The 144,179-nt window shown below is 45.1% G+C and overlaps 1 protein-coding gene and 2 long non-coding RNA genes across 7 annotated transcripts; 2 read left to right on the forward strand and 1 right to left on the reverse strand.

The window, feature by feature from the left end:
• Positions 1–18,285: 18,285 nt before the first annotated feature.
• On the forward strand, positions 18,286–22,136 carry LOC136573639 (uncharacterized). 2 transcript variants are annotated; one of them, XR_010785909.1, is made up of 3 exons: positions 18,286–18,536; positions 21,489–21,635; positions 21,873–22,136. It is a non-coding gene; the product is annotated as an uncharacterized lncRNA (long non-coding RNA). The 2 variants fall into 2 exon arrangements; XR_010785910.1 differs by lacking the exon at positions 18,286–18,536 and adding an exon at positions 18,565–18,579.
• Positions 22,137–25,681: 3,545 nt separating this feature from the next.
• LOC136573004 (uncharacterized) lies at positions 25,682–27,648 on the reverse strand. Its single transcript, XR_010785839.1, has 4 exons — positions 27,419–27,648; positions 26,327–26,472; positions 26,003–26,101; positions 25,682–25,916 (listed from the first exon to the last, which is right to left on the reverse strand). It is a non-coding gene; the product is annotated as an uncharacterized lncRNA (long non-coding RNA).
• A 91-nt stretch (positions 27,649–27,739) lies between these two features.
• On the forward strand, positions 27,740–101,656 carry USO1 (USO1 vesicle transport factor). Of its 4 annotated transcripts, XM_066574087.1 has the most exons (27): positions 27,740–27,958; positions 32,522–32,608; positions 34,021–34,085; positions 34,609–34,682; positions 44,999–45,040; positions 45,466–45,477; positions 49,618–49,718; positions 60,112–60,214; positions 61,512–61,567; positions 63,640–63,760; positions 64,880–65,058; positions 65,414–65,554; positions 66,410–66,498; positions 68,218–68,372; positions 70,430–70,635; positions 73,834–73,854; positions 78,534–78,644; positions 79,163–79,281; positions 79,523–79,704; positions 81,587–81,708; positions 84,380–84,518; positions 85,845–86,008; positions 86,507–86,578; positions 88,209–88,307; positions 97,815–97,916; positions 98,666–98,881; positions 100,690–101,656. In XM_066574087.1, the coding sequence occupies exons 1-27, from the start codon at positions 27,890–27,892 to the stop codon at positions 100,774–100,776; spliced, it is 2,934 nt and encodes a 977-aa protein (XP_066430184.1). In that variant the 5' UTR covers positions 27,740–27,889; the 3' UTR covers positions 100,777–101,656. The 4 variants fall into 4 exon arrangements, with proteins under 4 accessions (XP_066430184.1, XP_066430185.1, XP_066430186.1 ...); XM_066574088.1 differs by lacking the exon at positions 73,834–73,854; XM_066574089.1 differs by lacking the exons at positions 44,999–45,040; positions 45,466–45,477 and having other exon boundaries at positions 27,741–27,958.
• Positions 101,657–144,179: the final 42,523 nt, after the last annotated feature.

The raw sequence follows: 144,179 nt of genomic DNA on the forward strand, positions 1-144,179 counted from the left end.
CCTACTATCTTCTGTATAAGAATAAGGCAATGTACACAATAAACTCAGATTGCTTCTAGACACAGGCCTGATCTCTGTGTTTCATAGCTTTCTCATGGCGGCCGCCATAACAGCCTTTGATTTGGAGCCTCACAGCATATTGACGGAACATTGAATTCCTTAACAGAAATTGGCGCCCGATCGCGGGGCTTGATGGAACAAGAGGACCACCTACACCTCGAACCCCCCCGGACCCAGATGGGATAAGGAGCCACTCGGAACCACGGATTGACAAAAACTGCGCAGTAAGGTAAGGTTTTATCTTGCCACAATCTATCCGTGCTTCCTGGCTGCTCCTTTCCTGTCCGAGGGGTAAGAAGTGCATGCCTCTTATAAATCTTCAAGCTTTTTAAGAATTCATATGGTGGGCTGAATATGCTGTGCGGGTGTTTAACTGTTATTGTCTTTATTTGTTACCTTGCATGGTCAGTGTACAGAATATGAAACCCGCTTGCCGATCTCGGGAAGGCATGGTATAAATTGTACCAGGGAAGCCTAAAATTTTCAGGGAGCCTCTTATAGGTATAAGAGAAGTAGTTGAGACGGGGGGAAATAAGCAGGGTTGGGAAGTACCGACACTTTTAGACAAGTGAGGAAGTACTGACACTTAAAGTACTGACAAAAAAAAAAAAAAAATTGTAACTGACATGCAAATGTTTTTGTCTTTATGTGTGTGTATAAATGGAAGGACCTGTATGAGAGTTAGACTGTGTTATATGGTGTATACTGTCCGGTAACCAGAAACGAAATGAAGCAAAAATGACCAAATGCTGAGCCAGACCACAGGGGGTGGAGCTAGGTGATGTAAGGAGATGGGAGGGAAGAACAATAGGAACAGGTCTTGCTCCACCCTACACACAGTCCAGCCTAGGTGAGAAGTGTGTCTCCATTTTAAGTGGATGTTGGTGTATATATATGTATATTGTGGTAATGTATAGAGTGAAGGTCACTCTTAGACTCCATGTTAAGTCTCTCACTTGAACAAATGGAGTGACCAAAGGAGGGGCATCTAATTTTATTCCTGAGACTAGTTGTGTGAGATAATAGCCCAGGATTACCACAGTGTATATATGTATATACAGATTCGTGGAATATGTGGAATTCAAAAATATTGAGTTGTGTTAATTTGAATATTATTGAATTTAGATATTAATATGAGATAATTGTGTACTTGAAACACCTGATAAGTACTTTAGTCAAATTAATAACAAAAGTTCTATTTAAAGTGTATCTCACTTTCAATTAACAACAGTATTTTATTTGAAGAGTGTATAAAGAAAATAATAATAAAAATAATAAGCCTCTTGGTGTACATAAACCGCCAGCCATTGTCCATACTGCTGGTAAAGAGGATAAGCTGCGGAAGACTGCACAGAAAAATAGTGAAACAAACAATTGTTTTATGTGTGTGAAAGAATAAAAATAATAAGCCTCTTGGTGTACATAAACCGCCAGCCATTGTCCATACTGCTGGTAAAGAGGATAAGGTGTGAAAGATAGCTAAAGAAATTGGCAAATGAATATTGGTCCCCATCCCACTTATTAGGGTCCCAATCAACTACAGTATGAACCTTTTATAGTGTCTAACTCTCTTTAAGGCGTAATTTGAACTAAGTCTTGCTCCTTGCAGCAATATATATTAATGGCGCTGTGAACCGGATTACGCAGAGAGTAATACACTAGTTTGTTTTAAAGGAAAATTTTGATAAACTGATAGTTGAAGAATTTCTTGTGATAATCGGGCTTAGTGTGAAAATGTCGCTGTTTAAGAAAATCCGCAATAGTACGAAAATGTCGGTAGCTAAGAACAAAGAAGTGTCCGATGAATTGTTAATAATGCCAGGGTGGAATAAAGCCCCCTATAATATATTGGCCGCTGAGTGGTCACAGTGTGGTGAATATCAGTATGTGAGTAGAAATGGGCATAAGTTGTATTGTGTTTGTCATTGGGTAGCCTATTCTGAGCGAATTGTGTAAAAACCGCGGTACTAAGAGTTTTTCTTATCTATACATAATTCGCTCATTATTGGAAGTCTGGTGTACAGTAAATACAATCCCAATTTCTACTTCACATATTATCAGTCCGTATAGGAATGAATAAAAAACCCCTTAGTGAGTGTGAATTTGCAGTTTTGTAAGGTGGGGGCAAGTGTATTACATTCTGGGTTAATCTTAAATAGACAGCCCAGGTTAGTTACACACAATAGAAGATGGTCACAGGCAGTGGAACCTGTTATACAGCTTTGCTATCTGTCTGGACAAGTTTCTGTGTTCTATAGAAGATAAGATAAATTTCAAAGGGTGGGGAGTACTGGGCTTTAGAAGACCTACTTGTCTTTGCAAAGGAATCTGAATTAAGAATTGGTTATATTTGGCTACACAGGAAGTATGTTGTATTATATATATATATATATATATATATATATATATATATACTGTTCAGTAGCTGAAAATGAAATGAGAAAAGAATTCAAAGATGTTCTCTCATTGTCGGGTCAGTTCCCTCTTCCATCTTCACCCCCTCCTTCATCTCAATTCCAACCGTCTCCTCCCCACCCTATGCCAAGTCATCCACTCCAAGGTCAAACATTGGACTGGAGGGATGGACCTGCTGGCATTGTGGACAACAGAACCCGGATTGGAGAGAGAGCTGCCCTGCTTGCGGAGCTCCTCGGTGCAAACCGGTTATGCCTATGCTCACTAGATCCTAGGCTAGTGAGTGAAAGCATGAGAAGGAGGACAAGGAGGAGATGCAGGAGTATATGTAAAACAGGGAAGGCAGTGGGAACTATAATCTAAAATTATGTGAAAGACTATTGTGGCACAGATTGGGATAAAATTAAACATAGAGAATTGAGAAGTGGTAAAATATTTTTAATTTGTCTGAAACATTGGGGAAAAAAGAAAAAAAAATTGAGAGAATCCTCCTTGTCTCTTTCTAATATCCCACAAAGAGAAGGAAGAAAGTGTAAAACAATTCTATGCCCCCCCTTCAACAACGTTTGTCAGATCTGGGATATAGGGGCATAGAAGAGATGGGTAAACATGTACTTAGTATGGCCTTTGTAGAAGGTCTATTGAAATCCCTAAGGTCATAGATAATAAGCCAGAGTGGAGACAGTCTGAATCTCCGGCCCTTTTTCAGACAAAAGGGCATTTATGTAACTGTCCTGCAGGCTTGGACTCCGCCTGAGGGGACTGTGCTGTTGCAATATGTTAATGACTTTCCAGCTTTGTGCTGAGGATCTGAAACATGTCAATCTGCATCTATTTCTCTTCTAAAAAAAAAAAAAAAAAATCAAAAATTTTTTTTTTTTAGCATAAAATGGCTGCAAGGCTTAAAAAGGAAAAATTACAGCTTTGTAAACAAAAGGTTGTTGTCTAGCTCAAGAAGGCAGACATCTCACAGAACGACACAGGGCTGCAGTTCAAGCCATTTCTGTATCTTCTTCTGCTGCCAAAGCTTCGCACCATTTTGGGACTTGTCAATACTGCCGCCCCTGGCCTTTCATGCGACAGCAGTATTGACGCAAAAACATGGAGAACGTCCACGGTCACTTGGGTATTACTCCATGAGATTGGATCCGGTAGCCCGAGGAGCCCCCTCCTGTGTCCGTGCGGTAGCAGCAGTACAAGCAATGGTTGACAAATCTTCTGAGTTGGTCCTGGACTACCCCCTAGTGGTTCTCACCCCTCATGACATCCAGAGTATACTCACCCAAGTACAACCTAAACACCTGTCTCTAGCTCGTCAAATAAGGTTGCAATGTGCTTTGCTCATGCCCCCCCTTTAATATTTCTTTTCAATGGTGAACCCGGCTACTCTTCTTCCAATCGAGTATCCTGTTTCAAATGGGGGAGGGGGAGGCATAGGTGATCAAATGGGGGAGGGGGAGGCATAGGTGATCTATGTATTACAGATCAGCTATTTTTAAAAATTTTTGCAAATAAGAAAGTGATCTATTTAGAATAGAATATCAGCATGATTGTCCAGCATTGATGCAACAAGAAAAGTTTAAAGAGTTATTGAAACCCCTTGTTAATACATATTTTGTGTTGTTTTTATAGATTGGACCAGGGTGATTGATGACTCCACACCAGATATGCAGTGTTCACACAACAAGATCTCTAAAAGCAGAATGCCTCCGCATGTCTCAGTACAAGAAGCGGAACTGAAGGCCCTCACTGAGGCGTGTAGAGTGACAGAAGGTAACCATTTACACTGACTACTGGTATGTATTCGGCATAGATCATGGTTACGGCCCAATATGGAAGGCCAGACATTTTTAAACTTCTGTAGGACAACCCATTGAGAATGGTGTAGCAGTACAGAACCTTATGAAAGCCCTACTCCTACCAGACAAAGTAGCAATCCTGAAGGTGAAAGCTCATACTAAAGCCAACAGTGCAGAAGCAAAAGGCAACGCTCTAGCAGACTTCAGCGCAGACAGCGGCCCTCAAGCCGTGGAAGAAAGAAGAAAAGAAGATACTGACCGCACAAGTCAGAGACTATGATTTGGACTTTGATAAAAATTTGAACATTGATGTACTAAAGACATTACAGTCACAAGCCAGCAAAGAAGAAAAAGATAAATGGACTAATATGAGAGCAGTAGAACAGGGTGGCGTATGGCAAACAGTCAGTAACTTGCCTACCACGATCCCTGTACCCCATGATGGCCCAGCTGATCCATGGAAAGACTCACCTATCGAAGGCAGCTATGTTACCTACGCTTGAGAGAGAAAGGGTTGCCCCCTGGGTTCTTTGTAGCTGCTACATCATTTGTCCAGTTTTGCATGAGCTATGCCGTAAGCAACAGGGTAGAAGTAAATTGACCACAAAGGCACTTGCCAGGACCACTCTACCCATTTCAGGGATTGCAAATTGACGACATTCAGCTCCCACGTGTTGGGAAGTATGAATATGTGCTTGTTGTTGTTGATGTTTTTCAGGTTGGAGGCGTACCCTGTAACAAAAGTAAATGAGCAGGTAACCGAAAAGAAGCTCATGAATAAGGTAATCTGCAGATACGGGGTACCAGAGGTAATCGAGTCAGATAGAGGTACACATTTCACAGGTGAAATAATGCAACACTTCATGTCTGCCCTGGGTAACTCCCAGGCATTTGACACCCCTTATCATCCACAAAGAGCCAGAAAACCATATTGCATTATAATATTTCTCTTCAGGCTATGAAACCCTGCACCAGAGGAAAACGAAAATGGTATGATACCCTATTAGGGGGAATTGGTACAGGTGTAGGGGTTCTGAACTCTATAGATTTAGAGGTGATGAAGAATAAAATGGCTGGGGTAGGACAGGATGTTTCTAGATTGATAAATGTTCAGGCACAATGCATGCCTTCCTTGTTCCTCCCCCGATGTCTTGCATTAAGATATGATAAGGATGTATTAACGCTTTTTAATCTGGTTTTGCGGTTTAAAAGGATTTGTTTGTAAATATGAGTAAATTCATGAACTATACACAATGTAGCCTGGAATATGTATATATGATTCACGAGAGGGACAAAGCAGTCAGATGTGATGACAAATAATGAAAAATTGTGGAGAAATATTCTCAATAATGTAATTCCAGTAGCATCCTGGATACGGCACGGGGCTGATGGTGTAGAATGCTCTGATGAGTATAGCACTGGGGAAATGATTTTATGATGTAAAGGACACAAGCCTGATGTGTAAGTCTGTAGTACTACCTGTGGTGTTCGGACCGCCTCTATATGCTTTACAATATTGGTTGCCCAAGTTCACAGGTATGATGATTTATAGTGAAAATAAAACCCATGGTATAGAGAACTGTGAAGAAACACTGGATGGCCTAGCATGCGGACGGAGTACAGCCGCATATGAGCCATGTTTCCAGCAGCCTTCCATCAGCATATGTGATTGGACGGTGTTACCTGCTTCTTCTATATGCTGATGGAAGTTGGCCCCCAATATATATTCTTTGTTGCCAACCGAACTGGAACCACCAGTATGTATAATCTCACCACTCCATTATCTGGATGTATACAGAACATATCGGTGATACATTGGTTTACAGAAGCTTACACCTTTTTGCCAGATGCTGAAGCAACATTAAGGTACTAGTGGTACCCAGATGCTATCCCTATGTCAACTCTGACAGTATCCTTGGGAAGAATTGTAAGACTAATGATAGATACTGAACACCTTTAAAAGCATTTGGATGTTACTAACCTCTCCCTTATGGAATTAGAAAAATGTATGGGTAGGAGATAAGCTAGTCAGCCTAGGTATTGAGATCCAGGTAGACACAGAGTATAACCGGTATGATATTTTTACTGAATGGTCACCTATTGCAGGAAAGATGATGGATTTTATGTTTCACCCTTTACTAATACTGTTTCTTTTGTTCATTCTTTTGAGTGTTTGCAATTTATGGACATTCTGTGGGATACGGAGACAAGCAAATTATCTGGAATCGCTCCCTCTACGATATCGTTAAAACAGTCATACGTAAAAGAGCAACAACAGTGGGGATCCGGCGAAGAGGATAGAAAGACCGGCAGGGGTGGCTTAGCACCCTTGATAGTACCACTACAAAGGCTCTTTTCAAGATGGACTGTTTCAAAATGGGGGATTGTGAGGGTTATGAACATATTAATTTACATATGTATGTATCTTTGATATACGTTTCCGGAGGCTGTAGGCCTAAATTGTACACTCTATTCTGTGTCCTATAAAAAGCTCCTGTACATTTAGGTTAGTACTTAATTACATTAAGTAGAGGTGTAATCTTAAATGTCCATCATGTCTCCAAGAGCTTGTTTATCTCGTTACACTGATCAAAAGGTTGTATGGAATGCTTTGTTTCTTACTGCTGTCTAGGTAGGGCATGTGATTAGAATGTAGAGTGTGATGATAATCAGGGTACCAGACACGATGTCTACATACAAACAAATAAAGCATTGTTTATAGAGAAGACAAAATTATGTACCAGTAAAACAGGTCAACCTCTGTAACACTAGCCTACTGATACGCCTACTATCTTCTGTATAAGAATAAGGCAATGTACACAATAAACTCAGATTGCTTCTAGACACAGGCCTGATCTCTGTGTTTCATAGCTTTCTCATGGCGGCCGCCATAACAGCCTTTGATTTGGAGCCTCACAGCATATTGACGGAACATTGAATTCCCTAACACTCTCTACGGCCAATCAGAAATGACCTCACAGAAATCAAAGATGAAATTAAGGCCATGACAAAAAGGGTGGAGACCCTCGAATCTTCTTCTTCCAAGATTATCCAACACTCTGTCGAAATAGCCCATCTCGTAAGAGAACACCACCAACATCTAAACCAAGTTCTTATATTACAAGAGGACATTGAAAACCGTAATAGACGGAATAATATAAGATTGAAAGGTCTCCCAGAATCGTGGGCGTCTGAAGCATTACCAAAGATTGCCGCAGAACTGTTCACCCTTCTTGTAGGTCAAGACAGAGCATCATCTATCTCTATTGAGCGGATTCACAGATCCCTGAGACCTATGCCCACGGGCGCAGAACCGCCAAGAGATATAATATGCAAACTCCTAAACTTCCCAGATACACAAGCGATATTAAACGCCTCCAGAACCATCAAGGATTTACGGTATGAAGGGGCATCTATACAAGTGTATCAGGATCAACAACTTTAGCCAAACGCCGGCTGATGAGACCATTACTAGAGGCACTCCGGGCCAGAGACATTCGCTACTCGTGGCTCTTCCCATTCGGATTGGGAATAAATCTAAGAGGCCGGAGGATAAATATCCGTTCCCCTGAGGATCTTCAAAAATGCTGGCATCTACTAGAAATTGAGCCAATCGAGATTCCGTGTTGGCTACCGCTACCTGAACCAGCGATTCTCCCAGAGCTACCCAGCGTGGACTCAGAGCCTCCCCAGGGGAGTTCACGATCCCCTAGGGAAAAAAAGAAAAGACCCAAGGATGCTCCACCGAGGGAAGACACCTGAGAAGGAAGGGAGCTGCCAACCCTACCACCCTGAGAGTAGGGGTCAATGACGTTGTCTATGGAAACCCCTATAGTTATCTGTTGACATAACAAGAAGGACTTTTTTCTTTACCTCTGCATATTTTGCATAAGTGATGGGGCCTGACCACATGGCACAGGCCCAGTTTAAGATAGCTACTTACTGTTCTTGTTCACCTATTTAATTACTGTCTCAGTTGAGAGCTCACAGGTAGAACTACCACACCCCCTGAATATATTCTGAGTACAAGAGCAGCTAGATTAGATCAGCTGCGGTACCCCGACAGAGATCTCTCAACTGACACAACTTTGATCTGTGTGTAATCTACCTCGACCCTCTTACCTGTGTCCCCACTCCCGACCTTAACACTCCTACCTACCCACCCCCCACCTGCTCTCGATAGGAAAGCATCTGATCTGTACAGCTTAAGAATTAACTGTTCTGATCTTTCTTGTCTCTCTTAAAAATACAGGCACGGTTCAGGAGAAGGCAACCGGAATGGCTCTCACCCGTGTTACTACGTTCAACGCCCGGGGTCTAAATTTGCCGCGCAAGAGACACAGTGTGATACAGCTGCTAAAAAAATGTAAGACAAAAATTCTTTTTATACAAGAAACACACTTCAAAAAGGACAGACAATTTACACTTCCGGGGTTGGTATTTCAGCAATACTTCCACAATTCGCACCCAAATTCAGCGTCTAAAGGGGTAACCATAGGACTCCATAAATCAGTCCCATTTAATCTAGACGCACAATACCAAGACGAGGAGGGTAGAGTCCTTTTTCTAAGGGGGTCCATTAACAATCTAAAGCTGACAATTGCAAATATCTATGCCCCAAATTCCGACCAGATCCCCTGGCTGATAAAGCAGTTGGATATTCTTAAGCAATTTGCCAGTGGACATATCATACTAGGAGGAGACTTAAATATTACATTAAATCCGCTCCTAGATTCTTCAACAGGACGCTCACAAATTTCACAGGTAAAATTAAAAAGGCTACAGCGCTCCATATTGGAGTTGGGGGTCCTGGACACGTGGCGCTCCCTCCACCCCTCCACAAAGGATTTTTCTCACTACTCTCAAGTCCATTCCTCCTTCCAGAGGTTGGATTACATACTGACCTCCACGGGACTCCTGACCCATTTGAAAAAGGCAACTATAGACCCCATCACTGTCTCGGACCATGCCCCGATTCATTTAGACATCAATTTACCGGACTTTGCCCCGGGAGAATGGAGATGGCGTCTGAACGACTCCCTCCTGGACCCTCTGGAGGAAAGACTAAAAATAGGAGAGCAGCTTGAGGAATACTTCAAGAATAACTCAGACGGTAGTGTAGAAACGCCTATGGTCTGGGAAGCCCATAAGGCATTTGTTAGAGGGTTGTTGATAGCCTTGGGCTCATGGGTAAAAAAACAAAAACAAAAAGAAATTGATAGATTACTGCTCCAAATTTCAAAACTCGAACACACAACAAAACAATCCCAGACCAAACAGAACCTGGAAGGCCTCAAATGCCACTTAATTGAAAAGTTTAATAAAAAACATATCTATATTAAACATGCTGCTTACGCGCACGGTAACCGAGGCAGTAAGCTCATGACCTCGCTTCTTAAAAAAAGTAAGACAAGGAATGCTATCCTAAGTATAAAATCACAATCTGGACCGCGGGTTACCTCGACACAAGATATAGCCAAAGAGTTCCATCTCTTCTATTCAAAACTGTATAATCTTGAAGAGAGAGCATCTCCCCAGGCCAAACAGTTTCTGGCTTAGAGGATTGATGCGTTTCTGAGATCCCTAAAAATACCAAAATTGAGTGAAACAGAGGCGACATCCCTTCTGACCCCAATCTCAGGGAAAGAGGTGGAGGATGTCCTGAACTCCTTTGCTCATGGGAAAAGCCCAGGGCCTGATGGCCTTTTAATTACCTATTACAAGGCCTTCAAGGAGCACTTAATTCCCAGACTCACCAAAACGCTCAACGCCCTACTAAAAGGAGCCATTTTACCTAGACAAGCCCAAGAGGCTCATATCACCCTTATCCTGAAGGAGAATAAGGACCCTACACAGTGTGGCAGCTATAGGCCTATATCACTCATCAACTTAGATGTTAAGATATGGGCCAAATTGCTGGCGAAAAGAATGAGTGAATTCATCCCGACATTGATAGACCCGGAGCAACGGGCTTCGTTAGGGGCAGAGAGGGGAAGGGAAACTGTCACAGATTACTCCACGCAATCCAATACGCCCAAGCCCGTAAGATACCGTTGGCCCTAGTAAGCACTGATGCGGAAAAGGCCTTCGATAGAGTAGACTGGGTCTTTATGGAAAGAACATTACTCAGTTTCAACTTCCCCCCGGCCCTCATAGCGGCGATACTGACACTATATTCAAGCCCACACGCTAGGTTAAAAATAAATGAATCATTGTCCCCTCCATTTGAAATTAGCAATGGGACGCGCCAAGGCTGCCCCCTGTCCCCCTTATTATTTATCCTCACAATAGAACCTTTACTACAATGGGTGAGACAGGACCCGATCATGGAGGGGCTGAGAGTTCAGTCAGGCTCCTTGTCGTCAGCGGCATTTGCGGACAATGTCATGTTCGTTATCACTAACCCAGAGAGAAGCCTGCCGAGACTGGTCTCAATTTTACGGGACTTCGGATCTCTATCTAACTTCAAAGTTAATTTCGAAAAATCTACGATCTTAAACATAACGATCCCCGAAACTAGATGCAGGCTCTTGAAGGGTAGCTCCCCGTTTGTATGGTCCGAGACAGTGGTGGACTATTTAGGTATAAAACTCACGAAAAGAACTGGAGACCTTCGGTTGAAAAATTTCGTCCCCCTAATTGACCAAATAAAAACACTACTACGAAAATATGACCTTCCATTCCTCTCATGGTTTGGTAGGAAAAATATCCTAAAATCCTATGTTCTACCTGTAATACTTTACAAGCTACGTATGATTCCAATACACCTCCCGCTAGCCTTTTTTGAATCTATACGTAAGCTATTTTCAGGCTTCGTGTGGAGACAAAAAGGCCCAGACTGGCGTACAAGCTTATGACCAGGAGGAGATCGGAGGGGGGGATGGACTTGCCGAGCGTCCGGGACTACTACTACTCTACTCAAATCGGGTACTGGATGGACCTGACCCGTCCGTCAAGAGACCCGATTTTATACGACCTGGTGAAAGCGTCACATGGGGAATCCTTGACGGATGACTTGTGGCTACCAAAAAGGAGCGTTTATAGAGCTAAGGGATTCAATCCCCTCCTTAACCCCTTCATGACATGGCCTATTTTGGGCTTAAGGACGCAACAATTTTTGGCGGATTTTCTTCTCCGTTTATCAAAAGTCAGAACTTTTTTATTTTTCCGTTGACGCGGCCGTATGAGGGCTTGTTTTTTGCGTGGCGAACTGTAGTTTTTATCGGTGCCACTCTTGGGTACATAGACTATATTATAAAACTTTTTTTTTTTTTTAATGATAGCAGGGAGAGAAAACGCATCAATTCTGCCATAGATTTTTATTTTTTTTTTTTACAGCGGTACTCATGCAGCATAAATGAGACATTCCATTTTTTCTGCGGACCGGTACGGTTACAACGATACCAAAATTCTTACATTTTTTTTAGGTTTTCCCACTTTTCTGCAATAAAAACCCTTTTTCTGGGTAATCTTTTTTTTTTTTCTAAATTGCTGCATTCAAAGTCCTGTAACTTTTTTATTTTTTGATGTACGGCACTCTATGAGGGCTTATTTTTTGCGAGACGAGCTGTAGATTTTATTGGTACCATTTTGGGGTACATACGGCTTTTTTGATCACTTTTATTGCGTTTTTAGTGAGGCAAAATGCTAAAAATTAGCATTTTGCCTCAGTTTTTTAGCGTTTTTTTTTGCGTTTTTTTTCCGTGCACAGTCAAAAGCATGTGCAACTTATTGTACGCGTCGTTACGGACACGACAATACCAAATATGTGGGGGTTTATTTTTTTTTTACCTTTTTTTATGCTAATCTGAGAAAAAGCATTAAAAAAATGTTTTTTTTAACTCTTTTTTTTACATTTTTTAAAATTCTTTTTTCAATCTTTGTTTTTTTTACACTGTTTGTGTACCTCTGAGGGACTTTAACCACTGCCCTGATGATCGCTGGTATAAGGCATGGCAGAGCTACTGCTCTGCCATGCCTTATCGCTTGTACAGCGATTATAGGCACAGGCAATACAGGACGCCAGTGTCTGGCATCCTGTTGCCATGGTGACAGGCCGGGCTCTCGCGATGACATCGCGAGTTCCGGCCGGAGACACAGAGGGAGCCGCGCTCCCTCTGTGAACTCTTTCCCTGCCGCGATCTACTTAGATCGCGGCAGGGAAGGGGTTAACAGCGGGGGATGCATCTCCGATGCCCCCCCGCTGTTGCAGCGGGACGCTGGCTGTGACTGACAGCCGGCTCCCGCTGCGAGAGAGCGCGGGATCTTATGTGATCCCGCGCTATCTCCAGGACGTAAGTTTACGCCCTGTTGCGGGAAGTACCAGGCTGCCAGGACGTAAACTTACGCCCTGCAGCGGGAAGGGGTTAAAGGCCCCTGTGAGGTTTGGGACAAAACCAGAGAGTCATTGGCTCCTACCCCCTCCCCCCTGACACCCACCCGAAGCTTGTGTAGGCTCCTTGAAATCCCCCCAGACCCAGGCTCTCAGAGTATCTGGAAACAGATACAGGGCAGCAGAGTGGAAGATCTGCAGACCCAAGCCCATAAAACACCAGAAGAGATTGCTTTCACACTGACTACCAATCCCAAACTTTCTCTCCTGCAGCGGAGACATATAGAAAAAGTAATAAAAGAATTCTTGGCCAAACACAAATCGATTAGACCTAAAACAGACTTCGAAAAAGCCTTAATAGAGGATAAACCAAGTGGTAGGAGAATCTCTAACGTCAGGAGGAACTTTTTAACCCCTCCTATATCCTCCAAACCGACCTTCCTAACGTCTTGGGGAAAAGAGTTAAAAATTACCCTTTCCACAGCGGAAACTAAGTTAATCCTAAGACTGGCATATGGCCTCTGTCCCTGCATTTTGATGCAAGAATGCCATTACAAACTTCTAGTTCGTTGGTATAAAACCCCCCAATGGCTACACGACTACAAACTTGCACCTGATGATAAATGCTGGAGATGTAAGGCCACAACGGGCTCATATCTCCACATTTGGTGGGAGTGCACGGTAATCGCGCCCTTCTGGAAAGAGGTAGAGAGGGACCTGCAAGTCTTCTCGCCAGGTATAACAATTTCACCGGAAATGGTATTCCTTTGGAGGCCCTCGTCTAGCTTTCATCCGTTTAAAAACAAATTAATAGCATTCCTATTGGATGCAGCAAAAGCGCTGATCCCTCTAAACTGGCTACAACAAAAACCCCCAACTGTCTCACAGTGGAGGGAAAAAGCAGACATGATATGCTGTATGGAAGAGCTAACAAGCTGGAACAGGGGGACTAATGAAGACTTTATTTTAACCTGGCACCCATGGAGAGAGGCCAGGAAGGACCACTAAGCTTGCAGGAAGCTCCCCTGTGGGGAACAAAAACACATTATAAAGACATAGTCGATAACTCCTTTAGCATAGGAAGTCCTGGTAGGGACGGACGGGCAGGACCCCGGGCGTTGAACACGTTGAACACGGAGACACATCCGCGCCCCCCCCCCCCCCCCCCGCTAAGGGGAGCCGGAGCAGAGTGAAGAGAAAGAACCGGGTGAACAAGAGCTATGTATAGAGCCTTCCGGGAGCATTACCGGTAACCAGAATATCCCCCCGCTACTATCCCCACCCTCCTCTTCCCGCCCCCCTCTTTTTTTTTTCTTTTCCTTTTCTTTCTCCCTCTGTGCTCCCTTGGTGCTTATCTCCTGCATCCCTTCCCCCCATATCCTCCTCCCCCCCTTACATGTTTATTCTGTTCGACATACTGGGGCAGTTAACTGATGCAGCAAGTTCCAAGTTACTTAGCAGCCCAAGTTGTGTTTATACTACTATGGAGGATGCCGTAGACTGGGGCCGTCTCTCGGGCCACCATCCAGGTCTAACATGGACGGGACGGGCAGTTGTCAGTAAGACACTGCCCGAGACTTACCGGAAACGCACGATTCACCTGGCTTCTGCCGGAGGACTCTAGAATCTCTTACAGAAATTGGGAAGACCTGGTTGATCTGGCATGAGAGACCCCCCCCCCCCCCTCGTAGATTACTGTTTTACTGCTTTACGGTATTATTTCCTAGCTATTGCAGCAATGACAAACGTTAAACGTTGTACGTACAAGCTTAAAAGAAATGGTTGATTGATTTGTATGTTCTGAAAACAATATGTAAAACTTAAAAATTGTAATAAAAAACTTGATTATTTAAAAAAAAAAATCCCAGGCGTAGAGTACACTTGATAAACTCTGAAAATGGGATTTTCTCAGGATGCATAACAATTATTTTGATAAGCAAGTTCACTAATGAAAGGACAAATGTGCATATCTGATATTTTGAGAGATTTATGTGAAAGATGACGTGGGTCCACCACGATTGTTTACCTTTTGCAAATTCCTGTCTGTGAAATTTCTAATTAGCTACTTAGGGCCCTTTTACATAGGCCGAAAAATCATCCAGAAATCTGTTAAAAATGCATCACACAAAAATCACAAAGCACAAACTTGCAATTTTTGTGCGTTGGTTTTTTAACATTATCAAGTCCTATTGACATTTGCGTTAAAAAAACACAGTAATATCGTGAACGCAAGTGTGAAAGCTCCTAAGAAGAGCTTGGGAGAGATTATTATGGAGTCAACTGAGAACCAGGGTTGCAAACCTGAATTTTTCTATTTTTTTTGGACAAAAATCACAGAAAGACAATATTTTTTAACCCATTAAGGACCAAGCACAGTAAATTTACGGCGCTTAGTCCTGGGTGTTAATCCCAGCCGACAGAAAAAAAAAGAGTGGGGATTAAAGCCCCTGCTTTTGTAATCAATCAGAACCAGGTTAAGTTGTCAGCTGTTAGTCACATCTGATAACCCTGAGGTGGTAGAAGTGGTTTTTAACCCCTTCTGCCTCCTCCTTTCCTCCGCTCAATGAGTGCTATGTACTAAAAAGTGAAATTGGAAGTGTTTCTTCCTCTACACGAGAAATCCCCTACTGCCTGTGTTCCCCATGCTTCACTCCCCCCCTTGTACTTCCTGTACCACCCCCACCCCATTTGTTTCAAACTGATTGTACCTCACATTGTAATTGTTGTATTACTTGCATTTATCCCATGCTTGATAGCGTTGCAGATAACTTGGCGCTATACAAATAAAGATTAATATTATTTTTAACCCAAAGCCGACTCTAACCAAAACCATCGCCGTATGCGCCCTGTAATCCAAAAGCATACATATTATATGTCAAAACATCCGAAACAAAATGACGAACCCATTCTCATACTTTATTTTAGAGTAAATATACTAATTAAAATATATAACTATAAATGTTAAAAAAAATCATTTATTTAGCATTTTCCCCCTAATAAAACTACAGAATTGAAAAAAAGGTAATTGAAAAAGATATTAAAAAATTAGCCCTATATGTCACAAAAAAAAGGTGCAACCAAAATAATTTTGGTAGCGGAAAGAAAAAAATAGGGCAGTGTTAAGAGTGAAGTTCTGTAAATCTCCATTTTGTCTTGTCTCATACACTAACTATGAACTTTAGCCCAATTTTGTTTTTCACCTAAGATGAGGATTCATCTGGGTGTACAGACATTCCTTTGTTCTTTCAGAATCTCTCATGAAATATAGCTTGTTCAGTTATATCAGCATTCCACAGCTTGAAATGTTATAAGTTTTTGTAGATATGTTCTTGTATGTTAGTTTCACATGACAATGAAAACTTGCTTACATGAGTTAATAGTTTCACACAAGACCTTATGTGAAACTTTGGCATAATTTGCCAGCCGCGAGTGGAGAATCGCAATGATTCTCCACTCGTGGACAGGGGGCCAGGGCTTTCCATAGCAACGCTATGGAAAGCTTCAGACGGCGTGATTCGCCGGCGAAATCACTGCCATGGACAGGGGGCCTAAAGCCATGTATGCTCCTTTTTTTCCTTTTTCTTGATAAAAACTCTTCTCTGTAGTAATAAACATAGAATTCTTTGAGATACAACAACCTGTGTATGTCCCTGAATTCGCCAGGCGCGAAAGAATATATATTAATTTGGAACTTGGCAACATATCATTTGGGGTCCCTGGAATATCCCTAACAGGCAGTTAAACTACCACATGGGTAAAATCCCTAAAAAGTGTCTGTTCCTTAAGGGGTAACGGGAATATTGGAATACCATAAAAGATTATAAGTGTTACATGTTTATAGGTCAGTAACCGGTATGTACTTATTACCAGCATTTATAGTGAGCTGTAAAATGATAATTACATTCATAATAATCTGCTTGTGTATCACTAGCCTCAAAAAAATCATGGACGCATCTGTGTTTTTTAAGGAAACTGGAAAAAGTTCCCTATTTTTATGGACTGTCCAGGAATCCTTGTTACCCAATGCAATTGCAAAGTACTAATATCTTCCCATGGCAGCCGGAAAGCTGACAAAGGCCTCCATGTCTGCCATGTAACTCAGTTTATTAGGCCCCGCCTTTGGCAGAGTCTAATAGGCTGCTGTCATGATAGAATGCACTACATAAGTAATGCAGTGTACTATGCTAGCGATCGAACAATCACCTCTCTTGGGGACCCAGAATGCAGTTGACATTGGCGGTATACAGGTTGGGCAGAAGCATGTGACGGCTGCAGCGTTACCGTTCCTGGCATCAGTGCTCGTATCCTGGCTACCATGATGCCAGGAGTTTGGGGATGTGCAGCTGTGGCCTCTGATTTGCTGCAGCAGTCATATATTTCAACCTGGCCTGACTAACTAGAAGTCACCACCAATGCCAGTGCCGGCCGTCAGATGCATCCTTGACACCCAGGAGAGGTAAGTAAACCCTCATTTGTTATTTTGAGCAGAGCCCAGCTGAAGAACGGGGTTTGTTGTAATGACCTTAGTTTTCGCGCAAGTATTACAGGTTTGACATTCTACTTCATTACACACTTTCCAATTAGAATGATCAATTTTTAGTAAAAGTGGACTTTGATAATTTCTTCCCCAAGCCCTTCATTTTCTCTCGTTAGGCAGGCTCTACCTGGACGGGAGCGTATTTACGCATGCATTTGTGCTACATATTTGAGCAATGGGTGTTGAATTTTAGGCCGGCTTCACCTTGGGTGTATTTGCGCACACTAGCAGAGAATAGAACCCATTGATTTCAAAGTGTTCAATCACATGGCAATATTTTCCTGCGCATTTTGGTCGTAAAAAAAGGAAAAAAAAACACATGATTTATTTTTCTGCGCATTTGCGCACTAAAAGTCCCTATGGAGGTCAATGAGGGGTGCAAAATTGCACGCACAATATACTAGGAGATATGTGAAACGCTGTGTAATTGCGCAGGAAAAGGACCATATTTGGAACTCAGATTAGCTATTTCAATCGGTGCATATTTGTTTCCGTACGCAACTGCAAATGCAAAAAAGTTCAGTAAAATTAGACGATGTGTGTGCAAAAAAAGCTGTTCGTTCCACACAAACTCTATGCTCATGCATGCGCAAATAAGCATAAACTTGTACGAATCCAGCCTTTTTTTTTACACTTAGTATATGTGCGTGAGAGCTCCCCCCTGTTACCCCCCCCCCCCGCATCTTTTCACCCGAGTACTGTAGTACTTGAAAATAGTGATGCTCGATCGAGTAATTACTCAAAACAAGTACATTCGCTCATCTCTAGCAATTAAGTTTAATGTGTGAATTTCGTGCACCATAGCATAATAGAACATGCTGCGTTTCAGTGTGACCGAAAGGCGTGCTGAAAAAACACGTGTGACAACCCACTCCAAATAACGGGTTCCATTCACTGCGTATTGCACGCGCAATAAAACACAGCACAAATGCGTTCATGTGAATTAGCCTTTCTTGGGACAGACGCGCACACAACACATCCCTCCGTACACTACTAGCTCGCTGTGTGGCTCTACTACCGTAAAGCATTCACTGCTGTGCACAGCGGAACGACACGACGACAAGCACGACGCGTAGTGTAGGGAGGTCACGTGACATCAGTCTGTATTGGTACACATCACCGCCACGCATATTAGTAGTTTACACTGCGGTTATTCCTGCTGCCGATTCCAGCCAATGAGGTGGCTGGAATCGGCACCATGTGACCTCCCATTGTGCACGAGCAGTACAGTTCAGCTGCCGTGCACGATGAGAGCTGTGCCCGCGCCTCACGTGACCGGTGACGTCACCGGTACTTGAATTTGCCCGCGAATTCCGAGCCTACAGAGGAAGCTGATGGTTGGAGCCTTTTATACTACTTTCAACGTGGGAGAGGAAGATTTCTGCGCTGTGTGGTGAGTACCTACCTGAGATTAATGTGCTGTGCTGCTACGTGTGGTGAGTACCTACCTGAGATTAATGCGCTGTGTGGTGAGTACCTACCTGAGATTAATGCGCTGTGTGGTGAGTACCTACCTGAGATTAATGCGCTGTGCTGCTATGTGTGGTGAGTACCTACCTGAGATTAATGCGCTGTGCAGCTATGTGTGGTGAGTACCTACCTGAGATTAATGCGCTGTGCGGTGAGTACCTACCTGAGATTAATGCGCTGTGTGGTGAGTACCTACCTGAGATTAATGCGCTGTGTGGTGAGTACCTACCTGAGATTAATGTGCTGTGCTGCTACGTGTGGTGAGTACCTACCTGAGATTAATGTGCTGTGCTGCTACGTGTGGTGAGTACCTACCTGAGATTAATGCGCTGTGTGATGAGTACCTACCTGAGATTAATGTGCTGTGCTGCTACGTGTGGTGAGTACCTACCTGAGATTAATGCGCTGTGTGGTGAGTACCTACCTGAGATTAATGCGCTGTGTGGTGAGTACCTACCTGAGATTAATGCGCTGTGTGGTGAGTACCTACCTGAGATTAATGCGCTGTGCTGCTACGTGTGGTGAGTACCTACCTGAGATTAATGTGCTGTGCTGCTACGTGTGGTGAGTACCTACCTGAGATTAATGCGCTGTGTGATGAGTACCTACCTGAGATTAATGTGCTGTGCTGCTACGTGTGGTGAGTACCTACCTGAGATTAATGCGCTGTGCTGCTACGTGTGGTGAGTACCTACCTGAGATTAATGCGCTGTGTGGTGAGTACCTACCTGAGATTAATGCGCTGTGTGCTGAGTACCTACCTGAGATTAATGCGCTGTGTGCTGAGTACCTACCTGAGATTAATGCGCTGTGTGCTGAGTACCTACCTGAGATTAATGCGCTGTGTGGTGAGTGCCTACCTGAGATTAATGCGCTGTGTGGTGAGTACCTACCTGAGATTAATGCGCTGTGTGGTGAGTACCTACCTGAGATTAATGCGCTGTGTGGTGAGTACCTACCTGAGATTAATGCGCTGTGTGGTGAGTACCTACCTGAGATTAATGCGCTGTGCTGCTACGTGTGGTGAGTACCTACCTGAGATTAATGCGCTGTGTGGTGAGTACCTACCTGAGATTAATGCGCTGTGTGCTGAGTACCTACCTGAGATTAATGCGCTGTGTGCTGAGTACCTACCTGAGATTAATGCGCTGTGTGGTGAGTACCTACCTGAGATTAATGCGCTGTGTGCTGAGTACCTACCTGAGATTAATGCGCTGTGTGGTGAGTACCTACCTGAGATTAATGCGCTGTGTGCTGAGTACCTACCTGAGATTAATGCGCTGTGTGCTGAGTACCTACCTGAGATTAATGCGCTGTGCGCTACGTGTGATGAGTACCTACCTGAGATTAATGCGCTGTGTGGTGAGTACCTACCTGAGATTAATGCGCTGTGTGCTGAGTACCTACCTGAGATTAATGCGCTGTGTGCTGAGTACCTACCTGAGATTAATGCGCTGTGTGCTGAGTACCTACCTGAGATTAATGCGCTGTGTGGTGAGTACCTACCTGAGATTAATGCGCTGTGCGCTACGTGTGGTGAGTACCTACCTGAGATTAATGCGCTGTGTGATGAGTACCTACCTGAGATTAATGTGCTGTGCTGCTACGTGTGGTGAGTACCTACCTGAGATTAATGCGCTGTGCTGCTACGTGTGGTGAGTACCTACCTGAGATTAATGCGCTGTGTGGTGAGTACCTACCTGAGATTAATGCGCTGTGTGCTGAGTACCTACCTGAGATTAATGCGCTGTGTGCTGAGTACCTACCTGAGATTAATGCGCTGTGTGCTGAGTACCTACCTGAGATTAATGCGCTGTGTGGTGAGTGCCTACCTGAGATTAATGCGCTGTGTGGTGAGTACCTACCTGAGATTAATGCGCTGTGTGGTGAGTACCTACCTGAGATTAATGCGCTGTGTGGTGAGTACCTACCTGAGATTAATGCGCTGTGTGGTGAGTACCTACCTGAGATTAATGCGCTGTGCTGCTACGTGTGGTGAGTACCTACCTGAGATTAATGCGCTGTGTGGTGAGTACCTACCTGAGATTAATGCGCTGTGTGGTGAGTACCTACCTGAGATTAATGCGCTGTGTGCTGAGTACCTACCTGAGATTAATGCGCTGTGTGGTGAGTACCTACCTGAGATTAATGCGCTGTGTGCTGAGTACCTACCTGAGATTAATGCGCTGTGTGCTGAGTACCTACCTGAGATTAATGCGCTGTGTGCTGAGTACCTACCTGAGATTAATGCGCTGTGTGCTGAGTACCTACCTGAGATTAATGCGCTGTGTGGTGAGTACCTACCTGAGATTAATGCGCTGTGCGCTACGTGTGATGAGTACCTACCTGAGATTAATGCGCTGTGTGGTGAGTACCTACCTGAGATTAATGCGCTGTGTGCTGAGTACCTACCTGAGATTAATGCGCTGTGTGCTGAGTACCTACCTGAGATTAATGCGCTGTGTGCTGAGTACCTACCTGAGATTAATGCGCTGTGTGCTGAGTACCTACCTGAGATTAATGCGCTGTGCGCTACGTGTGGTGAGTACCTACCTGAGATTAATGCGCTGTGTGGTGAGTACCTACCTGAGATTAATGCGCTGTGTGCTGCTGTGTGGTGAGTACCTACCTGAGATTAATGCGCTGTGTGCTGCTGTGTGGTGAGTACCTACCTGAGATTAATGCGCTGTGTGTGGTGAGTACCTACCTGAGATTAATGCGCTGTGCTGCTACGTGTGGTGAGTACCTACCTGACATTAATGCGCTGTGTGTGGTGAGTACCTACCTGAGATTAATTCGCTGTGCGCTACGTCTGGTGAGTACGTCACCTGAGATTTGCGCGACGCCACCTGACGCAACCTCTCTTTTTTTGCAGATTTGTGCGCTACGTGGGGAGACGCGGCCACCCGAGATTTGTGCGCCTTTTTTTGGCAAACTTACGTGTGGAGATGATCCTGACGTTTGGACGCGTTTTGAGAAGAATTTCGCTTCGCTTGCACACAAGCTGACATAACTCGTCGAGGTAAGCTGCTGCATCTGCTAAAATTTTCATTGCGTGCATCTGCTCATACGTGCTTATTTTGCGCATATTTGCAGGTTTTCGCTTGCGTGTGTGTGTACGTACGTATATATAATATATGATTCTTCTGACCAGGTTGGGGGAGTAGTGGTCAATGTAAGTGGGTAGAGCGGATCTAGGGATCAGTAATACTGGTGTGATGTGACTGTTAACCTGCTGATTTTTCGTTATTTCCTGCAGATCTGACGTCCTTGAGAATGGGAAGGCTGGCGGACAGTGAAGAGACCCTCGACGTTCAGCAATCTTGAAACCCTTCGTTTTATGGACTGCTTTTTGCCGGTGACTCACTTTTTTTTTTATAAGCTTTTTGGAGTATCCTGAAAAACTGCGCAATATTTTACACCAATTGAGTAAACAGAAAAGATCCCCAAACACAGCGGCCTTTGGTTTATCAGGGAATGACACTTGGTGTAAAATCCACATTTTTAATAAATAATAAAACGTGATTTGAATTTGTTTTTTTGTTTTACCTTATTTATGTTTTCAGGCTCCTGATTACCCACGCTGTAAAGCCGGCTGCGACGAGCTCCGCCATGGAATTCCGGGGCGGAGCCCATCACGGCAGCCCCAAGAGACCCCAATACTTACCTCTGGTTCCGGAGTCCCGCATGACGCCTCAGTGCGCATGGGTAATAGAGCGTGAGACGCACCGCAGCGGCATGTGACGCGGCTGGCGGTAGGCGTAGAGGCGGTTTCACGCTATTTTCCGCTGTGCTACAGCGGAAAATAGCGTGAATGGACGGCTTCCACAGACTGCAATGGAAGCCGTCCGCGCGTATACCCGCGGCATTTTACGGTGCGGAATTCCGCTGTGAAATTACGCACCGTAAGCATTGAGCTATTAGGTTGAATACCGTGTTTCCCCGATAGTAAGACACCCCCCGATTGTAAGACGTATCGGGGGTTTCAGGGGGGGTCGGCCAATGTAAGCCGTACCCTGAAAGTAAGACATATGTCTTACTTTCGGGGAAACACGGGGGTATTGCCGCCTCCCTCTCATCTACGGTAGCTGCGCGCCGCCCCCCCTCCATACGTCACCGCGTCTGCCACCTTTGGCCTCATGTCCACGGGGAAAATCAGGCCCGCTACGGATTCTCCATGTAGAATCTGCAGCGGGTCCCTCCTGCCCCGCGGACATGAGCGCTGAAAATAGGAATAAATCAGAATTAACTTGCCTCTCACACGCTCCGGATACTTCCTTCGCTGCGGCGTCATCTTCTCTCGTCGCGGCCGGATCTTCTTTCTTCGGCTCGGCGGATGTGCATGATGACGTCGGTGACGTGCCCCACACATGCGCCGGGCCGAAGCAAAATGATCCGGCCGCGACTGAGAGAAGATGGCGCCGCGGCGAAGAGAAGAACCAGAGCGTGTGAGTACAATTTGATTTTTGTGTCCCGGGAGACCCGCATGAAAATGGAGCATGGTCCAGATTTTTTCATGCTCCATTTTCCAATATAAGACATACCCCGAAAGTAAGACATAGTGGGGCTTTTGGGGATAAAAAGAAAGTAAGACACTGTCTTACTTTCGGGGAAACACGGTAGATCCGTCTGTGGGAAGGAGCCTTAAGGCCTCATGTCCACTAGCAAAATGGAATTGCGGTTTCCGCAGCGGATTTGCCCCTAGGGAATCATTGGCCATCCCGTCCATTAAACTGATTTTTGCACCCGCGGATGGAATTTCAATAGAATTGCGTTTTTCATGCGTGGGAGAAAAAACCGCGGCATGCTCCATTTTACCGCGGATCGGCCACATTGCTATCACATTGACAGCAATGTGTGCGTATATCTGCATGAAAATTATACAATTGAAAGCTGATTCTACGCGGATTGTATTTTTCCAGTGGACATGAGGCCTAAGGCCGCCTGCAGACGGCCGTGTCGCATCCAGCTGCTCGCAACAGGACCCGACCTGAGCGCCTGCAGAGAGCAGTGCGGAACTCGCCCGCTCCCGCAGCTCTGTCTCATGTGCCAGCAGACGACACATGCGCAGAGCCGGCAGCCAGCGAGTGGCGTTTCTGTACGGGGCTCTGCGAACCCCGCACAGAATTAGAGCATGGCGCGGTTTGTTTTCTGTGCGTGATTTCACGTAGACAAACCACGGCCTTCTGCATAGGATTGCGTATTGAAATGCAATCCTATGCAGGCGTGTACAGCCGGAAATGTATGGTACTGCGTCTGGCATAGACTGAAGTGGCAGCAGTGCGCACTCGTCATCAGCTGATTGGCAGGGATTCTGGGAGGCAGATCACCACTTCACTGCGCATAGATCATCAGTACTGGAGTCCCAGGGAACCCTTTTAACCCCTTGCCACCGCAGCACGTGAATGTATGTATATGTTAGGAAGCAGCTTTCTGGAATGGACTTGCATCTACATCCTACAGATCTGAGCCCACACCATCTACTGCTGAAGACTGTTGCTAATGACAGTTGGCCTCCCGCAGCCACAGAGGGGATGGGTGAGACAGATTCCCGCTGTTAACCCTTTCCAGTCCAATGTCGGGCCTGCCCCGACATCATAATTTCCCTCCAATGTCGGGGCAGGCCCGACACTGCAGTGCAGGAGTGGATCTGCAACCGATCATCAGGCACATCGGGTGCAGATGCACTCCTGCACTGGTCCTCATCGAAGACCCCCGAGGAGAAGGCAGAAAGGGATTTTAATCCTTTCTGCCTTCTCCTTTACACATTACTTAGCGCTATGTAATGCATAGATTCTGGCCGGCGATCATGTGACCACCGGTGTTACCTGACCCCAGCAGTCACATGATCGCCGAACCGGGAGGCAGGAGAGTACTGAAGACGCCGGACAGGTAAGCAGGTCCCTCCCTGCACCCTCCTGAACTCTGTCAGCTCAGGAGGGTGCAGGGAAAGTGTATTTTTTCTCACCCATTCTCCCCAGAACCAATTCATTTGGAGCTGGGGAGAATGGGTGAGAAAAAATAAGTGGATTGGAAAGGGTTAATGCTTTGCATGCAACGATTGCTCTTATTTCATTAGGTTTTTGTATGTAATCAGATATACTTCAGTCTAAGCCGACCTGAGTATAAGCCAAGGTACCAACTTTTACCCCAAAAACCTGGGGTCAATTATTGACTTGAGTATAAGGCAAGGGGTAATATTAGGTACCTCGGCTAACACTGGGATCGGCTATACTCGAGTATGCATTGTGGCTGCTGCTACAGGCCAAGTGGGCAGTATTGTCCGGGTCTCCTGGACTCATGGTTAGTGTAGGGACTAGCGGTATAACCAGGAGCTTAGAAGTTCCCCCCCCCCCCCCCCCCTTTAGCACAGGGTTAGTTGCATGGATTCCATGTGAATCTCCTGTGTTTCCTGTGTGCATGTATACTACTAGACTACTACTCCTTAGGTCACGATGGTGTTGGCAGTCTGCTAAATCTGCCCACACGATCATAACAGTCTGTTCAGAAAGCCACATAGTACTGATTACATTTTGGGTCCCATTTGTGCATACTAACATAACATTAGGGCCAGAATGGGTACATTTCTGAAAACAATACAAACAGGGGTATCCATTTTGGGGTGTCAGTGCACATGAAAATGATGATTTTTGGTGGAAAAAATTTAGAATAGCACATTAGCCGAAATAAAGCCTTATTATAATTTTTTTTATCATAATTCCATTAATTCCTGAAAATGTGGGATCTAAATACTCCTCACACCACTCAGTGAACATAAAGGGGTGTACTTTGTAAAATAGGGCCATTTTAGGGGGTATGTATTCTGACACCCACGAGCCTTTGCAATCTTGGCTCGGTGGAGGAAAAAGGATTTAGCAAAATGAGGAAAAATGAGGTTCAACTTGAATGTCTCCAAAATGGTTCCAAACAAAAGATGTTTTTGCAAATGTGCGTCCAGAATAAAGTGAACAGATGGAAATATATGTTGGCAAGGATTTGTAGAGTATGCTTGCACATATGAGATATAACATTTGCAAATGTTAAAAAATTACAATGTCTTCAAAACTGTCAATATTCTTAATTTTAATTAATATACCCAACTTCTAACTGCCCATTTTTACCACTTAAACGAAGTACAACAAGGCACAGAAAAAAAACAATGTAAGAATCACTTCGATTTGCAAACATGCCCATCTTGAAAGCGTCCTACTGAGCCAACATCTAGGACCGTCAGTCTCTGCTGCTTCAACAACGATTGTGAGCAAACGCAGTGTGGTAATCTGGAAATAACTTATCAGCTCACCTGTAAAGAAGAAGGAAAAAAGTTTGCAAGAAAATAAATAAAAGCTTAGTCTATCCAAAAATACAAAAAAAAAAAAGGTGAGTCACCGGCAAAAAGCAGTCCATAAAACGAAGGGTTTCAAGATTGCTGAACGTCGAGGGTCTCTTCACTGTCCGCCAGCCTTCCCATTCTCAAGGACGTCAGATCTGCAGGAAATAACGAAAAATCAGCAGGTTAACAGTCACATCACACCAGTATTACTGATCCCTAGATCCGCTCTACCCACTTACATTGACCACTACTCCCCCAACCTGGTCAGAAGAATCATATATTATATATACACGTACACACGAAAACCTGCAAATATGCGCAAAATAAGCACATATGAGCAGATGCACGCAATGAAAATTTTAGCAGATGCAGCAGCTTACCTCGACGAGTTATGTCAGCTTGTGTGCAAGCGAAGCGAAATTCTTCTCAAAACGCGTCCAAACGTCAGGATCAACTCCACACGTAAGTTTGCAAAAAAAGGCGCACAAATCTCGGGTGGCCGCGTCTCCCCACGTAGCGCACAAATCTGCAAAAAAAGATAGGTTGCGTCAGGTGGCGTCGCGCAAATCTCAGGTGACGTACTCACCACACGTAGCGCACAGCGCATTAATCTCAGGTAGGTACTCACCACACGTAGCACACAGCGCATTAATCTCAGGTAGGTACTCACCACACATAGCAGCACAGCGCCTAAATCTCAGGTAGGTACTCACCACACAGCGCATTAATCTCAGGTAGGTACTCACCACACAGCGCATTAATCTCAGGTAGGCACTCACCACACAGCGCATTAATCTCAGGTAGGCACTCACCACACAGCGCATTAATCTCAGGTAGGCACTCACCACACAGCGCATTAATCTCAGGTAGGCACTCACCACACAGCGCATTAATCTCAGGTAGGTACTCACCACACGTAGCGCACAGCGCATAAATCTCAGGTAGGTACTCACCACACAGCGCATTAATCTCAGGTAGGTACTCATCACACAGCGCATTAATCTCAGGTAGGTACTCAGCACACAGCGCATAAATCTCAGGTAGGTACTCACCACACGTAGCACACAGCGCATTAATCTCAGGTAGGTACTCACCACACGTAGCACACAGCGCATTAATCTCAGGTAGGTACTCACCACACAGCGCATTAATCTCAGGTAGGTACTCACCACACATAGCAGCACAGCGCCTAAATCTCAGGTAGGTACTCACCACACAGCGCATTAATCTCAGGTAGGTACTCACCACACAGCGCATTAATCTCAGGTAGGTACTCACCACACAGCGCATTAATCTCAGGTAGGTACTCACCACACGTAGCGCACAGCGCATTAATCTCAGGTAGGTACTCACCACACGTAGCAGCACAGCACATTAATCTCAGGTAGGTACTCATCACACAGCGCATTAATCTCAGGTAGGTACTCACCACACGTAGCAGCACAGCACATTAATCTCAGGTAGGTACTCACCACACAGCGCAGAAATCTTCCTCTCCCACGTTGAAAGTAGTATAAAAGGCTCCAACCATCAGCTTCCTCTGTAGGCTCGGAATTCGCGGGCAAATTCAAGTACCGGTGACGTCACCGGTCACGTGAGGCGCGGGCACAGCTCTCATCGTGCACGGCAGCTGAACTGTACTGCTCGTGCACAATGGGAGGTCACATGGTGCCGATTCCAGCCACCTCATTGGCTGGAATCGGCAACAGGAATAACCGCAGTGTAAACTACTAATATGCCACCGCCACGTCCTCCGCGCATGCGCCTAGCCGCAGTCGCTTCCTGGTTGTCCACGTCATCACAGCTCTGCTGTGTAGCCGCCGCGTCCCCGCCCACTCGTCAACCTTCACCCCGCCGCCTTGTCTTGTCGGGGCCTGCAGCCCGCCGGTCCGCCGCTGGGAGCCGAGTCCCCGAGTCCTCCACGCCTGACAGCAGCCTGCACCATGAATTTCCTGCGAGGAGTGATGGGCGGTCAGCAGAGCTCCGGGGTGCAGCCGTCTGGAGCCGAGACGGTGAGTGACAGCAGGCTGCGCCCTCTACAGGGCGACCAGTGACGTCACAACACCTGTGACATCATGCCTGCGGGACGTGTTTGTCACCTCCATGCAGATGTGGTTATGGCTGCCTTCAAAGGGCCCTTTATAAGGGCGCTCTTATGCAGAACGATTTATCGTACACGCACACGCATGGTGACAGGGTTTCCTCGTGCCGCCAGTTTATACAGGCAGATAAATCGTGTTCTCGCAAATCGTTCCCATGCGTGGTGTAAGTGAACGCGAATGACTGCATGCGCTATTTAAACTGACTGTGATCTTCACATTTGCGTGAACTGAACGATAAGCAGACAAATTATGGTTCGGCGCCGGCCGTGCTTACACTGGGTGATTAGCATGCTATTTGGAACGATCCAGTGATATATATATTTTTGGAATGATAATCGTTCTGTGTAAAAGCGCCCTAAAGGGGCCATTCACACGGCGTATTTGCACTTCGTATTACACGCGTATTTTCTATGCATGTAGTAAGGACAGCTTACACACCGTTGATTCGCTTTGGGATATTCAGACGTACGTTTTTCATGCGTGCGAAAAAGAAATTGCACCAATGCCGGTAACTTAAAGTTAGCTACCACGTATTATGCGCGCAAAACCCGCATGTAAAAAAACGGTAGTGTGAGGGCGGCCTCAGAAGCGGTTCTTCCAGGGTTGACTAGTGCTGAACATGCATCGCCCAATTGTCCCCCTTGGGTGTGTTATGTTACTTTCCATCAGACCTCCCAAGATAAGCAGTATCGGGGGTGGTATGTGACGCCGCTTATCTTTCTCCCACCATAGAGATGACTTGGGTTATCAGGTGAACTGAGCAAGCAGGGAAGATGCCCACAGTCAGCTGTGGCTGGCGGCACACAAACGAGTCAGATCCCGTCCGACCTGGTGGGCTCAGATGCTTGACTGGTCGTCCCAGAGTCGTTCCTGAGCAGTTAGACTTGCTGATCGCGGGAATGTGAAGGATTCCTCAGTCCCTTGTCTCCATGGTTACAGAACGTCTGGTGTTCAGCAATGTCTATCCTGGTATAATCCATGCGGTCCTCTCCTTCATAGCGATGACCCTCGGAGATCCATCGAGGTCCATTGGCGTGTTGTTGCTCATCTGTCCTGTTTGCTGCCCACTGAAGGGTCACTATGGCCGGGTCCTGCCATCCCCGTGTACCACCACCAGAGTGTGAAGTAGCACCATCTTCTCTGCGTCGGACTCTTCCGTTTTTGCAGAATACATTGAGAATTGTTTTCCATTGATCTCCCCGGGATGTTGTCCGTTCGCCTCCGTTCCGCTGACAGAGTATGTTGGGTGGTGAATTGTGGGGCTGCAATATTATTCTACCCGGGAAGAAGGAAAGAAAAGACCTTTCTCAGCGGACTGAAGGGTTGTGTACTTTGTGCGCAGCTGCTGGGCTTCCATAGTAGAAGGCTACACACAGTCCAGTTAACCCCTTAAGGGTGTCTCACTCTAAAAGGACCAGACACTTTTTAGGGATTTTACCCATATGGTGATTTTACTTCAGCTACCATATAATTTTTGCAACATTTTTTTTTCCGTTCATAGATAAGTTGTTTTTTTTCACAGATTTTTCTTTCCCTTTTTAAAAAAATTTTTATTAGGATTAAAATGCAAAAAAACTAATCTTTTTTTTTTTTTTGTGTGAATATTCTTATTAAAAATACAGTACAGGAGTGGGTTTCTCATTTTGTCTTGGACGTTTTGATATAAGTTGTAGGCTGGGTTCACACAGGGCGGATTCCCGTCGGAAATCTCGCGGTTTGGCCGCAGCAACAACCGCGAGATTTCCGCCGGGAGAACCGCCGCGGTTTAAGCCGCGGTGGCTTTGAAGCGGTCCGGCCGCTTGCTTTTCCGTTGCGGCCGGCTCTCCCATAGAGGAGAGCGCGGGCGTGACATAAATAAACAAAAAAATGAAAGTAAACAGACATGCTGCTTCTTTTGAAACCGCGGCTGCGGCGGCCGCAGTTACGGTTTCAACCGGATTTACCGCAGTGGATTAGCCGTCCCGTGTGGACGAGGTTTCTGAGAAACCTCGTCCACATGGCTGGCTAATCCCGAGATTAGCGGCCGCGGGCGGTTTTGCCGCGGGCGGATCTGCTGCGGCAGAACCGCGGCAAATCCGCCCTGTGTGAACCTAGGCGTATAGTCTCAGATTACAGGGCCCATACGGCGATGGATTTGATTGACATCGGCAGTGGGTCATTTTCTTTTTTTTTAGGTATATATTTTTATTTTATTTTGTAATTTTTTTTTAACTTATTTTTGTGACTGTGATAGTCACAGAAGATATCTGGGGGTCATTCACATTCTCTTTATTTATTTTTATTTCACACTTTCCCGCTGTAGCTGGGGCATCCATAGGAGCCAGTAGTCACTAACAGAGCTGATCTGGGTCTGTAGGACCCTGCAGCTCTGCTGTGGCTGGAGACACCCAGTGATGACATGACCTTTCTCTCTCTTGACTACATAGCGCTCATTTAATGCTATGTAGCCTGGAAGAGAGAAGGCAGAAGCAGGTAAAAACCTCCCCTCCAGGTCCTCGACTCTGACTAACCACCCTGTTCCTGCTACGTTGCAGGAGCTTTAATCCCGCTCCATATTTTTACTATCGTAAAACCCAGGACCAAGCATTGTACATTTATGGTGCTGGGTCCTTAATGGGTTAAAGGTGATGCTACAAGGTTCAGGAAAGATGCTTTTTTTTTCTCTTTTTCCCGAAAGCAGTGCTACCTTTTCCCATGGGATGTGATTGGTTTCACAGCTTGGCCTCAATAAAGCTCACGGACAAGAGTGGCAATGTTGCTTGTGTAGTTTCTGAAGCGTCCCCATGGCACACAGCGGGAGAGCGGGCACTCCTAAACCTTGGCAGTCATACGCTAAAATACTTCCGAGGGTGTTCAGTTGCCGAGGCCAGCTCACTGACACTACATTTACTGGTGAGAGCATGATGGCACATAAATAAGGCTATCGTTTAAAGGGCTTGTCTGATGTGACAGAAGGCTTGAGGTCCGCTGTGATTCTCCATTCTAGTGTGAGAGATACGGACACGGCAAGGCGCACTTTTACCCATCCCAGCTATTTTGTTGAGTGCCAGTCACGTCTATGCAACTTTCTTGTGGCCAAATGTTGTTGAAAAACTTTTTAAAAAACTTGTAGCCTTCTAGCTTATTATGGAGCACAACTGTTTCCTGGCAGCTGATGGAGCAGCTGCCTCACAACAAGAGTCCTACTGCTTATTAGCCCTGTAATGAGACAGACGGCACCCGGATGTAGTCGTCAGTCCACATTCTTGAAGTGTTATGACCAACAAGTAGTAATCAGCTACGCTGAGTCAGTGATGTCAGGCAGCCTGAGAGAAGCTGTATAGTAGTCCCTGTAGTATAACATCACAGGATGCAGCAAAAACAGGAAACCGGACGCTGAAATACATAGTTGTGATTTATTTAGTTCTGTCAAGTAATGCAGATATGAAGATATGGTAGATAACACCCACTGACGGAAGCAGTAAACTCTTAGACGGAACGATTAGCATTCAAACGTGTAAGTGAACATCAGGTTTCCGTCTAAACGTGAGCCAACAACCGAACGATAATCGATCCCTTTTCATTCATCGTTTATTTTCTGCAGGCATAAAACCCATCGTTGACTTGTTCCCTCATCGTTCACATACAGCACATGTGAATGACTGAACGATTTCTGGTTTTGGCCAACGATGTATCTGCCTGTATAGACAGGTTGCACGAGAGCCAACGAGTTAGAGATTGTCATTCTCTCGTTCAAACGATAAATCGACTCGTCTAAAAGGACACCTACCTGCTGGGCTTTTATGACTGCAGGAACCATATCTTATCAGTACATATATGAAAGTTTTTGGTTTTTTTCCAGGTTTTTCTAGTTTTGTATGCAGGACTGGTAAAAAAATAAAATAAAAATAATGGAGTGAGACATAAATGCAGAACTACGTGTGGGCGTTTAAAATTAAAGATGTCTGCACAATGGTGTATGAGCACTGATTGCATCAGAAGACTGTCTTGCTTTCCGATACATCGCTGGTTCGTTCAAACAAGAATCATTCAGTCTCTCACATTCGCTCTATAAGTGAATGAGAACGACTGAATGATCGCTGTTTAAACCGAATGAGCCAAGGATTGTTTTTATGCTGCATAAAATGAGCGACGGATAAAAAGCGAACGATTTATAATTTATCGTTCGGTCATTGGCTGTTTTTAGACTAAAAGATTAGCGCTTCCTTTCACTTGTTTGAATGATAATTGTTCCGCACCTTTAGATTAGTCGGTCTGAAGAAGCACCGGGGTTATCATCCACCAGAGTCACTGTGATGAATCTGCAGCATTTTAAGACTATCTCCTTACACTGTCTGATATTAGACAGAATTAGTAAATCTGCCCCAATGCTCTTCGGGAATCACATGGTAATTTTTAACTCTTTACATTTTGGCTGCTATTCTCTGAGCGTCTCCTTTGTTTATAAATGTTAATTATCTCTCCTTGCTCCAGATCCAAAAGCTTTGTGACAGAGTTGCCTCATCGACCTTACTGGATGACCGAAGAGATGCCGTACGAGCCCTCAAATCCTTGTCCAAGGTTGGTTATCTACCAAGACCATATATCATCTTGGTTCTATTCTTGCTATTATACATAGAAAATCTTACAATGTAAAAGCTCAAAGGGGTTTTCCAAGAGAAAAACTAGGGATGACCTATCCTCAGGATAGGCCATCCATATCAGGTTGGTTGGGACCCCCACTTATCAGCTATTTGAAGACACCAAGACCTTCACGAGAGCACGACAAACTCTTCTCAGGCCTGTGAAACCGCGTTCATTAGTCACATGGCCTGAGAGCGGTTCAGTCCAATTTAATGGATGGAGCCGTTATGCACTGAAGCAGCCATGGCGCTCCCCGAATGCTGTTACCACTTCAAACAGCTGATTAGTGGTGTAACCCCATAGTTGATATTGATGATTTACTCTCATCTATATCTTCATCTTGGAAAACCCCTTTAAATGGTCGTGTTGAAATCGATGGGGTTGGCTAACATTCATCTAATATGTATGCCCCCCCCTTAAAGGGGTTGTCCGGTTACTATATGAAACTTTTATGGCAGGTGCACATGTGATAAAATAACCAATCCAGTGTTTATTGATGATGTCACCAGATATCACCTGACCACTGCAGCCAATCGGAGGACATCGCATAAATGTTCCGAACTCCTGGCGTCATGACACCCAGGATTTAAGCGCTGATGCCAGAAGAATGGCAATGCAGCTTCTGATTGGTTGCAGCTGTCATGTGATGAGTGGTGACGTCATCTTCCACAACAACATTGGGAGGATTGCGGGGCTGCAGCGCTGGATCATCAGGGCTGAGGACAGGTAAGTAAGACTGGGTTTGTTTTATCACATGCGCACCTGCCATTTTAGGTCACATTTCGGTCAGTGGAGATAAACTGACATATGAGGGAAAACTGCTATGCTTAAGAATTGTAAAAACAGACTTGGGGTGTGTTCAGATGGCAAAATCTGACGTGGATTTTTCCACATGTATTCCGCCTCTAAAAACAGTAGCAGCAAAAAGTGGCTAAGCTGCAAATTTCTGATATGTATTTTGCTACAGATCTTGCCCCATCAAGGCCAAAAATCCGCTGCGGAATTTCCAATGCAGATCCACATCAAGAAGTGACGTGAATTCCTGAATCCTTTCTGCGTAGATTCATGTCGTAATTTCGCATGCAGGTTTTACCCATTGACGTGGCTAATTCTGGGCAAAAAGCTGTAGCAAAATACACAACAAATTTATGACTTAGTTGCGAATATCTGTTTTAGTTTTTAGAGGCAGAGTCCAGGTGGTAAAATCAGTTCTAGATTCTGCCGAGTGCACGTACGCAGCGTTGATGCTGCTTCCTACAACATGGACTATTTGGTGTGTGCACGTATGCTTACAATGTTTGAAGGTTAAACATAGTTAAAGACAATAAGAAAAATACCTTGTTTTCCAGAAATATCGTCTTGAAGTTGGCACTCAGGCTATGGATCATCTGCTGAATGTATTACAGACTGACCGGTAAGAGACTCCCCCCACCCCCCCAACTCAGTTGTAAAGTTAGTTGAAAGAAGATCCCCTGCCATCAGGTTCAACCTTTTTTAATTTAAATTATATATTTTTACGCATAGCACCGCGATGTGATGCGGGAAACAAATCGCAGCATGTCCTATCTTGTGTTTGCGCTCGCATCGCAGCCCCATTGTTTTCAGTGGGTCAGTGGCAGTATTACACCATGTTCAACATGCATGCAATGGGGGATTGCTTCTTCCCTGAATTGATGCAAGGCTGTTTTGCCATGAAAACTCCTCACATCCTCAGGGATTTCACCTGGCAGGGAGCACAATATGGGGCTGTGATTCACGACCTGATATCGCGCTCGCCCATGTGAAGTTAGCCTAAGACTTACCTGTCCATCAGTATCTTCTGTTCTCCTTTGGAGAGAAGAGTATCTGCTGAAGAGATGAAAGGCTGCACCAAAGTTGTTTGAGCCGGGCCTCAGATGTTGCTGAACCTCCTGACCAAACTGCATGTTCTCTTTCAGTGCTGATTCTGAAATAATTGGCTATGCTCTGGATACACTTTACAATGTCCTATCTAATGATGCAGAAGAGGCAGGTAAGTCCTAAGTTGTAAGTACATGTTCTATGTAGCTCATTCCATATCACGTCACCTGATTCACTTTTCATTGCAGTTATTAATTTCTCAAAAAGGAAACTACTACCATCATCCATTAAAAAATAATTGTTTACATTATTCAGCTAACAGAAAGCGCCTGTCTGTCATACAGCCAGAAGTTCCTTTCCTACAATGATATTTTTACACATTCATTGTGAAATAAAGCCCCTCCCCTAGAACAAGTTGTCAGATTGAAACTTTCTTTGCGTGATTGTTACATTGATAGAAGTAAGTGATCAAAATATCCTTTTGCTTTGATATTGTATTGTGAAGAGCTGACCCCTTGTAGGGAGGCTTTAGTACCCTGTTATACCACCTCTAGCCTGTATATAAGATGTAATATGGATGGGCATGGAGGCTCTAGTACCCTCTTGTACCATCTCTAGCTTGGATACAAATGTGATACGGGTGGGCTTGGAGGTTCCAGTACCATGTTGTACCGCCTCTAGCTTGGATACATGATGTGATACATGCAGGCATGAATGCTCTAGTACTCTGTTGGGCCGCGTGTAGCTTGGATACAAGATGTAATATAGGATGGGCATGGAGGCTCTACCGTAGTACCCTGTTGTATCGCCTCTAGCTTGGATACAAGATGTGATACGAGCAGGCATGGAAGCATACAGGTTCCGTATTGTATCCTGCGGCATATCACTCCACATTTGTTATAACTGAGCCTTTAGATCGTGCAAACTTGTAGTTGGTGTCCCTGAGGGTCCTATACATGATCTATTGGCAACAAAAAATGGCAAATAGGCACATTTTCTGTGGCAATGCTGTGAAGACGTTCCTGTGACACCTTGCGGCGTGCAGCCATGCATTATCCTGCTGGAAAATGCCTCTTAGAAGCCGCCATGAGAGAAACACGTGGCTGCAGGATGTCCTGAACATATCGCTAAGCTGTCAGGTGACTAAATGTCTTATGCCATAGCACCCCAGACTAGCTGTGTAGGCAGTATGCCACTCTACAGCATAAGCGGGATTGAGGCGCTCACCCCTAGATCTCCAGACATGAACATGGCAGTCATAAGTGCACAAGCTATACCTGGCTGCATAGGTTAAGACAACCTGGTTCCACTCTGTGGAAGTCTAATTACTTCATTCATGACATGACTGCAAACAGAGACGATGATGGGTGAGTGTTAATGGCAGTACATATAATGAGAGCCATGAGGCCAAATATACTTCATCCAAGCGCCTAGAAATGGTTCTGACAGACACAGGAGCCTGTAATGATGTCTCTGGATGGCAGACAATGAAATGGTTAAAGCTGCCCGTGCTTGTTGGTTGATTAGATAATCCTGTCTTCTGCTGGTCTGTAGGGGGTGTCCTAAGCCCGACCGCCTTATGTGCGTTATCTCACATTTCCACTGGTCCCAACACCTCGTAACGGTCTGGTCATTACGGCCCGGTGGGGGACAATTCATAGAGACGACCAGCCAGCTTCTCACATCCCAATACTGCGCCCTTTTCAGAACGGGGTGAAATCTCTTCTCTGTGTCGTAGAGGCGTCTAGTGGTCAACAAGCTCTACACAAGCAGAAGAAGAGGTCACTACACACAAGGAGCCTCCGAGAGCCTTTTATAGGCCAAGGGGGAACCACTTATAGGGCCTCGGGCAGCAGGACCGTTCATCAAATAACCTCAACTCTAATCATTTGCATATTTGCCTGAGATGGAACTGCAGGACGAGTTTTGCTGAAAAATGACAACTTGTTATCTGATGGATTTTTTACAAAGTGTATATATTATGTATATACAATCCTTGTTCTTTTTTGATGGCAAAACATTCTTCCCTATCTCTTGGGCAGTAGCTGCATGAAATGATCTTTGATCCCTCTGGGAGCGTCCCGTCCTCATCAAAACATAACACTTATATCAAAGTATTAAGATGTACAGCAAGTACACAAACGTATGGAGATAGAAGCAAAGTGCGTGTGAAACTGCGTTATATGAATGAGCATGAAATATATATTTCATAAGGATCACTGATCCCTTTGAAGCCTTAAATCTAGCATGCTGTAACTTTACAATTTAACCTTCAAGTTCTGTTCATTCAAAAGGCAGAGGACATTACAGTTTTGGGTGTACAGACCTTGTTTTACTTCTAACGACTGTAACTCCAGTTCTGTCAACTAGAACTGAAGCTACACTCAGTTAAAGTGGGGTCGGAAATACTGAATTTACAACTAGTATGACCGTCTCTGTGCAGAATGGAGGAGGTACGAGCAGCCTGCTGAGAACAACCTATGATTGTGTGATTATCCTGCTTGTCCTTTTAATCCCCCCCCCCCCCCTTACTCAGTGTTTTAAATATTGAAAAAATAAAAAGACTTAAACAAAAATAACAAAAGAAAAACTACATACAATTGCTCTCTCCACGTCTGTAACAACCTGTACTATAAAACATTACATTATTTAGCCAGGACAGTAACTTCTGTTTTTTTAAAAAAACTAGCTAGTTTTGTGTTTATCTTGCTAGCCTGAAACGGGAATAAAGTTATCAAAAAGTTGTATATATCTCACAACGGTAACAATAAAAACTACAAGTCATGCTGCAAAAACAAGACCGCATAAGGGCTCCTTCCCATGGACAGATTTCCGCCGCGTTGCCCGCAGCTATTGGGTTCTATTAAACCTAATAGCTCAATGCTCACGGTGCGGAATTCCATAGTGGAATTCCGCACTGTGAAATCACCCAACCTCCCCCGCGGTATGCTCTATTTGCCGTGGGTGTACGCGCGGACGGCTTCCATTGCAGTCAATGGAAGCCGTCCGTCACGCTATCTTCCGCTGTAGCACAGCGGAAGATAGCGTGAAACCGCTTCCCCGCCCACCGCCAGCCGCGTCATGTGACGTAGTGGCCGTGTCACGTGCTCTATTGCGCATGCGCGCCGAAGCGTCATGCGGGACGGAAGACGCCGGATCCACAGCTAAGTATTGGGGTCTTTGGGGGGCGCCGTGATGGGCTCATATGACGTCGAATTCGCAGGTAAGTATTGGGGTCTCTGGGGGGTGCCGTGACGGGCTCATATGTGCTACAGCGGAAGATAGCGTGACGGACGGCTTCCATTGACTGCAATGGAAGCCGTCTGCGCGTACACCCGCGGCAAATAGTGCATGCCGCGGGTGAGGTCGGGTGATTTCACGGTGCGGAATTCCGCGATGGAATTCCGCACCGTGAGCATTGAGCTATTAGGTTCAATAGAACCTAATAGCTGCGGGCAACGCGGCGGATTTTCGCCGCGTATTACGCGCCGGAAATCCGTCCGTGGGAAGGAGGCCTAAGGCTCTGTCAACTGAAAACTAAAAATGCTCTAGTCTTGAAATGTGGTGACACACAGTCTTTTTGGGTTAAGAAAAAAAAAAAGTTTATATTGTGCAAAAGTAGTAAAAGCTTATAAAACCTCTATAAAATGGGGTTGTCACAATCATATTGACTGATGTATGAATGAAGCTAACATAATATTTATACCATATGGTGAACACTGCCCAACTAAATCCAAAAACACTATGCTGAAATTGCTTTTTTCCATTGCCCCAACCTCAAAAAATTAAGAGAAGTCATTGACTACATTATATGTACCTGAAATTGGTTCTTATAAGAACTAAACCTCTTTCCACAGAATACAAGGTCTACAGCTACATAAAAATAACACCAAAATAAAAAGGTGTGACTGCTGAAACACAAAAGGGGAAACTGTAAACTGGTTCTTAATATTAAAATTAGGTTAAAATTAGTTATGTCACTAACCGGTTAAACATGGACTTAAAGCAACTGAGTAATGCGCCAAATATTTTTATGAGACATAAATTCATAATATGCAATTAAAAAAGGTGACGTTTCCAGGAAGGTTTTTCCAGTTATAATCTCTTAAAGGGGTTGTCCCGCAGAAGCAAGTGCAGTTATGCACTTCTGTATGGCCATATTAATGCACTTTGTAATATACATCGTGCATTAAATATTGGCCATACAGGAGTTATATACTTACCCCCTCCCGATGCTGGCGTCCCCGTCTCCATGGCGACGACCAAACTGCTCCTCTGGTCGCCGCAACAGTCGCGTTGCGCGGAGAGGAATCCTCTTCTGGATGGTCCGGGCTCACGAGCTGCGTCCTGGCTCCTCCCCCTTCTCAGTGTCATTGCGTAGCCCCGCCCCTGTCACATGGTGCCGATCAGCCAATGAGGTGGCTGGAATCGGCAGTGGAGCGCAGACAGCAGAAGAACATCCACTGTGCACAATGGGAGAAGACCCGCAGTGCACCGTGGGAGAAGATTTTTTAAAGTTGCTGAACAGGGATTCAGGTAAGGGAATTTTTTTTTTTTTTTTTAATAACACCTGGCAGCAGTATTTCCTTACAGGTACTGGGGAACTGGGCAAAAAAATTTTTTTCTCTTTAGGCGCGGGACAACCTCTTTAAGGTTAAAGGGAATGTGTCATGTGTAGAGATGAGCGAACGTACTCGTTTCGAGTAATTACTCGATCGAGCATCGCTATTTTCGAGTACCTGGCTACTCGGGTGCAAAGATTCGGGGGGCGTCGGGGAGCGGGGGATGGCGTGGTGGAGCAGGGGGTAGCAGTGGGGAACAGGGGGGAGCTCTCTCTCTCTCTAACTCTCCCCCCCCACTCCCCTCTGCAATCCCCCGCTCACCCACGGCGCCCCCGAATCTTTTCACCCGAGTAGAGAAGTACTCGAAAACCGCGGTGCTCGAGTGAAAAATGGGCGTGGCCGAGTACGCTCGCTCATCTCTAGTCATGTGTTAATTTTTATTTATTTTTTTAATTCTGAATCGTAAAACGTTGTGTCCACTTAGCCTAGTAATAGTTTGACACTTCCTGTTCTGTAGAAAACCTTTAAGCAGTTATTTAATCACAGATGGATTATAATGAAAGGATCCACTATTCAAGCCATATGATGGTTTGTTCTTTGACCAGTTATATATTTTAATGGCATCTCTTTTGGGTATGTGTTGTACAACTTTATATTTTTTAGCTGGGATTAGGAAGAAAAAAGTAATTCCACCATTATCTTATTCTACTGTTATGGTGTTCAGCATCCAGAATACATAATAAGGTAACATTACTCTGTTAGTCAGCACAATTCCAGCAATACCAAGTCTAAATCCGTTTTTTCTTTTTTTTTTTGCTGTTTTTGTACACTAAAAATGCTTCTTTTTTACTTTTTTTTTTTTAAAGATTTGCTTCCGTAATGCCGCATCCCAAGAGCCATAACCTTTTTATTTTTCCATCAATGGCGCTTTATCAGGGCCTGTTTTTTCACATATAAACTATAATCAACTTATAACATTTTGATCACCTTTTAGTCCACTTTTTACAGCGGAATCATTAACCGAACCTGCATTTCTGTTATTGTCTGTTTTTATTTTTTACAGTGGTTACCTTGCAATATAAATTATTAGGTAAATTCAGACCCAATTTAGATAGATTTTTAATTTCTTGCTACTTTTTCTTGCAAAAAACAACCTTTTTATGGCGATACCAGATTTGTGATTTTTATTTTTTTATTTTTTGTATTTTATTTTTTACATGTGCATACACTTCTTTTACTTTTTATATTTGTCCCAACATAGGACTTGAATGTAACGGTCTTTGATCACTGGTATAATACAAAGCCGATACTGGCATGGATAGAAAAAAACTGAAAAAAAACTGTGCAAAACAGAAAAACATGGAGGGAGCCTTTAGGATCGCCAAGGGTCGTGAATAACTAAATGGCCAACACCAACATAATACGCTACTACAATTTACTATAGCAATGCATTAAATTGGTTTATAAGGCTCAGCCAGAGGTTAAGCCTCATTGGCCCCTGTAAATGGCAGACATGGAAGCCATGTTCTAGCCTTTGGGTGCCATAGAAACCCATCAAAACCCTATAATCACATTGTGGGGGTCCAATGGCAGGGAGGGAGCCCCATCCATCTTTCAGTCCTTTACATGCTGCAGTTGCATTGACCACAGCATGTAAAGGGTTAAACAGCGGGGATCATCAGTTTCTCTGGACCCTGCTGTTAGAACAGGGGCCGGACTGACACCAGACAGCCGGGCCTCCTTTCCTAACGACTTGGGGTTCCTGTGCCAGTATTCTGATGCAGTGCTGTAAAAAAGTGTATGCATCAGAATAAAGCCCATTATTGACCAGCTAAAAAAGATGTATGGAGGGTCACTGAGGGGTTAAAATATGGAAAGTCTACAGATTCAATCCTAGTTAGATCACAACACATCTATCATGGCTCCGATAATGACCAGAAACCATGACGCTGTTGTGCAAAGGGACTTATACATGCAAGCGCCCAATGTTAATCTGTTAGTAGATAGATATTAAAGGCAACTTTTAGTAATCCAGTTGGTCTTGAATATAAAAAAGAAGCAATTTTCCAAATTGTATCCAAACATATCCTCCGATTGTATACACAGCTCCTACACACTTATGTGTCTCCGTGGTTACATACTACAAATTACCCTTGTGTAGTCTCATCCTGTGCTATGCTTTACTCCCAAATGGCAAATCTGCTGAAGAATTCAGAGGAAAGTAAAGGTTCCATGTATAATGGGACAGATTTATGTTTGGAGCCTAGAACAATTAGTTGGTAGGCATAAAAATATGTGAAAATAAGAAGAGGGCCTTTTTGGGGAAATCACTATTAGGACAGGGCTTGCTTAAAACCCTATTTACGCTGAAAGAGGACAGTTTGACTGACAGTTTTGAACACTCGTGTTTGCATAGTCTATAGTAGCTAAGTAGCAACTTAAGAGCTATGTAGGCGGAGCGTGACACTGCTATCACTCAGCGAACAATACAGCTGTTTTGCATAACCAAAAAGAGCTGCATTGTTCTCCGCGCTTACGGCTCACGTCCCGCTGTGAACTAGCAGCGGGACACGAGCTGAAAGAATCTTATCCCCGCTGCCGACTTATCTAACAGCATGCACCGCTGATAAGAGCGAGAAACGAATCGTGCACGACAACTTCACGATGCCCGTGCATTCAGACGCAACGGTTATCGTTTAAAAGATGGCTTTGAGCGAGAATCGTTGTCTAAATAGGTCTTTAGACATGACCCATTGTGGACAAATGCAGATGGCGCCGTATAGCCTACACATGAAAGCTGTTGCTTCTATACTAACCAATCCCTTCCCAATACTGCTAGAGAAAAATGTTGGATTGTATCGGTTGCTTCGGTCAACCCTAGTGCTTGTATCTTTCATGTATAACCAAACAGATCTATTTGTTGGTCGCAGTACAATTCTGTTACTAAATAAAGACCAACTGTAAAACAGAGCGGACAACTCCTTCGACTACTTCAGGACTTCCCACAGACTGTAAACATTCAGGCAGTCCTTGCCTATATCTTCAAGGATGTTTTAAAAGCTGCTAACCCTTGAAATTACGTTGAAAATTCTGACAGAGCATTCGTATGGCCCAATCAATGTTTGGTGGTTCTAAATGGTCGCCCATGATGAGATTGCATCATGTTGAATGGTTGCCATGGCAGCTTGGATGCCTTCTGAAAGCTCCCAGAGTTACCATGGCATATTGCCCATCAAGCCATGCCTGTGATGTGGGCTTGAAAGATTACTTTAAAATCCGGTAGGAGTAATCAAACCATCGCAAGTTTGTTTACTATAGGGACTAAAATAATGTAAAAATCAGTTTAAAAACTTTATTTAAAAAAATAAAAGGGAATAAGTTTTACAGAAAACCCTTTGCCATGTTTATAATTTAAAAAAATCTAAAACCCCAAAACAAAAAAACCCATTTGGTATTGCTGCGTCCATAGCAGCCCTATCTATCAAAGTAGCCCATTATTTATCATGGACCACAAATGTCATCAGAAAAAGATAGTAACTATGCCAAAATAGTTTTTTTTTTTTTTTGTACAGTAATCAAAGATGTAATAAAAAGCGACCAAAAAGTCGTATATATGCTAAAATTGTAACAATAGAAACTACAGGACGTCCCGCAAAAAATGAGCCCTCGCACAACTATGTGCAGAAAGTTAAATTTTTTTTTTTTTCTCTTAAAGCTGTATTACTCTTAAAAAAGTACGGCAAAAAATCTATATAGTATGATCGGTATCATAGTAATCATACTGACCCATACCATAGAACCATAGTTATCATGTTTTGCTGTATTGTGTGCACTGTAGAAACAAGAACCCCTTCTCCCAATGTTGGCAGAATTTCATTTTTTTTTCCCATTTCCCTCCACTTAAATTTTTTTTTAAAGTTTTTCAGTCCATTATATGGTATATTAAATGGTACCATTAAGAAATACAACTCTTCCCGCAAAAAAAACAACCTGCAGACAGTTACGTTGATGGATAAATAGGAGTTATGATTTTTTTTAAAGTTGTCGAGGGGGGAAAAAAAGGGTCCCATCCTTAAAGAGTTAAAGTGTAACTGTGCTTCCCAAAAATTTGACATGTCAGAAGTTTTGATTGCTTGTGGTCGGGCTGCTGAGACCCCTTACCATTTAATAGAACGAGCCAGCTGAAACGCTGTCACTACTAGCTCACAGTCAGCTAGCTTGCTTCTAGTGATCGGTTGGGGTCTCGGTAGTCAGATCTCCAACAGTCAAAGCTTTTGACATGTTCCTATGACCTATCAAAAGTCTTTAGAAAGCAGAGTTTGAGGTCATAAGTGAAAAAAGGAAGTGAAATCGTACCCTATAAGGACTGATAATTTTGGATAAAAATGGTTAGAGTGAACTCGCCTGCGGCAGGATTTCTGCATATTTTCTGCAGATTCTGTTATCTGCAGCATGTCTGTTCTTTTATGGACTTGTCACTAATTTATATTTGTGGATACCTCCCTTTTATATTCATTGTGTGAAATCTGCATTACCATCTTTGTCAAAATGTGCATGTGAGGTTATTCATGTCTACATTAGGAACTTCATTTGGAGCACCTAACAACATCCCACACAAAATACTGGGCAAAATAGTGCAGCATGCTTTGCTATGGTATTTTGTCTAGTAAAATACTAGAAGTCATACAGTCCCCAAAATAGTGCATGGGGTAGTTCCAATGCCATTAGGGTCCAGCACTTTTTTGGTGGTTTTTCTGTTGTTCAGCTTTTAGACAGGGCCGAACAATGAAAAGAATGAATAGATTGCGGCGTGTAGGGGGTTCAAAGCGGAGATCTCTGTTCTAATCTATCTCGGGGGTTGCAGCGAAAGGCCAGGTCACTTGTCCCCTGATTTGCCTTTTGAGTGCATCAAAATGTGGGTGCAAAGAGGGGCCTTTGTGCTGGTTAGCAGGTGCTACTAATAAGGATTACATCTTTTAGGGCATCTTCAAGTTGTCTGCAGACCTGATAGGACAGTAGTGGCGAATCTATGGCACACGTGCCAGAGGCGGCACACCGAGCCCTCCCTGCTGGCACACGCCTCCGTCGGCTGCTCACCACGTTAGTGAATACCGAGGCGCTGATCCCGGTGAACACTGTGACATGAGTGTGCAGCCGGGATCCTCATTCTCCCTCCCCTGATGTCTCCTCTTGGGTTCCGTGAGAGCAGGGAGGAGAAGGCGTCCGGCAGCACACTGACGTCAGTGTGCAGCTGGGATCAGCGCCAGCAGCGGCGCTTCCTTGAGTAGGAGGGCTCTCGGGGGAGCACTATTACTACTGGGGTCACTGTGGGATGTCACTGTTACCGCTGGGGCCGCTGTGGGGGTCACTGTTACCGCTGGGGCCGCTGTGGGGGTCACTGTTACCGCTGGGGCCGCTGTGGGGGTCACTGTTACCGCTGGGGCCGCTGTGGGGGTCACTGTTACCGCTGGGGCCGCTGTGGGGGTCACTGTTACCGCTGGGGCCGCTATGGGGGTCACTGTCACTGCTGGTCACTTTACACGTGGCGGAAATGCTGCAGAATGTCCTCAGCGGAAATTTCCGTGGCAAATTCTGCAACGTTTCCGCATCCAAAAAGCAGTCAAAATCTGCACGCTGTTTATTTTGAAGCGACCCTGTCCTTTTTATAGCGACGGAGGTAAAAAATCATTTGTCGTAATAAGCCCCGCCCCGTGATGTGTTGGCACTTTGTGATAAATAAGTTGGTTTTGGGTTGCAGTTTGGGCACTCAGTCTCTAAAAGGCTCGCCATCACTGTGATAGGATGTACGATTTATTTAGCTATGTCAGTGTTTATACGTTCAGGAAGTGGCCATTTACTCTCTACTGCGCTGATTTTGCTCCCTTGTGTTTCCCCCTACCACTCCTGTACCAAATTATTCATACAGTTGGCCGATTCCCTCCATGGAGCCTCCTCCCCAGAGATGTAGGTGAACTACCACCTATGAAAACCGTGCTTCCGGCAAACAGACAGGCTGCTTCTGTTGGTCCAGTGACCTCCCTTGCATGACTTACCATCCGCTGCAGCATCATGTTGGACATTTCAGTCGCTCCTTTTTTTTAAATTTTTCCCCGATGTACGTTGTTGTAAAATGACATTTATGCTTCTTGTAGCATTAGATGGTAGCTACACTGTTAACTCAAATTGCCTTCTGTTTCTGCTTTGCCAGCCACAGTGGATATATAAATGTGTTGCAGCATTGGAATGCCGAGTATAGTATCTGATACAATGTTGCTTTATTAACCTGGCATGCTACAATCATCACTGGATGTGTTACGTTGTTAATTATAGCCTTTGTTTTATCTTCCTCGTGTTTGTAAACTTTTCATCTTTCTTTCTTTCATGTCTTTGCAGCCGAATCTGAAGGTAAAATGAGTGTTTGCATGGTGTTTCAGTCCTCATCCCGCATTCTCTTAAACTGCCCTGGTGTTGGTCTAGCTTTCTCTTTGGTTACTCTAACATTTCTACCCCACTGAACTAATCCATTAAAATTAAAAACTTTTTGGCCTCTTTGCATTTTAAAGCAGTATTCCCGTCTTGGTTTATCACGACCAACATAAATAAAAAAATAAATCTTGTTATTTGTATAGCGCCAACTTATTCTGCAGCGCTTTCAGTAAGCTGGGTACTCATTTTACCGACCTCAGAAGGATGGAAGACTGAGTCAACCTTGAGCCGGCTACCTGAACTTGCAACCTTCATGAGTGAGAGCTTAGGACTGCATTTCTGCTGCCTTAACACTCTGCGCCACACAAGATGAGAATGCACCTCTGTATACCGTGGCCCATGTGGCTACTGGTACAGAAACGGCCAAGAGGGCTGCACTACTGTTTCCGTAACTCCCATAGAAGAAAATACTATGCTACACTGTCTTCATAACTCCTGTTCACTTCTCTAGGCGTTACAGAAACTGCATAAGTCAGCCTACTCAACTGTTTCCATAACTTCTGGAAAACCCCTGGCCATTGCGTACAGCCAGTCTGGGGAAGAGTGGGCTCAGATTTCAAGATAGATGTGGCTCCCTCTGGGACTATCAAACTTTTATGGCATATCTTGTGGAATATGTCATAAATACCCCTTTTAATGCTGAGATCTCAGACCAGTTATAGTTCTAGGTGAATTTAAGAGACACTTCAATCCTGCAACAAAGTTTTGTTCTGGGACTGGATGGGCAGTTATATTACCTACTCTTGTTCTCTGCAGATGTGCCCCACATCCACTGGTTGCGGGTCCCACTTTCAGCTGTTCAAGATGGCCGACAGTCTTCAGATAGCACATTCCAATAACAATTTTGACTTTTCTATGAACCAATCAGTCAAATAGCATCTGTTCTATATGGCACCATGGGGCAGATTTATGAAGCTTACTAAAAGTAAAACTGTCTTTGTTGCCAAGAGCAGCCAATCGTGATGCAGTTTTGATTTTCCAAGAGCATTATGAGGAGTGAAAGCTGAGCTGTGATTGGTTGTTATGGGCAACAAATAACGTTATCCTTTTCAACAGTTTCATAAATTTTCCTCCACGTGTTCTCAGTGGCTTCTTGAGATTTTAACCTCTTGTCTTGCCTGATTTTATTATTGGAATGCTCATACATAATATACATAAGTATATATTGTGTGTGTGTGTATATTGCCAAAGCGCAGAGCACCTGTAAGTGCTTTGTCTGGTCATTTTCTAAGTAATCTGACATTATTTTGATTAATACCAAATCATTATACTTTTATTGATGATTGAATGTCAGATGAATGAAAAACTATAGTCATGTCACAAATAAAAGTATTCATTCAGCTTGATCACAGCGAGGAAGGACATAGTTGGATGTTTCCATCTGGTGCTAGTCCATCGTGGCTCCCCTTGCAATAAATGTGTCAAGAACCACTAAACGTTAACATGATATATCCTAAACCCTAAATATTAAAATTTGCAGTTTCCAGCAACAATATCTAAGTGCTCCAGAATTCCCCCAGCCGCCTTGTTCTTCCTTGGAGGACATATGTTTGTGTGCTGCTAGTTGGTTTGGTGTCTTTGGCATTAACGTGAGCTCTGCCTTCAAATTAGTCAACAGGCCAATTAACAAGAAAACGCCAATGAAAGTTGGGGAAGATTGGGCAAAATTTGTCCACCAAATGGAGCCAGTTAAATTCCTGCTAACCCCTGTTTGTGCCCGGGCTGATACTTGATGGTTCGCTAGAAGTGAGCTAATTGTGGGTGATAAATACTCTAGATAAACAAATTGGCATTCCAATCAGTGTTTTCGTGGACTATTGATTCAGAAGGCACACCCAGTTGTCATTAGACTTCTGTCACACTGCCTATTAAGTCATGAACACTGGTCAGGGGATGCAGAAGAGCGCTCATTAGCGGTACCAGGTATTGCAGCAAGTGGCGCTCTGCCGGAAGAAACGTACGGGGATTTGCTGAGTATCTTTTACTCCCTCCCCCCCCCCCCCCCCCGAGTCGCTGCTACTACCTGCTGTAGCTTACTTGCTTCTACTTGCTGTAAAGTCAGAAAACTGCTGCGGATCCACGGCTGAATCAGATTCACAATCCGCCCCAGTGGTGCAGGTTTGAGGCAGAAATCCTGCAGATTTTGGTGCGGACCAGCAGTATTTCCGCCACATGTGAACGCACCCATAAGATGGATATTTTAGGATTTTAGGACAACTCTCCCACTACTGGACTATTTTCCAGGTGTTTTATAACTAGTTGCAGGACTGTGAGGAGGAGGTGGATGAGGAATAGCTGGCGCCTCTGGACAAACATAGAAGAGTTCTATTATCTAGTTCCCAGCTTTGATAGCAATCTAAAATACGATCAATGGAAAGCGGGAGAAATTGCTCTGAATTTTTGTGTATTTTCTATGTTTAACGTTCTTTTAAGGGTTTTTTTGTAATCTGCATAGAAACCTATTTTAGTAGGTCTGCTTTAATACATCTGTCAAATAATGGGTCTGATGTACTGAAGTTATTGTACAATAGGGTTCTTACATGTAATAAAATGTCAGAGAATCAATGTTTAAATTCGGCCTGATATGTGGTTTATTTGGTTTGCACATTAAGACCGCTCTCAGACAGCCCGCTTTTTACCGCTGTGGTTTAAATGCCGTGCTAATCGCAGTACAGCGCCTCCATTGATTTCAATGGGGCTTCGTAGACCTGCGCTTCGAGTGCTGTCTGCTCGATTATCGTGCATTTTTAGCACTTTTTGGGTGGAGTATCATCACTCCTTAAGGAGAGCACCTAGAAGGCGAGTGAGGAGACTTATAAGGCCAACCATGCTCCTCTGGGAAATATGCAAATAACGAAGATGCAACAAGGCTTCTGCACCGCCAACTATTGGATGGCAGCATTCCTGCAAATCAATGTTTGACCCTTTATACAGGTCTATGCAACAATGATTGGGAATTGAAAACCAAGTCAGAGTTCATACACAGACAGCTGTTTCGGGGTTTTGCCCCTCATCAGTGTGCAGTAGGATTCTGGCTTATTTAGTGAGAGGCCTATGATGTGGGTCAGGAGGGGTAAATAAATATAATTAATGCCCAGCACCACCACTCCTCACGACACTGTTTGGTCGGACTATCTACATGCATCAGCCGCCAGGAATCTGAATGTATTCCTCACTGGATCCAAACAACGTAAATGATGCGGCAGCATCCAAAGTGGTAAATTTAAAATTCTTTACTCTCCCATGGCAGACAAAACAGAAGGCAGCGGCGTCTCCACTTGGATGGTCTTTTTCAAGATACTGAGCAACGTTTCGACTCGAATGGTCATTTTCAAGCTTTTTCAAAACCTTCTGTTTTATATGTCATGGGAGAATAAAGAATTTTGAATTTAGCAACTTGGATGCTGCCGCATCATTTTCTTCGTGTGGCTCGGGAGGGGGCTCCTCACTCCTTAAGGAGAGCACCTAGAAAGTGAGTGAGACATATAAGGCCATTCATGCTCCTCTGGGAAATATATTTCCAAATAGGAATATGTAGGTATTTCCAATACCTCCGCAGCGCCACCTATTGGATGGCAGCATTCCTGCAAATCAATGTTCAACCCTTCCTACACGTCTTTGAAACCATGTTTTTTAATGCACCTCATCACCCATCACAATGATGGGGTGTGTTAAAAAAACATAAAAGATTTTGAATGCGCCATTTTGTGAATGCATGCGTGAGAGCAGCCTGATAGCAGCTAGCACAATTCCAGTGAACACTGCTCCCCATAGACTCTGCTGGTGCCTAATATGAGACATCAGCAGAGTCTGTTAAATAAGACAGATGGGGATAGATCATGTGCCTACTTACTAAAACCATACTGGAGAAGAAGAGGGGCACAAGGTGTAGGAGACAGGGTGCTTTTTCCCAAGGACGTTATTTTATAGCACCACTTAGTGCAATCCCTTACTTCACGATTATTAACAAGGTCTGTTGCTTGGTTGCGATACCAAGAAATTTCTTGTTTCTGGTCACCTACCATTCTCATCCTAATACTTTTCTAATTCCGTTTACAGAAGAGAACCAACAAGTACAGACGGACGACCTGGGAGTCCAGTTCACAGAAATGTTCATCAAACAACAAGACAATGTCACAATGTTACTATCCATTTTAGAGGTTAGTCTTTGTTTGCCTTCAGCTGAAAAGAAGGCCTAGAGTAAAGAGAACTTCGAACTAGCTGTGTGTGTATATATGTATGCATGTATATATATATATGTGTGTGTGTGTGTGTGTGTGTGTGTGTGTGTGTGTGTGTGTATATATATATATATATATATATATATATATATATATATTATGCATGCATGGATGCAAATACCATAAGAAAGATGGTACAATACTTCTACAGCACCACCTATAGGATGGCAGCATTCCTGCAAGTCAAATCTGACTTTCTAACAATTCTTAACAATGATTGGGAATAGAAAACCATACAAAGACAGCTGTTTCGGGGTGTTTGCCCATCATCAGTGTGCAGCAAGTTTCTGGCTTGGCTCGTGAGAGGCCTGCGATGTTGGTCAGGAGGGGTGTCATGTCTCCTTAAGGAGAGTACCCAAAAACGTGTGTGGAGACTTGGAACTTTGGCTCTAGCTCATTCATTTTCTATTCATGGTTGGTATTCTGCCAAAGTCAGAGGAACTTTAGTCCTTTTCAACTTTAGAATGCTGTGAATGAACGTGCCGAGCGGTTTGAGCACTACAATATAGAATCTATGCTTGTAGCAGTGGCCTAAAGATCTCAGTATGCCATGTTCATGACTAAAGTATTCTAACAGCACATAGCATTCTTTACGCCCCTCCCTACCTGCCAGCCTCCTGCATACTCTATCCTCAGTCCTGGTATACTTGCCAGTCATAATACAGCTCAGGTGAAGTTCATGTTAAAGAACTGGCAGGTCCTGTATGCTTCTTCCAGACAGGCCTCTTGTCCATGGGCGGAGCGAATTTCCCATGTGGATTTCCGCAGTGGGAGACCAGCAGAAATCATTTGTGGGAGATCACGGATGTAATGTTTTTTCCGTGCAGATGCACTGCGAATCATCCCCGTGGAAAAAAATCTGCAACCCCGCATCCCAGCCTTTTCTTCACCTCTTTAACCCCTTAATGACATGGCCTATTTTGCCGTTGAGGACCAAGCGATTTTTGGTATTTTTCCATCTCCATTTTTCAAAAGCCATAACTTTTTTATTTTTCCGTCGACGCGGCCGTATAAGGGCTTGTTTTTTGCGTGGCGGGCTGTAGTTTTTATCGGTGCCGCTTTTGGGTACGTAGGCTATATTGTAAAACTTTTATAATTTTTTTTAATGATAACAGGGAGAGAAAACACATCAATTCTGCCATATATATATATATATATATATATATATATATATATATATATAAATTTTTTTTTTTTTACAGCGTTAATCATGCAGCATAAATGACACACTAAATTTTTTCTGCGGATCGGTACGATTACAACGATACCAAAATTCTTATATATATTTTTTTTTTAGGTTTTTACACTTTTTTTCAATAAAAACCCTTTTTTTTTGGAAATCTTTTTTTTTCTCTATAGCTGCATTCAAAGTCCTGTAACTTTTTTATTTTTCTATGTGCGGAGCTCTATAAGGGCTTATTTTTTGCGAGATGAGCTGTAGTTTTTGTTGGTTCCATTTTGGGGAATGTACGGCTTTTTTGATCACTTTTATTGCATTTTTTGGGAGGCAAAATGCTAAAAATTAGCATTTTGCCTCTGTTTTTTAGCGTTTTTGTTACGCTTTTTGCCGTACTAAATAAAAAGCGTGTTCAACTTTTTCTACACATCGTTACAGACGCGTCAATACCAAATATGTGGGGTTAAAAATTTTTTTTTTACCTTTTTTTTATGCTAATATTAGAAAAAGCATAAAAAAGGGTTTTTTTTACATTTTTTTTTACATTTTTCTTTTTACACAATTTGAGTCCCTCTGAGAGACTTGCAGCACTATGCCTATGATCGCTGTCATAAGGCATGGCAGAGCTTACTGCTCTGCCATGCCTTATCGCTTATACAGCGATCATAGGCATTGGCAATACAGGACGCCAGTGTCTGGCGTCCTGTTGCCATGGTGGCAGGCCGGGCTCTCGCGATGACATCGCGAGAGTCGGCCGGAGACACACAGGGAGCACGCTCCCTCTGTGAACTCTTTCCCTGCCGCAATCTACTTAGATCGCGGCAGGGAAGGGGTTAACAGCGGGAGGCGCATCTCCAATGCACCCCCGCTGTTGCAGCGGGACGCTGGCTGTGACTGACAGCCGGCTCCCGCTGCGGGATAGCGCAGGATCATATGTGATCTCTCGCTATCCCCAGGACGTAACGGTATGTCCTGTTGCGGGAAGTACCAGGCTTCCAGGACGTACCGGTACGTCCTGGGGCGGGAAGGGGTTAATTGATTTTAACCTTCAAATCCGCAGTGCATTCGCAATTGTATTTGCAGATGCACTGCAGATCGTCAGAACCCATTGACTTCTATTGAGCCCGTCCGCACGGAAATGGAGCATGCTGCAATTCTGTTTTCTACATCAAATGATTCGTAAATCAAATCTGCATGTTTAAATTTAGTTGCGAATGCCAATGCTTCCCTATGGGCACTTTGAATTGCAGATCTTATGCGCGGGTGACCGTGCGGATTCTGCAAATAAAATCCGTCCATGGACATTGGGCCCAAGAGTTCTTTCACTTCTGCATTGGAACCTCCGGTTGAACGTTCCGTTACAGATCCAACACAAAATACCAGAAGCCTAGCAGCTGAGAGGAAAGCCAACGGACCCCATTATAGTCAATGAGGTCCATTTGGTGCTTTTCAGTTCCGTCTTTGGTCGGAGCTCTTCGGCCAGGGGATTCCCTTTTCCTGCTCCCCGAATGGAGAAGGAAACCAGAATCCCCGACGCAGATGTGAAACCACCCGAAGCTTAAAGGGGTTGTCCCGCGAAAGCAAGTGGGGTTATACACTTCTGTATGGCCATATTAATGCACTTTGTAATGTACATCGTGCATTAAATATGAGCCATACAGAAGTTATTCACTTACCTGTTCCGTTGCTGGCGTCCCCTTCTCCATGGCTCCGTCTAATTTCAGCGTCTAATCGCCCGATTAGATGCGCTTGCGCAGAAGGGTCTTCTCCCTTCTGGTCGGTCCGGGCACGAGCGGCGTTCTGGCTCCGCCCCTTCTACCCGTCATCGCGTAGCTCCGCCCCGTCACGTGTGACGATTCCAGCCAATCAGGAGGCTGGAATCGGCAATGGAACACAAGGAAGGAGAAGAAAATCCACGGTGCACCATGGGAGAAGACCCACGGTGCACCGTGGGAGAAGACCAGCGGCGCCCTCTTTAAAAGAAGAAGCTGCAGAACGCTGATGCAGGTAAGTGAAATGCTATTTTTAAAAACTAACCAATGCTTTCTTTTTAACAGGGCAGAATGCGGGGGTAAGTGGAAAAAAAAAAATTCGATTTCGCCGCGGGACAACCCCTTTAACTCTCCTATCAGACAGAAAATAAATCTTTTTACACCTTGTTTTCAAGGTGGCACTTAGTGACAATCTGTAAGTGAAAAGATCCTGTTGAAATTGTTACCTTAGAGTAATGGTACTTCTACAAGGTCAGATAACACTGTGCAACAATTTTTTTTTAAAAGATACATTTATGAAACTAATGTATATGTTTCTGTAAAGTTAAAACATGCTGATTACACCGGTAAAACTGAATAATAGCAGCTCGTCTCATTTTCAAGTTATTTAACCCCCTAATGACCAATTTTTTTTTTTGTAACTCCTTTATTTATCTATTGATGCAGCTGTATGAGGGCTTCTTTGTTTGTGGGACGAGTTGTATTTTTCAATGGTACTAAATCTACCATATAATATACTGAAAAACCTTTAAAAAGTGGAGTAAAATGAAGTCTTTTGTTCTGCGGTCCACAAACTGCAACAAAAATGACATGATAACTTTATTCTATGGGTCAGTACAATTACTACCATACCAAACCTATGTAGTTTTTGTTTGTTTGTTTGTTTGCTTTACAACTCTTTTTTTTTTTTTTCAAAGACCTTTAATATTTTTTTTAATTATTTTCTGCCGCCATCTTCTGAGTGGAATAACTTTGTACGTCCACATAGTTGTGCAAGAGCTCGTTTCTTGTGGGACTTCCTGTAGTATATTACCATTTTGGAATACATACGACTTTTTGATGGCTTTTTTCCTACATTTTTTTCTTGGAGACAGAATAACCAAAGAAGCGCACTTCTGGCGTTCTTAAATTTTTTTATTTTTTTTTTTAGACGTTCACCGTGCGGGGTAAATAATGCGGTTCTTTGATCAGACTTTTACGGACGCAGCAATACCAAACGTGTTTTTATTTTAGGATTTGGACTCTTATTTAGTCTAACCAATAACCTGTAAAAACAGTTCATTAATACAACTTATTGGTGGACAATCCGCAGGGTTTACGCCACATGAAAACATACCCTATACGTTACATTAACCTACGCTTATAGTGTCAGTCGGCACACGGTGTGTAACAGTAATTGCGAAATAGTTGCTCAATCACTTTGTTCTTTTTATTAAGCAAAGTTAATGGTGAGCCGACTGGATTAATTGTGTAGGAATATTTCCAAAAAATCCAATACAACGGCAATTGGATTACATTATTTCCCGTAATTAGAAAACCTTACGTGGCAGTAAAAAAAAACCCCTGATATCATATTTGAATTCAGCGCCCATCCGCTTATCTGTTACAGAAATTGTGTTGCACAGTGTAATCTGCCCATTCTAGTGACCACTGACCAACAATGAGCATGTCAGTCAGCACCCGTTACCTCCATGTGCATAGGCAGACTATATGCTCTATGGGGACGACCAATTGTTGGGGTGATTGTTCGTTCCCGTACAGCTGTCGATCTGCTGTATGTCTCCGAGTTTACAAGCCGCGATGTACAGCAAGAGTGTGTATACTCACATAAACGAGCCTATTTGTTTGCTAGTTTGTCCGCCATACGTTTATGCCTTTACACAGTGGGACACTTGGGCCCGTAATCGTCCCTTGTAAAAGGATTATTAGGGACAGGCAAGCTGACCCTCCCGCAGGGTGAAAGAGCAGCAAGACTGTAAAAGATAAGTGTTGACTATGTAGACAAATGCCATAATGTGTACATTTTTATGTTCTATATGGGTTTATTGAAGAATTGAGACTGCTCAATGAGTGCTCCTGGAATTCTTCTGTACTCAGATAATAGGGGAAATGGTAACTTTTCTATGTTCTTTGATCCTTTCCAGTTCACACTAGTACATTTATCTAGGAAAGCAAACTGCACCCATGTTTAAAAATGCATTTAAATTCAAGGTCGGAGGGCAAACAGTACGTATCTTCCCAGACTTTCCCCCCCCCCCCCCGGTTCGGCGCGAGACAACCCCGATGCAGGGGTTAAAAAAACAACCCGCACAGCGCTTACCTGAATCCCGGCGGTCCGGCGTCTTCATACTCACCTGCTGAAGATGGCCGCCGGGATCCTCTGTCTCCGTGGACCGCAGGGCTTCTGTGCGGTCCATTGCCGATTCCAGCCTCCTGATTGGCTGGAATCGGCATGTGACGGGGCGGAGCTACACGGAGCCGGCATTCTGCACGAGCGGCCCCATAGAAGACTGCAGAAGACCCGGACTGCGGAAGCGCGGCTAATTTGGCCATCGGAGGCCGAAAATTAGTCGGCTCCATGGGAACGAGGACGCTAGCAACGGAGCAGGTAAGTATAAAACTTTTTATAACTTCTGTATGGCTCATAATTAATGCACAATGTACATTACAAAGTGCATTAATATGGCCATACAGAAGTGTATAGACCCACTTGCTGCCGCAGGACAACCCCTTTAAGTTTCTTTGTTGGTTTTCTGGGGCAGGCCTAACGCCCCTCACAAAGTTTTGTATTATGGGATCCAAACCTGTCCTAAGTTTGGGGGAATGGGTAGGGTGGGAAGGGGTTTTTGTTATGGTTCATACATCTAAGATAACTATTCTGCTTTATTGTCCTTTTTGGCGCGACTCATCTTTCAGTGTTATGCGGGTGTTCTGCACAAACAATGTCCAACTCTATGACAATGGCTAGTACGCATCTCAAGTTGATCTCCTGGAATGTTAGGGGCTTGAATTCTAAATTTAAAAGAGCCTTGGCTTTCAACTTTCTGAAAGTTAATTCTTCCCACATCATACTATTCCAGGAGACGCATTTGCAGGGCTCAAAGATACTGGCTCTTAAGAGGGCCAATATAGGCTCTGCGTATCACGCTACTTATTCCAACTATGCCAGAGGAGTCAGCATGCTGGTAGCTAAATCAGCCCAATTTGTATTCCGACAAATCCACATTGATTCTGGGGGTCGGTTTCTGATCCTTCAGGGCACCTTTTATGGCCGGCTCCTCACGATAATCAATATTTATCTGCCGCCCCCCGCTGATGTTAAAATCCTTACTGACGTAATGACCCAGGTTGTCTTGCTTGAACCTGCCCCAATAATATTTATGGGGGATTTCAATCTTATTTTAGATCTGGTGCCGGACCGTTTCGCTCCAGCTGCTTCTATATCAACCAGGTTGCTTACGTGGGCTGACTCCTACTTGCTGCAGGAAATATGGCGCCTGCGACACCCACATGACACTGCTTATTCATGTCACTCCCTAACATATAATTACTTTTCCCGTATCGACCTGTGTTTTGGCTCCCTGGACTGTCTCCCTATGGTGCGGGATGTGTCCTACCTGCCCAGAGGTGTATCAGACCATTCCCCACTCCAGCTGGTTCTTGACCTTGGTGTGGAGGGCTCTCGCCCTTTGTGGAGACTCAGCCCCTTGTGGCTGGCACAGGGAGAGATACATGAGTATGTTGAGCAGGAGGAAGGGATGTACTGGGAGGTCAATGAGGGGACTGCCTCAGAACTGACTGTGTGGGATGCCTTTAAGGCCTTTACCAGGGGGTCTTTTGCATCCGCCATTGCTGAATATAGAAGATCTCTGCAAGCTGCCCGATTGGACCTGGAACGCCGCCTTGTTGCAGCGGAAGCCAGGCACATAGCAGATCCTTCCCCAGAAGCCTACCTGGACTTAAATAACCTACGGCGGGAATACAAATTACTACTTGCTGAGTATACCAAAAAGAAGCTTCTTTACTCCCGTCACCAGGTCTTTGACCAGGGAGATAAGAACGGTCATTTGTTGGCCTATTTAACAAAGGAGGATCAGACATTGCCGCCAATCACGGTGGTGCGCGATGCTTTGGGGACCCTGGTGGATAATCCCAAACTGATCAATCTAACGTTTGCCCACTTCTATAGTAATCTTTATACTTCCAAACTTAGCTGCTCGGATGAACAGCTAATAGCTTACCTTGGTAATATCCCCTTCCCAGCGCTGAGTCAAAGTAGTGCCACTTATTTGGATGGGGACTTGAGTATAGAGGAGGTAATGGATGCTATCAAGTCACTCCCCAATAGGAAATCGCCAGGGTTGGATGGACTCCCTGGGGAATGGTATAAAAAGAATGCGGATTTCCTAGCTCCCCGGCTTCTAACGCTATATAATTCTATTCTGCGAGATGGTGCCCTGCCGGACACCATGCGCAAGGCCATAATTGTCATGATTCCTAAAGCTGGAAAAGATCCTGCAGATTGTGGTTCCTATAGGCCCATCTCGCTTCTTCACAACGACGTTAAAATTTTGGCAAAAATACTGGCGATTCGCATAAACTCCGTTCTTAATGAGATTATACACCCTGACCAATCTGGCTTCATGCCTGGCAAAAGTACAGACATGAATCTAAGGCGGCTTTTTGACCATCTGACATGAACACTCTAACTGCGGGAAACGCACCCTGGTATTTATAGACCAGGCAAAGGCCTTTGACTCAGTAGAGTGGAGGTACTTGTGGGCAGTGATGCAACGGTTTGGATTTGGGCCAGCATTTATTAGGTGGGTAAAGATCCTATATGACTCCCCAGTAGCCAGTATCAAAACCAATGTCCATGTTTCTGCCCAGTTCCCCCTCGGTAGAGGCACACGACAGGGTTGCCCCCTGTCCCCTGCCCTGTTTGCCCTTGCTATAGAGCCCCTTGCAATTCGGGTCCGGACCTCACCGGTAATAAAGGGATTTAAACTTCACAATTATGAAGAGCGCATAGCACTATATGCTGATGACACCCTCCTCTTCCTTCAGGATCCAGAGTCCTCTCTTGATTCTGCACTCGCCATTTTTGACACATTTGGCCTACATTCTGGTATTCGGGTCAATTGGGACAAAACCCATTTAATTGTGATAGACTCTGCGGCGGCTGAGCTCCCTTTGCCCGCTCCACTAAGCTGGACAGCTCAGACAACCTATTTGGGTATAAGAGTGTCGGTGAGGGTTTCTACCTTCTTTGACCTTAATTTAGCTCCCCTCCTTAAATGGGCTGAGGGAATGGTGACGCGTTGGGCCTCTCTCCCGATCACTCTAGTGGGCAGAGTCAATTTGTTAAAGATGAAGCTACTACCAAAATTTTTGTATGTCCTGCATAACTCCCCTGTCCTGGTCCCAACCAGATTCTTTCCCACGCTTCGTGGGATTGTACTGCGTATCCTGTGGAGAGGCTCCACCCCCAGGATTAAATTGGAGACCTTGTGCCTCCCGGTGAGCTGGGGAGGATTAGCCTTAGCCCACTTCTACTACTACTACTATCTGGCCAGCCAGTTGGTGTATGCTGGGTGGTGGCTGACTTCATCGGATTACAATCCGGTGGTGGGACTGGAGCGCAGGGTGGTGGGGTCTGCTGATGCATGGCCCCTTCTCTCTTATTGCCCCCTTACCTGACCCCATGCTGGTAACACTTAAAATATGGCACAAGGCCTTGCAGCTGACCCCTGTAGTGGAAGTCACATGGTCCCCACATACTCCTTTGTGGGATAATCTACACTTGCCGCACCTGCAGCGCTTTACAGAGTCTGCATTCTGGAGAGCTCATGGTATTAATGTACTATCGGACATAGTCAGTGAGGGCATCTTCTGCACTTTCCTCCAGCTTCAGAAAATCTACAACCTGCCTGAGCACTCCTATTTCAGGTACTACCAGCTACGACATGTAATCAGGGCTCAGTTTCAGGGCCTGTCCATACCGATGTCCCTGACTCGGTTGGAAGGCTTGGCACAGATGTGCAACCTAGTAAGACCACTGTCCAGTTTCTATGCCCACTTGGTGCAGTGTCTTGCCCTGTTGAGGGAGAGGGCAACCCAGAAGTGGGTCATTGACATTCCTGATCTGTTAGCGGAGGAGAGTGAAGACATATTGGCGAGCTCTGGTCCTCCTTTGATTAGTGCTAGAGATAGGCTTATCCAGGTGAAGTTCCTACACCGTATATACTACACCCCATCCAGGCTACATGTAATGGGTCTGCTCCCCTCAGCGACCTGTCCCCGATGCTTAATTGCTGATGGGACCATCATGCACATGTTCTGGGACTGTGGTGTCATGCGAGACTACTGGGGGAACATTCTTGTATTTATGGAGTCTCACCTGGGGGCCCCGAGGATCATGCACCCTGGGGTGTGCCTCTTTGGGCTTGTTGGAGACCTACCAGTGGCAGCCGCAACCCGCACCTTATATAAGCTACTGTTTTGCTATGCTAAGAAGGTGATTTTGTTAAATTGGAAGCACCCTGGTAGGCCGACCAGAAACGCATGGATCCAGGTGGTGAACTCTGTGCTTCCAATGTATCAACTGACTTATATGGCCAGGGGATGTCCTGAGAAGTTTGACAAGGTTTGGGGGCACTGGATGAACTGTCCGGCAACAGCAGCAGAGATGCCTGTCTAGATATTGGGAATGGATATGGTGAGGGATACCCGCTTGCACCGATCTACCGTTTAGGCTAACTCTTTTTTTTTTTTTTTCTCTTTTTCTTTGAGTCGCGCAGGGTTGTTGTTTAAGGGGGGGGGGGGGGTTGTTCTATCTATTTTTTTTGCCACTTTTTTGGTTGTTTTGTCTTGTTTTTTCCTTCTTCCTTTTTCTCCTGGTGTCTTGGGGCTCCGGATTAGGAGCCCTCCCTAGTATGGGTTTGTTCCATTATGAGTAGTTGATAAATGTGAAAATGAACAGCCAAGTATTATGTTTTATGAGAAATGCACATGAATATGCGAGACACTCAGTGTTTTCACTTTTGTCTTTTTTTTTTCACTTCTCATGTACTGTAATGTATCAGCAAGGTGTGCATTCTTTATGATGTCTGCTGTTACTGTATATTTGTCTTTTGGCTAAATAAATGTTCCTTTAAAGAAAGAAAAAAAAATGCATTTAAATTCAATCAATGTGTTGAGTTATTCAATTATAATTTAAGACTTTTTCCACCCAAATTTTGTATTTTTTTTTTGTGGCAGGTTTTAGGTTGTAGCCCTTTGTATGGGTTCACCTGGATGTCAAACCAGAATTTTTGTTTCAAAGTACACTCAGTACTTATCTATGCTTTGATTACTCTTGCAGGAGTTTGATTTTCATGTACGTTGGCCGGATGTGAAACTACTGACATGCCTTCTGAAACAGCAGGGACCTCAAGTTCAGCAGATTATTCTTGTCAGTCCAATGGGTAAGTGACGTCTGCTTTGCTGTCACTGGTGTCTTTTCACTTCTTGCATATAATGTGTTCTATGGATCCTTTACAATCCCCTATTAGGTGCACTTCTGTAGTGACAGATATAATTTATTGATTAGTTATCACTATCGCAGACCTCTTTAAAGTCCCTAAACAGTAGAATACCCTGATGGAGGTACTATAGTGATCATAATTGCATCCACTAAATATTCCTCTAAGGACTTATTCATACGGGCGAATGTGATTTCAGGCAGTAAAAACCTGAGCGACTTCTTTTCAAGTTTATGTTTACCTCAGTTTTTGTTACATTTTTGCGTTTTCTTTAAAGGGGTTGTCTCGCGAAAGCAAGTGGGTCTATACACTTCTGTATGGCCATATTAATGCACTTTGTAATATACATCGTGCATTAAATATGAGCCATACAGAAGTTATTCACTTACCTGCTCCGTTGCTAGCGTCCCCGTTGCCATGGTTCCGTCTAACTTCGGTGTCTTCTTGCTTTTTTAGACGCGCTTGCGCAGATGCATCTTCTCCCTTCGGCTGGTCTTGGAAGCATCGGCGTTTTGGCTCCGCCCCCTTGTACGCATCATCGCGTAGCTCCGCCCCATGATGTGTGCCGGTTCCAGCCTCCTGATTGGCTGGAATCGGCACATGACGGGGGCGGAGCTACGCGATGACGCGAAAAGGGGGCGGAGCCAAAACGCCGATCCTTCCAAGACCAGCCGAAGGGAGAAGATGCATCTGCGCAAGCGCGTCTAAAAAAGCAAGAAGACACCGAAGTTAGACGGAACCATGGCAACGGGGACGCTAGCAACGGAGCAGGTAAGTGAATAACTTCTGTATGGCTCATATTTAATGCACGATGTATATTACAAAGTGCATTAATATGGCCATACAGAAGTGTATAGACCCACTTGCTGCCGCGAGACAACCCCTTTAAATGTTCAAAAGTCATTCGAGGGTAATCTGTTCACTTGCATCAAGAAAAAGGAAAATGGCCCAACTGGATGTCATCTAAAACTTCATTTGAAGTCAATGGGTGTTTTAAAAAAAATAAAACAGTGTACACATGCTATTCAAGTGCATTTTTTTTTCATGTATCCAGATTGTGAAAACACCCCAAAATATGAGATGCTGCAATTTTTTTTAACGCGGACCATCGTTCTGTGAAAAATATAGCACGTGTGAATGACTGCACTCACTTGAATGGGGCGTTAAACTAAGTGCCAACAAGAAGACTCTAAAGAAACATGTCTGCCATGTTGACAAGCCCTGCATTTTATTTTTTCAGGTGTTTCCAGACTTATGGATTTGCTAGATGACTCTAGAGAGGTGATCCGTAATGACGTAAGTAATGATCCAGACTTAAAAAGGGGTTTTCTGGCAGCGTGTTTTTTCTTTTGGGGGGGGGGGGGGGGGCTTTATAAGTAAAACACCGCTCCTTATGCAGTTAAATAACTAACAGTCATATACTCGCTGCTCTTTACTGTGTCCTGCACAGGCTGTAGCCACAACCGTTTTACGGGATGTCACAGGCGCTGCAGCCAACGATCGAGCGCTATGACTTCCCTTAAATAAGCTGGGACAACCTGACGTCAGAGGGCAGAACCGGAGTGCTCAGCGCCCATCCAGTTAACAGAGGCAAACTCTCAAAAGTGAAAGAAAACCCATCAGCTGCTTCCCATGCACGATTAATTTCTACACCGCTCATTTATTCCACTTTCACTCCATTCAGCTTTAATGCGAGTATATAGCCAGGTAACATGGCTGCCTGTGGGAGATTGGTACAGCGTATTCCACATACAAAACATGCTCGTGGAATACGCTATGCCGACAGTCGTGTAAGCCTAGCCTTGAGTGAATATGGATTTTCCTAGTAACTTCCTAGCAATGTCTTCAACCTCCAGTATATGAAAAGAAGGGTTTGGAAGGAAAAATGTGCAGAATAGGCTAATAAAACATATTGCAAAAATGCTTAGACTTGCCTATTCTGTACAAAAACAAAAGGCAGTCCTACTATAAGGATTACCATGAGGGGGCTGGTGCAGTGTTTGGTAAACCTTCAGGAGTTTCACTCACAGACAATCAAGTTCATTGACAGTGTGGTATTCCCAGTTTTGCTTTTAAGGCATCTCTATAGGATATATCATAAATATCTGATAGGTGCTGGCCACACCTCTGGGACTCTCACTTGTTGGGAGAACAGATGTCTAGAAGACCCCATTCTATTGTTGGCCACATTTCTTCGGTACTTTCCTTAACCCTCGTAGACCCCTGTGGAAAGGGCTGTGAGGAAGGGAGGCCATCTCTCCATTGACTCCAGGCTTATATACCTGACCTCTATACAGACCTATAGGTACAGCATGGGGAGTACTACATAGTATTTTGTGGGATAACCCTATTATCACATATCCACAGTATAGCTGACAAATATATAATTGTTGAGGCCCCACTGCTTCTTCCTCATTGTATGACTTCCGAGTCTGAATGAAGTGGTGCTCCAGCATGTTCCTTGTTGCTGCTTTTGAAGTCTATGGAGCTGATGGATACAGCTGAGCTCTTTGCTTGTTTATCTCTGTAAGTCCCATAGACTTTAAAGGAAGCCGCATTTTGCATGTGTGACCACAGCTCCATTCAAATTCCTTCAGGACAGGATCTCAGGACCCCCATCCTAGTGGTCTTTGGGGATCCACAACGATCATACTATGGAAAGGTATCAAATGCATTTCGTAGGGTACTCCCTTTTAATGAGTTGTCTTTATTGCTTTTCAGTGTTGCACTTCTTAATCAAATTCCATTTTGTGTTTCTAATTTTTGGGACTTTCTTTTATTACTAGCTATACTTGGCCTCCATGTAATAACAGTAATGTAATAACGATTTTTCATACTCATTAAAAGATTTTCCCAAGTTAAAGAATGCACAGAGGATAGGGAATGCTTAAAAATAAACTAAGTTGGACTCGCTGCTCTGTTCTCTAATCCAGTGCCACCTCATTCATTGTTGGTATTTGTTTACATGGGCTGCAGTGTAAACGTTCTGTATACATATGTGACCACTTCAGCCAATCGCTGGTCTCAGATTTATACAACTTGAGACTGCTGAAACTAGTGTTTGGCTGCAGCTATCACTTGTATAAATGGACACATCATTGCTGCAGTCTGTCAGCAAAGACTAGCGGTGATGATGAGAGCTGTACAGGCAGGGGAACCAAGCACTGCGTGTAACGTAAATACTGTTTTTTTTTTTTGTTTTTGTTTTTTTTTTTTATAAATCTGCATTTATTTTTTTGTGGAAAACCTCATTAAGAAAATCCCCATTTTATCTGGAAAACCCCTATAAAAAACATCTGTTATGGCAATGATGACTTGAAACAGAGTTGCTTGCTCAGCTGACAGTGCATTCCCTTATTATTCTTTAGGGCCTTCTATTGCTGCAGCAACTGACAAAAAGCAATGCTGCTATACAGAAAATCGTAGCCTTTGAAAATGCTTTTGAGAGACTCCTTGACATCATTACAGAAGAAGGAAACAGCGATGGCGGTAAGTGTGTGCGGAGTCAGTCAGTCATTCACAACGATGAATAAGGGATACACAAAGTACATTATAAAGTACGTTAAGAGAATGGTTTCCCCGCACTGCGTCGACTGTCACAATGGGTGCCACAAATTGGAGTCTGAGGCTGGGTTCACCCAGGGTGGATTTGCCGTGGAAATTCCGTCCGGAATTTCGCTGCGGCAAATCCACAATGCGGCTGCTAATCCCAGGATTGGCCTGCCATGTGGACGAGATTTGTAAAAAATCTCGCCCACATGGGACGTCTAATCTGTCGCGCCAAAGCCGGCGCTGCAGCGCGGACTCCTCGGCCGCACCATGTCAAATTTATTTATTTATTTTTTCCCATTGCGGCTGCATTTACCTCTATTAGAGAGCTGGCCGCAACGGAAAAGCGTGCGGCCAAGCTGCTCCAAAACGCACAGCTAAGTGCTGTGGGTTTAGAAGCAGCGTTTTCCCAGCTGAAATCGCGAGGTTTTGCCGGTAATACGTCCCGTGTGACCCCAGCCTTAAAGTGGTTTTTGTACTTATGGGAACCCCTATCTAGTTTACACATCATGTGTGAACCAACAGCTATAGGGATTGGGCACTAGATATATAGAGAATTTCTTTTAAATATTTATCCTATTAATATTTAGCTCGGGGCTGTGAAGTCAGAGTCCCATTTTGGTGGATTTGGAGTTGGAAGAAATGTACCAACTCGGCTTATAAAAAAAAAAAATATATATTATAAATAAGGTGTAATTAATTAAATTCATAATGTGTTGCATCTTTTGTTTTATAGAACTTTAATAAAAAATTTAAATGTCTTCTAAATGTTTTAGTCATCTAAGCGCCTATTTATAAAAAACCATTACAAAACCTGACCATTTTAATACAGTAAATTTATCACTTAAACAACATGAATCGTACATAAAGGAGTCGGAGTCTAGGACAATTGAGGAGTCGGAGTGTGAGGTTTGCCTTACCGTCTCCGCAGCCCGATTCAAACCATATAATTTGGAGGTGGATGGGTGTGTAACGCAATGCTGAAGTTTCCATGATAATAAAAATAATACATTTTAATATTATCATGTTAAAGATTACTTTTCTTTTACTATTTCACAGGTATTGTAGTAGAAGATTGTCTATTGCTGCTCCAGAATCTACTAAAGTACAACAACTCCAATCAAAACTTCTTTAAAGAAGGCTCCTACATTCAGCGTATGAAGCCGTGGTTTGAAGTGGGGGATGACAACTCTGGCTGGTCTGCACAGAAAGTAACAAATCTTCATTTAATGCTGCAGGTATACATCCTATGTTTAAACAAGCATGAAATGTAACCCCTTCCCAAAAGTGGACTTTACATGTACATCATAAGTGGAAATGATGTAAAAATAACTGTATGTATACACATACCATTATGATGGAAGCAACCCCCCTCCTCCCCACCCACACACTTTTGATTCTCCTTTAAGAGAATGGGGGCCTATGGATATGTTCAGCACCAAGAGCCTCCCTGGTACACACACCGAGCTCTGAACATAGGTTAATCACGTCAAGCAAATGTGAACTGAATTGTGATTGTGTTTTTCTAATCTAAATCATTGGAATTTACAAGTCTTCAGATTTTTAACTAATAATTGAGTTTTCTATTTGCAGTTGGTAAGGGTGCTGGTATCTCCAGGGAATCCTCCAGGAGCAACTAGCAGTTGTCAGAAGTTCATGTACCAGTGTGGATTGCTGCAGCAGCTCTGCATCATATTGATGGCTACTGGGGTCCCTGCAGACATTTTAACGGAAGTAAGTATCTTCATATCCCCATACATATAGACTGGTAATATGATTTTAAAAAAAACCACTGGCTTAAAGGGATATTCTAATCTTAGTGTCTGATAGATGCAGGTACCACTTATCGCTACACAAGGGGTCAAAATTACAGAAACTGTTGAACTGGCTGTTTATACTAGATTTCCATAATTTATGTTCACTCCTATAGTAGTTACAGAGACTTCATATAACAGTCAGTGGCCATGGCATATTGGCTAATATTTTCATCTCAGTCATGTTTGGCTGAGGTGTGAATACCCCTTTTGAGACTCATATGTACCATGAACTTGTGCTTTATTGGGACTCCAGACATTTAATATTGGTATTAAAAATGACAAATGTGCATAGGCAATCATGTAAGAAAAAGTATTAAGGGGGTTTCCTGCTAATGAACTAGATCGCCTATCCACATAGGTGATAAATGTATAATTTCTGGCACTAAAACTAGGGACCCGAACCACTCCACTATTTCTGACCAGGGGACTTGGGATCCCTGTTTTAGTGACAAATAGACAAAAAAAATGTTATTAGATTTTAATAATTTATGATGAAATGTCATAAACAAAACTGTGTCTCCTCACCATTTTGCTGACAGTTGATAGAAACCTTGTTACCACCCAGAGGCTGAAAACTAAAGAGATCACATACTTTTAACAACTGCAGGCTTGCTACACTGTATCAAGTTCAATTGGTCATTTAGGAGTTAGTCTAAAAACCTACGTTATGGTGAACTATTGATCATCTTTATATGGATATAGTGTGCAATGAATTTTCTTTTCTGACTTTTTACATTCAAACTAAGTTGTTATTTACTATTGTGTTCAAAAGACCATCAACACAGTCTCCGAGGTCATCAGAGGCAGCCAAGTTAATCAGGACTACTTTGCATCTGTTAATGCTCCATCAAATCCTCCCAGGTAACCTTTAACAACCTACATTCTGATTATTGTTTCTGCTTAGTAGCTAAACCGGGGCACATGAACAGGTAGCCCTTAAGATTTGTTCTAAAGTAAGAATACTGTGACTGACCCGCCATCACTACACAGAATCCTGTTATGTAAAGTTCAGAAACCTTCCAATGTCCATTGTAAAACGTGCTTCTACCTCTTAAATTAGATGACTGGGATGAAAGTTGTCTGATTTCCATGAAAAAAACTTTTCCTGCATGCATCCACTGTACGCATTATCCTTAACCCCTTCCTACCCCTTAGGCCATAACCCCTTTCTGCCAGAGGACATACGATGACACCCTGACTAAGAAGGGGTTACCGCAAATGGATGTAAACTTAAAAGTGGGAGCCAGCTGTGACTAACAGCCGGTCTTCCTCTGCAACGGCAGGGTTCGGTGAGAACACTGTCTGCAATGGCCTATGATCACTGCTATTAGCGATAACACATCACAGTACAGAAGTATTGCAATGTTTTATTGTAGCAATTATAGGAACGCAGATTCAAGCCCCCTACAGGAACTTAAAAAGGTTTAAAAAAAAAAAAAATAACGTAAAAAAACCCCAATCTTTTTTGGAAATGTCTGCCTCTTTGTTTAGGAAAAAATTAAGCTCTCATGTTTGACATCGTCGCTCCCGCAATAACCCATATAATAAATTAAACCCACTTTTTATCCTGCACAGCAGGATCTTGGGAATCTCTACCCTGCTCTCCCAAACAGGCTTCTGTATTGTGTTGCAAGTCAGCTTTTTCAGCTTAATTTTTAGCTTGGTCTATGATCCTCTCCCCAACTCATAGATGCACCTGGCACATTTTTGAGGCACCTTTTGATTGTCTCGGGTAGACTTTATTGTTCATAGACTAGCCTCTCAAGTTTGGAATCCATCCAAGTCCATTAATAAATTTGAAGATGCAGGGGAAACATTATCAAGTTGGCAATAGTTTGCTCACCCACCTCCCCCTCCCAATGCAGTCTATATCAGCCTGTGTGAAGGCCTTTAAAACGAGCGCCAGTATCCTCAATCAGCATTCTACACCTGGCACTAGTGAAAGGAGCTGAAGTAAGATGTCATATTTTCTTTAAAGGGGTTGTCCCGCGGCAGCAAGTGGGTCTATACACTTCTGTATGGCCATATTAATGCACTTTGTAATGTACATTGTGCATTAATTATGAGCCATACAGAAGTTATCAAAAGTTATTCACTTACCTGCTCCGTTGCTAGCGTCCTCGTCTCCATGGTTGCCGTCTAATTTTCGCCGTCTAATGGCCAAATTAGACGCGCTTGCGCAGTCCGGGTCTTCTGCTTTTCTCAATGGGGCTCCGTGTAGCTCCGCCCCGTCACGTGCCGATTCCAGCCAATCAGGAGGCTGGAATCGGCAATGGACCGCACAGAAGCCCTGCGGTCCACCGAGGGAGAAGATGCCGGCGGCCATCTTCACCGGGTAAGTAAGAAGTCACCGGAGCGCGGGGATTCATGTAAGCGCTGTCCGGTGTTCTTGTTTAACCCCTGCATCGGGGTTGTCTCGCGCCGAACGGGGGGGGGGGGGGGTTGAAAAAAAAAAAAAACCCCGTTTCGGCACGGGACAACCCCTTTAAGTTAAACAGAATTGGAATTCAGGAGCATTTTGCTTTATCTGCCTTCAACTTACTTAGAATTTCTTTGTTTCTTCCTCTTGTTTCTCTTAAGGCCTGCAATTGTGGTGCTTTTAATGTCCATGGTGAATGAAAGGCAACCCTTCGTCCTGAGATGTGCTGTTCTCTACTGTTTCCAGTGCTTCCTTTACAAGAACCAGAAGGGTCAAGGAGAAATTGTAGCAACTCTTCTTCCTTCAACTATTGACGGTAGTTCCTTATTGTGCATTCATATTTATTTCTTGACCACTAATGAATGACCTAACAGAACATGGCTGCACTTTGATCCACTGCAGCACCAGTTTCCATGGTGCATCTTTTAAATAGATCGCTTTCTGCCACAATAGACTTCTATGGCATATGAGCTGGATATGCCTTAAAAGACTGGTCAGTGGAATGGTCAAGGGACTAACTTCCCTTAAGGGTTCATCTGTATAAATAATAGCCCTGAGTGCATCAGTTATATCCTTCAAACGATCGAAAGTGAATGATAATCGTTCAGTCTAAACGCAAGACAACAACTGCATGACGGACGAGAATCGTTTGCCTCTCATTCATCGTTCGGTTTAAACCGCAATCATTCATTCTTTCTCATTCACTTATACAGGGACTTAACAGTTCTAGATGATTCTCGTTTGAACGAGCCAACGATGCATTTGCCTTTCAGTGCGAACGAGTTGGCGGTGACGTCACTCGCTTATTCAACTGAGAAATGGCTTGTCTAAAAGGGCCTTTACAGACTTTGTAAAATATAACCACATGAGACAGAGTACAAACACTAAATTCTTCTTGCTGACTTAAAGGACCACTCCGGCGATTTCTATTTTTCTCAATTCATGATGTAGCTGTCCCTCAGTATACGTAAGTGAGCTAGTTTCACCTTTTTGTTAGTTATTCCTTTTTATCTGAAATTCCCGGACTATTTTTCTTCAGATGGTCACATGATCTTAATTCTTACCAGCTCAGATTTACTTGGGGTTATGCTAGCTGAAACTAGTCAATTTTTTACTTTTTTATGCTGTTACATGGAATATATACCACAGAGACTGATTAAAGGGGTACACAGACACTCCTATCAGAGGTACTGATGATGATCACACAACTCCTGTCACACAGTTATAATAAAGGCGATCACAGCTCATCCTCCTGATTGTATACTTATGGTTTGTAGCTTATTTAGGTGAATATAGAAGGTGATAATAATTAAACTGTGTTACGGATAAAGAACGTGGACCTACTGTGCTCACCAATCAGCCTGGCTTTTGGACTAGACCTTGTGTGGCTGGCAGCTGACCCCAGTGGTCAGAGGTACTTCTGCAAGGCAATCTCAGATGATGAATCTTGCCCTTAGCTAATCAGGAAGATAGGAAGACTCATGCCAGAAAGCAAGGTAGGGGTCCTGGTAAGAATGGCCCTACTGTCTTCACCTCGGGGCTAGCTATCCCTTACCAGACACAGGGACGATCTACTAAACACAGCGCACACAGAACAGGACTGACTTGCCACAGACTGGAAGGAAATGGACAAATGCACACAGGTTAAAGCACAAGGCAAACAACATACAGATACAGGATCAAATAGACAAAATAGTCCTGAGACAGATGTGCTGGGTGTCTGAGACAAACACACAAGAATACTGAGGCAAAGATGGAGGATTCCCAGCTCTGCTAAATAGGGAGGTAATTACTAGAGATGAGCGAACGTACTCGGATAAGCACTACTCGTCCGAGTAATGTGCTTTATCCGAGTACCTCCCCGCTCGTCCTGAAAGATTCGGGACGCGCTGCGGAGCGGGGAGCTGCAAGGGAGAGCGGGGAGGAACGGAGGGGAGATCTTTCTCTCCTTCTCTCCCGCCCGCTCTGCCCCGCACCCCGCCGCAACTCACCTGTCAGCAGCGGAGCGCCCCGAATCTTTCAGGACGAGCGGAGAGATACTCGGATAAAGCACATTACTCGGACGAGTAGTGCTTATCCGAGTACGTTCGCTCATCTCTAGTAATTACCAATTAACCTGCAGCTGGGCTGTGAGCACTGAGCAGGGTTAAACTAGTGCAGTGCTGATAGAAAGTGGAAGAAAAGAGTACATACAGAAGGAGCTTAGTGTGTCTGCCTGGAGCAAAGTGTATCCCTCAGCAGACAGAAATCAAGTGGCCCCTTAACAAAATACTTATAGTGGTTATGGAATTTTGCTAATGTTGGCTGTAACAAAGACCAGGACTGTTTATAGGGAAAAGATGGCTGCATATTAATGTCTGTTCCTATTTACAGCTACTTCATTGTCTGCTGGACAACTACTCTGCGGAGGTCTCTTTTCTACAGATTCACTCTCCAACTGGTGTGCGGCAGTCGCACTGGCTCATGCATTGTTGGAGAACTCTACACAGAAAGAACAACTGCTCAGAGTCCAGCTTGCTACGAGTATTGGCAATCCACCGGTATCTCTGCTGCAGCAATGTACCAATATCTTGGCACAGGTATGAGAATTCATGCGGCATCTGAAATAAGCAAAACATTGCAGGAACTCACAATGCTTTTACAAAACTGTAGCGATTTTAGTGATTCATTTTAGTGCTTCATCAAAAGTGGCTCTCCGGTCCGTCAAAGCAGATATCTCTTTGGTAAGGAGATGTGGTGCTGCCTTTAGGAACTAACCCACCCTCTGCCGACTGATGCACAGCAATAAGGACACAGCTGGCAATCAGTGACTGCAGGGTGGGATGTGTGGGGATATACCCCCACCTCATGACTGGTGAAGACTACTTCCTTTAGTCCTATATGTCTGCACTGCTACTGATAAAAATGTCAGTTTCAAGCAAACCCTTCAGGCCACATTCACATCAGCACCAGCGGAACAGTTTTGGGGCCTCTGGTGCAGATTTGGCATAAAATCTCGGAGCAGAATTTTATGTCTGAGCAGAAAACCCAAATTGCTGAACGGAAACTAAGCACAGATGTAAATATGGCCTTATAACATATTGCCTTTATCATTCATGCCAATACCCTGTGCTGCCTTCAGAGTTTAAGAGACAGATTCCCTTTGATGAGGCATATATGGTCCGAGATTATCGACCTAGTATGGGAATGCACAGTTTTACGTAAACTCCCCATGGTTTCACTTTCAGAATAACGTAATTGACTGACAATAAACAATGGTTCTCTGCTATTTTTCACGTGAAGGTAAAGGTTTTGTGCCAAGTTACAAGCGCTTGGGAAACCCCGTTGAAATGAATGTCAGCATGATAGACCGCCGTTTCCTTCATTCGGGAGTAAACGGGACCTCTGTTCTTGTGATCAGTAGGTTCCAGCGGCTGGAACCCTTGCCAATCGCTTATCTCCTATCCTGTTGATAGGGAGTAAGTAACATAGTAACATAGTTTGTTAGGCCGAATGAGGACAACGCCCATCTAGTCCAGCCTTCTATCCTCCTGTGTTGAAGCTTGGCACAGCCCCTTCAAAGGAATTGTCCAAAAGTAGAAAAAGTTTTACTTGTTTTTCCCCAGAACCACCACACCTCTTGTCAATGGGCTGTGTTTGTTATTGCAATTCAGCTATGTTAAATAATGTTGAACTGCAATATCGGACGGGAGCGGCACTGTCTCTTGGCAGGGAAAAAACTTTTTTCTACTCCTGGACAAACCATTTAATTGATTGATAACAGGGGAAATTGATTACAAGGACACTGTCTACGAATAAGATGTAATGCATGCAAGGCTTGTAAACAGCTTCATTTAAAGTAACCCCATGAGGTCATCCTGTACCGAGTTCATCTAACATTTTGGTAAAATCAGAGTACCTTTGATTTGCTACTCAATCAAATCACAATCCATGTGATCATCTATTATCCATGACCATATACACAGTTGTCAAAAAACCTCAAGCCCCTAGGAGTCGTTGTTTTGCTGTAAAACTCGGCATGCAGTTACATCTCAGGCAGATATGCAAATGACCTGAGTTGTGGTGTCATTGGATGAAAAGGTTTGTTACCCGAGGCCCTAAAAGTGGTTCCCCCCCCCCCATGGCCTATAAAAGGCTCTCGGAGGCTCCTTGTGTGTGTCTTTCCGCTTGTGTATAGCTTGTTGACCATTAGACATGACTCTACGATGCAGATAAGAGATTTCACCCAGTTAAAAGAGTTTGAGAGAGGGGAACATTATTGGAATGCAAAAAGCTGGATTGGCCATATTGACAAATTGTCCACCTGGGCTAGACTGTTAGGAGATGTTGGAACCGGGTAGCACCATTGTTACAGGCCCCAAGCACCCGCAGGCACTGGGCTAAAAGACATTTGACCTAACAGCACCCATTACATGTACTGCCTTTGACACCCACCAACCGTCGCCTCCATTTGCAGTGGCGTCGTGAACAATGAAACCAGATAGCAACTGGGTTGTCTTTAGCAATGAATTCCTTTTCAGGTTGGGCACTGATGTTGGCCATGCTTCTTATTATCAATCTAGTGGTGAGCGCCTCAATGCTACCTTCACTGTGCAGTGGCACACAGTCTGCGACTGCTGGTGTGCTGTTCTGGGGGCCATCACATAGGACAGTCAGTCACCCCTAGTAGTGGTACAAGGAACAATGACCGCTCAGGGATATGTTCACGACATCCTGCAGCCATATGTGTTCCTCTCATGGCGGCTTCCAAGAGGCATTTTCTAGCAGGATAGTGCTTGTCTGCACAGGAATGTCCCCACAGCCATGTCACACTTCCTTGGCCTTCCCGCTGCCAGTTTTTTGTTTTTTTTTCACCAGTAGTCCATATATGGAAGCCAGTTTCAACAGCCTACAAGTTTGCACGATCTGGAGGCTTAAAACAGCAAATGTAGAGCGATATGCTGCAGGATACCATATAGAACCTGTATGTCTCCATTCTCACCTGTATCACATCTTGTATCCAAGCTAGAGGTAACCAAACAGGGTCAGGGTACTAGAGCCTCCATGCCCGCTCGTATCACATCTTGTTTCCAAGCTTGAGGCATCCCAACGGGGTATCAGAGCTTCCATGCTCTCCCCTATCGCATCTTGTATCCAAGCTATAGGCAGCACAACAGGGGTACTAGGACCTCCTTGCCTGCCTGTATCACATCTTGTATCCAAGCTTGAGGCATCCCAACGGGGTATCAGAGCTTCCATGCTCTCCCCTATCGCATCTTGCATCCAAGCTAGAGGTGGTACAACAGGGTACTAGAAACTCCATGCCCGCCCGTATCACATCTTGTATCCAAGCTAGTGGAGGTACAACAGGGTCCTAGAGCCTCTATGACTGTCCGTATCACATCTTGTATCCCAGCTAGAGGCGTATAACAGGGTACTAGAGCCTCCCTTCAAGGGGTCAGTTTCCCTTTTGCTCTGATATTGTAATCCCTTATATCAATGTTAGAATCGGATATAGGAAGTTTCATTCCATTCTGACAACTTCTAGGGGAGGGTTTGGTTTTTGACAATGAGTGTATTATATTAATCTTCCATTGTTTACTTGCCTGACATTACAGCATTTCCTGTAATGAATAGTCTGTGTTTTGTACTCTGGTGCACATGGCAGGTCAGTAGGGAGGCTGATTGTGACATTGTGTAATTGTTTAGGATGAATTCCACTGCAAAGATTGAGTGAAATAATAGTAATTCTAATAACCATTATAAAGGAGATTAAATGTGTGACATATAATTTGCAGGGGGATAAGATCGACAGACGGGTATGTATATGTTGGCACTGCTCGCTGACACTGCAGGGCTTCTTTTACTTGCTTATGGGTCTTTTATGTTTTCCATTTAACCTTGTAAATAACTGCTCTGAGTGACCCCCTACTCACACGTTCTCTCTTATGCTGTGGTATCCCCATTACACGGTGCTGGGCTCATCACTGGTGCTTACAGGAAGCAGCATGACTACTCCATGCTTCTAGACTATTCCATGGACTAGTCGCCTAATTCCTTATTTAAAGATGCATTCTGACTTCCCATAGTCTTGATGTTTCTTCTATTATTTTGTGAACAGATCCACAGTTTCGGGTTGGGCGGTGCAGTTGCATCTTTAAAGCAGCAAACCAAATCTTGTTTAAATATCCTTCTTCTTTTTTCACATAAGGATGACTGTCATTTCTAAATCCACCCTTTCTGTCTTGTATTTGATGTTTGCCTGACATACAAGCCGTGAAAAAGGTCCAACGATCAGCCGATGAATGAGCGAACTCTTATTCATCAGCTTATTGTGGATTTTCTCCAAGCATAAAAATTCTTGCTGGATTACCTGTACATTTCTTCATGTGAATATGGAGCTGTACAGCTGGCCTATGGGGATGAACAGCTACTGATTTTCTAGACCCATGTAAACAAAAGCAAGCAGACACAGATCAATCAACGATCTTTTACATCTAGTTGAGATTCGGCCCATCTAAAAGCACTTTAAGACAAAAGTAGAGATTTAACCCATTCCCGCTGCAGGGCGTAAGTTTACGTCCTGGGAGCGAGGTACTTCCCGCAACAGGGCGTAAACTTACGTCCTGGAGATAGCGCGGGATCACATATGATCCAGCGCTATCCCGCAGCGGGAGCCGGCTGTCAGTCACAGCCGGCGTCTCGCTGCAGCAGCGGGGGGACATCAGAGATGCGCCCGCCACTTTTAACCCCTTCCCTGCCGCGATCTAAGTAGATCGCGGCAGGGGAAGAGTTCACAGCGGGAGCGCGGCTCCCTCTGTGTCTCCGGCCGGAACTCGCGATGTCATCGCGAGAGCCCGGCCTGTCACCATGGCAACAGGACGCCAGACACTGGCGTCCTGTATTGCCTATGCCTGAGATCGCTGTATGAGCGATAAGGCATGGGAGAGCAGTAGCTCTGCCATGCCTTATGACAGCGATCATCAGGGCAGTGATTAAAGTCCCTCAGAGGGACACAAACAGTGTAAAAAAAAGAGGGATTTAAAAAATGAATTAAAAAAAATGTAAAAAAAAGAGTAAAAAAAACATTTTTTATGCTTTTTCTCAGATTAGCATAAAAAAAGGTAAAAAAAAAATAAAACCCCACATATTTGGTATTGTCGCGTCCGTAACGATGCGTACAATAAGTTGCACATGCTTTTGACTGTGCACCGAAAAAAACGCTAAAAAAAAAGCTAAAAAACTGAGTCAAAATGCTCATTTTTAGCATTTTGCCTCATTAAAAACGCAATAAAAGTGATCAAAAAAGTCGTATGTACGCCAAAATGGTACCAATAAAATCTACAGCTCGTCTCGCAAAAAATAAGCCCTCATAGAGCTCTGTACATCAAAAAATAAAAAGTTACGTGACTTTGAATGCAGCAATTTAGAATAGAAAAAAGATTTCCAAAAAAAAGGGTTTTTATTGCAGAAAAGTGGGAAAACCTAAAAAAAATGTTAGAATTTTGGTATCGTTGTAACCGTACCGGTCTGCAGAAAAAATGGAAAGTCTCATTTATGCTGCATGATTAACGGTGTAAAAATAAAATAAAAATCTATGGCAGAATTGATGCGTTTTCTCTCTCTGCTATCATTAAAAAAAAAAAAAAAATTTACAATATAGTCTATGTACCCAAAATTGGCATCGATAAAAACTACAGTTCGCCACGCAAAAAATAAGCCCTTATACGGCCGCGTCCACGGAAAAATAAAAAAGTTATGGCTTTTGAAAAATGGAGATGGAAAAATACCAAAAAATCGCTTGGTCCTCAACGCCAAAATAGGCCATGTCATGAAGGGGTTAAAGGAGTTGTCTAAGTTGTGGGTTTTAACTGAAAGGGCTTACCCATGTAGCAAAATAACTAATGTGAATATACTCACCGCTCCCGCTGTGTCCCATCCCGGTGCTCGATTCACTGTGCTTGTACAGGCTGCAGCTCCACCCCGCTTACAGAATGTCACAGGCACTGCAGCGAATAGCAGAGCTCGGTGATGGATCACTAAGCTCGGTTATTGGCCGCAGCGCCTATGACGTCCAGTAAACAGTCTGGGGCAGCCTGTAAATGTGATTTCACAGGGGAGACCTGGAGCAGCGCCGCAGGACACAGCGGGAGTGGGGAGAGGCAAGTTATATTCCTGTTAGTTATTTTACTGCTTGGGGAAGCTGTTTTAGTTTAAACCCACAACTTGGACAACTCCTTTAATAAAAGAGGTGTAGATTTAGCTGCTTCCGGTAAGAATGTTGCACCATAGTTAAGGTAAACCAATTTCTTTTCAGTCTGTTATTCCTGGGATGCACCAGTAGATTTACAGAAGTGTCATAGAGACTTTTTGGAGGAGGCCGGTGTATGTAACTAATATAACATGAGTTTGTTGTTGGAATGTCTAGGACGTGACGGCCCTCCTGACATTCTGCATGAAATATTTGTTCTTTTCCTAGAGATCTGCATAGTGCTGTTCCTTTGGGAACCATCCTGGAAATATATGAATAAATTGACAATCTGGCATTACCCTTCGCTTTGTAAGTAATATGGTAACACCCAGTTGTTATTTTATTAATACATTTCTAGGAGGAATAACGGGGAAACAGCACAATACAGAAGAAAATAACCCCCAGAATTGTTGTTCCATGAGGAATACTAACATTTCCTAAAACAGATATGTCAGGACAGCTCCTCTGTACATGCCATATTGCCCCTTTCCCAGATGACAGTAGGTGTTCCCAACCTGTTTATATTAGCATGAAAATGTTTGCAGTAAAATACTGTATTAGTAAACCTTGTTATGCATAAATTACTAGTTTTGTCTTTTTTATCTTGTTTTGTAAAAAAAAAAAAGTCACTTTACTAATTTGTTTAATTAGACTTATTCTGTGGACTTGCACTAACCTTGCTATAATTGTTCAGCTATTGTATTATGGTGTTACCTAAACAATTTGCTAGCTTTGCTGCCGTTTCATAGAATTTTTATACTAGGACTTGTCACTAAAAGTCCATGCATGCCATGAGTGGGTTTCCCCAGTGTGTGTGCCGAGAAGCATCGTGTCACAGTTCAGTGTCGTCTTTTTTTTTTTAATTTTATTTTTAATTTATTTTTTTTTAATTCTAAAAGTAGTAATTAAAACTATACTTTATATGTGACTAGATGAAGACATACATGTATATACTTACACATACCAGGAAATTAAATCCCACTCTGTTGTTATTTGACATATAGTATAATATGAAGGTATATTCAGAAACTGTCAAAATTATCTTCTGGTATGCTAGATGACAGATAATTGCATTGGTGAAAATTGTGATCTCAGCCCAGCATTGACTTCCAGAATGAAGATTTTTAGAAAAACTGGTCAAACTGCAACATATCCTTATTTCAGCCTAAGGCTCTGGGTACTGAGATGCCCAAGGTCTTGGCTGTCCCCTAGTAGAGATGTCATTCCAGGACCTAAAATGATGGATGGGAAATGGACTCCCAGAACCCTCACAAATTAGGTGAATGAATGGGACTGAACAGCTGTGAGTTATAGTACTGATCTTAACAACGAAGGGGATTCGGTACTCTGGAGCGCTTTGGCCCCTGTATTCAGCTGATCAGCAGGATGCCGTTGGAGTAATCCCCATTGATCAGATATTGATGCCCTGTCCTAAGGAATGGTTTCTCTTGAATATTGCATTTTATTATTCGGTTAGATGCGGTTACAGATAGTCCCCGACTTGCGAACATTCGACTTGCGAATTTCGCTAGATACGAACTATCTGTTTTGCACAGTATGATGTAATGCTATGGCATTACATCATACTGTGCAGGGACCGGGCAGGCTTCTATCAAGCCTGATAGAAGCCTGTCCGGTCACATCGCGGTTGCTAGGCAGCCGGGGGCCTTCTGAAAGGCCCTAGGGCTGTCTATGCAGAGCGCCTAGCAAGCCGTGCGCTTGATGGGCACTCTGCATAGACAGCCCTGGGGCCTTTCAGGAGGTCCCCGGCTGCCTAGCAACCACACAGCGTCCCGCGATCTCATCGTGGGACGCTGTACGGGCCCCCTGAACGTCGGGTGCAGGCTGTTTCTTACAGCGGGCACCCGGCGGCAGCAGTTCCGACGAGCCGTGCCGCTCGTCAGAACTGTTAACACTTTAAATACCGCTGTCAGAGCGGTATTTAAAGTGTTAACAGTTCCGACAAGCGGCACGGCTCGTCGGAACTGCTGCCGCCGGGTGCCCGCTGTAAGAACAGCCGGCACCCGACGTTGTATGGAGCAGGATCCACCCGCGATCCCGCTCCATACTACTACTTGTTCGACTTGCGAACAAAACGGACTTGCGAACGGGCTCCCGGAACGGAACCCGTTCGCAAGTCGGGGAGTATCTGTATTGGCAAGAGCTGAAAGGGGTCATTTACTTGTAAGTTTTCTTTGCTGTTCCATAATCTCATAAGTTGTTATTCCCTGTCTCCCCTCTCTGCAGGGCAGTAAGGTGCAGACCAGAGTTGGACTGTTAATGTTGCTGTGCACTTGGTTAACCAACTGTCCCATTGCCGTTACACATTTCCTACACAATGCAGCTAATGTGCCTTTTGTATCCTTTTATGAATATTCACAAGAGCTGTGCGAGTACTCTGCATATTAATAGCACTATTATCATTTTACACAATGTCCATACTGAATAGAAAATACCACAACCTGATACAGAATGGACAGTCTCGTCAAACTTCTCTTAAAACTGGATTTAAAAAACCCTCACTCAAAAAACTGGAGGCAGCCTTATAAAAATCCACATTAAATCATGGCAAAACCAAGAGGGGGGATTTATCATTTTTAGTGTAAAAAAGTTGCGAAGTTTGATACAAAGCCTGCTGGCGTAAAAATTTGGCGACTTTTTGATTTGTATGCCACTATATGCTGCTTTCCTTAAGGCGCCCTGACACATTTATGTATAATTTATGCCAAAAAACCTGGTGTAAATTATACTAGATATCTACAACCGCTCCTAGCGTCATGTCCGTTTTTTTCAAATGCGGTTTTAACCACGTCTCAACCGCCCAGTCTGTTTTGTTTGTATGAGACTTTGTCTTCCTTAGTGGACGTACTGTACAGCTCACAGCGCAGATATCCGAGAACCTTGGCGAAGAGGAGCAGCTGGTTCAGGGCTTGTGTGCCATGCTCCTGGGAATTTGCATTTACTATAACGATAACTCACTTGAAAACAATACCAAGTAAGTGTGACTCAACAAAGACCTTGCTTTTCTGGATACACGGATTTTGTACTCGTTTCTTGTGAATATTTTGTATGGTATGTACATTCCTGTACTAGAGCCACATATATAAAAATGCTGGGTCAAACATCCTATCTCCACTCAGAACTCAGCTTAGAAGTAAGATATTAAATATGGCAGTATAGTCTGTTTAAAATGTGCTCATTTTGTTACCTGCAATAAATTGGTTCTGTTTCTTCAGAGAGAAGTTAAAACAATTGATAGAGAAGAGAATAGGGAAGGAAATCTTTACGGAAAAGTTGGGCTTCATCACAAAGCATGAATTTTATTCAAAGGCTGCTCAGAAACCTCAACCAAGTTTCTCGAGTCCGGACCACATGATGTTTGATCACGAGTTCACCAAATTAGTTAAAGAATTAGAGGGTAAGGCGCCTCTCCTTATATCCATATTGTACTTGTTAAAGGGGTTTTCTGGTTACTATTTGACATTTTTAATGCCAGGTGCAGATGTGTTAAACTAACAAATCCAGCAGTGCTTACCCGTCCTCGGCCCCAGTGCTGTAACCCAAAGTCCTCCCTGTTTCTGGTGTGTAACGGACACCTGCAGCGACGGGGGGCCACTCCGTCACTGTCCATTCTCCATATAATAAGAAAGACGTCAGGCAGCAGGTTTGGTGCGGTTGTATTTTATGCATTCATGAGAATACACAGATAGTAATGCCTCCTCAACACACAAGATGGCGACGTTTCGACTCTAAAGCATGAGTCTTTGTCAAGCTTGACAAAGACTCATGCTTTAGAGTCGAAACGTCGCCATCTTGTGTGTTGAGGAGGCATTACTATCTGTGTATTCTCATGAATGCATAAAATACAACCGCACCAAACCTGCTGCCTGACGTCTTTCTTATTATATGTATATCTTTGGGAATTTGGACTCTTTCCCGGTCTGGGCGTGCAGACAAGGCTGAAGGATACAGCTTAGGATTTTTTCCCCCCCGAACTGGTAGTGGTGAGTGCTGCTGCTCAACTTTGTTTACTGCAAATTGCTACTGTCCATTCTCCAGGCATCTGCACTTACATCCTAGGCGCCACTTGCCAGGAGCTCGGAATGGTGACACTGCGGCCTGTGGCTGCAGTAGTCACGTGGTGTCCATTGTGCTATAGAGACCAGGAGGACCACAGGGTTTCAGTGCTGGAGCTGAGGATGGGTAAGTACCGCTGGATTTATTATCATAACACATCTGCACCAGACATTATAATTTCAAATAGTAACTGAACGACCACTTTAAAGAGCATGTCGGCAGAAAAAAAAAAAGGTTTAAAAACTGCTGCCATAGTGTTATGTAGGTTGTACACATGGTTGTACACAAAAGGAGCCTTTTCTCTTCAACAGAAATTCTTGCTTTGAAGATTTTACATCCAGTATGCAAATACACTATCTGTAGTCAAAGAGGCGGTGCTGTCATCCCTCTGACTCAGCACATCACGCAAAAGCCAGGCCTTTCCTCCCAATCATCTCCTCCCCCAGTGTATTGATGTTGGGACTGAAATCTGCCAAATGTGCCGTGCACCCTTCTGGCGCCTGCATAATGCATTAGTAAAGTCAAGGTGTATACTTATTAGATACTTGCACATGTGTGGGGAAGATGCAACCGGAGGGCCGTATGGCGCGTTTGCGAGATTTAAGTGCTACCAGCACTGACGTCAATACACAGTGGAAGGCAGCAAAGCAGTAGAAGAGGCTGGGCTTCTGTTATTCGCTGAGTCGAAGGGATGAAGACGCCGTCTCTTTGACTTGAGATGGTGTATTTGCATACTGGACATGCAACCTTCGAAGTAAGAATTTTGGTGAAGCTAAAAGGCTGCTTTTGTAGAACACCAAGTGTGCCCCGCTTGTGTCATGGTGGAGAACACTAGGTTGGCGGATTTAGCGCACGTAGCTGATTTGCAGTGGATTTTGGTGTTGATCAGCTGATTTCATCCTTTATAATTGAGTTCAAGTTGAAGGGGTGAAATCTGCTACAGATTCGCTATGTTTGAACATAGAAACTGTTTTTTCTGCTGACTGGTTCCCTTTAAAGCATGCCACAAGTGGTCCACTAGAAAGCCTCTTAGGATGTTCACCTCCATGGGTGAATTTAAGCTTCTAACCTATAATGAAAAATTGTGTGCTCTTTGTTGCTTCTCTGACCTTAATGTTCTTGCAGGATACATTTTGTATTTTAAATGAACCATGCTAAAGCAATAATAGCATTATTAAGTAAGTCTTCTAGAATAGTAACTCCTACACTCTTCTTGGCTCCAGCGGTCATTATAAAAGCCATCTACAAATCTAGTGAAGAAGACAAGAAAGAGGAGGAGGTGAAAAAGTCTCTGGAACAGCATGATAACATTATATCGCACTACAAAACGGTCATCCGAGAGCAGGTAAAATGAATAACAGATGGTACATAAAATACTGCAGTAGTTCTAGTTTTTCAGTACATTAGATGAAGACATAACTTTTCTGATTTCATTTAGTAACTTGCCATGCAGTGTCAGAGATGTATTGGAGGGGGTCACTACATCCACTTGTTAGATTGGCAGTCAGATATTGTGATTTTTGATATTGCAATTAAATTCATTAAATTTGAAGCCACCCTCTGCAATCAAGATGGACAACAGCGTATGTCAGGTGGCCCGTGGACTCTTTAGGGTGTATCCCCATGTACAGGTACGGGCTTGCAGCTAAGGCTCTGCGGCTGCAAATGAAGGGGCGATCTTGCTGGTAAAAAAAAGTGCGGCTATTAGCAACCACATCCGAGCAGGGATTTAGCCACAAGCCGGTACCTGTATGTGAGAACGCACCCCCATACTCCCACTATATGTAGTCTGAAGCAGCTCGTAGACTTGAGATTTTTGTTAGAGGATCCTTCCGATTACTATGAGCTCCACCAACAGTCAGCATCTGTGATGACCACCCAGCTGTTCCTTGTTAACTCCTGCTGGCGTGTTTTTGTTTTTTTTCCCAAGAAGCTGTTTTTTTTTTATTCTGCAGTTCAGTACAATTGTGGCAATACGACATTTCTATAGCTTGTTTTAGTTCTTGCTTTCCATTGTCCTTTTCTTAGACCCACAACCTTAGTTTTTTTTACCAGTTGAACCATGAGAGGCCATAAAAAGTTCACCATGCAAGATAAATGGTGCAATAGTTTAATTGTTTAGACTACAAACACGGCGATACCAAGTATGCTTGTCTTTTGTTTTTTCATTAAAATTTTTTTATTGGAAAAAATTATCTTTAGATTACTTAAGCTTTAACCAACCTCTTTCTATATTTCCCATACTGACCTTGTGATCACTTGATTGCTTGTACCATATACATATAATACAACCAACCGTTGACTAAGGGTGGTTTCATATCTGCAGCAGGCATTCGGCATTCCTGCTCCATTCGAGTAGCAGGAAAGGGGTATCCCTGCGGCTGAACAGCTCCGTCTCTGGACAGAACTGAACAGCGCTGGGTGGAACCTATCGACTATAATGAAGTCCACCTGCTTTCCGCTCAGCTCTCCGAATTTAAAAAAGAAGAGAAAGTATTCTATGCAGCTCTTTTACTTAGAGTGTTTTCATCCGGATACGTAAAAGCACCTCCGACTGGAAGTTCTGACGCAGATGTGAAACAGGCCTAAAGTCTCACATTATGGCAATTGTTGTAAGCTGTTGAAAACAGCAGACGCTCACCTGTTACAAAGCGGGCTCTGCTACATCATAGACCCGTCACAACTGCATATTTAGGATATGTGGTTGTGAAGGGGTTTGCCTTGTTTTTTTATTTTCTGTTATCCTTCTTTTCTTTTTACACTCTTATCGTCCTGTACTACATGTGTGTGTATCTATATTAGCTGTTTTCCACTAACTTGTATTCTACTAAAATGAGAGAAGTCATCATGTCTCCACTTTCATGGCGGCTTATCCTCCACTTTACAATCGGACTTTTGGTATATACTTTTTTTCTGGTATTCAAAGACTCGAAAACGATGAAACACAGGGGCTTCATAGGGTATCATCTGTGCTTTTGTGTAGGTATATGCTTGCATGGTGGAGTTGTGTAAATGGCACACGACAACCGGGAAGTTATAGAAAAAAGAGAGATTACCGCCTGGGATCTGGTCCAGTGCCACTGGAGTAGACCAACAGTGTTGTGCCGTCTATTCTTTAGAATGCTTCCCTGTTCTGTGACAGCAAGAAGTGGTGCAGTGTGGTTAGAACTAAGGTTAGGGTTCAGCTTAAAGGAAATAGATCACTTTTTTTTTTTTAACCTATAGATTTTAGTTTGTTTTTTTTTTTTTTTTTTTTAAATTCTATTGTCTGTATATAACTACCAGGGTGGCCATGTAGAAATGGCCACCCTTGTAATGTAAAAGGGTGGCCATTTACAACCGAGCTCATTTGCCATTTACACAATGGACAGGAGCTAACCGATTGACTTCTATGGGAGACTGTTCTAGAAATACTGTGACCTGGTGGGGGGGGGGGGGAGGAGGTGAGCTGTGACCCTCACCTATTGTGGATCCTGTCTTACTTATATACAGGTGTTACCTTTCATTGTAATTCTGCCGGTATTAGTATCGGGGTGACTGCTGAAAAGTGTTTTCTCTACAGACCAGAAAGTGTCAGACTATTATTAGGCTTAGTGGCTTTTATGAAAACTGCTGGACTTTAGAATCTTGTTATATTAAATATAAAGGCTATGATACCAAAAATTAAATTAAAAAATGTTTAGCATAAAAAGCTTTATATAGAATAGGCCATTTTTTGATGATAAATTCCCTTTTATTGCATTTTGAGGTGGTACCAGCATCTTCATAATATAAGATGCCCTGTCTTATAAGATGCGCGTCCTGTACAGCTCCAGTGTGCTGTTCTGTAGAATAAAGCAACTTTTCTTCTGATCCCATCTGCCTAGTTCTTGTTGCTATGAAAGAGGGAGGCATCAAAAGAAAGGGATCTCCTGTTTTATCCTCCACTCTCCTTATGGTACCTGCAAAGCTTAGTGGATGTGATGTAAAGTTGAAGATCTTTTCATTGGGAACCACTGTTCATTTTTATGTTATAGGACATCCAACTGGAAAATCTGAAACAAACGGTCTCCTCTTTACAAGCCAAAAATGAACAGTTCCAGACGACCGTCACCCAACAACTGGCCCAGATACAACAACACAAAGATCAGTACAATCTTCTCAAGGTGCAGCTAGGTAATCAGATATCCATAGCTTCAATATACATAATAAGTATCGACTATTGTGTAAGTTAACCCTTTCCAAACCAATTTCCCTGCCACCTCGTAAACTCCCCAGCTCTTATTTATTTTGGGTGGGAGAGCACATTGTGGATTCCTTGGAATTACTTAAAAGGGCTTTTAGAAAAAATAAATACTTACCTATTCCTTCCCCGTCAGTCTTCTTACCGAATCTTCTCATCACCAATCTTCTCCTGGTTCCTCCAGTCTCCTGGGTCACCTCAGCTCTAGCCGGCTGGATCCTCTTCTTCCTGTTTTGGAGCGTCCATTTTTGGCAGTCTCTTTCTGGCAGGTCCGTGTATCTTGCGTCTCTAGTGACATAATGTTCACTGCCTAGCAAGGAATACCAGGATATTGCTGAGATCTCACCGCGAGTGTTCATATACTATTTTCATGAGACAGCATGCATGTGTAGTCTTGGCAATAGCGGGGCATAGGTGTCGGCCTTCGCTGCTAGGCAGTGAACACTACGTCACTAGTGACGTAGCGTACATTAACCTACAGGAAGGAGAATGCTGGCAATGTATGCTACATCACCGGAAGAATAAGAATCTGCCAGCTTGATGTGAGGTAACCCAGGGGACTGCAGGAAACGGGAGAATATCGTCGGGGAGAAGATTCAGTAAGAAGAATAGCGGGGGAGGTATAGGTAAGTATTGCTTTTTTTTTTTTTTTGACAGGACCCCTTTAACAGAAACACATAAAAATGATGTCATGATGATTTTATTAGCAATTATTTGAAAATTAAACATGAGTTATGAGTGTTTAACATCGGGAAGATCATTTGTAGTAATCATAGTATATTGTTTTAACATATGTTTATATAATAAGACTCTCTTCATTTCAAATTTTTTTTAAGATATCTCTCCCTCTCCCATACAAAGGCATCCTATAACTGCTTACCACGTTTCTAACACAATGCAGGACAGTGCTCCGATAAAGAGCTGTCCTGCATATGGTAACATACATATACAGAACAGCCCCCGATGTCAAGATAGCTGTCCTGTATAGTGCTAGAAACATGTGTTGGACCTCGCCTGACAACGGAGCTGTGCAGGAAAATCTGAATATCAGATGAGTTCCGACACTGGATTGGAAAGGGTTAAAGAATGTGACTATATAATGTATTTTGGATTTCTGCTCTCCTTACTATGTGAATGAAGCTCTATTTGTAAAGATGCTCTGTGTTATCTCATGTTCTACCTCTTGTTTATCATGTTCTGCTTTAACCTCATTTTGATCCTGCATTCATTGGCATGGCTTTTCCTTTTTATATAAATAGGTAAGGACAGCCAACATTACAACGCGCATAATAGTAATGCACAAATGAATGGGTTCCAGTCTGAAGAAGTCAGCCAGTTGAAAGAAGAAATAGAAGAAATGAAGAAACAACATGAATTACTGCAAGTAGAGCTTTCTGAGAACAATGTGCTTATAGAAAACTTGGTAAGATTTTCCATAGTATGATTTCCAGTCTAATATTCAGGAGTCGTGTGGACAAATTCACATTTTTAATCTAATTGGGATCTTAATAAAGTCTTATGATTGTTAGGTGGGAAATTGAGAATGCAATGATTATATTGAGCCTCTAATACGGACATGGAAGTTTCAGGGCTGCCCCCCCCCCCTTCCCCCTTCCTTACCACCTCTCATCACAACCACTCAGTTTTTTTTCTCCTAAACTCCCACAGGGAAATAAAGGCTAGAGTGTTCTTGACTATTGATGCTTTTTCCACGTCTGTGCTTGTTTTTATGCTTCATTCCTCTTTTTTTTGAAAAACTGCGCACTTGAGTAAATTATAAAATACTGTAGATAACCGTTATGGTTGCCAAATCCAGTTGGAAGACGTCTGGTATTGGTCAGAGGTTGCATACTACTGGTTGTTTTTTTTAGCACTACCATCTTGCTTGTTGTAAGTTGCTGCTTCTTGTTTTTGTGTACAGAAACACAGTCAAGCTGGAGATCAGACAGAGCAAATCACTGCAGGGTCGGAGCAAGTCACGGAGCTCCAAAAGGTACTTTTCCTTTTGTTACCGGGGTTTAAATGTGTTTAAAAGCTCCTTGTAAGACAAAGTGCTTTAACATTGAAAATGTAAGATTAAGGCCCAATGTCTACGGGCAATTTTGATACGCGTGAGATCCGCAGGTCAAGCCGCACATAGAGAAGCATGGGCTTCTGCAAATACATTGAAGCATGCAGATTTATTTTGCAGATGTTTTGGTCCGGAAAACAAATCCCAGCATGCTCTATTTTTGTGCCGTTCCCGCACGCATGGCTTCCATTGAAGTCAATGAAAGCCGTCTGATTTGTGGCACACCCGCAGCTGAAACTGGGGATGTGCCGCGGATCTCATGGTAAAGCAGGAGATTTAAAAAAAAAAGCAACAACAAAAAAAAAACTACTGTGCATGTTTGACGGCGAGTTGTGAGGACCATGCGCAGTACTTGGAAGGGGAGAGGTCCACGCGGATGCCGCCACCGGAATAATACATGTACGCCGGGCTCACTGGCCACGGGCAGGGCTGGATTCCATGCGGGATTTCCCGAATGGTATCTGACCCGCCTGTGGACATTGACCCTAAAGCTACATTTACTGACCAGACAATTTGATCCCAAGATCTTTTGCAGATTATAAAGATGGACTATGTGCCGTATTTTTCGGACTATAAGATGCACCCAGGTTTAGACAATAGAAATTATTAGGATAAAAATATTTCCTAATAAAACTTCCCTGGTGCTCTAAAGAAGTGGAGTGTTTTAGTTTCAAGTTGATGTGAATAGCTGCAGTGGCCCCAATAGTAATTATGCTTACTTTTAGTCACCCAATAGTATTTGTGACCCCTTTATGCCCTCAATAGGAATAATGGCCGTAAAGTAGCAGTAGTGGCCCCAGTAGTTATCATCGTCCCCATTAGCTCCAGACTGGCAGCAATCTCACCAGGAAGTACTTTACCTTCCCTGTATATCACAGGCTCTGACCTCTGACACTCCCTCCTGGGGTCTAGATTACTGCACTTCCTGTACGCGCAGTGTAGACTCTGGAAGGAAGTGTCAGAACTCATAGCCTGCGACATTCAGTGCTGCCCGGACTAGAGCTATGCAGGGAAGGTAATATTTTTCATGCTGATGTTGCTGGTCTTAATGATCAGTTATTGAGCTTTTGCAGTGTAAAATGATTTTTATGGAAGCAGTTATAGGGGTCTGACAATGCCGGACCCTTCTGACATCAGATTCTCACACTTTGTAGCAAGATTTTTTTTTTCTCTTGCTAAAAAGTGCGTTTCTAGTAGGAAAAATACAGTAACTGTAATATGCCTGAGTCAGGACCCTGAGAGGTTGGAAAGCTTGCTATAACATAATGTATTTTTGTTGAGCCATTAAAAGGTATATCTACAAGATGACTTGGGTTCTCTTACTGGGAACAATCACACTTTGCTCTACTGGCTAACACCGTACCAAAGCTTTCTTGTTTTAGTAATAAAAAAATATATAAGTGCACATATTTACACCTATATGTTGAAACTTAACCCACCATGCTCATTTAATTTTGTGAAATAACGAATGTTAAGGAGATATTTGTAAATGAATGTAAAGTTGATAATATTCTCTGCATCGGGACAAAGACTTTTTTTATTCTATTAACAGGAAATAGAAACTATAAAATCTCAGCTCCACGTTCAGTCGACAGAAATCAACAGACTGCAGGCAGAAAGAATGGACTTAGTTCAACAAATAGAAGCCAATGTAAGTTCCCTTTGTGTACCTCTCCTAATGTATTTGTTCCTACCCCAAGGGGAGTGTCTAATTAAAAATTACATTATGGAAATAAGATTTTTATAAGCATATAAAGCATCTATACTGCTCAAATAAATTAAGGGAGCACATATGCACAATTAAGCATCACAGTATAATCTCAAATCACTTAAATGGGGTTTTCTAATGTGTTGGTGTCCTATTCTCAGGATTGGTCATCAATTACAGATTGATGGGAATCTGTTGTTTGCGAACCCCACTGATCAGTTTTTTGAAGTGGCTGCGCCCCTCAAGTGAGCCGCTTTAGTCCTTACAAATATCCGTCTCTCAGCGTCGGTCATTTATATACCAGCTGTGTGTGGTGTAGCAGCTGAATCGCACTCGCTTAAATGGGACTGCGCTGCTCTCAGGCCATGTGACCGATGAGCATGATGTAACATGCCCGAGAAAAGGCCGCAGCGCTCACGTAAACACAGCTGCCTCCCCAATCAGCTGATTTATAGGGGTCCCTGAGCAGTAAGCCCCCACGATCTCTAATTTATGACCTGTCTTGAGGATAGGTAATCCGTTTCTTAGTCGTGGAAAATGCCTTTGAACTTTAGGGATATCAGTCTGTCCAGTTATAAAGTATAAGTGATTGTGAATCAATTTCACCAGCTGTGGTGCAAATACAACACTGAAGAAGCAACAAAAAGACAAAGCCTCATTAATGCCTGCTTCACACAGGCAATAAAAAAACGTGAGATTTATGTTTTGCGAGACGCACAAATATGAACCTCATTCTTTTGAGTGGGGTCATATACATGAGCGATGTTATCCCTCATGATGCAGAAAACCAATTGCGGCATGTTCTATCTTGTGCATGCACTCGCATCGCAGTGCCCATTGTTTTCAATGGGGCCAGCAGCAGCATTGTAGCATGTGCTATGTGCATGCGATGTGATGTGAGGTCTCCCATTGAAAACAATGGGAGAAACTTTATCAGCTGTTGCAGAGGATTCCCTTTATTCCCAAAATGACGTGGGGCTGTTTTGCCATGAAAACGTCTTGCATCCTTGGGGAATTCACATGATGGTGAGCGCAATATTGGGGTGGGATTCACAGCCCCATATCACGCTCGCCCGTTTGAAGTCAGCCTCAGGGAATGTCTTCGCTTTTACTCTTTCCTTATCCTTTCTGGATGATTCTTCCGTAGTTTTGCATTTATGACTGCTAGTAGCATGAGGTGGTACCTGCAGCTCAATTAGGCTGCACAGGTAGTCTGGCTCCTCCTGGATGGCACATTCATACGTGCCATCTCAATAAAGGTTGCTGCATCTCCCAGTACAGTGTCAAGAATATGGGGCAGATTCTAGAACAATGAGCGGGTACACAAGAAGAGCTGAACAGGGCAGTGGAAGGGCATCAACCCAACATCAGGACTGGTATCTGCTCCTTTGTGTGAGAAGCAACAAAAAGGGCAATGCCAAGGCCCTACAAAAGGACCTCCAATGGACTACTGATCTGTATATTTCAGACCAACCTCCATGAGGGTCTGAAATCTTGTAGTAGGAACTTTGCTCACAGCCCAACACCATGCAGCTCAATTAGCATTAATCAGAGAACAGCTGAATTGGCAAATCTTTCATTATTGCTCAGATCTCATCACAGATTAGAGCTTGTTCACACTGTGCAAAATGAGTAACAGGTGTAAAAATGTCTGCAAATGTGTTGGTGGACATTAAACTGCCTGCAACATCATTCAGCATGATCAGTTTGGCAGTGATGGTCTGTAAAAGCCTAGTCTTGGAAGATCTCACAAACTTACATGCGATAGCCAATGGTATGCTGACGGTTATGGCCAGGGCAAAATTCCCAGAACCATTGTCAGATGTTATACTGCTGCAGTGGACCCTGGGTTCCTCCTGGTGCAGGATAACACCTGGTCTTATCTGGCTGGAGTGTGTAGGCAATTTCGTGATGACGAAGGCTATAATGGTATTGACTGACCCTAACATTCCCCAGACCTGAATTTAATTGAGAACCTCTGGACATTCTGTGTCTGTGCATCCAATGCCACCAGGTAGCATCACAAACTGTCCAGGAGCTCACTGATGCTTGTACCAACAAGCCTGAAAGGAGATTTCCCAGGACACATTTCACTGTCTCATCGGGAGCATGCCCAGAAAATGTCACCAGTGCATACAGGCAGATGGGGGCGATATACAGGTAGTCCCCTACTTGCAAATGTTCGAGTTACGAATTTTGAAAGATACGAACAATGTCCTGTACAGTATGATGTAATGCTATGGTATTACATTATACTGTGCAGGGACTGGACAGGCTTCTATCAAGCCTGTCCGGTTAGATCGTAGGACGCTGTGCGGTTGCTAGGCAGCCGGAGGACTTCTGAAAGGCCCTAGGGCTGCCTATGTAGGGCGCTTATCAAGCTGTGCCTTTCAGAAGGCCCCCGACTGCCTAGCAACCGCACAGCATCCTGCAATCTTATTGAGGAGCACTATACAGGACCCCCGAACGTCGTGTGCTGGACGTTTCTTACAGCGGACACCCGGTGGCAGCAGTTCCGACAAGGCGCGCCACTCTCCGGAACCGTTAATGCTTTAAATACCGCTGTCTATTCTGACAGTGGCATTTAAAGTGTTAACAGTTCTGACAAGCGGCGCGGCTCGCCGGAACGGATGCCGGCTGTAAGAAAAGGCTGCACCCGACGTTGTATGGAGCGGGATCCACCCGCGATTCCCTCCATACAACCGTTTGTTCGGGCATACGAACAAATGTACTTGTGAATAGGCTTCTGGAACGGAACCTGTTCACCATCTGTACACTACTGAGTCATATTAGGAGTTGCTGTGATGAAAATCATGCACATTGATTTTGGGGGTGATTTGGAATCCAGACAATTCTCATTCTCAACGAATTACACAATTTATATCAGGAAGGATTTTCAAAAAGGAACTTTTATTTCTCGTCCGTATCATTGGGGGCCACAGCCTACACCATGGGATATAGCCACTGCCCTAGGAGGCGACACTAAGCAAAAAAGTGTTAGCTCCTCCCCCCTGCAGGCACTCAGCTAATTAGTCTTTAGCTTAGTGTCTGCTAGTAGGCAGACGTGGCTATTCACGGGAATCCGGGGAGTCGGGGCTTTTCCCTGGCTCTACTGGCCTCCCGGGGGAGACGCAGGCAGGGGGTGTCTCCACCACTACTGCGGCGTCTTACCCAGTGAAGAAAAAGGGGCCCGACCATGCAATGCGCATCTGAGTTGGTTACCCGCCAGCCATAGGGCTCCCCCTCCCTGGAGTAGCGCACTGTCTGACGGTGACGCATAGGGGGCAGCACTGCTGGAGCGGTCGACGCGCGGACAGGTACACCGTTGGGGTCTCCATACTAGCAGCGGCGGCGGCAGCATTCCTGGCAACGCAGGGTACTTTATGGAGCAGACATCAGGACGGCAGCAGCAGCAGCAGCTCCCCGGGCAGGGGCAGAATCTAGGCAGGTTGCAGGACGCCGGGGAGCTGGCCGGCAGGCCACTTCCGGGCGCGGCACTCCGGGGGGCGGAGCGCCGTCATGGCCAGGAAGTGTCACTTCCGGGTCGCGGGCGTGCTTCCGGGGCAGGCCACGCCGCCTCTGACCGCGGCAAGTTTAAAAGGAGCAGCCAGACGGAGGACTGGCCGCTCTCAGCAGCTAGACACCTCGTTCTGCCTGCACTTCTGAGCCCAGCACTGCGCAGCTCTCAGAGCACACAGCAGCACACAGGCATTCAGACCGTCCAGCCATCCAGCCCTGCAGTTTCCTTTCTGCGACAGAGAAAGCACCCGGACAGCAGCAGCAGCACCTCCAGTCTCGGGCACAAGCAGCCGTAACAGCGCCGCAGCAGTCCCTGCCGCAACACCTGCCGGGTCACCAATGCTGCGAGGCCGTGTGGTGGACCCACGTCGACTCCCGACCGCATCCAAGCGTCAGGACCAGAGGCTCCAGCTGGACCGGGGGAACCGCGAAAACAGCTGCTAGACCGGGTAAGCCCTGCCCAAGGCAGCACTTCGCGGTGTGTTCCCCTCGCCCTCCCCTGTCCCCCCTGCAGGCATTCCTGTAACAGTATGTAGCTTCCCCGCTACCTGGAGGTTGCTTTCATTTGCCATGTCTGACCCTAGATCAGAGGGTTCCAGCCCGGCCAAGGGGAGGGTGAAGCATTACACTTGCACTACTTGCAGCGTTAAGTTTGCTTGCGGTCAAGTCGACACCCGCTGCGCTAGATGTGCCACGACACGCGCAACTCCAGGGACCCCGGTGCCCCCCGCCGCCCCTGTGGAGCCAGGGCCCGAACCCCAATGGGCGAGGTCCCTGGCCGCTGCCGTTTCTGGCTTGGCCACATCCTCTGCGGCGATTTACGCCGGTTGGAGTCCAGCTCAGACGTGTCCTCCTCGGAATATGCACGAGGGAGGGCACGCAAAACAAGGAGGTCCCGTAGCAGCGAGGACACTCCCTGTAGATCGCGCCACACCAGGAGGTCGTCTAGACCCTCCAAGTCCAGACGATCCAGAGACTCTCATGGGTCCAGGGAGTCCGTGCATACTTACCACAGATCAAGGCATTCTTCACGGTCCTGGTACTCTGCGAGACCGGCCCGGGCTCGCCATGATTCCCCTCAAGCATCACGGGCGTTTCAGGACACGGCCCAAACGGCAGGCGAGAGCAGTGGGTCTGAAGACTACGACCACTCCGCGGGCTCGTCGGCTTCGGATCTAGACGAGGAACAGGTGTCGCGCCTAGCCAGTTTAATGGACAGCCTGGTAATATTCGTAAGAGAAACCCTCCAAGTAACGGAGGAACCAGTAGAGACTGCTCCTTCCACGGTGTCGTTTAGACGGCAGAAGAGATCACGACAGGTTTTCCCAGACCATCAGGATTTTTCGGAGGTCCTTAACAAAGAATGGCAGAACCCGGACAAAAAATTTAGGCAACCCGGGAAACTTGGGAAATTACATACCCATTCCCAGGGGGTCGACCCGCCAGTGTCACGACTATCTAGAAGCACAGCATTGCCAACAGCCGAAGTAGCAACTCTGGCTAATCCTCAAGACAGGAAGCTGGATACATTGGCGAAAACAGTGTTTCAAGCCACAGGCACTGCCTTGCAGCCGATTTTTGCGGCCGCATGGGTCAGTAAGGCGTCCATAGCCTGGGCCAAACAGCTACGGAGAGACATTGTAGCAGGCGCTCCACCGAGTGAGTTGCTCGAACTGACAGACAATGTCATACAGGCAAACAAGTTTGTATGCGCAGCAGAACTAGACGCAGCCAAGTTCGTGGCTCGGGCGTCCGCTGCATCGGTCGCGGCAAGGAGAACTCTCTGGCTGAAGAGCTGGTCAGCTGATACAGCATCCAAGATGGCTCTAACAAAGTTGCCATTCGAAGGAAACTGGCTATTTGGACCTAAACTGGATGACATGATAAAAGACGCCACAGGCGGCAAGAGCACGTCATTACCACAAATGCCGGCAAGAAAGGAGAAGGTTCCGTTAAAAAGGAAACCGTTTTTTAGGTCTTTTCGGCGTTTTTCGTCCCGCCCAGGGTCAGGGCAGTGGTCCCAACCTACAAGAACCCCGACGGACGCAAAGAAGGGCCCCTCTTTCAAAACAAGACAAGCGTGGCGATCCCGACCCGGAACATCTAAAACGGCGGGATCAAAGAGCGCGGCATGAGGCGCTGCCCCCACCCAGTGTCACCAGGCTGGGGGGCAGGCTCTCCCAATTTCGGGAGACATGGGGGAGTCGCTTGAGCGGCAAGTGGGTACAGGAGATTGTGACATCCGGGTACGCAATCGAATTCACGACTCTCCCACGGAATTCGTTCTGCAGGTCCAGAGTGCCTACCACCCCAGAAGGAGTAGCAGACCTACAGCAGGCAGTGCAGAATCTTCTGGCACAGGGGGTTGTGAAACCGGTGCCGGGGGCACAGGAGAGGCAAGGGTTCTACTCGAACCTTTTTCTTGTACCCAAAAAGGACGGCAGAGTGAGGCCGGTTCTGGATTTAAGGAGGTTGAATCAATTCATCAGAACAAAACCTTTCCGGATGGAGTCAATCAAGTCCGTGATAACCTCCATGCAGCCGGGGGAATTTCTGTCCTCGATAGATATCAAGGACGCTTATCTCCATATCCCGATTCGGGAAACACATCAAAAATTCCTTCGTTTCGAAACGCAGGGAAGGCATTTTCAATTTACGGCGCTGCCATTCGGCCTGTCTACCTCTCCAAGAGTGTTTATGAAGGTACTAGCAGCAGTGATGGCGCCAATCCATGCGGAGGATATATCGGCCATTCCATACCTAGACGATGTACTAATAAAAGCACCGTCGCGGGACGGCAACATCAGAAGTCTACGCGTCACGATGAAAACTTTAGAAGAATTCGGCTGGATAGGGAACCGCGAAAAGTCATGCCTAATACCAACACAACGCTTGGAGTTTTTAGGCATGATATTCGACACCAGCCAGCATCGGGTCCTACTACCTCAAGCAAAGGTAGACAAGCTCCTGCAGGGTATCCGGTCCCTAATGCAGGGGAAACCGCTAACCATCAGACACTGTATGGCTATCCTGGGCGAGATGGTGGCAGCATTCAAGGCGGTTCCCTTCGCCCAGTTCCGGTCAAGGAGACAACAACACCTGATATTGTCAAGCTGGAACGGGTCCCGACTGACCCTGGAACAGCGAATCCGGATAACCCCTCAAGTCCAAGGGGCGCTGAAGTGGTGGCTGAAACCTGGGAGGCTTAAGGCGGGACGGCCTTTGGGCCCAAGTCGATGGATAGTATTGACGACAGACGCCAGCCTTTCGGGCTGGGGCGGAACACTGGGGGACCAGTCTGTTCAAGGAGTTTGATCTCAAAGAGAAACAAGGCTGCATATAAACATCCTAGAATTGCGGGACATTTACCTGACTCTCCGACACTTCGGGTCCAGCCTCAAGAGGAAAAATGTATGCATCCAGACGGACAACACCACAGCGGTGGCCTATGTCAACCGGCAAGGGGGCACACGGAGCGCGTCAGTAATGAGCGAGGTAGCATGCATACTAACGTGGGCGGAGAAGCATCTGAGCTCGATATCCGCAGTCTACATTCCCGGAGTAGAAAACTGGGTGGCGGATTACCTAAGTCGGGAAAGGATAGATCCCGGCGAATGGGGTCTGCACCCAGAAGTTTTTCGGACGATATGCCTGAAATGGGGCACACCAGACGTGGACCTCATGGCGTCCCGACTAAACTACAAAGTACGCCCATTTGTGACCCGAGCGCGGGATCCACAAGCAGCGGCAACAGACGCACTGACCATTCCGTGGGGGGAATACAAACTTCTATACGTATTTACACCAATCCCTCTCATACCGAGGATCCTAGGGAAAATCAAGCAGGAAGGGCGACCAGCGATATTAATAGCGCCAGACTGGCCAAGAAGAAGCTGGTACGCGACCATCATAGAAATGCTGTCCGACACACCGTGGCAATTTCCGGAGAGCGAAGAGACCTGCTATCCCAAGGGCCTTTGCTAGACCCGTATTCCAGGTCTCTACATTTGACGGCCTGGCCGTTGAGACCGAGGTGTTGAGAAGAAAGGGTTATTCGGAGAAGGTTATTCAGACAATGATACGGGCCAGGAAACCAGCCTCGTTGGCGGTTTATTATAGAGTCTGGAAGCGCTTCTTCACCTGGTGTGAGGAGAGGCGGGTACAACCGATGCAATTTTCGATGGCCAGAATTCTTGCATTCGTACAATCGGGCCTCGAAGTAGGATTAAGGGTAGGCACGCTAAGGGGACAGGTGTCGGCACTAACGGTACTGTTTCAAAAGCCAATCGCAAATAGGATGGCTGTACGTACATTCCTGCAAGGAGTGGCCCATACGATGCCCCCGTTTAAACCCCCAGTCCAAACTTGGGATCTTAATCTCATGTTGGACACTATGACGGACCAGCCGTTTGAGGCGCTGAAGGAGATTTCTATGCGACTACTGACCTGGAAGGGGGTATTCCTCGTCGCTATCACGTCGATTCGTAGGGTCTCGGAGCTGGCAGCCTTGTCTATACAGACGCCATATATGACCTTTCACCAGGACAAAGCGGTACTAAGACCATCACCCGAGTTTCTACCAAAAGTAGTCTGGCAGTTTCACATTAATGAAGAAATTGTCTTGCCTTCTTTTTGTCCAGCACCAGTACACAAAAAGGAAAAAATGCTGCACCATCTGGACGTAGTAAGCTCGCTGAGGATCTATGTGAAAAGAACAAAGGAATTTCGTAAGACCGACACCCTCTTCGTTATTCCGGAAGGGGCACGAAGGGGCTCAGCAGCCTCAAAAGTCACCCTATCGAAATGGATAAGGTCCCTGATAACAGAGGCGTATTGCACCTCAGGACGCACGCCGCCATTTTGGGTTACGGCCCACTCCACACGGGCAGTAGGGGCTTCCTGGGCAGTCCGTCACAGAGCCTCACCCCTTCAGGTGTGTAAGGCAGCCACCTGGAATTCCTTACATACGTTCTCAAAGTTTTATAAGATCCACATAGCTGCATCATCTGACGCCGCTCTTGGCCGGAAGATCTTGCAGGCGGCGGTCGTATGACCGCACGGCCGAACTTTGAATGCCCACCCAATATATTGTTTTCGGGACTGCTTGTAGACGTCCCATGGTCTAGGCTGTGGCCCCCAATGATACGGACGAGAAACAGATATTTTTGGTATAACTTACCGTAAAATCTCTTTCTCGTCACGTTCATTGGGGGCCACAGCACCCACCCCTTGTTATTTAAGCGGTTGCTGGAACTTTCTGTTCTTCGGTCATTGTTTGGCAGAAAATGACGCCAAAAATATGTATTTTGGTATGTATAAAACATAGTATGTATAATTTTACTCCCACTGGCTTCCTGCTGCTTGCAGACAGACTAATTAGCTGAGTGCCTGCAGGGGGAATATAGCCAGGGGGGAGGAGCTAACACTTTTTTGCTTAGTGTCGCCTCCTAGGGCAGTGGCTATATCCCATGGTCTAGGCTGTGGCCCCCAATGAACGTGACGAGAAAGAGATTTTACGGTAAGTTATACCAAAAATATCTGTTTTCTCATCTAGATCAGATGTGTGATTTAAATAAATTAAGAGAGAGTATTTATATTATATGTAGTTACACAGATCCGATGAACAGGAAATTCCCCCTCCTCTCAGGGAACGTGCGTCAGGGAGCTTCTTTTGTCTGCTGGGTCAGGTGACCTCAGTTTTACCAGGTCCTTCAACATTTATTTTACAGTGGAATGCCTAAGTTAAATTAACTATTTAGTTCCCTATCCTAACTCCATCTTATTAAACGAAATCCAGCATCACTGCCCCCTGCTAAATGAGCTGTAGCTAGGACAGGTGCTGTTGACTTGCAGTTAAGTGTGTATGTATGTGTAATATACTTAACGTATTACATTTTTTAAACTTATCAATTTCTTTTGTTTACACCACAGACTACAGTTACAGCGTCGGATGCCAGTACTACAGCAGCTTCCAAAAATAGTGATTATGAAGAGAAAATGGCAAGTTTGCTGCAGGAGCTTAGCTCATTAAAGGTTTGTCAGTCACATTAACTTCCTTGATATCTTTAACATTTAATATGAATTCCACTGAAATATTTGATTTAGAACTAAATACTGCAAAGTCAGAAGCTTTAAATATAAACCTACATCAAAGAGTTATTAAGCTTCTTCAGTTAAACTTTGATTTTTAAGTGGCGGCCTGTTAATGTGCCTTACCTCGAGGTGTATATGACTGCCCCTGTATTAATTCTCTAAAGGGCTAATTACCCTCCCTCCTTTAAAACGATCCAACAGGATTTACAATGGTGGTCTAATCTAATAATTTCATGGTTGGGTCATATAGTTACTATTAAAATGAATGTTTTACTTTGCCTGCTTTATTCCTTTTGAACTTGCCCAATTAAGGTCCCTATTAAAACCTTATAAAGTCTTCAGTCAATGATTATTAGAATTAGTTTGGGGTTCGAGAGGAAGGCTGGTAGGAGCTGAGACAATATATGCTTTACGTACTCAAGGGGGCTTGTGTATGTCACAAATGAGGACCTGTATGGGAATACCCCTTTAAGGCTCAAAATAAGTCTATCTTGTAGGGGTTAAATGATATGATTGTGTCACTGATCACATTGAAACCTTGTGATTTATATTATTTCTTTCCGATGTATAGCGAGATTCTAGAGGACTATTGCACGTTGCCTTTTATAGACAGAGTATAGTGAGAAAACACTATTGTTAGACGTACAATTACTAGAATCAGTAATCACCTTCTTTGTTTTGTACTTTAGGATGAACTTAAAGCACTATCTGAGGAGAAGTCGTCTTTAAAGCGGGAACTAGATTCTGCGCACAGTACAGCAGCCATTTTACAAGATGAGAAACATAAACTATTACAAGAGGTGGCTGAATCCAAGAAGGAACAAGACGATCTTCTAATACTTCTGGCCGATCAAGACCAAAAAATCCTTGGTCTGAAGAATAAACTGAAAGAACTGGGAGAACAGGTTAGGCAACTTCAGGTTAAAGAAAAGTCAGCAGAGTAGTGCTGCAAGTTACATAGTGGCTGCCAATGATTACTGAGGTGTCTGTGAGCACTGAATGTGTTACCTGCAAGCATGTACCAAAGTGTTCCTATTGTTCCAGCTCATCAACTTCATGGGCAGAAGTAACTAAAGGAAAGAAAAGAACCGCAGACCATGCCGCGAGTCTGAGATGTTCTATATCTGACTATTATTAACTGCTGCTCTGTTTAGTATGGGGAAAGTTTTATCTATTTGGGCACTAACTTTTTTTTTTTTTTTCTTAGTAACAATCATATGGTGGACCAAATGGAGCGACATTAGCTTATTTTTTTTTCTTTTGAAGGGCTTCATATGATAGAATCAGTTAGGCAAATGCACCATTCCACTGGCTGTGTCCATACAAAGTTGGTTTTTAGTAATCCTCTGCTTAACAGCATACTTGGGCCAGATGTTGTCTGAATTACTTACCAACTTTCCCAGTATATGGAAGAAAGATCCAAATCTGTTTTTGTGGTACGGTTGTGGGCATTACAACACTATGAAGTTCTGAATGATGTAGCAAGATTAAAATTGCTACCAACACGAGACACTGGCAGTTGAGATGCAAGCCTAAGGTTAGTTAGAATAGTGGGTACTACTTTCAGTTGACCTCTACTCCAAACAATGTCACGTAACGAACAGTTCAGCATCACAGGGGGTACACTGACTTTCAGGGCCTGCACCCACTATTCTGACTTTCTTTGCACATCTTCTAGACGCCTGTAACTAAAATACCACTCGCATGACAGCAGCCCTTCACGTTGTGAAAGTCCATAAAAGGATAAAGCATGTTCCAGGTTTTTTTTTTTTCTCTAACTGCAAATTTTTGCTTCTCCTTCCATAATGACCAGTTTAGTTCATTAGTGACCACTTTTCAGTAATTTTATGCATGTGTTGGCTTAATGGTCCTAGCTTCTTTATGTGTTGTGTATGTATATGTGTGTTGGTGGTGTGTGTTTATGTAATGGTTATCCAGCCAGCAGGATTCCATTGTCTCTTCCTGGCAGAGTACATAATGAGTAAACCATGTACTTTATGTACGCAAGGCAAACAAAACCCATCCTGCAGCGGCTCAAAATTCCATTCAAATGGAACAAATTTTAAGCACTGAAGTAATGGTTTTTATGCCAGCTAAAGACCAGCGCTAAACAACAATTGAACAAATAGTGCACGACTGCCCGTGTTTACACATAACGATTATCACTCACTTTTGGCCATTTGAGCGATAATCCTTGCGTGTTAATGGGCCTTAAGAATGCAAAAACCATACTATATTGTGCATATATAATTTCTTTAACATATGTGCCCCCACGAGGTCATAAAAGACCTCTGTGGGACATTCATTCATTTATTTTGCTACTTTCTTCTGTAACTGGCACATTCATGGGAGCCCCCTGTGATAAGTCACTGGCCGAGGGCATCCAGTGCAGGGCCCAATAGAGACCACAACATTACCCCTGTCTTTAACCACTACACAGTCCTCGTTGAGCGCTATGTAAGCTGCGAAATAGATGGCATAAGAATTTATAGAACTTATAAACTTTTAGCTTTTTCTCGGGTGCACCAGCACTGCTTCTTCTAGGTTGCACCAGCTGTAAACTCCTTCTATACATTTACAGTGGCACTTATTAAAGCCCTGTATACCATACATTTATGACACCTGGTCCTGAACATTTTATAATAAAAAAAAAACCTTTAAGAAGAAATAATGAAAATAAATGATCCTAATGCTACTTCTCCCTTCTTTTTAGGTGGAGGATGAAGACGATTTGGAATCTGGAGATGCAGGTGATGAAGATGATCTGGATGATGAGGACAGCAGAGACGACGACATGTAGAAATATTCAGTGTGCAAACAGATATCCAGATTTTTTCTTTTTCCTTTTTTTATTACAGTAATAACTCCAGTAATTTTCCTAATTAAACGTATAGTACGTTTTGAAGGCAATGTGAAGTTGTAAACCAGAGTTATTTTGGTTCTAGAGCGGTTGCCATATTCAATATAGTTCACACATCTCCGAGCCTTTCTTCGATTTACGAATATGGCTTGAAAATGTGGTCTTTTATTTCTCTGCCAGTGTTACGTTGCACCTTATTCTTTGTGGTGCTCCCCGTTTCCTAGCCAAGTGCAAAACATTGCTATGCAGTGTCCAATGACCCCCCAGACCTTGTGCATCTAGTTGACTGTGCTGAAACTTGCTGCTACGGCGTCTTCACAGGAAACATTGAAAAGTTTTCTCTCTTAATATAGAGATTGGAATAGTGAGCAATGGGGTGGATTGTTCCTTCCTCCCCCTTGTAACTCTAGAGTGTTTTGATACAAGTGTAGTAGATCTGGACATGTAAATCTAGTGCCTTCACACCTGAAACAGCTGCGTTCCTCAATGGTCATATCCTATTTTGCATAACCCGTGGAGGCATTAATATTTGTAGTTCTGCTAGATCCTTGTTTCTTTTATTTGCACGAAAATGTCTTTTTTTTTTTTTTTTAAACGGAGGGAGGGTTGCTTAAAACACTCAACACCCTGATAAATATTTTCAGACTTGTTGCCATTGCCACTAGTTCACTGTAGCGGTAAAGTCAGACAGAACTCTATAATTTATTGGCTTACAGTTAGGCCATAGAGATTTAGCCACAGAATGATGTTTTAAAAGAGTGAAAATATGAATTACATTAATTTCATGTTTTACAAATAAAATTATGCATTTACTTATCAATGTTTGTAATTATTGCGTATTTCAATATATGATGGACATTTTGCTTGTTAGTAAAGTTCTGGAAAACTCCTTTAAGCTGATGACCTATCCTTTAAAATAGGTTCTTAATAGTTAATTGGCGGGGGTCCGTCTCTCTCGACCCTCAGCAATCAGCTGTTCTTGGCCCTGCTATCAGTGCTGATGGCTCGGGTTGGTAATTACAGGCACAGCTTCAACTGACTTCAACGGGAGCTTTAACTGCAATTACCAACCTGGCTGCTGCAATGTAGACGGAGCTGTCAGCTTCTGGTTCTGTCCTCAATGACAGCTGGTCCCATATCAGCTGCTCGCCATAGATCCAAGTGTTGGACCCCCACCAATTAACTTATTAAGGACCTATCCTGAGGATAGGTCATTGGTAATAAAGTCTCGTGAAAACCCCTTTAATATCTTATGCCCCACAATGCACTACACTCCATTTTGTGTTTACATTTATATCCATAAGGAGAAAGAAAACATGCAGTTCAAAAACACATCAGACCCATGAAAAATGTTGTTTATAATTACTATATTTTTTAGACTACAAGAACATTTTTTTGCAAGAAAAAAATGATGCCAAAAAATTCCTGCCTCTTACTAGTCAAAGTTAAGATACTCCAACCGCTCGCTTAACCATCAGATCCCTCGCTGAACTAGGCGGCTTCACACCGCTCTCTCTTCCTGCCCAGCACCAACATAGCCAAAATGGAAAATTATTCTCGACTTTTAACTGTTCATCAAATGTCCATGAAGAATTTGTTCAGTATATTTGTGTCTGGGACACTTTTATTAACCATTTGGTGTTTTAGGAGTAGTTTTTTTTCTGTTATATTTGACTATCTTAAAGCGGTTACTCTTAACTATAAAGATTATTTTTAATCGGCCCATAATTCTAAACCCTTTTTGTACTTGCACTTGTTACAAAATGTTTATATTCCGAGATATTCCAGAACTGATGTTAGAACATGTTATGCTTCTGAAGCAGCCACTCACTACACCAGAGATCCCTCCACATATCCAGTGAATCAGAGACTGAAGCAAGACTTAAAGGGATTTTCCCACTACTTAAAATTGCTCCACAGCCACTCTGTCCTTCCTGGTTGTTGCTGACCAGAACATGTGACTTCTGCAGCCAATCATTGGCTAAAGAAGGTCAGTGATTGGCTGCAGCAGGACAGAAAAAAAATGTAATAAGACTAATTACAAAAAATGTTTGAGCTGCATTAAACTATCAACAATAATTTTTGTGGGACATCTCAATTAACATCTAATGTACAGTAACCTCCAGGATTTTGGAAACGTCCCCTTAAAAATGTAAAGTTTGGAAAGAAATAGTCCACATTATTGATACTTGAAAAGGGTTTGAAAAAGGCCCCACAGAGGGCTGAAACGCGTTGCAATAAAATTCCACCTAATGGTGTAGAAATATACACCCTATTTTTTCCTTCATCCGGTGAAGCGCTATACTGGATATTTTTGCTTTGAAGTTCCACATTATTGATACTTTGGGATGCATGTGTTTTTATTGAAGTAAATCTGCCAACTAATTCTTAGATACATTCTCAGCATGTGGTGCATCAACTTTACAAGTTGTTTGTTCGGGATATGTGTCCGTTCTTGATGAAGAACCTCCCAGAGATCTTTCTGACTAGTGATCTGCTGTCTGAAACATGGGGTGTTTCCAAACTTCTGGAGGGTACTGTAGATTTTAATTGTGAAATATAGTAAAAATGTAAATCAGAAGTAGAATCTCCTTTTAAGAGGACATAGTTTCCAACTGTAGTGTTTTTGTTTGTTTTTTATTAAATCCCTTTTTATTGAGATTTTTGATTTACATTTTCAACAGAGTTGCAGACATTTAGATTTTCAAACCAGTTTCTAACAGTATTGCATTTATATCATTAACGTATTCAATACTTGGACTTAGTACCTGCCACTAGAGGGTGCTTATGGAACACTTTTCATTGCATTCAGTGCTTATTGCATACTATTCATCATTGCATTCAATATATGAGTATACAGAGAGCTTCTATGCCTCCTTTACTGTAGGGATGCACAACCTGTGGCCCACAATGCCATTCTCTCACTCTTTGTAGTTTCTATGTCCGAGAGAGTGATACAATGCGTAAACAGGGAAGTGCAAGTACTAATGGTCCGCTGTGTGGCCATATGAAGAGAATGACGTCCCTTAACCCCCTGTTTAGCACTTCAGAATGGAGTAGATGAAGTGGAGAAGCGGACTTTGAATGCAGTTATGTCTATTTTAGGCCCAATGTCTACGGGCGGGTTTGATTTGCGGAATCCACGTGGGACATAGGCAAGCATAGGCGTCCGCAAATTAATTAAAGCATATGGATTTGTTTTGCGGACCTTTTGGTCCGGAAAACAAATTGCAGCATGCTTCATTTCGGTGAGGTTCCCGCAGGGACGGCTTCCATTAAAGTCAATGGAAGCCGGACGGTTCACGAATCCCGCGAGAAAGCAGAAGATTTTAAAAAAAAAATCTGTACTGTGTATGTCTGACAGCGAGCCGTGCGGGCCATCCGCAGTACAGATGTCCCGGCAGAAGAGAAGTCTGCGCGGACGCCGCCACCTGCCCGTACATGTATGCACGGTCCACAGCCGCAAGTAGGGTGGAATGCCGCTGCGGTCTCTCACACTCGAAATTCGACCCGCCCGTGGAAATGAGGCCATAGTTTACAAGATATATAAAAATTTTACACTGTTCCTGCAACTCCCATATACTACACTGGAGAGCGTTGTATGCCTGGCCGCCTGCTCTCTGGAGTGCCAAATGGAATAATTTGGGACCCAATTCACCCTGAAGGTGGCAGTCTGTGAAACCCAAACCTATTGGACATGTTATATACTTTTTTATGATGTAAATGTCTCAGATGGCAGTACCTCAGTAAGTTTTAGGTAAGTATTATGCGCACAGTTTTTTGACGTGTAATACGCAGTACCAGTCTCCCACGCACTTTAACTGTCCGAATAACGCACATGCAAAAATTACGTGCACATGAAGATAGTGTGTGGGGTTTGTCGGCACGCAGCAAGTATGCATGTCATTGTGTACTTGCATGCCAGAGAGAAGCGCATTACGCCCGTGTGATAGAGGACTTATTGTCGCCCCTAGGAGTGGTTCAGTCTGACATGATGGCCCTTGTTCTAAAGAAGGTTGTACATCCCTAGCCTATTGATTACTGAAGGCAGCTAGTTTGTGGATCTATGTCTATGCAGTCGATTCGGAGCTCCTAATTGTCTCCTCTTGTGAAGTCGTCATTGGCTTGTGTAGTAAGGTTCTCTACGGTATCTCTGAAGGATGACGTCATTTGTTGAGTATCCGCAGCAGTTGTCACCGGGACGGTAGGTCTTTGTTGCGAAGGCTGGACTGCCGTCACTGATGCATTTGGTGTTTTGGTGGTGGTTCTCTGAAAACACAAAGTAGATCAGCTGAAGTATAGAACATGCAGCTATTTTTTGAATTCTTTAGCAATGATCTGAACATATTGGTTATATTATCTCACGGGAGAGAAACATATTGGGTAATTTTGCATAAACTGCCATGATGGTTGAATACTTACACATTTGGGGTAATTCCATGGATAATGAGGACTATACTGGAAGAGACAATACAGGTGATTTTGTTATTGTGCAATTTTAGTATTTAAAGTTCCCACCTGTTCATAGCTGTAAGTATCTCCAACCTTCCCTAATCAGATTGTAAAATGAGATCAGTAAAATCTTATACCTTCTTGTGAGAAAATTTGATTCCAGGTCTTGGGAAATGTCCAGGTCTATGTTTTGAAGAAGATTTTCGCCTCTAAAATAAGCAAAAAAAACCTGAATGATGCAAAAATATTAGCTCGTAGCTCTTCTATCTGAATGATTTAAAGGTTATTTGCACTTTTGCGGCAAAAACATTTCTTTGTACTGCTGAAATGCCTCCTTGTTCGTACTGTTAAAAAATAAATACCTTATATTGCTGCCCTTGATAGACACAACCCCCCGCAGGTATTTCTTATAACTACAGCTGTTTTAACACGGTATCCTTTGGTTTTCTATAATCCAGTGAGAATCTGAACAATAATTGTTCATTGTAAATGCATGCACCAACTGAACAACGAGCAAGAAGTTTTGCACTTATCAGTCATCAATCAGTTTCTGCATGCAGAAAAGTGAGCCACATATTGTTCCATGTAAATAGGCGGCAGTTCATTCATGAACAAATGCCTGTTTACTGTGAAGCAGGGGGAAGAAGACCAATCCCCAACTTGCTCTGCCTCTATTCAGTCAGCAATGCTTGTTCCTGTGTAAAGTCATAGGAACGCTTATCGTTTGGACAACTGATGGGCATCTGTTAACCGACAGACCGTCCCGTGTAAAAGCACCCTTACAGTCTATCTATAGCGGATCATGTACTTTTAACCCCTTGAGTGGTAGGTTTCCTACCACCCTGTCGTGTCCACCAGGGCAGGTTTTTTAAAATGGTCTAATCATTGAATTTCAACTAATTTTGCAGTTGCGTCTCAAGAGCCATAACTTTTTTTTCATTTTTCCATTGAAATGGCCATATGAGGGCTTGTTTTTTGCGGGACAAGTTGTGATTTTTTTAAACGGGGGAGGAAAAAAAGAAATGGGGAAAAAAAGAAAAAAAGGCGCCATGTCATTAAGGGGTTAAATAGTGTATTAACTTCCTTCTCTGGGTCATTACGACGCATGGATACCACATGTGTGATTGTATTTTTGATTTTTTACAAAGTGAAGGGAGACCAGTGTTTTTATTTATTTATTTATTTATTTATTTTTCCTTTTTTTTTTTTTAATTTATTTATTTTTTTGTCCCTTTAGGGGACTTCCACAGGGACCCATCAGGACCCCCTGATCACATTCCGGGGGTCTGATGGTGACAGCCCTTTACATGCTGCGGTGACAGCCCTTTACATGCTGCAGTGACAGCCCTTTACATGCTGCAGTCACATAGACTGCCGCATGTAAAGGGTTAACACAGCAGAGATCGGAGGTTTTCTCTGATCTCTACTGTAAGAGCTAGTACCTAGCTGTCCTCTGACCGCCAAGCACCAGCTCTCCCTGCCACAGAGACCATCGGCTTGCTTCTGACAAGCCGATGGTCTCTATGGCAACCTGTAAACAAAGCAGGAGATTGCCGGCATATCGGCAATATCTTCTGCTGGTTTTTCAAAGCCCTTGCTTTGTTCTCTGTGGGACTGTGCAGGCAGAGCACAATGCCACAGCTTGTGGCATTGTGCTCTGCAGCTCCCATAGTGATACATAGCCCGGAAATCTTCCGGGCTATGTCGCTATGAGCAGTGGAGCCCGTCCCGGAAAATTTCCGGGCGTGCCACTCAAGGGGTTAAATATATGTTGGATAAATGTTTGTTTGGCTGACAGCATTTCTGCACAATCGAGTCTGCATATGTTCCCTATAGTAACATAGTATGTTAGGCTGAATGAAGACCATATCCATCATTCCTTGTTGAGCCAGAGGAAGGCAAAAACAACCCCAAGGAGGCAGATGCCAATTTGGATCATTTAGAGGAAAGAATTTCTTCCCAACTTCATAATGGCAGTCAGAATATATAGGAAGCGAAGAATAGCTTATCTCCTTTGGGAACAAAAGGATTGGGCATGTTGAAATCCAACTGCCTGATCTTTGTTTCCCCACATTTGTTGTCGGAGGAGATTCATGAATTCATGAATGGGTGAGTGAGTGCTGTCTCTGATTGGCTGAGGGCTGTGACCAATCAGAGGCAGCCCATTCAGCAGGCGGGGATTTTAAATCCCCGCCTGCTGAATACTTCAGAAAGCAGTTCAGGAGAAGAGAGGGCTGGACGCGGCTGATCTCTGGCAGCTGCAAAAAGGTGAGTTTATATATTTTTTTTATTTTTTACACTTTATTGGATGCTTTTCAGGGAAGGGCTTATATTTGAAGCCCTTCCCTGAAAATTAATACAGTGCTTGCTGGCAGCCCATTGCTTTCATTGGAGCCGGCTGTATTGCCGGCTCCATTGAATTCAATGGGAGAACATCGTTCTCCTCTGTCACAGCTGTGACAGAGGAGAACGATCTTTAGTATATGTTCTCAATGGGGTCGACGCTGCTGCCGCCGGCCCCATTGAGCGCATATAGAAGAACAACGATTTGCGTAGAATGCAGTTACAATTAAAAAACGGACATGTGACCGATCCCATTGCAAAGCATTGGGTATATATAGACGCAGATCGCAAGCGCATCTGCAAATCGGTCAAAAAAAACACCCGTGTGACTGAGCCCTTAGATCCAAATTTTGACTTGGCCATCCAAGAAGCCTTTTTTCAGCCATTTCTGGTGGGTCTACTTATTTAGGGGTTCACTTTAGGCTATGTCCATTATGGGACAACCCCTTTTAAACACTGGCCAAACTTGATAGTAGTAAACCTCTACATGTTATATAAGATTTATTTACAGTATTGTTTATCTGTGTTATCCTATGAAAAGAACTTACCGGAAAGGAATAAACTGCCACCAAGAGTAGTGCAAAAAACAAAAAATACTTCATCTTGAAATCCTGATAACAACAGAGAAAAATAAGTAACAATGCAGTGAATTGTACACAGTTAGCTACATTAGTCGTTCATTGAGAGTTCCCAGTCAAGATCTTAAAGGGTTTACATTTTCCTAGTAGACTGGGTCAAGTTAAATTAGCATATTCTTTGCAATAGTCAGATGACTCATCCACAATTTAATATCTGAATAAAATTGCACAACTGTTCTTTACACTAGTCTCATAAAAATCTAAGGTTCTTAGCACATATTTTAATATAAACATTTGGGCCCATCTGCCACGTCCAGGCAAATGTTATTGGACGGGTTTCTAGCCCTAAAAGACACCTAATATGGAGCCCAAGTACTATGCATATGAGAGCTCACAAATTGTTGCTCTAGCAATGTTATCAACCTTGATTTATAAACCTCGTACAGTAACAACTAGTCAAAAGTTGTTTAGCCATAAGTTAATTGACTTATTTTTCTCCATGCATTTAATGGCAGCTCCTACTGTCTTCTAATATGTAACATTTTATTTAAAAAAAAGCTCCCACTCTGAAAGGCTTGGCAATAACATTTTTTTGAATGGGTGACTCTATAGATGGAACAATTGCCATCAGCTAAGTTCTTTCTTTGGCAGAACTTCTTTTATTACATCCTAAATAGACTCTCAACTACTTTGAGCCCTATTAGATAAGCTTATGGGCTCAAAGTAGCTGTCCCACTGGGTCCAGGGATGTAAGATTTATACTTGCCTTCCCCACCAGTTCCTCGGTGTCACCGCTTTGAGTGGCGCAAAAGTAGTCCACTCATTATACATTTTAGAATGGGAGGACTACTTAGCGTGTCACTCAATGCACTGCAGCAGCTGGTTTAAGCACTGACACTGGGAGAACGGTGGGTAAGGTAAGTATAAAACTGACATTCTTGGACTTGAGTCAACTAGCTTAGCCTATAGGGCTCAAAGTAGCTGTATTTAACCCTTCCCAATTCAATTTTGGATTTGGGGTTTCCTAGGGGGTTTTCTCTTTCTTTCATTATACAGTGGTGCCCTCTGCTAGCTAGAGTCAGTACTGCAGTATGGGACATGCCGAAGAGGCCCCCGACAACAGAGCTGCCAGTAATATACAGTAAGAATACCCTGTTGGACATCTTCCTGACATAGGAGCTGTACAGCCTTCAATTAGAATGTCTGAAGACGTCAGACAGTGGATTGGAGAGGGTTAACCCCTTAATGCTCTATGATGTACGATTGTGTCATAGAGGAGTATTTGGGGTCCACCCATACTATACGAGTGCTGGCTGTTACTTACAGCTGACACTTGCCCGCAACAGTTCCGCTCTGCAGAGTGGCTGATCGGAGCTGCAAAGCTTGAAATACTACCGTCACTTTTGACAATGGCACTTAAGTGCCTCAATCAGTGTTCAGGGGCCCTGAATGCCCTCCTGTGATGATATTGTGGGGTGCTGTGCAGTTTCCATAGCAGCCTTCTGAAAGCCTTGAGGGTTGCCATAGTAGATTTTCTATCAAGCCATGCCTGTAGTGTGGCTTGACAAGACTGCCTGTCAGATCGCCGTATAGCAGTGATGGCAAACCTATGGTACGTGTGCCAGAGGCAGCACGCAGAGCCCCCTCTACTGGCAAGGGCGCCGTTGGCTGCTCACCAAGGTAGTTAATACCGCCCAGGGTGCTGCAGCTCCCTAGCATGTATTCACTCAGCGGCACTTATCTCAGCTTACACTGTGATGTCAGTGTGCACCTGGGATCCTCCTGCACTGATGTCTCCTCCTTGGTTCCGCGAGAGCACAGGGAGGAGGCTTCTGGATGCACACATTGACATCCACAGCAGTGCTGGGCAGAGGAGTAGCGGCGCTTCTACAAGGAGGAAGTAAGTATATGAGTCTCAAGGGGGTGCTATTACTACTGGGGCTGATATAGGTAAAAAACTACTAGTAAGTGTCCCCTATATTGGCCCAGTAGTAATAGTATTACTGCTGGGGCCACTGTGAGGGTCACTATTACTGCCGAGACCACCGTGGGGGGTCACTGTTACTGCTCAGGCTACTGTGGGGAGGGGTCACTATTACTGCTGAGGCTGATGTGGGGGTCACTGACTACTGGGGTAACAGTGGGGGTCACTGACTACTGGGGTAACAGTGGGGGTCACTGACTACTGGGGTAACAGTGGGGGTCACTGACTACTGGGGTAACAGTGGGGGTCACTGACTACTGGGGTAACAGTGGGGGTCACTGACTACTGGGGTAACAGTGGGGGTCACTGACTACTGGGGTAACAGTGGGGGTCACTGACTACTGGGGTAACAGTGGGGGTCACTGACTACTGGGGTAACAGTGGGGGTCACTGACTACTGGGGTAACAGTGGGGGTCACTATTAATACTGGGGCTACTGAGAGGGTCACTATTACTGCTGAGGCCACTGTGGGGGTCACTTACTGTTCAGGCTACTGTTGGGGGTCACTTACTGTTCAGGCCGATGTGGGGGTCACAATTACCGCTGAGGCCGATGTGGGGGTCACAGTTACCGCTGAGGCCGATGTGGGGGTCACAGTTACCGCTGAGGCCACTGTGGGGGCCACAGTTACCGCTGAGGCCACTGTGGGGGCCACAGTTACCGCTGAGGCCACTGTGGGGGCCACAGTTACCGCTGAGGCCACTGTGGGGGCCACTGTTACCGCTGAGGCCACTGTGGGGGCCACTGTTACCGCTGAGGCCACTGTGGGGGTCACAGTTACCGCTGAGGCCACTGTGGGGGCCACTGTTACCGCTGAGGCCACTGTGGGGGCCACTGTTACCGCTGAGGCCACTGTGGGGGCCACTGTTACCGCTGAGGCCACTGTGGGGGCCACTGTTACCGCTGAGGCCACTGTGGGGGCCACTGTTACCGCTGAGGCCACTGTGGGGGCCACTGTTACCGCTGAGGCCACTGTGGGGGCCACTGTTACCGCTGAGGCCACTGTGGGGGCCACTGTTACCGCTGAGGCCACTGTGGGGGCCACTGTTACCGCTGAGGCCACTGTGGGGGCCACTGTTACCGCTGAGGCCACTGTGGGGGCCACTGTTACCGCTGAGGCCACTGTGGGGGCCACTGTTACCGCTGAGGCCACTGTGGGGGCCACTGTTACCGCTGAGGCCACTGTGGGGGCCACTGTTACCGCTGAGGCCACTTCCAAAAAGCAGTCAAAATCTGCACCCTGTCTGTTTTGAAACAGTCCTTTTTATAACATTGGAGGTAAAATCATACATCACGATAAGCCCCGCCCCCTGACATGTTGGCACTTTGCAATAAATAAGTGGGTCTTGGGTTGAAGTTTGGACACTTGTTGCCTTCACAACTGTATAATGTAATGCTATGGCATTAGTTTACACTGCAGGAGAGATCAAAACATTGCAGGTTCTTATTCCCTATGAGGACTTAATAAAACTTTTAAAACCGATTTTTATGGTTTTATTAACTATAAAAAATTTAAAAAAGGTAATAAAAGTTAAAAAAAACAAACAGATTTCCAATTTAAAAAAAATCTAAATAAAAATTGATATATATATATTTGGTATAGGTGCGTTCATAGAAGTCTGATCTATCAAAGTATTTACCCCCACCACACTAAACGTGGTATAAGAACAAAAAGTGCAATTCTGGCTTTTTTTTTTAACTTGTCTCCAAGAAAAAATGTAATAAAATGCAATTCAAAAATTGTATGTATTGCAAAATGGTACCAATAGAAACTACAGGACGTACCGCAAAAACAAGCCTTCACACAACTATGTTGATGGAAAAATAAATTGGTTAAAAAAACATTTTTCAAAATACGTTTTTTTTTTTTTTAAGTAGTACAGCAAAAACATGCTAGAAATTTGGTGTCGTAGTGACCCAAAGAATAAAGATGTCATTTTTGCCGCAGTGTGTACACCATAGAAACAATGACCCTCTCCTCCCCAAAGATGGTGGAATTTTGAATCTTTTCGATTTTACTCCACTTAGATTTTTTTTAAATATTTTTATTAGTACATTATATGGTACATTACATAGTAACATTAAAAAGCTCAACTCGTCCTGCAAAAATCAAGCCCTCAGACAGCTATATTGTTGGATAAATAAGAGTTATGAGGCATTAAAAGTGGAGGGGAAAACTGAAAAATAAAAAAGGGAGGCATCTTTAAAGGATTAAAGAGAATCTATCAGCTGCTTTGAGGCCTATAAGTTAAGTTTATTGGACTCAAAGTAGCTGACAGATTTCCTTTTAAATCCAGGGTTTTAGCAAAATAATGGTAACACCTAGGATTAATAAACATGTGGGTGTTTCCATTGTTTTGCTAAACCCCTGCAGCATACAATGGGACAGATTTATTATTACTCTTATAGTTTTAGAGAGGATAAAAACTAGACCAGACGGGCACAAACTATGCCAGCTTCTTGGCTGGCTTACTTTACAACACTATTTTGTAGCAATAAAAATGGTACACAGTAAATCTGGTGCATTTCACGACTCCTCTTGCTCATGCCCATTTCTCTAGATGCCCTTAAAAACTGTCTAGTGAGGCATAAATATTAGATGCAATAGTAGTTTCAATGTGATGTATATTAGAAAACTGGAGCCCTTCTATTGCCTAAGGTTATGTGCCCGCATAGTGGAGAAAATCCTTGTACAGATTTGGATGCAGATTTTTGGATTTTAACCATGGCATTCACACACTATACTGCAGTGAATGAATGATGTGATCAAAATGGGTCCCATTTACGCAGGAAATTTGGTGTGAAATCTACAGTTGACATATGGCAGCATATCCGTGATGTGTGAACTTACCCTAAATGTTGAATTAGGTCAAAGGGGTTTAAAAAAATCCTATACCAATAAAATGTTTATAGGGTAAAATAATTTTCCAGGTTCTTAAGTCTTACCTGAGAGGAAGGCCGACAGGTGTCAGAGAGTGTTAATGGCTAGTGCATCTCTGTCGTCTTATATATCAGTAGAAGAAGAGTCATATGCCACAAATGAAATTATTGTCTTAGTGACGTTGAATGATTCTTACGTGATATGGGAATGTGTATGTATCATATCTTGACAACCTACAATATGTTACAAAACAAAGGCTTGTTTTCAGATCTCTGACTTAAAGCAGATTTCAGCTTCCTTGCCAAGTTTTGCCCACTTTTTTATTAGCTTCTATAAACAAGATGTTCATTGTAAGGAATTGCATGCAGACCAGTATTCACCTCCTATAATCTAAATTTCCTTTCTTCAATTAGTCATTGTGACATAACTACGTGATCCCCAAAACTGACCACATCCTTTGTGCGTGAAATAGATAGAATCTGGTAAAAGATTATCAGCTCATTTCCATAAGAGATTCTGTCACCTACATTTACCTCTATAGGCTTAGCTTATGGGCTGAAAATAGTTGACCTGCTGAGTCTGGGGGGGTGTCGGCACTGGAAACCGCCACTCAATGGATTGAGCGCTGCTAAGTGCTCTGCCCATTATGAAATTAGAACGGGCAGACGACTTAGCGCGCCGCTCAATGAACTGAGTGGCTGCTTTCAGCGTGAACACCTAGAGAACAACTGGGAATGTAAGAACACTTAAATCTCCAGACTCAGCGGGTCACCTACTTTCAGCCCATGAGCTTAGATCTTAGGACTAAAAGTAGGTGACGGATTTCTTTTAAAGGTTTAATAAAGCCTACATTAAAAGGCTTAATAGAGACACAAATCCCTGACCAGTGCCGCATATGCGCCTCAAGCGTACTCCGTTTTTTATTCAAATCATGATAACAAGTGACTTGGGGAGAGAATTTAAAACCATAATGGACCAATAGAAAGATGACACTTAATAGGGATACAAAAGGTATTTAAAAATAATAAAAAAATATACTATTCAATAATAACAATCCCGTAATTTAAGATGATTCCATAAAGCCCTGCTCTTGTAAAGCAAATACTGTCAGTCACCGCTCCTCGCCAGATGTTTAACGCTCTCTCTTTAGTAAAACCTCTCTCCATTCTATCCTCATGTTGATCATTGACATGACAACTATTCATTAGAGATGAGCGAACACCAAAATGTTCGGGTGTTCGTTATTCGGAACGAACTTCCCGTGATGCTCGAGGGTTCGTTTCGAACAACGAACCCCATTGAAGTCAATGGGCGACCAGAACATTTTTGTATTTCGCCGATGCTCGCTAAGGTTTTCATGTGTGAAAATCTGGGCAATTCAGGAAAGTGATGGGAATGACACAGTGACGGATAGGGCAGGCGAGGGGCTACGTGTTGGGCTGCATCTCAAGTTCACAGGTCCCACTATTAAGCCACAATACCGGCAAGAGTGGGCCCCCCCCCCTCCCAACAACTTTTACTTCTGAAAAGCCCTCATTAGCATGGCATACCTTTGCTAAGCACCACACTACCTCCAACAAAGCACAATCACTGCCTGCATGACACTCCACTGACACTTCTCCTGGGTTACATGCTGCCCAACCGCCCCCCCTCCCCCCCCACAGCGCACACCAAAGTGTCCCTGGGCAGCCTTCAGCTGCCCTCATGCCACACCACGCTCATGTCTATTTAGAATTGCGTCTGCCATGACGAGGGACCGCAGGCACACACTGCAGAGGTTGGCACGGCTAGGCAGCGACCCTCTTTAAAAGTGGCGGAGCGATAGCCCACAATGCTGTACAGAAGCAATGAGAAATAGAATCCTGTGCCACCGCCATCAGGAGCTGCACACGTGGGCATAGCAATGGGGAACCTATGTGCCACACACTATTCATTCTGTCAAGGTGTCTGCATGCCCCAGTCAGACCGGGCTTTTTAATTCATAGACACAGGCAGGTACAACTCCCTATTGTGAAGTCCCTGTCGACCCACAGCATGGGTGGCTCCCTGGAACCCACCGGCGGTACACAGAAATATCCCATTGCATTGCCCAACACAGCTGAGGTAGTAATGTCGTGCTTAATGCAGGTGGGCTTCGACCCACACTGCATGCCCCAGTCTGACTGGGGTTCTTTATAAGTGTACAGATGTAGTAAAAACTCCGTGTGCACCTACAGCATGGGTGGGTGCCAGGAAGCCACCGGCGGTACATAGAAATATCCCATTGCATTGCCCAACACAGCTGAGGTAGTAATGTTGTGCTTAACCCTTTCCAATCCAATTTGTATATGGTTTTCCTAGGGGGCTTACTCTTTTTCTGCTGTTATACAACCGCGCTATATGCTGGCTAAAGCCAGTACTGCATGAGCTGACACGTAGGATAGGCTCCGACAGCAGAGAGGCTGGCAATATACAGTAAGAGAACCCCGACGGACGTCTACCAACAACGGAGCTGTACAGCCTTAAACCCTAATGTCTTCACAGGTCACACAGTGGACTGGAAAGGGTTAATGCAGGTGGGTTTCGGCCCACACTGCATGCCCCAGTCAGACTGGGGTTCTTTACAAGTGGACACATGTAGGTTAAACTCCCTGTGGACCCACTGCCTGGGTGGGTGCCAGGAAGCCACCGGCGGTACATAGAAATATCCCATTGCATTGCCCAACACAGCTGAGGTAGTAATGTCGTGCGTAATACAGGTGGGCTTCGGCCCACACTGCATGCCCCAGTCAGACGGGTTCTTTAGAAGTGTACAGATGTATTAAAAACTCAGTGTGCACCTACAGCATGGGTGGCTCCCTGGAACCCACCGGCGGTACACAAAAATATCCCATTGCATTGCCCAACACAGCTGAGGTAGTAATGTCGTGCTTAATGCAGGTGGGCTTCGGCCCACACTGCATGCCCCAGTCAGACTGGGGTTCTTTACAAGTGGACACATGTAGGTTAAACTCCCTGTGGACCCACTGCCTGGGTGGGTGCCAGAAAGCCACCGGCGGTACATAGAAATATCCCATTGCATTGCCCAACACAGCTGAGGTAGTAATGTCGTGCGTAATACAGGTGGGCTTCGGCCCACACTGCATGCCCCAGTCAGACGGGTTCTTTAGAAGTGTACAGATGTATTAAAAACTCAGTGTGCACCTACAGCATGGGTGGCTCCCTGGAACCCACCGGCAGTACACAAAAATATCCCATTGCATTGCCCAACACAGCTGAGGTAACGTCAGCTGTAATGCAGGTGGCTTAAAAATTAATTTGATTACACTGTAGGCGAGGGCCCACAAAAATTGCTGTATCAACAGTACTAATGTACATCCCAAAAATTGGCCATGGCCAGCCAAGAGGGCAGGTGAAACCCATTAATCGCTTTGGTTAATGTGGCTTAAGTGGTAACTAGGCCTGGAGGCAGCCCAGTGTAACGAAAAATTGGTTCAAGTTAAAGTTCCAATGCTTTTAAGCGCATTGAAACTTATAAAAATTGTTCTGAAAAATTATTTGAGTGAGCCTTGTGGCCCTAAGAAAAATTGCCCGTTCAGCGTGATTACGTGAGGTTTCAGGAGGAGGAGCAGGAGGAGGAGGAGGAGGAGGAGGAGGAGGAGGAATATTAGACACAGATTGATGAAGCAGAAATGTCCCCGTTTTGGATGGTGAGAGAGAACGTAGCTTCCATCCGCGGGTGCAGCCTACGTATTGCTTACGTATCGCTGCTGTCCGCTGGTGGAGAACAGAAGTCTGGGGAAATCCAGCCTTTGTTCATCTTGATGAGTGTTAGCCTGTCGGCACTGTCGGTTGACAAGCGGCTACGCTTATCTGTGATGATTCCCCCAGCCGCACTAAACACCCTCTCCGACAACACGCTAGCCGCAGGACAAGCAAGCACCTCCAGGGCATACAGCGCTAGTTCAGGCCACATGTCCAGCTTCGACACCCAGTAGTTGTAGGGGGCAGAGGCGTCACCAAGGATGGTCGTGCGATCCGCTACGTACTCCCTCACCATCCTTTTACAGTGCTCCCGCCGACTCAGCCGTGACTGGGGAGCGGTGACACAGTCTTGGTGGGGAGCCATAAAGCTGGCCAGGCCCTTAAAGACTGTTGCACTGCCTGGGATGTACATGCTGCTCGATCTACGCACATCCCCTGCTACCTTGCCCTCGGTACTGCGCCTTCTGCCACTAGCGCTGTCGGCTGGGAATTTTACCATCAGCTTGTCCGCAAGGGTCCTGTGGTATAGCAACACTCTCGAACCCCTTTCCTCTTCGGGAATCAGAGTGGGCAGGTTCTCCTTATACCGTGGATCGAGCAGTGTGTACACCCAGTAATCCGTAGTGGCCAGAATGCGTGCAACGCGAGGGTCACGAGAAAGGCATCCTAACATGAAGTCAGCCATGTGTGCCAGGGTACCTGTACACAACACATGGCTGTCTTCACTAGGAAGATCACTTTCAGGATCCTCCTCCTCCTCCTCCTCCTCCTCCTCAGGCCATACACGCTGAAAGGATGACAGGCAATCAGCCGGTGTACCGTCAGCAGCGGCCCAAGCTGTCTCTTCCCCCTCCTCCTCATCCTCCTCATGCTCCTCCTCCTCCTCCTGTACGCGCTGAGAAATAGACAGGAGGGTGCCCTGACTATCCAGCGGCATACTGTCTTCCCCCGCCCCCGTTTCCGAGCGCAAAGCAGCTGCCTTTATGGTTTGCAGGGAATTTCTCAAGATGCATAGCAGAGGAATGGTGACGCTAATGATTGTAGCATCGCCGCTCACCACCTGGGTAGACTCCTCAAAATTACCAAGGACATGGCAGATGTCTGCCAACCAGGCCCACTCTTCTGAAAGGAATTGAGGAGGCTGACTCCCACTGCGCCGCCCATGTTGGAGTTGGTATTCGACTATAGCTCTACGTTGTTCATAGAGCCTGGCCAACATGTGGAGCGTAGAGTTCCACCGTGTGGGCACGTCGCACAGCAGTCGGTGCACTGGCAGCTTAAAGTGATGTTGCAGGGTGCGCAGGGTGGCAGCGTCCGTGTGGGACTTGCGGAAATGTGCGCAGAGCCGGCGCGCCTTTACGAGCAGGTCTGACAAGCGTGGGTAGCTTTTCAGAAACCGCTGAACCACCAAATTAAAGACGTGGGCCAGGCATGGCACGTGCGTGAGGCTGCCAAGCTGCAGAGCCGCCACCAGGTTACGCCCGTTGTCACACACGACCATGCCCGGTTGGAGGCTCAGCGGCGCAAGCCAGCGGTCGGTCTGCTCTGTCAGACCCTGCAGCAGTTCGTGGGCCGTGTGCCTCTTATCGCCTAAGCTGAGTAGTTTCAGCACGGCCTGCTGACGCTTGCCCACCGCTGTGCTGCCACACCGCGCGACACCGACTGCTGGCGACATGCTGCTGCTAACACATCTTGATTGCGAGACAGAGGAGGAGGAGGAGGGTGCTTTAGTGGAGGAAGCATACACCTCCGCAGATACCAGCACCGAGCTGGGGCCCGCAATTCTGGGGGTGGGTAGGATGTGAGCGGTCCCAGGCTCTGACTCTGTCCCAGCCTCCACTAAATTCACCCAATGTGCCGTCAGGGAGATGTAGTGGCCCTGCCCGCCTGTGCTTGTCCACGTGTCCGTAGTTAAGTGGACCGTGGCAGTAACCGCGTTGGTGAGGGCGCGCACAATGTTGCGGGAGACGTGGTCGTGCAGGGCTGGGACGGCACATCGGGAAAAGTAGTGGCGACTGGGAACTGAGTAGCGCGGGGCCGCCGCCTCCATGATACTTTTGAAGGACTCAGTTTCCACAACCCTATACGGCAGCATCTCAAGGCTGATGAATTTTGCTATGCGGACGGTTAACGTTTGAGCGTGCGGGTGCGTGGCGGCGTACTTGCGCTTGCGCTCGAACACTTGCGCAAGCGACGGCTGAACGGTGCGCTGAACTACACTGCTGGATGGGGCCGAGGACAGCGGAGATGAGGGTGTGGGTGCAGGCCATGAGGCGGTAGTGCCTGTGTCCTGAGAGGGGGGTTGCATCTCAGTGGCAGGTTGGGGCACAGGGGGAGAGGCAGGGGTGCAAACCGGAGGCGGTGAACGGCCTTCGTCCCACCTTGTGGGGTGCTTGGCCATCATATGTCTGCGCATGGTGGTGGTGGTGAGGCTGTTGGTGTTGGCTCCCCGGCTGAGCTTTGCGCAACAAAGGTTGCACACCACTGTTCGTCGGTCGTCAGGCGTCTCTGTGAAAAACTGCCAGACCTTAGAGCACCTCGGCCTCTGCAGGGTGGCATGGCGCGAGGGGGCGCTTTGGGAAACACTTGGTGGATTATTCGGTCTGGCCCTGCCTCTACCCCTGGCCCTGGCCACCGCACTGCCTCTTGCAACCTGCCCTGCTGATGCCCTTGACTCCCCCTCTGAAGACCTGTCCTCCTGAGTAAGCGTTGCACACCAGGTGGGGTCAGTCACCTCATCGTCCTGCTGCTCTTCCTCCGAATCCTCTGTGCGCTGCTCCCTTGGACTTACTGCCCTTACTACTACCTCACTGCAAGACAACTGTGTCTGATCGTCATCGTCCTCCTCACCCACAGAAAGTTGTTGAGACAGTTGGCGGAAGTCCCCAGCCTCTTCCCTCGGACCCCGGGAACTTTCGAATGGTTGGGCATCAGTGACGATAAACTCCTCTGGTGGGAGAGGAACCGCTGCTGCCCAATCTAAGCAGGGGCCCGAGAACAGTTCCTGGGAGTGTTCCCGCTCCTGAGCAGGTGTCATTGTAGTGGAGTGAGGAGGCTGGGAGGAAGGAGGAGCAGCAGACAGAGGATTCGGATTTGCAGCAGTGGACGGCGCAGAACTGCGTGTTGACGATAGGTTGCTCGAAGCACTTTCTGCCATCCAGGACAGGACCTGCTCACACTGCTCATTTTCTAATAACCGTCTCCCGCGTGGACCCATTAATTGGGCGATGAATGTGGGGACGCCAGAAACGTGCCTCTCTCCTAATCGCGCAGCAGTCGGCTGCGACACACCGGGATCAGGAGCTCGGCCTGTGCCCACACCCTGACTTGGCCCTCCGCGTCCTCGGCCGCGTCCACGTCCTCTAGGCCTACCCCTACCCCTCAGCATGCTGTATTACCAGTGATTTGATTTCACAGGCAGGAAATAAATTGGCGCAAGACTGCAGGCCAAATATAATTTTTTCCCTTTTTGGAAAACGAAAGGCCCCACTGCCTCTAGTGAATGAATAATCTAAGTTTAATAACTGTGCTGTGTCCCTGCTAATGTGTCACAGAACGTGAGGGTAGCAGAGTTATTATAACTCTGGCAGAGCAGGTATTTTTTTTCCCAATTAAGGAAAGCAAATGGCGAAGCCAGCAGTAAAGCGTAGCTGGGTGCGTATGATTTAGCAATGTTTTTCACGCAGCTCACACGTGTCCACCGCCCGTAAGGACGGACAGAGGCTGGACAAATAGATTTGTTTTCACTTGTTTTTCCACCAAAAGGCAGCACTGCGTATATTCAATGAACATGAGAAGTTTAATAACTGTGCTGTGTCCCTGCTAATGTGTCACAGAACGTGAGGGTAGCAGAGTTATTATAACTCTGGCAGAGCAGGTATTTTTTTTCCCAATTAAGGAAAGCAAATGGCGAAGCCAGCAGTAAAGCGTAGCTGGGTGCGTATGATTTAGCAATGTTTTTCACGCAGCTCACACGTGTCCACCGCCCGTAAGGACGGACAGAGGCTGGACAAATAGATTTGTTTTCACTTGTTTTTCCACCAAAAGGCAGCACTGCGTATATTCAATGAACATGAGAAGTTTAATAACTGTGCTGTGTCCCTGCTAATGTGTCACAGAACGTGAGGGTAGCAGAGTTATTATAACTCTGGCAGAGCAGGTATTTTTTTTCCCAATTAAGGAAAGCAAATGGCGAAGCCAGCAGTAAAGCGTAGCTGGGTGCGTATGATTTAGCAATGTTTTTCACGCAGCTCACACGTGTCCACCGCCCGTAAGGACGGACAGAGGCTGGACAAATAGATTTGTTTTCACTTGTTTTTCCACCAAAAGGCAGCACTGCGTATATTCTATGAATAATAACTGTGTTGTGGCCCTGCCTATACAATTCTTTCCCTGCAGTATCAATGGAGGGTGGAATGCTCTGCAGAGGCGATTTTGAGAAGCCCAAAAAAAATGCAGCACAGCTAACAGCAGCCTGGACAGTACTGCACACGGATAAATATGGCCCTAGAAAGGACCGTTGAGGTTCTTGAAGGCTACACTCACTCCTAACACTCTCCCTGCCTATGCAGCACTTCTGTCCCTAATGCCAGGTGCAACGCTCTGCAGAGCCGATTTTGAGAAAAAAAAAATGCCACTGCTAACAGCAGCCAACACACAGCTATCAGTGGCCCTAATAAGGACCTTTGGGGGGTCTTGAAGCCTACACTAACTACCAATTCTTTCCCTACAGCAGCTCCGGTATAAACAGCACTGTCCCTCATCTAACTCACCAGGCATCTGAGGCGAGCCGCGGGAGGGGCCGACTTTTATATTAGGCGAACACCTGATCTCGCCAGCCACTCACAGCAGGGGGGTGGTATAGGGCTTAAACGTTGCAGGGGGAAGTTGTAATGCCTTCCCTGTCTTTCAATTGGCCAGAAAAGCGCGCTAACGTCTCAGGGAAGGAAGTGAAAGTAACCAGAACACCGCATGGTGTTCGTTACGAATAACGAACATCCCGAACACCCTAATATTCGCACGAATATCAAGCTCGGACGAACGCGTTCGCTCATCTCTACTATTCATGAATGAACTAATTTCTTAGAAATATATGAGATGTATGTCTGGTGTGACTAACCTTTAACATTATTCTCCCCTGGGTTGCTCAAGTCACAATTTAATTCAAGATGGTCATCCTTATCAGTACGTTCCTTTTGTATACAAGAGCGATAGATTCCGAAACAGATATGGACTGGGGCTTAGTGGTATTGTACTCTTGAAATCAACTGATCCTGATGCTATTTTAATCTCTCGGCTGCTTTACTGTGTAGAATGCAAACTCCAAGGGGAATTTTATTGTTCTCATATATACTCTTGTAATGTCTCTACTGACATTGTTGACTTGTTACTTATACCTGCAATGTGGTTCCTTCTGTGTCTATTTATTTTTGGGTACAAGTGTTAGAGGGAGATATTTAATGCTTAGAATTCTCACAATACTCAATATTTAGAATTCTATGCAAATTTTGCCATGATGCTTTGAGTTGTCAAATCCCTATTTTTATGTATACTGTGTTCAATAAAACAAGTTTTAAAAAATATATATGAGAAATCTTCATGCAGATCTTCAACTTCCCTGATGTGCAACCTACATATACAAGATTACAGATGCCGCACCATACATTATATTCTAGTCATTTGCTATTGCCTTATGTGGAAGAACTAGTTTGAAAATCGTAACTGGGACCGCTCATGGGGCTATGTGTCTATTTAGCCTTCTAATGTGGACTTCAATAAAACTTCAATTGTATTGTTATGTGCAGATTCTTATCACTACTTTGTTGTTACCTTTTAACCAATGCTTGCCTCTACACTGCCTAGATTATTTTGCAGGCGTACTAGTGAAAAGCATCTAGTGCACATGGTGAGCCTTGTTTTTGTTTGACCTTATGATCTCCTTAAAGGGGTTATCAAGGGAGGGGAAATACTATGCCTGATCCATTTTCATTAGGCACCACTTCAGGCCAAGTCCTGACACAAGGTCTTGTGGTATAGAGCTCCCTTTCTTGCTTGGCTATGACAGAATGGGGGTTTGCATGTGGCGTAGAGTGTCATGGCAGCAGCATGCAGTGCTAAGCTTTCGCTTACGTCCTTAAGGTTCCGAGCTCAATCCCTGCATGGTTCAGGTAGCCGGCTCAAAGTTGACTTAGCCCTCCATCCCTTTGAGTTTGGTAAAATGATTACCCAACTTGCTAGGGGGTAATAACCAAAACCCTAGTGTGTGTATATAGCTTATATAAGATCAGTATTTCTGATGTGTGATCAGGCTTGAGAAAGACTCTTGCAGTCGAAATGTTGCCTGTTTTTTACATGGAGCAATAAAGATCTATTGTTTTATTAAACATCGATGATGCTGCCAACTTTTTGAGATTGTGTAGACATTGGAGGGGACTGGAGGTCCATGGTCCCTGGGTTGTGGCCCTGCATGATATTTGAACATACCTCTGTGGAAACTGCATACTGACTGAGTGATGCGGATAAGTGGACTATATACCTTGACATCACCAATGTTGGGATGGTGGAGGGAGTTTTATACTACATGACCCCGTGTCAGAACACGGCCACAAATGGTAGTTCTGACACTGCAAATTTGGACTGGGTAACCCCTTTAAGACTTCTTCCACACATGGTATTTTACTAGTGTTTTTTCTAGCTTGTAAAAAAACCAGAAATTCTTGCATTCTTTACACACTTTTTGGTGGCATTTTTGTTTGTCGTATAGGTTTTTTTTAAAATTTGTTTGCTTGCTAGAAAGAAAATGTCATACCCAGAACAAACTGGAATGGTGAAAAACACCATGGAACAAAAAGAAATATGCACTAAAATTTACAGAAAACACCATAAAAATGGAATTGGTAGTGCAATTCTTAGTTCACTATTGACCTACAGCTAATATCTGGACGTAGAGGGTTTTTTTGCTACATAAAACGCAGCAGGATCCAGCAGAAGAGATGCTGAGCAAGTAATAAGATGGTGAGACAGAGTTACCCCAATTGTAATAGATCAGTATCTCATCTGACAAGCAGAGAAGACGCTGGAGCTTCAGAAGCAGCCTATCACCACACCAGGAATCCTACCAAATTCTCAATAGAGCAGAGAGAAGCAAGACTGAGCATATGTGACCACCTTAGATGATGTACGGAAAGAAAAACAGAAAATGTTTATAATTATGGGCTGAATTTAACTACGAAGCAATATTTTGGGGGAACGACCCTTTCAAATTTTCCTGAATCTGACTGCATTTCTAAAGGATCTATCATGTTCTCGTGTCAGCAGGGCCAACTGAATAGTTTTGCAGCCATGGCCCCACTGATGCTATTGCAGCTTATCTTATGTACATATGCCACCCCCGTTCACCCATATCGCTTTTCCTCAGATACCACTCTTGGTGTTTGGAGTGTGTTAAGTAGGCCGTCTTCACTTATTACCACGAATGAAATCTGACAGAGGTTGCTTGACCCATTCCAAGTTCTGGGCACCAAATCTAAGGAGAGCAGGGGATAAGGATGACTTTGAAGAAAAAGAGGCTGCGATAGAGTCAGCCGGGCCATGGCTACAAAGCTATGCAGCCGGCATCATTCACGTGAGGACAAGCTAGGGTCCTCTTTAAGGGATTTTGGTGCCATTAGACTCTCATTGCTTTAATACATTAGAATGCTGCTGTAAAAGTGCCCAGATGGAAATTAAGTTTTTTTTCTTTTCTCTTGCCTTCCTCTGAATCAACATTTGGGAGTAATAGGCTGAACTGGAGGGATATATGTCTTATATTCAGCCTTACATACTATGTTATAATGTTAGACCTCACAAGAAAATATCTGTATAGTCTGTAACCATCTGGGTGCCATTTCCAATGTTTCTTGTATAAAGTCTGACTATCTCTATTATATATGTTTTCACGCTGGTAAGTTCACAGTAATTTAGTCACTCACCTGTTATATAATATACTAGGAAGTTGCTTAGGACAATTCAATAAAATATCCGGACACCATTTTCAGAACTTTTGGGTAGTCTGTAGAAAAGTTTCTGATTCTAGATGCATTGTGTACTATATTTGTGCCAGTTGCCTGCGGGTAATGAAATCTTCCAAACATTGTCCCTCCTCCGGTAAGAGGTTTGGCTGCACTTCAGCTAGGATTAGACAGAATTCAGCATTATTTCCTGACTTAGTAATAACATAATGAAACCTCTTAGCAATCATGCGCTAGCCATCGAAACTAGTTGCTCATTTCACTTTATAGAAACTAGAGGTTTCATATTTTTTATTTGGCAACGTGCCACTTATACGGGCTGTCCTATCAGGAAAACCCATTCTTACAATTAGACCAAGTGCTATCAGTAATTCATATTGAAATCCAGGTTATTCCAAAGGGTTCACTTACTTTTTATTTTGTAACTGTATAAGTCAAATTTGGAAGAGTCCCAGCCTCTTGTTACTGATAGCAGTCATGGTAGAACTACTTGTGCCCACCCATTTCCCCACCCCTACCCCATGCTACGCTTTTTAAAAAAATGTATTGGCCTCTTTTCTTGGTTTGTTATGGTGTTTTGTTGTTGTTAAGTTCCTAAGAAAAGGGTTTTGGTTATTGTTTGTTAACTAAATTGTAAGGAGTGGGGAAAATTGAGGCTATGGAGGAAGAGGAAGCGGGTGAAGCACTATGGTTGCGACAATGACAAGATGCTAAGGCCGCTTATATATTGAATTGAGGGGCACGGATGGTTGCAGGAACTTGATGATGACAGGTCTAATATTATATCAGTACAGTAGATTGCTGTGACAGGTGTCATAACCTACTATATTATTAAATTAAAAGGGTTATCCAGGCTTTAAAAATTGATGGTTTATCCTCAGGATAGACCATTAATACCCGATGATTGGGGTGGTTGACTCCCAGCACCCCTGCCGATTTATGATTGAAGGGGCAACAGAACTCATACAAATGCTGTGACCTCTTCAATGTTTACATCTGATTACAATGTTGTTTGTAAACAGAATGCTATACTTTTTGTAATAGCCATAGACTACTACTGCATGGTTTCATTCACTTTAGCGGGACAACGCTGCAGTACTCAGCAAATTAGAAAAAAAGAGTGGCATTCTGTATAGGAATTGTAGTGCCCCAGAAACGTCATACATGTTTGTCCTATGTAGATGCACTGGGCAAAGCCTAACTTTCCAGTGTGTGTGTTGCACAGCTAAGGTGCTTGAGAGGTTAACTTCACTAAAATCATTGCCTGCATGTAATTGAATCAGTCTGTCATGTCATGTGGTGTGTAAGAAGGTATAAATGTGAGTGCCTGAGAGCGGGAAAGGTCTTCCATCTTGTCTACTTAGAGAGTGCTAACACAGAGCCACATGGAAGCACCTACAGCTTCCATATAGGTGAAGATGGAAGAAGAGGAGAGATATCCTGTAGCGATTGGAGTCTTGATGTGAGAGGAGTCTTGATGTGAGAGGAGTCTTGATGTGAGAGGAGTCTTGATGTGAGAGGAGTCTTGATGTGAGAGGAGTCTTGATGTGAGAGGAGTCCTAAAATCAGAGAGAGAGAGAGATTGAGAGAGAGAGAGAGAGAGAGAGAGAGAGAGAGAGATTGAGATTCACACTACAGGTTTTGCCTGTGCGGCCGTCCAGAGTCAGGATCACCGCACAGAGGTACGCTGCTGAGACACACCCACACGCCTGCCGTGCGGGGTTGTATTGCTAAAGCTTTCCAATAAATAATCGTCTGCTGGAGTGACTGCGGAGTGACTCCTACCCCCTTCCTCCTCTGGAGTGCCCCCTTTCCAGGAGCGGTGCCGTACAGATAACGTGGACTGTGAGACCGGTTTCACCTTGTGTATCCTCCCTGACCTCTGAGCTCTAGTCTACTTGCACTTAAGAGAATTGTACCTGCCTTAGGCCGGCTGTCCACGGGAGATGCGGTATCCCGCAGCGAAGCTCCGCCGCGGGAGCCACCGCCCAGGAGCAAGAGCCTCCGCCAGTCAGCCCTATCTAATAGATAGGCTGACCGCGGAGAATCGGGGCAATTCGCAGTGTGCTGTGAATTGCCCGCCGCGAGCGAAGAATCGCAATGATTCTCCGCTCGTGGACAGGTGCCTGAGCTTTCCATAGCAATGTTATGGGAAGCATCAGCCAGCGTGATTTGCCGGCGGTTTACCACCGGCGAATAAACTGCTGTGGACAGGGGCCCTAACTGTAAATGTTTGTTTGACAAAGTTATTTTAAGTAAAGTTATACCGGGCCCTAACCGTTCCTGGGGACTCAAGGCACTATACACAAGTCTCTGTGTTATTTCTCCACCACGAAACATACCTGTGTGTGAGAATGGTGGTGTCACAAGTGATAACTACTACTACCCCCATCAACCCGTTTATTGGCATTGCCTATCCTAGGGGTGTCAAAGGTTGCCTGCAATTCTGCTCTGGCCTTGACTACGTGTTATCCCTCTAGGACCAGAGCCTGGTAAGTGCCGCCATGACAAGCTAACACTTAAGCCTCCCAGCTCTACACGTTAGTCATGTGTCCGAGGTACCCCTCTGGGGTGCTGCAGGAATAAGTTCAGATGTAAACTTTAAAGAAGTCACAGTGCTCTGAGTACCACAACCCCTTCAAACAGCTGATTAGCAGGGGGTCTCAGGAGTCAGCCACCCCACCGATCAGATATTGATGACCTATTCTAAGGACCATTAATTTTTAACCCCTGCAAGGGATTCTGCAGGGAAAATACTATTGATGACCTATCCTCCGTCGCTCAGGGCCCTGACCGATCAGCTGATCGTGCGCCAGCTGTCAGTGCCGCAAATACATAGAGGTCGGAGCGGAAAAAGCGGAAGTCTCTGCTCTGACCTCTGTGTAGTGGCCGACATTTGTAACTGCAGGCACGGCTACCATTGATTTAATAAAACACAATCATCAGGGGTGTGGCTAGCCGATGAGTGAGTGAGATGTGTCTCTGCACTGCTCCCAGCAGCGGCGCTGTTACACTGACCTTACTTACTGCACCCCTGCAACAGCTCAGTTGGGAAGAAGGAAGACACAGGATGGACTGAAGAGGCCCCAAGGGGGGCAAGAAGGGAGCCTTGATGTGTTTCTCCGCAGCACAGTAGACCTGGGGGAGCGGGGAGTGTCGGCCAAGATGGTGCCGCCGCCGGAGGAGGTGGGCAGCGAGACCCAGGCTGCAGACTCTAGAAGGGAGATGGCGGTCAGTGTGAAGGCTCCCTGGTAGAATGCTGGCAGCTCTAAGGTAGGGAGCGTGGTGTCAGGTAGAGAACCCTTGGGTTTTCCGGCTGGCCACGCGCCTGCTGCAGGGATGGAGTGGGCAGGAAGACCCAGGGAGGCCCCAGCACCTTTCCTTCTGATGCCCATGAAAGAGGACATTCCCCCCAATCAAGCAGTGAGGAATGGGGAGCTCCCCACACCGCAGATGCAGGAGCGATGTGGAGTACATCCTTTGACCCCCCCTCAGTGCTTTTCCTCATCAGAGGGATGAGCTGGAGGAAGAAGGGAAAAGTCCCCCACAGATATACCCAGCACACTAGGGACTCTGAGCTCTGCAGCAAAGGGGGACGCTCAGACAGATCCAGAGGACATTTCCCACAATAGGACAGTGAGGAACTGGGAGTTCCCCACACCACAGATGCAGGGGTGATGTGGAGTACATCCTCTGACCCCCCTCAGTGCCTTTCCCCATAGGGTGGATAAGCTGGAGGAAGAAGGGGGGGGGGTCCCCCACAGATATACCCAGCATACCAGGGACTCTGAGCTTTGCAGCAAAGGCGTCACAACTGGAGGGCCAGTTTCTCTTCCACTGGAGGCATTCCGCCATAAAATATTTAGGAATACAATTACCTGGCGACGCCTCACAAGCGTTTAAACTAAATTTTTGTACCATTCATCTCTGACTTAGAAAGAGATCTTAATAAGTGGAAATGATTGCTTCTCTCTTGGAGCGGGAGAGTTAATGTACTCAAAATGGATTCTCTGACCAGGTTTCTCTACCTCTGTCAAACAGTCCCGGTGAGGCTTCCAAGCACATACCTAAAGCGTCTGTGTTCCCTGGTTATGGTGTTCGTGTGGAGGGTGAGGAAGCCCCAAATGCGCTTTTCCCTCCTTACGAAGGTCAAAAACAGGGGAAGCCTGGGCCTGCCCGACTTTGCCCTATAATATAGAGCTAGCATTGCCAATTGCATACTGCACTTACTCAAGCAAGAAAGCTCCAAATTATCGGCAGACGCAGAAAATGCTTTGGTCCCAGAGCCTATGCGGGTGCCTTCTGGAACCCTTCTAGGCACATAAGCTCAGTACCTAACATCTGCCCTTTCTCAGTCAACTAGCTAAACTTGGTTGGAATTTTCACCATCAATGGGCTGATATCGGTCCAGCCTCTCACTCCTCTGGTCTCCAATCCACTATTTGAGGCATCCATGCAGGAGCCTCCCCTTCTGGGGCTACCTGCCTCTCCCGTGCCTCACTTACAGGATGCAATGACACACTTATGCCTGAAGCCTCTGGTGGAGCTCACGAGAGAGGGAGAGTCCCACTTCGGCTCGTGGCTGCAATACTTACAACTGAGGAGCTTTGTGGGGTCCTTGACTCCCCAAGAGTATTTATCTGGATCCCTCACACCATTTGAGCAAATTTGTGTGTCTCTGGTATCTCAGAGGCATATGATATCCAAGCTATATAAGTTATTACTGTCTAGGGAAACATAGGACCAGACCCCTGTTTATGTGGAGGCTTGAGAGAGAGCTGGGTTGGAGTCTTCCATGGGAGGATTGGAAGAGGGCCTGGGTCCTGTGCCATAAATTATACAGGACCCCAGACCACTAACACAAAATATTTCCCCAGACATCGGCCATGTGTTGGAGATGTAACAACGGCAGAGGGAATATGTCTAACATTTGGTGCAGCTGTCCTCCGGTGGTGGGAAGTGATGGACGTCTATAACAGTATCTGTGTCTCAGGAGTGCAATTAACTCTAGAGATTGCCCTCTGAATCTTCCCAAGACCTTTTAAAAAGGCCAAGAGCGGCCTGCTGAGATTCTTTATTCTGGCAACCAGGAAAATTATCCCCAGATTATGGCGGTCCACGACACCTCAATCAAGGGTGATGTGGGTGGGAGAGCTCAATGACCTTATGCGCTATGAAGAAATGAGGTCGGGAGAGAATAATGCCCACGAAGAGTTTTGCGGAACTTGGCAGGTCTGGATCTCCGTATGGTCCACGGAGAGGTTTAAGACTTGGGTAGATACCGGTCAGGTCTAGGACGAGAACCCAATGGGTCCTGTCGGGGCTTGTCCTGGGCATTATTCGACGAGGAGATAGATATACTTAGATATGCTTATGTAGTTGTTGTCTTTAAGCCGAGATAAGCTTTTGACAGGTACTCAGAAGCGCAAGTAAAACTATTTTACGTATGTAAGCGATTTCATATTGCATATTTGTAACGTTTGCTAAAAAATTTAAATAAAATCCTTTTGAACCAATGAAACATAATCATATGGTTTATGTTGGTATCCTGAAAGCCATAACCATTTTTTACTTTTCAATGAGTGGAGCTGTGTAAAGGCTTGTTTCTTTGCAGGACACTTTTTATTCCATTTTTTGTGAGGTGGAATGAGTAAAAAAAAACAGCAAAAAAAGTTTAGTTTTTTTTTTCCAGCGTTGACCACGCAGAATAAATAATGTGATGAGTTTGTTGTATCACATTTTACTATTATGTAAAGCGTATATTATTATGTAATGGTGTATTATGCCTGTCTGCCATGTCTCTGGCTCGATTGAATTCAGGGTGTCACACAAGGATAGGTTATAGGCACATGTTATGTAATCTCCTATTCTGCTATGTTTATAAGAGAGTAAGGACTTGTCTGTACCAGAATTTTAGGAAGCAGCCAGAGTAATTATGGGTGCCGGTCACCATGTTGAGCATAATAACAGAGTACGTAAGACCAAAAAAATACATATGTCAGCCTATTACCCCCAATTTCAGCCTATTAACCCCCCAATGTTGATCCAGAGAAAGGAAAAAACAAACAATGAGGTAGAAGCCAATTTTCCCTATCTAAGGCCGCCTGCAGACAGGCAGAAATTCCACGGCAGGACTTCCCGCAGGATTTCCGCCGCTGGAAGCCTGCATAGGATTGCGTTAACAAACACAATTCTATGCAGACGGCCTCGGTTTGGCCGCGTGAAATCTTGTGCGGCAAACAAACCGCAGCAGGCTCTATTTCTGTGCACAGAAACGTCACTCACCCGCCGTTGGCTCCGGTCTGCGGGTGAGTATGCGCTGCTCTCTGCAGGCGCTCGGGTCGAATCCCACGGCGAGAATTCTCGCTGCCGGATCCGACCAGGCCGTCCGCAGGCGGCCTAAGGGAAAAAATTCCTTCCGAACTTCAATCTGGCAATTGAAATAAACCCTGGATCAACAACCCTTTTGAAGTAATCAGCGACTATTGTAATATTGTATTCCTCAAGAAAGGCGTCCAGACCCTGGAATTCCACAGTCTCACTGCTCTTACAGGAAAGAACCTCCTTCTATGTCGGTGTAGAAATCTTCTTTCCTCTAGAAGTAGAGGATGCCCCTCTTGTTACAGTCATAGTCCTGGAGATAAATAAATGATTTGAGAGATCTCTGTATTGTCCCCTGATATATTTATACATAGTTATTAGGCCGCCCCTCAGCCATCTTTTTTCTATAGTAAATAACCCCAATTATTATAATCTCTCTGGGCATTGTAGTCTGCGCATTCCATGTATTACTTTAGTTGCCGCCTTTGTACCTGCTCAAGCTCTGATATGCCCTTCTTGAGTGCCCAAAACTGTCCACAATATTCCATGTGTGGTCTAACCCAGTGTTTCTCAACTCCAGCTGCTCACACTCCCCAACAGGTCATGTTTTAAGGATTTCCTCAGTGCTGCATAAGTGATGTAATTATTGTCGGTGACCTTGCCACGGGTATTCTCTCTATAGGACATCCTGAAAACATGACCTGTTGGGGGACGCCGAGGACTGGAGTTGAGAAACACTGGTCTAACCAGTGACTTGTAAAGAGAAAGAACAATGTTCTCACCATGTGCCCCTAGGCCTCTTTTGATGCACCACATGATCCTATTTGCCTTGGCAGCAGCTAGTAATCGTTAACATTTTTTGTATTTACACTTATTGTTTCTATCTCCAGATATTCCAGGACCTATGTTAGAATAGCACCACCTGCTGTTTCCATTCTGTGTCCACCTCAGTACTGCTCCAAGGTGGTCACACAAGCTCAGTCTTGCTTTCCTCTACTTCACTGGATATTGGGAGGCATTAGTGGTGTGATGTGCGGCTGTTTCTGAAGCATAACATGCTCTAACATCAGTTGTGAAATATCTGGGAATGCGAACATTTTTTTTAAATAGGTCTAAATACAAAAAGGTGTTTAGTATTATGGGCTGCATTTAATTATAAAGATTATTGTTGGAATGACAACTTGTTTAAGGTAGTCAAATATAGCAGAGAAACTACTGTACTACGAACTCATAAAGCACCAAGTGGTTAGTAAAATTGTCCCAGATATTGAAGAATATCGTATATACTGAACTAATATTTTTTTTCATAACAAATTTTTTTTTTCTTTTTATCCATATGAATTCCTTGACAAACCAAGATGGCCGCATCTCTTCCTCTGAATACCTGATGCATCAGTACTCTAAAATATTACTTGGCGCTCAGACTGGCCAGTGCTAACAATTAACCGGTTATTGTGTTCATGTCTCAGGCTGATATTTCGAAAAGACTATTGACAATGTGGGATCTGTTAACCAAAATATTGCTTATCTTTTATTATTTAGCATATAATGCTATATTAGTATTCACTTAAAATCAACCACTTTTATTATATACACAGCCTTATATAATTTTGTTTCCTAATTTTTTCAACACAGAATAGAAGTTATTAAATAATTTCATATCTTTTATAGATAACCACTTTATAGCTTTTAGGTGTAAAACATACGTGTAATGTATGCACCTGAACTAGGCATTGGCTGTGTGTTCTTTCACTTGAGTCACATGTAAACTACACTTTTTGTCAAAAAATCAAGCCCCTAGAAAGAGTTGTCATTTTGCTACAAAACTTGGCATGCAGTTACATCTCTGGCAGATACGCAAATGATTAGAGTTGTGGTGTGACTATATGAACGGTCTTGTCACCTGAGATCCTAAAAGTTGTTCCACCCTTGGCCTATAAAAGGCTCTCAGAGGCTACTTGTGTGTAGTGGACTTCTTCTTCCGCTTGTGTAGAACTAATTGACCACTAGACGACTCTATGATGCAATCGAAGTGTTTTCACCCAGTTATCATGCGGTGTTGGGAACAGTGGATGGGTGAAGGCTGGCACACAAGGTGACTGGGATCAGGACACCCTTGACAGACCACCAGTAGAGAGGATTCTCTGATCGTACAACAAGTACGAGCAGCAATAACTGTTTTGTTGTCTGCCATCCAGAGACAGGTGGCACCATCGTTACAGTCCCCTGTGTCTGTTGGAACCATTTCCAGGCGCTTGTCAGAAGGACATTTGGTCTCAAGGCACCCATTATATGTAATACCTTTGACACCCACTGTCACCTCTCTCTGTAGCAGTGTTGTGAACGATGAAACTGGACTGCTACGAAGTGGAACTGGCTTGTCTTCAGTGATGAATCCAAGTTTAGTTTGGGCACTGATGACGGCTTCCAAGAGGCATTTTCTAGCAGGATATTGCTCGGCTGCACACAGCATAGATGTCACAGGAATTCCTCCACAACATTGTCACACTTCTGTAGCTTGCCCCTTCTCCCAGATTTATTGTTAGTAGAACATGTATGGGACCACCTGGGATTCCAACTTGGACAGCCTATGAGTTTTGCATGATCAGTTGCAGAAAATGTGGAGCGATATGCTGCAGGATACCATACAGAACCTGCATACCTCCATGCCCACCCGTATCACATCTTGCATTCAAACTGATCGCAGCCCAACAGGGTACTAAAACATCCATGCCCACCCATATCGCATCTTGTATCCAATCTAGAGGCAATGCAACAGGGTACTGGAGCCTCCATGCCCGCCCATATCACATCTTATATCCAAGCTAAAGGTGGTACAACAGGGTACTAGAGCCTCCATGCCCACCCATATCACATCTTATATCCAAGCTAGAGGCGGTACAACAGGGTATTAGAGCCTCCATGGCCCCCCGTATCACATCTTGGATCCAAGCTAGAGGTGGGATGTAGTCCACCTGTAATCTGCATAGGGATGAAAGACCTGTGATGACATCACCGCTATGTGATCAGGGCCGAAGCTCAGAGGCTCGGTAACACATCCCATGGTGTAACTCACACAGTCACTCACTAAGGGCTCCTTCGCACGGATGGATTTCCGCCACGTAATATGCGGCAGAAATCTGCTGCGTTGCCCGCAGCTATTAGGTTCTATTGAACTAAATTGCTCAGTGCTCATGGTGCGGAATTCCACCGCAGAATTCTGCACCGTGAGATCATCTGACCTCACCAGCGGCATGTTCTATTTGCAGCGGGTGTACGAGCGGGCGGCTTCCATTGCACTCAATGGAAGCCGTCCGTCACACTATCTTCCGCTGTAGCACAGCAGAAGATAGCTTGAAGCCGCTTCCCCACCTACCGCTGCTGCGTCATATGAAACGGCCGGACGCGTCATGTGACGCAGTGGGTGTGTCATAAAGCAGAGATCAATTTCCTGCAGCACTGCGATAGTCCTCTGATAGAGTCAGGGGGGTATCACCGAGGCAAATAAGTTCCCGTAGGTTGAATATTATTCACTGTAGGGAACCACTAGTAGGATAAAACGTAACTTTTATTATAAATATACGTGACAAACAAAACAATAATAATAAAAAACACAACAATGCAGGTTGTGTGTATGTGCGTGATACTGTATTTGATGCTATTATGCTCGCACTAAGGAGGGAGTCCGTTTATTTAGCTATTTGTAAATGACTCCCAAAATAGATGTATTATGATGACAAGGTGTCATATAATGTGTATGTTTCTGATAGTAAATACACAATTATATCTGAGAATATAAACATCAAAATGCTAACTATCCCCTGTCTGTTAGGCCGGCTGCACACAGCCGTGATGGGCTTCGGCGTGACGTGCCGCAGCGTCATGGGACACGCCGACCACGTCACATGACACGCCCACTGCAGTCCAGATAAAGAGATTAGTAACTGGCAGCAATCCAGAGTGTAGAAAGATACAAAAAGTATTTATTTACCCCATTACATAGAATAAAAGCGACGTTTCGGTCAAATAGACCTTTCTACACTCTGGATTGCTGCCAGTTACTATTCTCTTTATCTGGACTGCATTTGTGGAGTTCGCCTGGTTTGGGCTCCGTTACTGGCGTTTGCATTTTTACTGCCTGGCTCTATCAGAAACACAACAATGCAGGTTGTGTGTATGTGCGTGATACTGTATTTGATGCTATTATGCTCGCACTAAGGAGGCAGTCCGTTTATTTAGCCATTTGTAAATGACTCCCAAAATAGATGTATTATGATGACAAGGTGTCATATAATGTGTATGTTTCTGATAGTAAATACACAATTCCTTTATCATAACACATAGATATTTCATAAGTAGACAGAGTCAAACTATGGTCCTAGTTTTCTGAATGTACACCCAAAGACTACGCGTTATATTAGATCTATGTGCGTAATTTTCACAGACCAATATGCGCGTTAGTTCTTGTATTTATTCTCTCCCTTTTTTTGCACCAAGGGAGGAACTATCAGTAGCAAGGGTTATAAGAGATCTTTAACTTCTTAATAAATCAGGTATGTCAACTAGAGATGAGCGAACACCAAAATGTTCGGGTGTTCGTTATTCGTAACGAACTTCCCGTGATGCTCGAGGGTTCGTTTCGAACAACGAACCCCATTGAAGTCAATGGGCGACCAGAACATTTTTGTATTTCGCCGATGCTCGCTAAGGTTTTCATGTGTGAAAATCTGGGCAATTCAGGAAAGTGATGGGAATGACACAGTGACGGATAGGGCAGGCGAGGGGCTACATGTTGGGCTGCATCCTAAGTTCACAGGTCCCACTATTAAGCCACAATAGCGGCAAGAGTGGGCCCCCCCCCCTCCCAACAACTTTTACTTCTGAAAAGCGCTCATTAGCATGGCATACCTTTGCTAAGCACCACACTACCTCCAACAAAGCACAATCACTGCCTGCATGACACTCTACTGCCACTTCTCCTGAGTTACATGCTGCCCAACCGCACCCCCTCCCCCCCACAGCGCACACCAAACTGTCCCTGCGCAGCCTTCAGCTGCCCTCATGCCACACCACCCTCATGTCTATTTAGAAGTGCGTCTGCCACGACGAGGGACCGCAGGCACACACTGCACAGGGTTGGCACGGCTAGGTAGCGACCCTCTTTAATAGGGGCGGGGCGATAGCCCACAATGCTGTACAGAAGCAATGAGAAATAGAATCCTGTGCCACCGCCATCAGGAGCTGCACACGTGGGCATAGCAATGGGGAACCTATGTGCCACACACTATTCATTCTGTCAAGGTGTCTGCATGCCCCAGTCAGACTGGTTATATGCACCTTAACAGTAACCGCGTTGGTGGTAATGTGGTGGTGACTGCGGACCTAGTACCACGGTTGTATTTTGTTGGTTTTCGGAATGTGGCCAGGATTAAGTGGGCCGTGGCGGGGGGATGGTGGGGGGGCTCTCTTGTAGTGTCGGTAAAGGTGAAATTCTTGGACTGCCGCCAGACGAACCAATGCAAAGGCATTTGCCAACAATGTTTTCCCTGTTGGAGGAGGAGGGGGATGTTTTTGAGGCACTACGTGTCCTCTCCACGTGTCCGTGGTTATATGCACCTTAACAGTAACCGCGTTGGTGGTAATGTGGTGGTGACTGCGGACCTAGTACCACGGTTGTATTTTGTTGGTTTTCGGAATGTGGCCAGGATTAAGTGGGCCGTGGCGGGGGGATGGTGGGGGGGCTCTCTTGTAGTGTCGGTAAAGGTGAAATTCTTGGACTGCCGCCAGACGAACCAATGCAAAGGCATTTGCCAACAATGTTTTCCCTGTTGGAGGAGGAGGGGGATGTTTTTGAGGCACTACGTGTCCTCTCCACGTGTCCGTTCCATGTAAGCAATAGTAGCACTCAAGACAGGCCCCAGTAACAATTCTGAAGCAGCAGTATAGCGGGAGCGCAGTCTTCGTTCCATGTAAGCAATAGTAGCACTCAAGACAGGCCCCAGTAACAATTCTGAAGCAGCAGTATAGCGGGAGCGCAGTCTTCGTTCCATGTAAGCAATAGTAGCACTCAAGACAGGCCCCAGTAACAATTCTGAAGCAGCAGTATAGCGGGAGCGCAGTCTTCGTTCCATGTAAGCAATAGTAGCACTCAAGACAGGCCCCAGTAACAATTCTGAAGCAGCAGTATAGTGGGAGCGCAGTCTTCGTTCCATTTCAGTAGCCTTAGTATAGCCAAGGCACAAGTGACATTTATGTAGCTAAACTGTAGGCCAACCCCACACACCTTTCTGTACCATGAGTGCAGGCGAAGAACATAGAAATTACTATGATTACACTGTAGGTGAGGGCCCCAAAAAATTGGTGTACCAACAGTACTAATGTACCTCAGTAAAAATTGGCCATGCCCAACCAAGATGGCAGGTGAATCGCTTTGGTTAATGTGGCTTAAGTGGTAACTAGGCCTGGAGGCAGCCCAGTGTAACGAAAAATTGGTTCAAGTTAAAGTTCCAACGCTTTTAAGCTAATTGAAACTTATAAAAATTGTTCTGAAAAATTATTTGAGTGAGCCTTGTGGCCCTAAGAAAAATTGCCCGTTCAGCGTGATTACGTGAGGTTTCAGGAGGAGGAGCAGGAGGAGGAGGAGGAGGAATATTAGACACAGATTGATGAAGCACAAATGTCCCCGTTTTGGATGGTGAGAGAGAACGTAGCTTCCATCCGCGGGTGCAGCCTACGTATTGCTTACGTATCGCTGCTGTCCGCTGGTGGAGAACAGAAGTCTGGCGAAATCCAGCCTTTGTTCATCTTGATGAGTGTTAGCCTGTCGGCACTGTCGGTTGACAAGCGGCTACGCTTATCGGTGATGATTCCCCCAGCCGCACTAAACACCCTCTCCGACAAGACGCTAGCCGCAGGACAAGCAAGCACCTCAAGGGCATACAGGGCTAGTTCAGGCCACGTGTCCAGCTTCGACACCCAGTAGTTGTAGGGGGCAGAGGCGTCACCAAGGATGGTCGTGCGATCCGCTACGTACTCCCTCACCATCCTTTTACAGTGCTCCCGCCGACTCAGCCGTGACTGGGGAGCGGTGACACAGTCTTGGTGGGGAGCCATAAAGCTGGCCAGGCCCTTAAAGACTGTTGCACTGCCTGGGATGTACATGCTGCTCGATCTACGCACATCCCCTGCTACCTTGCCCTCGGTACTGCGCCTTCTGCCACTAGCGCTGTCGGCTGGGAATTTTACCATCAGCTTGTCCGCAAGGGTCCTGTGGTATAGCAACACTCTCGAACCCCTTTCCTCTTCGGGAATCAGAGTGGGCAGGTTCTCCTTATACCGTGGATCGAGCAGTGTGTACACCCAGTAATCCGTCGTGGCCAGAATGCGTGCAACGCGAGGGTCACGAGAAAGGCATCCTAACATGAAGTCAGCCATGTGTGCCAGGGTACCTGTACGCAACACATGGCTGTCTTCACTAGGAAGATCACTTTCAGGATCCTCCTCCTCCTCCTCCTCCTCCTCAGGCCATACACGCTGAAAGGATGACAGGCAATCAGCCGGTGTACCGTCAGCAGCGGGCCAAGCTGTCTCTTCCCCCTCCTCCTCATCCTCCTCATGCTCCTCCTCCTCCTCCTGTACGCGCTGAGAAATAGACAGGAGGGTGCCCTGACTATCCAGCGGCATACTGTCTTCCCCCGCCCCCGTTTCCGAGCGCAAAGCAGCTGCCTTTATGGTTTGCAGGGAATTTCTCAAGATGCATAGCAGAGGAATGGTGACGCTAATGATTGTAGCATCGCCGCTCACCACCTGGGTAGACTCCTCAAAATTACCAAGGACATGGCAGATGTCTGCCAACCAGGCCCACTCTTCTGAAAGGAATTGAGGAGGCTGACTCCCACTGCGCCGCCCATGTTGGAGTTGGTATTCGACTATAGCTCTCCGTTGTTCATAGAGCCTGGCCAACATGTGGAGCGTAGAGTTCCACCGTGTGGGCACGTCGCACAGCAGTCGGTGCACTGGCAGCTTAAAGTGATGTTGCAGGGTGCGCAGGGTGGCAGCGTCCGTGTGGGACTTGCGGAAATGTGCGCAGAGCCGGCGCGCCTTTACGAGCAGGTCTGACAAGCGTGGGTAGCTTTTCAGAAACCGCTGAACCACCAAATTAAAGACGTGGGCCAGGCATGGCACGTGCGTGAGGCTGCCAAGCTGCAGAGCCGCCACCAGGTTACGGCCGTTGTCACACACGACCATGCCCGGTTGGAGGCTCAGCGGCGCAAGCCAGCGGTCGGTCTGCTGTGTCAGACCCTGCAGCAGTTCGTGGGCCGTGTGCCTCTTATCGCCTAAGCTGAGTAGTTTCAGCACGGCCTGCTGACGCTTGCCCACCGCTGTGCTGCCACACCGCGCGACACCGACTGCTGGCGACATGCTGCTGCTAACACATCTTGATTGTGAGACAGAGGAGGAGGAGGAGGAGGAGGGTGCTTTAGTGGAGGAAGCATACACCTCCGCAGATACCAGCACCGAGCTGGGGCCCGCAATTCTGGGGGTGGGTAGGACGTGAGCGGTCCCAGGCTCTGACTCTGTCCCAGCCTCCACTAAATTCACCCAATGTGCCGTCAGGGAGATGTAGTGGCCCTGCCCGCCTGTGCTTGTCCACGTGTCCGTAGTTAAGTGGACCGTGGCAGTAACCGCGTTGGTGAGGGCGCGCACAATGTTGCGGGAGACGTGGTCGTGCAGGGCTGGGACGGCACATCGGGAAAAGTAGTGGCGACTGGGAACTGAGTAGCGCGGGGCCGCCGCCTCCATGATACTTTTGAAGGACTCCGTTTCCACAACCCTATACGGCAGCATCTCAAGGCTGATGAATTTTGCGATGCGGACGGTTAACGTTTGAGCGTGCGGGTGCGTGGCGGCGTACTTGCGCTTGCGCTCGAACACTTGCGCAAGCGACGGCTGAACGGTGCGCTGAACTACACTGCTGGATGGGGCCGAGGACAGCGGAGATGAGGGTGTGGGTGCAGGCCATGAGGCGGTAGTGCCTGTGTCCTGAGAGGGGGGTTGCATCTCAGTGGCAGGTTGGGGCACAGGGGGAGAGGCAGGGGTGCAAACCGGAGACGGTGAACGGCCTTTGTCCCACCTTGCGGGGTGCTTGGCCATCATATGTCTGCGCATGGTGGTGGTGGTGAGGCTGTTGGTGTTGGCTCCCCGGCTGAGCTTTGCGCGACAAAGGTTGCACACCACTGTTCGTCGGTCGTCAGGCGTCTCTGTGAAAAACTGCCAGACCTTAGAGCACCTCGGCCTACGCAGGGTGGCATGGCGCGAGGGGGCGCTTTGGGAAACACTTGGTGGATTATTCGGTCTGGCCCTGCCTCTACCCCTGGCCACCGCACTGCCTCTTGCAACCTGCCCTGCTGATGCCCTTGACTCCCCCTCTGAAGACCTGTCCTCCTGAGTAAGCGTTGCACACCAGGTGGGGTCAGTCACCTCATCGTCCTGCTGCTCTTCCTCCGAATCCTCTGTGCGCTGCTCCCTGGGACTTACTGCCCTTACTACTACCTCACTGCAAGACAACTGTGTCTGATCGTCATCGTCCTCCTCACCCACAGAAAGTTGTTGAGACAGTTGGCGGAAGTCCCCAGCCTCTTCCCCCGGACCCCGGGAACTTTCGAATGGTTGGGCATCAGTGACGATAAACTCCTCTGGTGGGAGAGGAACCGCTGCTGCCCAATCTAAGCAGGGGCCCGAGAACAGTTCCTGGGAGTGTTCCCGCTCCTGAGCAGGTGTCATTGTAGTGGACTGAGGAGGCTGGGAGGAAGGAGGAGCAGCAGACAGAGGATTCGGATTGGCAGCAGTGGACGGCGCAGAACTGCGGGTAGACGATAGGTTGCTCGAAGCACTTTCTGCCATCCAGGACAGGACCTGCTCACACTGCTCATTTTCTAATAACCGTCTCCCGCGTGGACCCATTAATTGGGCGATGAATGTGGGGACGCCAGAAACGTGCCTCTCTCCTAATCGCGCAGCAGACAGCTGCGACACACCTGGATCAGGAGCTTGGCCTGTGCCCACACCCTCACTTGGCCCTCCGCGTCCTCTGCCACGTCCACGTCCACGTCCTCTAGGCTTACCCCTACCCCTCAGCATGCTGTATTACCAGTGATTAGATTTCCCAGGCAGGAAATAAATTGGCGCAAGACTGCAGGCCAAATATAATTTTTGCCCTTTTTGGAAAACGAAAGGCCCCACTGCCTCTAGTGAATGAATTATCAAAGTTTAATAACTGTGCTGTGTCCCTGCTTATGTGTCACAGAACGTGAGGGTAGCAGAGTTATTATAACTCTTGGAGAGCAGGTATTTTTTTTTCCCAATTAAGGAAAGCAAATGGCGAACACAGCAGTAAAGCGTAGCTGGCTGCGTATGATTTAGCAATGTTTTTCACGCAGCTCACACGTCTCCACAGGCGTAAGGACGGACACAGGCTGGACAAATAGATTTGTTTTCAGTTTTTTCCCACCAACAGGCAGCACTGCGTATATTCAATGAACCTGCGAAGTTTAATAACTGCGCTGTGTCCCTGCTTATGTGTCACAGAACGTGAGGGTAGCAGAGTTATTATAACTCTTGGAGAGCAGGTATTTTTTTTTCCCAATTAAGGAAAGCAAATGGCGAACACAGCAGTAAAGCGTAGCTGGCTGCGTATGATTTAGCAATGTTTTTCACGCAGCTCACACGTCTACACAGGCGTAAGGACGGACACAGGCTGGACAAATAGATTTGTTTTCAGTTTTTTCCCACCAACAGGCAGCACTGCGTATATTCAATGAACCTGCGAAGTTTAATAACTGCGCTGTGTCCCTGCTTATGTGTCACAGAACGTGAGGGTAGCAGAGTTATTATAACTCTTGGAGAGCAGGTATTTTTTTTTCCCAATTAAGGAAAGCAAATGGCGAACACAGCAGTAAAGCGTAGCTGGCTGCGTATGATTTAGCAATGTTTTTCACGCAGCTCACACGTCTACACAGGCGTAAGGACGGACACAGGCTGGACAAATAGATTTGTTTTCAGTTTTTTCCCACCAACAGGCAGCACTGCGTATATTCAATGAACCTGCGAAGTTTAATAACTGCGCTGTGTCCCTGCTTATGTGTCACAGAACGTGAGGGTAGCAGAGTTATTATAACTCTTGGAGAGCAGGTATTTTTTTTTCCCAATTAAGGAAAGCAAATGGCGAACACAGCAGTAAAGCGTAGCTGGCTGCGTATGATTTAGCAATGTTCTTCACGCAGCTCACACGTCTCCACAGGCGTAAGGACGGACACAGGCTGGACAAATAGATTTGTTTTCAGTTTTTTCCCACCAACAGGCAGCACTGCGTATATTCAATGAACCTGCGAAGTTTAATAACTGCGCTGTGTCCCTGCTTATGTGTCACAGAACGTGAGGGTAGCAGAGTTATTATAACTCTTGGAGAGCAGGTATTTTTTTTTCCCAATTAAGGAAAGCAAATGGCGAACACAGCAGTAAAGCGTAGCTGGCTGCGTATGATTTAGCAATGTTTTTCACGCAGCTCACACGTCTCCACAGGCGTAAGGACGGACACAGGCTGGACAAATAGATTTGTTTTCAGTTTTTTCCCACCAACAGGCAGCACTGCGTATATTCAATGAACCTGCGAAGTTTAATAACTGCGCTGTGTCCCTGCTTATGTGTCACAGAACGTGAGGGTAGCAGAGTTATTATAACTCTTGGAGAGCAGGTATTTTTTTTTCCCAATTAAGGAAAGCAAATGGCGAACACAGCAGTAAAGCGTAGCTGGCTGCGTATGATTTAGCAATGTTCTTCACGCAGCTCACACGTCTCCACAGGCGTAAGGACGGACACAGGCTGGACAAATAGATTTGTTTTCAGTTTTTTCCCACCAACAGGCAGCACTGCGTATATTCAATGAACCTGCGAAGTTTAATAACTGCGCTGTGTCCCTGCTTATGTGTCACAGAACGTGAGGGTAGCAGAGTTATTATAACTCTTGGAGAGCAGGTATTTTTTTTTCCCAATTAAGGAAAGCAAATGGCGAACACAGCAGTAAAGCGTAGCTGGCTGCGTATGATTTAGCAATGTTCTTCACGCAGCTCACACGTCTCCACAGGCGTAAGGACGGACACAGGCTGGACAAATAGATTTGTTTTCAGTTTTTTCCCACCAACAGGCAGCACTGCGTATATTCAATGAACCTGCGAAGTTTAATAACTGCGCTGTGTCCCTGCTTATGTGTCACAGAACGTGAGGGTAGCAGAGTTATTATAACTCTTGGAGAGCAGGTATTTTTTTTTCCCAATTAAGGAAAGCAAATGGCGAACACAGCAGTAAAGCGTAGCTGGCTGCGTATGATTTAGCAATGTTTTTCACGCAGCTCACACGTCTACACAGGCGTAAGGACGGACACAGGCTGGACAAATAGATTTGTTTTCAGTTTTTTCCCACCAACAGGCAGCACTGCGTATATTCTATGAATAATAACTGTGTTGTGGCCCTGCCTATACAATTCTTTCCCTGCAGTATCAATGGAGGGTGCAATGCTCTGCAGAGGCGATTTTGAGAAGCCCAAAAAAAATGCAGCACAGCCAACAGCAGCCTGGACAGTACTGCACACGGATAAATATGGCCCTAGAAAGGACCGTTGAGGTTCTTGAAGGCTACACTCACTCCTAACACTCTCCCTGCCTATGCAGCACTTCTGTCCCTAATGCCAGGTGCAACGGTCTGCAGAGGCGATTTTGAGAAAAAAAAAAAAATCCCACTGCTAACAGCAGCCAACACACAGCTATCAGTGGCCCTAATAAGGACCTTTGGGGGGTCTTGAAGCCTACACTAACTACCAATTCTTTCCCTACAGCAGCTCCGGTATAAACAGCACTGTCCCTCATCTAACTCACACCGCATCTGAGGCGAGCCGCGGGAGGGGCCGACTTTTATATTAGGCGAACACCTGATCTCGCCAGCCACTCACAGCAGGGGGGTGGTATAGGGCTTAAAC

The sequence above is a fragment of the Eleutherodactylus coqui genome, chromosome 7 (genome assembly GCF_035609145.1).
Source record: "Eleutherodactylus coqui strain aEleCoq1 chromosome 7, aEleCoq1.hap1, whole genome shotgun sequence".
In the NCBI taxonomy this organism is placed as follows: Eukaryota; Metazoa; Chordata; class Amphibia; order Anura; family Eleutherodactylidae; genus Eleutherodactylus; species Eleutherodactylus coqui.

Coding starts and splice junctions, on each gene's coding strand:
- USO1 (XM_066574087.1), top strand. CDS start 27,890: ATGAATTTCCTGCGAGGAGTGATGGGCGGTCAGCAGAGCTCCGGGGTG. Junction 65,555..66,409: donor CTGCAGACATTTTAACGGAA/GTAAGTATCTTC, acceptor TGTGTTCAAAAG/ACCATCAACACAGTCTCCGA. Junction 97,917..98,665: donor AGGAGCTTAGCTCATTAAAG/GTTTGTCAGTCA, acceptor TTTGTACTTTAG/GATGAACTTAAAGCACTATC.